A 144,179-nucleotide genomic window follows, 5' to 3' on the forward strand; every position below is an offset into this window, starting at 1 on the left:
TCTTTTTTTTTTTCAATTTAAGAAAATAGTATGGAAAATTGACAAATTTACAAAAAGCTTTTCTGAAGAATTAGGATTTTTGAGTTATGCCAGTTTTCCAAAACAGCGACAATATAATAAATTTTATTCCGTGGATATAGATATATAAATTATATAATCCAGTGTTTTTTATTTAAAACGAAAACTACTATTGAAATATTTGTTTAAATGCCAATACATACTTAAATAAATAAGAATAATAATATAAAGTCTTTTTATACATTCATAAGGGTTTATTTACATATCTAAGATTCATGCCAAGTTACTTGCAAAAGATTTACGAAATAATATTTTTTATTATACGTTCTATTGTTTGGAGAGATTTTTCCTCAATCAAAAATGTACGATGGTTTCCTTCGACAGTCAAAACATCTACTCCTTTCTCACAAACCTAGAATAGTAAACAAATATGTAGGGTAAGTATTGTGTTTTAATTTGAATGCTTATTATATTTTTTACCTCTGACAATCCATAGTCTTCTTCTAGCTTTGCATAGTTTTCTGTTGGTTTTACCAGTGTTACATGGCACCGCACCTTGCATTTTGGTTCGAAACAATCTGCGGCTTTAAGTTTTTTCCAGAATGTAACAGCCGCCTGTTTAATCTGAAAAAAAAAAGAATTTTCAAAGTGTAAATTTACGAATTTGAAAAAAAAAATTCTAGGCGTTATTATCTTATGTCGTTTCAAATGGGTGCCCAGAATCCAGAATTGTTCGGAGCCAACGAACGAACAAACAGGTATAATTTAATATTAGACTAGAAGAAGAACTATTGTGAAAACAAGTTCATTTTGAATTTGCTTTCAACCCTTTCGAATTGTCTCTTGACAATTTTTTTTTAAATTACCGATTTTTAAAGCTATTTGAAAAATTGCCAAGTAAACAATCAACATTTTATGTATACAAATTTAAAGCCAAGCTTTAGAACTTGGTACACTTTTACATTTCAGTACTTTTTGTGCTAGCATAACTTCAACATAGGAGAACTTGGCTCTTTTTTTAACAGTAATGTTTTTGTTGTGATTTCACTACTTTTTGCAAGGTACCTATTGCTCAGAGAAAATGGGCGGTTACCACGACCCTTGTCTAAAATTGTCAAATTTAAATTTTTTTCTTTTGTATAAACTCCCAGGTCTACCATTCTACCAAATTTTAATGTTCTACGAAAGTTAGAAATGCTCTATAATATTTGATGAAAATTCACCGGAAATAGGCAGTTGCCACGCCCCCTGGCTGAAATTCTCAAATTTTAAATTTTTTAATTTGTATAAACAACCAGCTCTAACATTTTACCAAATTTCAAGATTCTACGATCACCAGAAGCACCCTATAATATTTGATGAAAATTCAGCGAAATGGGCGATTGCCACGCCCCCTGGCTGATATTCTCAAATTTAAAATTTTTTCCTTTGTATAAACTATCAACTCTACCATTCTACCAAATTTCAAGGTTCTACGATAATCAGAAGTGCTCTACAATATTTTATGAAAATTCAGCGGAAATGGGCGGATGCCACGCCCCCTGAATTGAAAATCTCAAGTTTTCGATTTTTTCCTTTGTATACGCCACAAGTCCTATCACCGTGTAAAATTTCAAGTTTCTACGATATCGGGAAGTTCTCCATAATTTTGATGATCTGTCAGTGAGTCAGTTACGGTTTTTGCGATTTTTAAAGCCCTATATCTCAGAAACTACTCATCGTAGGAGGCTGAAATTTTGAGAGGTGTTTGGTTTTGACCAGCTCAACAAATGTAGCGAGTTTGAAAGCATCTTTGGTGTGGAAGTTAGAGGGGGGTCGAAAATGGCCTGAGTTGTTTCCTGTAAATAAGGGTGTAGTGCCAAAGTTGCTAGAGAACTTGGCTGGGCACTACCGTGCCCCTTGATTTAAGAATTCGTAAAAAATATTCCATTAAACAATTTTTTAGGTTTGGATGGCTTAATTGAAAGTTAATAATGTCTAGTTACTGGATTATTACATAAAGTTAGTTATTAATTTTAACCAAAAAGGGACTGAAATTCACATTTTTTTAAATTTTTTGCTAAAAGTTTTTTTTTCATATGGTCATTTTGAAAAAAGATATGAAAAATGTAAATCCAGAAAGTGTTTTGTTTTTTATCTTAGAAGAAGTAATATACATCATTACTGAATAAAAAATTATTTTCTTAGTTGTCCGGCTTTTTGGTGGACATAGACAGTGTATGTAACTTACATGTAGCAGATTGGTTTTGTTATTATTTGATATGTTTTTGCTATTCATACTTCTTAGTTGTCAATTTGTCATGTTTTTGACACGACAATACTGAAACAATTTTTTAATATTGATTTTCATAGTTTGGGTTCGAAAGGGTTAACAGTGCAAATGCGAAAATTAATACTTCGACTTCGGCAGCATTTTACTTGTTTCATGTTTTTTTTTTTTTTTAATTTTCACTATTGTGAAAACAAGTTCATTGTGAATTTTGCTTTTAGCAATGAGTCAAATTTTCTCAAGTGGGCCACCTAAAACCAAGTTCTCGAATTTGATACTTTTTTTGCATATATTGGAAGATTTATATGTTAAAAATAATATTCCAAAGTATATTTGAAAAATTTCAATTTTGTTAAAAGTTATAAACAAATGAAATTTTTCAGGTCTTTTTGTTAAAATGGCTATATCTCAGTAATGAAATGATAAAAATAAATAAAACTTGGTACACATATTGCCAATCGTACACACAACAATTACTTAAAAAAAAAAAATTATTTATAAATATCTAATTGATTTTGTTATAAACAATTGCATTTTTTACTAACCTCTGGATTATGTAGGAAAACCATTTTTCTTATATTCAATTTGAAATTTTATAAGTTTTCATTATCTGAAAGAAAATTTTAGTGCAATTCATAAGAAAAAAATGTATGCATGTTTAAACTTTGCCGCATATTTATTTTTAACAAAATTTAACTTCTTTTTTGCCACTAGAACCAAAATATACTTTTTTGGGGTGCTGAACTCGAATCCGAAGCCAGAAAAATTTGATTGGCCTCCGCTTTTGAAATATTACCGTTATAAAAAGCAAAGAAGCGTAATTTTGGCTGTTTTCGAGGTTATGTTTTTATGTGGGCTAATTTGTTATAAACAAATTTGTAACGGCCAATAAAAGAGATATCGGTAAGATTTAAACAGTTTTTGGGAGAATAAAATATGTTCTCATAGACACCGTTACAAATTTGTTTATTAACCTCGAAAACAGCCAAAATTACGCTTCTTTGCTTTTTATAACGGAAATATTTCAAAAACGGAGGCCAATCAAATTTTTCTGGCTTCCGATTCGAGTTCAGCACCCCAAAAAACTCTAGAAAAGTATATTTTGGTTCTATTGGCAAAAAAGAAGTTCAATTTTGTTGACCAGTGCTATTCAAAATAAATATGCGGCAAAGTTTAAACATGCATACATTTTTTTTCTTATGAATTGCACTAAAATTTTCATTCAGATAATGAAAACTTATAAAATTTCAAATTGAATATAAGAAAAATGGTTTTCCTACATACTCCAGAAGTTAGTAAAAAATGCAATTGTTTATAACAAAAAAATTATTTATACTTTGGAATATTATTTTTAACATATTATTATTATTATTATTTATTAGCAAGTAATTAAAATTACATGATAATATAGTTTTAAAAAGAGCCAAGCTGCTCTAAAAAAAAAAATTATATCGCTATCTTAGCTTCTATTACAAAATTAGATATATCTTCTATATTTTGAATACTAGGATGTTTTAAAACTTCATACATTGATTTTTCTTTAACATTTTTTTTGATTACACTGGTCAACAAGGTTTTTGCCACAAGAACCAAAATATACTTTTCTAGTAGTTTTTAGGGTGCTGAATCCGAATCTGAAGTCAGAAAAATTTGATTGGCCTTCGTTTTTGAAATATTACCGTTAGAAAATGTCAAAAAAACGTAATTTTGGCTGTTTTCGAGGTTATGTTTTTATGTAGAGTAATTAATTGTGAATAAATTTGTAACGGCGCCTATAAGAGCTAGTTTTATTCTTTCAAAAAATGTTTAAATCTTTCCGATATATCTTTTATTGCCCGAGATATTTAAAATTTAAGTAGCGGTCTTTGAATCAGAAACAACACTGGCCAACCAAATTACACTTTTTTTGCCACAAGAATCAAAATATACTTTTCCGAAGGTTTTTGGGTTGCTGAACTCGAATTCACAATCAGAAAAATTTTATTAGCCTTCGTTCGTAAAATATTACCGTTATAAAATGCAAAAAAGGGTTTTTTTTATAACGGTTATATTTCAAGAACGGAGGCTAATAGAATTTTTCGGATTGCGGATTTGAGTTCAGCAACTCAAAAACCTTCAGAAAAGTATATTTTGGTTCTTGTGGCAAAAATTTTGTGACCAGTGACTTAAACTTTAGATTAAGTTTAGTTTCTCTTTGACTTATTAAATGAAACTTAAGATATCTCGAGCAATAAAAGAGATATCGGGAAAATTTTAAAAGTTTTTGAAAGAAAAATATCTGTTTTTATAATAACCGTTACAAATTTGTTTATAATGAACTACCCCACATAAAAATAGAACCTCGAAAACAGCCAAAATTAGGTTTTTTGACTTTTTCTAACGGTAATAATTCAAAACGAAGGCCAATCAAATTTTTCTGACTTCAGATTCGGATTCAGCACCCCAAAAACTACTAGAAAAGTATATTTTGGTTCTTGTGGCAAAAAAAAAGTTAAATTTTGTTGACCAGTGTTATAGATGTGTGTTAGGTTCAACGATGTATGGCAGGTTGCACAAAGTGGTGGTGGAGTGTTTTTGTTGAGGAGATGCTGATGTGAGGATGTGGTGTGCCCGAGTCGTAAACGTACAAAATTTGATATTTTCTGTTTAGAAACGTTTGTGGGATAAGTGATGGTGAGTTTTTCGGGATTAACTTTTTTGTAATGGAGGTGATAAAATCTCCAGTTGTGGGTAGTATTAGCTTTTGTTGTTTTTTGGATAGTTTTAAGCAAATCCAATTTAATGAACATGTTGACACTATAAACAGGCGAGTTTTTGGCTGAGTTGGCTGCAATATCTTTAACATATAAATCTTCCAATATATGCAAAAAAAAGTATCAAATTCGAGAACTCAGTTTTAGGATTTAAACAGTTTGAGAAAATTTGACTCAGTGCAAGTGTGAAAATGAATACTTGGACCTTTGGCAGCATTTTATTTGTTTCATGTTTGTTTGTATTTAGAAAAAAAAATTGCAATATTTTTATTTATTTCATTAAAACTTGAAGTGGGCAACGAAAAATCACAGATATTTTTGTCTATGAGTATAAGACTATGTACATACATCAGAAGTTGGACTATATCCATACTGAAAGAGAGAAAAATTCAAGCATGTTTAGGAAATCAACGCTGTTTTGCGGGAGAGAAGAATTCAAGGAAGCTTAGAAAGTAGGTACTGTTTTTAATGCGTCAACAGAAGAACACCTAAGTGTTGCGTTCTTTCCCCCATTTATGGCTTCTTGTCATGAACAATATAAGGCGTGTTTTTTTTAATACGCAGTAGCTACTCATTTTTCATTTTATTCGCAAAACAATAATAAAAATTACACAAGTAAGTATTTGTTTTTATTGTTTTTCGAATAAAATAAAAAAAATGAGTAGCTACTGAGTTGTAGAAAAAACACGTCTATAATCGTAAGGCTTGAGAGAAGTGGAGTGAATACAGTGGCATATGCTTAAGATCTGGTTATTGCGGTATTACGAAAGTTTTTCTTTTTACCCATGATAAGCGAAATCACTGACATGGTTTTGAGGAAAGTAAGCAACTGGGCTACGATTTAAGGCCTAGGTGTAAACCAAAATTAAAACGGAACTGATACTTTTTACAACTAAAAACAAATTCCCTACCTTGGCTCTACCTCAGCTTAACGGTCAAATTTTAACACTGAGCAAAATATCTATTCCTCATTTTAGACACTTAATAGAACCGGAAGCTAAATATTGAAGAGCTGGCAAAGCAGGCGATGATCGCGTTCAGGCCTACAGCAAAACCTTTAGAGATAAAAAGCGGTCTTTAATCAATATTTATTTTATCAAATTACTCAGCAATTGTGAGACCCATTCCTGCTTAAGGGGTTATACCTAATTGTAAGTGCGAAAAATCATGCTTTTTCGTGAAGTTTTTGTGAAGAGGCTTTCTATTATACAGGGTGTCCCAAAAGTAATGGATCAAAAGAAATATGCTGATAGGCCAACTTTAGGGCTCTCAGAATTTGGTAACTTGTTCATCCTTACGGTTTTCGATTTAATGCAGTTTTTGTGAAATTTCGAAAAATCCCGACTTTGCAACAGTATTTTGCTTCCTCCGCTCATAATTGATTTTTGTTTTTTTACAATTCTTTCACTAAAACATTGCCTAATAATAAGAAATAATTAATTAATCAAAATATTTTTTATTTCATAGGCCATTTTGCTGCAAATTAATTAAGAGTTCCATGTTTTATAAAAACTCAATTTCTTTCTTTTATTTCAGAGCAACACCCTGAAAAAAATTTGTATGTTGTGACGCTGGTTTATTATTTTGAAAACTTGCCATGTTATTGCAGTTTTCAAAAATGTATACAAAGGACAATGGTAATTTATGTATGGGAGCTGGCCCTGAGACCAATAACGATGAGTCATATGTCATTGAAAAGGTATTTTTGCGTACATATATTGTTTGTATGGAGACAAACTTCAATTCGCTGTGTGAAAAAAGTTATAGACATAAATGTACAGCTGGGTAAGAATAGGCAATATTCGGTGAAACGGCCGTAGACTTACTAAGCTCACGAAGTAAGGGTTCAAATTGGTGTCAAATGAAAGATAAGTTGATAGAGAAAATGAAAAAATAGGGTTACCGCTTTTAAAATTGGAACTTCTAGGTGGCAACCCTATTTTAAAAGAAAAAAATTCATATAATAACATATCTTTGTAATATGATCAAATTTGAAAATTTTTTAAATGTCACACAAAAGCCTAAATAGTGAAAAAATCAATAAAATAGTATTCGGTATGTAGGCCTACAAATTGGCAACCCTATTTAAATTAAAAACAAAAAAAAAAACACATCAAAAAATCTATTTTGACCAAAAGAGTACCTACATACAAACTTTTGTTGACATTCCCTTCTTTCTTAAGATTGTCGGTTGCCACATCAAAAATACGGGAAAGTACTCGGCAACCCTACGCAAATGCTAAGAAAGAGTAAAAATACTATACAACTGTGTGATATTATACGTTATCTTTTGCCTTTAACTCTATCAAATACCATACATTTTTGTTGAAAAATATTTTTCTGTGTTTTTTTTTGCATTTGCGTAGGGTTGTCAAGTACTTGCCCGTATTTTTGAGGTGGCACCCGACATTTTTAGGATAGAAGAGGATTTCAAAAAAAGTTTGAATTCTTTTGCTTTTTTTTGTTTTGTTTTTAATTTAAATAGGGTTGCCAATTTGTAGGCCTACATTCCGAATATTATTTAATTGATTTTTTCACTATTTAGGCTTTTGTGTGACATTTAAAAAATTTTCAAATTTGATCATATTACAAAGATATGTTATATGAATTTTTTTCTTTTAAAATAGGGTTGCCACCTAGAAGTTCCAATTTTAAAAGCGGTAACCCTCTTTTTTCATTTTCTCTATCAACTTATCTTTCATTTGACACCAATTTGAACCCTTACTTCGTGAGCTTAGTAAGTCTACGGCCATTTCTCCGAATATTGCCTATTCTTACCCAGCTGTATATTTATGTCTATAACTTTTTCCACACAGCGAATTGAAGTTTGCCTCCATACAAACAATTGATATACGCAAAAATACCTTTTCAATGACATATGACTCATCGTTATTGGTCTCAGGGCCAAAATAACCATTGTCCTTTCCAAAGTTGAAATTAGAACGAAAGATATTACAATTGGAATTGAAACTTTGAGCGCATGTCGGCACCATTTAGACTTATCCAATGGAGCTTAAATTTTGGCTATCTAAAAATCTGCAAAGGCTGAACATTTTATGGGGTTCCCCCGACCAAATTTCGAAAATCGATTTCTTGCGGTAACTCTAATGTACATTCAAAATATGCAAAAAAAATATTTGATTTTTTTCAAAATTACAACTAGGTATAACCCTTTAAGGGCCAACTTTAATAAACATGAGCGCGCATGCGCTTATGTCAAAATGGCATGAGTGAGTTGTCAAACATACACAATTCTTATGGGATCTAAGAATAAGAAGTACAGGAATGGGTGTATATCACTTTTATAGTGTAGGAAAGGGTGGCGAAAAAAACTATCAAAAAAATTCTAGCCATTCTAGTGTGTGATAGAATTAAAACCAAAGTGTAATTCAAATTCAAAAACCCTTTAAAATCATTCTTTAACTCAATTGCAAAAACTTTTCTAGAATTAAATAGTGAGAAAATAAGTCTTAGTTAATAAAAAATATGTAAAACAATAAAAACAATAATGTATTGCTGTGTAAAATTGTGCAAAAGATATTTGTATAACCATTCAGAGACCCTTTCCTTTCACATGTGAATACAGTTAATTTGCAACATAAAAGTATGTAAAGTGAATTCATTCATATAAATAGATTATCGTAGAATAATTTAGAATTGTTTTCTGGTAGAATTAAGTCATAAAAATAATAAAATTTGTTAAAATAAAAGTATTTTTTTTCTTGGATTTTTTCAATCCACAGCTCTCAAATTGAAAATCTCACAAACAGGGGTGTATTTATTTTTGTTTGGTGATGGTAAGGCGCTGCAACCGCCGGGCACCCTTATGTGAAATTATTCTATCCTTTTGTTATTTTTTTTCTCGCTAGCGCAAGTTTAATGTGAAAAAGAGTATATAAATTGTTTTGTAGATAAAAAAATTAAGCTTTTTTTAAGTTTTCCATTCAGAAATATGTTTGAAAATGTTCACTTAAGTACTTTTACACTCTTAAGCTAATGTAGTTGATGCTTAAATGCCAATATTTTATTTTTTATTAAAAAAAAAAACAACGTGTTTCATAAAAAATATAATTTTTCATCTAGATAAAACGTTGCGCCTTGCGAACAACCATTTTACTGCACTCCGTCCCTGGTTCAATGCATATGTGTTTGTGTAACTAACACAACTTTGTTAAAATGAAAAAGAAAAATGCCGCACTGGTTTCTTCAAACACCCATTCCTGTACTTCTTATTCCTAGTATGGGATAGCCATAATGCGCATATGAGCGCTTCGTTGATTTTCGTTAAGCATATTTTTATATTCAACATACTTATAATAGTGGAAATCTAAATTTTAAATTTTAAAATTCTATATGTCTTATATAGAACTTAATATGATTAAAGAAAAAACTAAAATTGGCAACAAAATTTGCATCTCACGTCTTCTTTCACATCTCTGATAACGGTACCAAAGTGAAACACAAAACAAAATGTAGTCATATTAATTGTGAAGCCTGCTACTTCACACGAAAATGCAAACAGCACCAACAACTATTTTTAATAAAAGAAAAAAATTGGTGCTTTTTTCTTTATAGGATTTTAATTTAATCGAGTTATAATTAAGCAAATTTTAATCATATTTAAAATTTTAATTTTTGGTCGGGTCACCCGCTTAATTTGTTCCACTTATCTATAACATTAACGTTGTGTAATTTCCTTTCGCTTTCTTAAACGGAAGAGGTTGCTGATAACAGTTAAATTTTTAGATTTTGTACGCAATCTTGATTTTTGTTTTTTAGTGTTTTTGAAAATATAATATTTTATTTAAGCCTTACTTGGGTTTATAAATCATATAAAATATTTTGTTCCGAAAAAAAATGTGAGCAATAATTAATACTAGTTAATAAGCAAAAAATGCAAAAACAAAAAAACATGTCGACTAAAGGACCCCGCACATTTTGTATGGGAAGTGGCCCTCTGTGAAATTGTCTGAAATTTTAGTATGTTGTTCTCTTGCCCCTGATCAAAAGTTGTTATGGGCAGAAAGTAAAAAAATGGACAGTTTTTAAGATAACGGGATTTTTCCGTTGACTATCTCAAACCTTTTATAAGGGATAGTAACTCTCTATTTTGTGTTTTGGGCTATATTTAGTGGAATCCATAGGTTTTTAGGGTCGCTGAAACCGAATCCGAAGTCCATTTTGTCCCATCACGTCAGGTTTTCAAGATAACCTCAAAAAATGTCAAAGCCTAAAAAAAAAATTATTTTTTGATCTGGGAGTGCGCCTATGTTAATTATATGTTTTTCGGTTCGCTAAAGCCAGATTCGAAGTCTATTTTGCCCTATCAAGTCAGGTTTCGGAGATAACCTAAAAAAATGTGTTCGTTCCTTTTTTAGGTTATCTCCGAAACCTGACTTGATAGGGCAAAATAGACTTCGAATCTGGCTTCAGCGAACCGAAAAACATATAATTAACATAGGCGCACTCCCAGATCGAAAAATAATTTTTTTTTAGGCTTTGACATTTTTTGAGGTTATCTTGAAAACCTGACGTGATGGGACAAAATGGACTTCGGATTCGGTTTCAGCGACCCTAAAAACCTATGGATTTCACTAAATATAGCCCCAAACACAAAATAGAGAGTTACTATCCCTTATAAAAGGTTTGAGATAGTCAACGGAAAAATCCCGTTATCTTAAAAACTGTCCATTTTTTTACTTTCTGCCCATAGCAACTTTGGATCAGGTGTTCAAAGAGAACAACATACTAAAATTTCAGACAATTTCACCGAGGGCCACTTCCCATACAAAATGTGCGGGGTCCTTTAATTGGAAAAGGCTCTAGAAATTATTACTTTTATTATTTCGATGTTTTTTTTTTTCAGAACAAGTACAACAAAGGCTACTTTCAAGCAATTTTTAACTTAAAAATAAAAAAAAATGTTTTTCCCTTTTTCCCAAAAAATTACAAATTTTCAATAACGATCAACAAACCCTTCGATATAAGATAGGAGGTTAAAAAAAACTGTGATTGCGAGTACACACAACGAATGGTTTAATAGTGATCTCAAAAGAATGAAAGATTTTAATGTTTTAAAATATGTATAACCAAGCCGTTTCACACAGGTAAATTTTACCAAAAACATGGCCAAAATTATTTTTTGTGTTTATTCAATTTATTATTGCAAGATTATATCAAAATAAGATAATTTTCATAGAATTCACCATTTTTAAGTAAATTTACACGAAAATTCATAAAAAAGAAGCAAAAAATGAAAAAAGTCGTTTTTTTTACATTACGCTATAGGGTTTCTTTCATTTGACATATAATAATACAATATTTATACATTCAATAGATTGAAAAAAAAAAACAGTTGAACATTTGTTATTATAAATAAATAAATAATGTAGGCATAGATAACAACTATATACATAAATAAACATGAGTGTGAGTATGTATGTGTGTATATCATTCAATGACTTGTGAGTTGTGAAACTGTAACTAAGTCTGCTTGCTCGATCTCTGGTTCTATTAGAAACTGAAGTACTTCAGAGGGAAATGCATTTTTGTTTAAGGATTTAATTTTCTCAAACCACTTATTAATGGGTCAGAAGAGACCAAGAGACTATGAAACACATCTTCCAAATTTTGCTGCCTCGAAAATTTTCTTGGGAAACTTTCTCGAAACGCTTTATATCTTTGTTTCGTGATTCTTGGGCTTCTTCACCGAGCTGTCCAATGAATGAATGAATAAATACATTTTATTGAGGCCTAAGTTTGGAAACATATGGTTATTATGTTTTATTGCAGAATCTCTTATAACATTGTATTGAAACTTACTTAATTTTCCTTCAACAACTATTGAAAGTGCTTTTTCTGCTGTATATGGAATAATTTTCTGGTCCATTTTTTTTAAAGCTTTTGATATTTTTTAGCACGTGAAGGAGTTGAAAATATTATATTTGTCATTACATTTGATGAATCAAGTTTCCTTTTTTCTCGCAGTTGCATCGCGCAGCATAGCTTAATTCTTCGGCATTATAGTTAGAACATAAATCTTCTGTTTTACGTCTCTTTGAAAATCCGTTAAATTTTTCTCTATTTGCTCCCAAATTTCAATATTGGTCTCGTTTTCAACCTTTGCTACCAAAAAATTAATTTTTTCTGTAATTTCACGAGACGAACAGCTTCTTAAAAATTCAGAAAGCTTATTTCTTGAAAGAAAAATGAAACTTAATTACGATCCTGTGTCAAAAAAGAAAAATCTAATTAAAAACAAAAAAAATCACCGTCCCCAACACCTTTTGAAGCCAATATTATATAAAGTCGCAAAAAGCCGCAATGTTTTAGGATTGTTTCCCATAAAGGAAACATTTAACTATTTTTCAACACTATTTTCAGTTCAGAAAAACGCAAATCAACTTAACTTATTCATTATCAAAGAAAAAAAAATTTGTTTGTTTTTACTTCTCAAACACATTATCTTAAAAAGCTTGAAAATTTACTTTAGACTTAAAATATTGCATTATCTCTGTCATTATCTTTTTTTAACATACCACTAGCAACAGAATCCATGTTAAATTATTTTAAAAATCGCCAAAAAAAATTAAATAAAAAACACAGCAAACTACTTCTTATAAGAAACCAACCTTGCTACTGCATTCGTTAATTAAAATGTTCTCAGTCTCCGTCTTGCTCTCGATGAGTAAACATCATTTAGCAAATTTGACAGCGACTTAGGATCTCGATAAATAGCGTTATATCCGTCCTTTTCTCTCCCGAGTGGTTCATTACTAACCGGTTGTACTTTCTTTATTTTTCGCTAATAAAGCAAATCTTCATCGTTTGCACGTGGTAAATAAGTTTTTTTTCCTTTATCTTTCCCCAAAATGGGGTCAAAAGCTAAAGGGAATCGATATGAAGGGCTGTCTCCTGACGCCTTACTATCGAACTCTCCAAAAAAACAAAAAACTATAACACATGAAATATTTCCAACTCTCCCAAATAAAACTTTTTCCAAAAATCCCAAATTCGTGGTTATCTCACAAAAGAGCGATGAGAATCCCATCTCATCTGTCAGTATTTTTGTGTTAAAAAAAGTTATCGATGGTATTAGCACCGAATACGAAAATATTACACAACTACGTGATGGTAGTATTCTTATTTTAGCAAACAGTGATAAGGTTGCCGAAAAGTTTTTCAAACTAAAAAAAATTGCAGACACGTGTCCAGTGCAGGTTAAATATCACGACCGTCTCAACTCCTCAAAAGGCGTAGTATATGCTCCCTGGATCAAAACCCTTCCAGAATCCGAAATAGTTGAGGGAATGAGCGAACAAAACGTTACTGAGGCCTATAAATTTAACAAATTTATTGATGGCAAATTCGTCCCATCTGGTCTTATCTTGCTTACATTCAACCTATATCAAGCTCCTTCTACGGTTGAAATAGGATGGAACAAAGTCAAAGTAAATGAATATATTCCCAATCCTATGAGGTGCCGGAATTGCCAGCTGTTGGGCCATACAAAGAAGCGTTGTGAGAAACCTCAAATGTGCGAAAAGTGTAATTTACCACCACACATACCAAAAATCTGCACACGAACCATGTGCGCTAACTGCCTAGAGCCACACCCTTCTTCCTCATTAGACTGTCCAAAATACAAACAAAACAAAGACATTCTCACAATAAAAACAAGAAACAAGTGCACAATGGCCGAAGCCAAGCGCGCTTACAACCAAATAAACCCAACAAACACACCCCCCAGCTCTAATGCCTACTCCTCCAAAGCTCGTGAAGCTATCTCAAAGACCCCAAATACCCAGACTCAATCAAAAAAACCAATAGTTCCTATCCGCACTCAATTTCAATCATCCGCAGCCCCTTCCGGCACATCTTCAATTCCAAAAAATATCCAAACTCCATCCAACAATGAACAAATTTCTACATCTCAACCATCCAAAACACCTCAATTCAACAATTCTAAACCAAACAACAATATTTCATTAACAACAACAACAGCAACAATATTAAGCTCTCAAACCCCTCCAAAATCTCCTTTCTCCTCGATTACAAATAATTTAATTGAAAACAATTCTTATTATATGCAAACATCTGATGATGAGCAAACATAATTCCAACAATAACAACCCAAAGCTCAGGCCACGATCCTCTTCGATCGCCGGGCGTGCTTGCCTATCTGATAACGGATCAGCAAGCACGTCTGGCGATCGGGGGGGGTCGTGACCTCCATCCGATCAACAAAATAAAGCAACAACAAATATACTCTCTCTACAAACAAATGATCCATCAAAAAATACCACCAATGATCCGGGCACAGGAAATCACACTCTTTTTGCTTCGTGCAAAAAGAAGCAGTGGGAGCCCTGCCAAATAAAAAACATGACTCTCAACATTCTGCAATGGAATTTAAAAGGTTTTTTCAATAACCTTGACGAGTTAAATGTTTTATTAAAAGAATACAACCCAGGTCTAGTAGCACTGCAAGAAACACACTTACCCTTCCGGTCATCGGTTAACGTACCAAAGAGCTACAATGGGTATTTTACAAATTCAGAAAGTAACACTACTGGTAAACAGGGAATAGGTATTCTTATAAAAAAAAATATCCCACAAAAAATTCTTTCCATTAATTCAAACTTGCAAGTTATCTGTATTGAGTTCCAACTCCATATAAAAATTACCTATATAAACATTTACATTCCTCCCCAGCAAAATATACATGCAACCGATCTTAGCAATATTATTTCACAAATAGACCCTCCAATCATAATCGGTGGCGACGTCAACGCATGGAGTAGGTTATGGGGATCTTCTACCACCAATAAAAGAGGCCGTATTATTGAGGATTTCTTGTTAAACTCCAACCTAATAATTTTAAACGATGGTTCGCCCACCCACCTTTCAACCCATAACACCTTTACGCACATAGATATAACCTGCTGCTCTTCAGAACTATTTCCAGGAATATCCTGGAAAACTACAGCTGATCTAAATAATAGTGACCACTTCCCCATTATAACTACCCTGTCTCTTGGGAAAACATTAGAAAAATACCCTCCAAATCTCAAATTCAAAACCGATTTAGCTGATTGGTCCAAATATCAAAACACAATCCAAAATTATTTAGCAGACAAACCAACTAGCCTCAATATTAACAAAGAAGCAGCTATACTTCAAAAAGCGGTAAGGGCAGCGGCAAATTCATCTATTCCTCAATCCAATCCTTCATGTAATCCGAGAGTTAAAAGAGTAGTTCCCTGGTGGAATTCGGAGTTAACAAAACTTCGCAAAATTAAAATGTCTGCACTTAAAACATTCCAGAAAAGACCTACACAAACTCATTTAATTTTGTACAAAAAGTCTAACGCAATATTTAGAAAAGCACTGAAAGACAGCAAAGCTAAAAGCATCGGTGAGTTTACTGCACAGATTTGCCCTAGCTCGACTCCAAAGAAAATGTGGCAAAATATTCGCCGCCTTACAGGTAACCCTTCACCATCTAAAATTACTAGTATAAAATGTCAAGATGTAATAATTACAGACACAGCCAATATGGCAGATTGTTTTGCCCAAACATGGTCTGCATATTCAAATGACACAAACTTTGACTCACAATTCAGGTGCAAAAAAACCGAAACTTCCAGCTACATTCCAGGGGAATTTACCACCAATCATTTCGCCCAAACAATTGAAAAACAAATAACGCTTCTTGAATTCGAAGCTTCTCTCAGTAAAACTAAGGGTAAAACTCCGGGAAGAGATAGGATATCCTATCCAATGATTAAAAATCTCCCCGTTGCAGCTAAGCTAAGGCTCATCCAGCTTTATAACAACATTATCGATACTTCCACGATACCCCAAAACTGGAAAAATGGTATTTTGCTTCCTATTCCAAAACCAAACAAGGACACTTCTCTTATAGAAAGCTATCGCCCAATATCGTTAATATCATGCTTATCTAAAGTCTTAGAAAAAATCATCGCGAAACGTCTTCTTTGGTTTACAGAGGCAAAGAAATGCATATCTTCTAAACAGGTAGCTTTCAAACCCAACAAAGGTTGCATAGATGCCCATCTCCACTTAGACCACTACATTTCCAAAGCTATCTCGTCAAAAAACCACGTATCCGTGATGGCCTTAGATTTCGAAAGAGCCTTTGAGAGAATCGGTAAACATGTTATTCTTACAAAATTAAAAAAATGGGATGTTGGTTTAAAAATTTTCAAGTATGTCGAATCATTTCTCTCAAACCGCAAATTTTCTTCAAGAATTAACAATTGTCTCTCCAAACTATATACACTAGAAAATGGTATACCGCAGGGATCTCCCCTCTCGGTAATGCTTTTCACCATAGCTTTTGACGACATTAGCTCCATACTCAATGGTCATAAACTGCTAGACCACTGTCTCTACGCCGACGATGTGTATATTCTGAGCAAAATTTCCGACTTAACAAAATGCAAAGATCTTTTTCTAAGATATCCTTGCATGGTGTTTAGAATCTGGAGCAAAATTGTCACTTACAAAATGTAAGACATTGCATATTTGCCGCAAACTTAATTGTCCTAATCTAACTTTATATGTAAATAATACACCTATCCCTAATGTAAATAACTTAAGTATTTTAGGATTAATTTTTAGTAATAAGTATTATTGGAAGGAACACTGTCTAGAATTAAGAAAATCCCTAGCTGCGAGATGTAATATAATAAAATACTTAGGTAGTAACAAATGTAATATCCATGTAAATACAATGTCACATATAACAAAAATGTTAATTTTAAGTAAAATTGATTTTGGTATCTATATATACGGCAAATGTGCGAAATCAACCCTCAACATTATTAAACCTCCTTACCACCAAGCAGCAAGAAAATGCCTCAATGCTTTTCCAACAACACCAATACGGAATCTACTAACTGAAGCTGGACTTCCATCCGTAGAACAACGTATAGAAGAAATGACTCTGAAATTAACACCGAAATTAGTTTTCTCCAGGAATTCAGTGATTGACGACGACATAGTGAACGCACTGAACCAAAAGTCTATGAAGAGAATCCCATCAACTCTAAATCTAGCCTTAGTCAAAGCTAACCAGTTTCAACTTCCGACAAAACTAGGGTACAACTTCAAACCGTCATTTCCTTCTTGGCAAATCAATCCCGAATTACTAATCATGGACCTAGCTCAATATAATAAAAATGACACCAGTCACATCATTTACCGAGCTCTTTTTGCGAGCATCGCATCGGAACTTCGTACCAAAGGATGGAATTTCCTTTTCACCGATGGTTCTAAGACCCCAGACAACACATCATACGCAGTAACACAAGAGAATGGTCAAATAATGAGCATTGGCATTTTGCCGGGTTTCACATCCATTTTCACAGCTGAAGCTTTTGGTATTCTACAAGCAATCAACACAGCAGCTAAACAACGTAGTAGAACTATAATCTGCTCTGACAGTATGTCTGTGTTAAAAGCTACTATAAACCCAAACAACAATGTAGAACTAGTAACCGAAATAAGAAATCAGCTTTTCAAACTGCAAAATAAAATCAAACTGATGTGGGTACCCGGCCATACTGGCATATGCGGTAACGAAGAAGCAGATCGAGCTGCCAGTTCCACAAAAGAGGCACCCGTTTACTCCTTCAACATTTTTACAAAAAAAGACATGACCAAATTCATACAAAATTCTCTAAGAAAGAAGCAGCTAAATGATTGGAGCCAATACCATCACCACTATAAGGAAATTAACCGCTACAAAACATATCCTCAATACCCGGATCTACCAAAATATAAAATCAGAAATTATATTCGACTTAGGCTTGGACACACAGCCGTCACTCACGAATACCTCCTCACCAAACAAAACCCGCCCATTTGCACCACTTGCAACGAAACTTTAAATTTAGAACATTTATTAAAAAATTGCATAACATCTAAAAAGTTTTTAAAAAATAATAATGTATATGATCTACTTACAACTCCAAATCATACAAATATTGAAATTATAAACAATCTCATATCAAACCTAAAAATTAAAGCTTATGGTTATTTGTAAACAACTTGGCATTAAAAAAAAACAACAAATCGCAAATTTTTTTTTTGTAGTTTTGGCCATGAATTTTGGAAAGTTTACCTGTGTGCGTTTGGTCAAATGAAAATGCTGATTGGACGAGTTATCGAATTGTGCGTAATAAGTTTAAGAACGAAATAAATAATGCTAAAAACAAATATATGTATTTCTGATAAATTTCAAGGTGCGCAAGACCAAAAATCAATGTGGCGGATGATAAAATCTCTAGTGTTAAATCAAAAACATAATTTAATCAAAAGTTTTATTTTTGAAACTATACCAGTAAATGATAAAAACCAGTTAGCGGATAGCTTAATCAATTTTTTGTTAAAAGTGTTCATGAAATCAATAGAGCGATACCAAAAATTACTTATACCGATTATATTGAAGACAATGATCAAACATTCAAATTTCAGAATCATACCACCGTAAAATATTTTTTTTTTTTGCAAATCTTCTTATGCAATTTCTAAACGCAATATTTTATCGTCCTAAATATATTTACATTTTTTTTCAAAATTAATTTTTCTCAAAGATATTGGAAAAAGAATTTTTTTTTTGACGGGAGGAAATCTTCAAACGACACTTGGCAGTATTCGACACCAAGTAGTGTGGGACTCTTTACCACTAAAACCACCTCTTTATCAGGACCAATCTTGAGAGATCGACATCAGATTTTTCTTTCTTAACTTTGTAAAATCACTTTGGGGGAAGTTTAAACTTTTAATACTTTCCCATGTTTTTTTTAGACCATAAGCTCATGAGGCTTGGTTCTTCTTAATCTCCGAACATGGTTTCTTGTATTCAAGACGGACACCATTTCAGAATTGGTATGACTTTGCAGTCTCTGATTATGCGATACAGCGTATTTTTTAACAACTTCTGTAACCGTTTCTATTTGTAAGTCACGATGTAGATCGCTATTTCTTATGTACCAAGGTGCATTAACTATTCCACGAAGGACTTTGTTTTGGAATTTTTGGATGATTTCGGTATTTGTTTTCTTTGTACAGCCCCATAATTGGATACCATAGGTCCAAACAGGCTTTAGTACTTGATTATACAGCATTATTTTGTTTTGGGTTGATAAATCAGAGTTGTTACCAAGTAACCAGTACATTTTTCTATATTTCAAGTTTAGTTCTTCTCTTTTCTTTTTGATGTGCTCTTTCCACTTTAGCTTTGCATCCAAAGTCATTCCAAGGTATGGCGTAAGGTACAGCTTGATTATTAATGAATATTGGAATATTGTTTATCTTTTTATTTGTAAAGTTTATATGTGAAGATTTTGTTTCATTGAGTTTGATACGCCTTTTTTCGGTCCAATCTCTGACTGTGTCGACGGCATTTTGTAGTTTTAATGCTGCCTTAGAGACACATTTGTCGGGTACCAAAATTGCGGTATCATCTGCAAAAGTAGCCATTATGGTGTGATTAGCAACTGGGATATCCCTTGTGTATAGTAAATACAGGGTAGGACCTTGGTACACCGGCTTCTATTTTCTTCAATTCCCAATATTCTTGATCGTACCTTACTCTAAACAATCGGTTTGAGATGTACGATTTTAATATTTCATAGTACTGTCTGGGAAGATCCCTTTGCAGTTTGTACTCAAGTCCCTCATGCCAAACCCTGTCAAAGGCTTGAGCAACATCTAAGAACATAGCTGAACATACTTGTTTTGTTTTATCGTGGAATGTTTATTTCTAAAGCCAAACTGATGATTTGGGATTAACCTTCTTTCTTCTGTAATTTTGCTTAGTATCTTCAGAAGTAGTTTTTCAAAAACTTTTGCCATAATTGGTATAAGCGATATTGGTCTGTAAGGCGTCACTTCTGTAGGTGGTTTACCTTGCTTGGGTATGACAATAACTTCAGCAATTTTCCAATGGTGTGGGACATACCGTCGATTAAGGCATGCATTTATTATATATTGGAGTTTTATGAAGGCTTTCAATGGCATTTCTTTCATAACCTGGGCAGTAATTAGATCGTAACCTGGTGATATTTTATTTGATAGTTGATGTAAACACATACTTTTTATTTCTTTTAATCTTACAATTGGTATTTCACTTTCATCTATCTTATCAACAAATTGTAAGCTATTTTCAGTCGCGTTTGTTGGGTATGGCTTAAAAACATTCGCAAGATGCTCCGCGAAAAGGTTAGCTTTTTCTTTTGGGTTACCGATCCATTTCCCATCTTGAGATTTCAAGGGCGAGTTTTGTAACTGCGGTCTTTTCAGGCGCTTGGCTGCTTTCCAAAGCGAAAAATCGGTCGAAGCATCAGTCGTTAAATTCTTTAGGAATGTACTGAGTGAATCATTTTTGAATTTATAAATTTGTTTTTTAAGATTGTTGCTTATACGGTTAAACGTTGTTTTATCATCTGAAAATCTACTATTTTGCCATTTTCTTCGAGCTCTTATTTTCTCTTTTATCAACTCTCTTATCTCTAAAGGATATTTTATTTCACTTTGTCTTCTATTAGAAAATGTTGGAGTACTTTCTTCAGCGGCCTGTTGCACATCAGCAATAAATTGTTCCACTTCATGGTCAATTTGCTCGTTTGTATCCATGGGAGATCTTAAATTTATAAAACTTAAAAGCCTTTCTCTAAAATCACTTCAGTTTGTTTTCTTATTTACAAGCTTTGTATTACTTTTTTCTATTACTTCCGATTCACTTAGTGATAGAATCACTGGAGTATGATCTGATGACAGGTCATAATTACCTTCGACACTAATGTCATTTCGTTAAATTCCTTTAGCTACGAAAAAGTCAATAAGGTCTGGTATTTCGTTAGTATCGGAAGGCCAGTAGGTTGGCGACCTGGAGGAATAGAATTCGCATTTGTATTTACGGCGTCCTTGGAAAAGTCTTTTGCCTTTTGTTGATATAAGTCATGAACCCCACCAATGGGTGTGTTTCGCATTGAAGTCTCCACCAACAAGAAAGTTATGCCCAAGAAGATTTAATAGATCTGTATAGTCATCTTCTGTCGGGGAGCGCCTTGGTGGGCAGTATATAGCTGCTATCTTAAACTGTTTCTTTTTCATACCAATACTAATAGTTGTTACTTGCATATTTTCATTAGTAAGCTTGGTTTCTTCATAATGTTTTAAGCTTTCTTTTATAAGAATCGCCGATCCACCTCTTGCCTTGTCAGCTGGATGTGGAGGACTATTCATGTTACCACACATGAATAGTTTTCTATTACATTATCTAGACTTTGCCCATTGGAGAAATGAGTTTCGGACACCAGGCAAATATCTATGTTTTAGATCTAAAAAGATTTTTAATTCGGATAAGTGTTGTAAAAGACCGTTTGCATTCCATGCACAGTGGACCGATCCATACATGCTAGACGTAAAAAATTCTTTCTTGGTTTAATGTTTTTATTTGACACAAAATGTCGTATAAACACGATAGTTTGAAATAAAAACAATTTTCTGCATCTTTATTTATTAAAGGGGAAATCCGTCATTTCTCGAATAAGCTGATTTCCACTTTTTGTCAAAACTTGCAGACAAAAGCTTAATTTTATTTTTTAATCTGCTTGCAGATGTCGATATTTTCTTCTGAAATACTATATTTTTCTAGAACATGTTCAAAAATTTTAACATTCCGGTTCATCTTTTGATTCGAACGCCAAACGCCATAAAAATTCATACGTGAAACTCCAAGTTCTAGTAGGATTCAAACAAAAAAAAACATGCCTTGCAAATTGGTGCGAAAGAAAAAAAAAAACATATATTCTTTAACTAGACATGACACACTTTACAAAAACATAATTTATCACGAAGCTTTGGCATAATCATATTTAGATTGTCTAAAACAAAAAAAAACATTTTTAAAATTTTTGACCACAAAATAAGTGTTTCACTGAAAGCTCATTTCCAGGACAAGTAAACGGGACACAAGATATCAAACATGTAAAAATATTAGAGAACAAACCGACTAATACACCTGCCATTTGTTTAAATTTAATTCTTTTTCTATTCAAAAATATAAAAAAAAAAATTTATTTACTTTGAATTGCAAAAATTTTATTCAAGAAATATTACAAATTGAAAGTTTGAGTTTGAAGTGGCAGAACTTTTTATTTAACCAACAAAATGTTAAGTGGATTGAAGTTCTAAGATCAGCTGGGTATTCTTATTGTTTACAACCGCATGAACAAAGGTGAGTCGCAGTTGACTTTTTTACGTCTGGCATGTATAGATCGGTCCATAGTGCCATGTAGCGATTTTAAGTGTTCTGTCCATCATTGTTTTTTAAGAGCGGCTTTTTCGCTTAACTGTTTGATATTCAAATCCTGTTTATCAATTCTTTGAAGAATGAGTTGTAGCATTTCTTTTATGGAAGTCTCTTCATTCTTCCGCACATTTTTTTAGAATCTGAGAATAGGCTTTATTTTCATCGCTTTTACTTTGAACAGCTTTTTTAGGCGGTTCATTCTTAGTATTGTTTTCAGCAGTTAAATCGGTATTTACTGAGTTTGTCTCTAGCAGATGTATTTTTGCTTACAACGATAAAGCAACATTCAGCGACTTCAATCCTGCAAGTGAACCAACTGACAGCCCAAACCTGAGTACCCCAGAAGAGATTGCCGAAATAATTAACCTATCCAAACCGAAAAAATCAGCTGGACCGGATGGTATCTCCAACTTCATCATAAAGAGGCTCCCGCAAACAGTGATAATCTTCTTAGCTATCATCCTCAACAACTGCATAAACAACTGCTTCTTCCCACAGAAATGGAAAGCTGCAAGAATTGTGGCGATTCCTTAGAAAGGTGCTAGGAACATCATCTCCAATTACAGGCCAATCTCTCTTCTCAACAATCTTAGTAAGCTCTTGGAAGAGCTGACACTCAGGAAGCTGAAGAAGTTCTGCAGCGATAACAACATCATCCCAGACATGCAGTTCGGTTTTCGGGAGAAGCACTCCACACTGCATCCGCTCATGAAGTTCCACCAAGACATTATCTCAGCTTTAAACAACAATCAAGTTACCGTCGCATGCTTTTTGGATGTCGAGAAAGCCTTTGACAGCGTATGGATAGATGCTCTTATCCATAAACTTCATTTACTAGGCTTTCCTTTGGCACTAATTAAAATTATTTTTTCTTTTCTCTCTTCCAGAAACTTTTTTGTGCAAGTGGAGGATCGGAAATCACCAATGAAAGTCATTAGAGCTGGAGTTGCTCAAGGATCCAAACTTGGCCCCTTCCTTTACAGCATCCTGACGTCAGACCAACCACCTGCAAGTGAGTGCGAGAACCTGCTTTACGCGGACGATTCACTCACTTACTGCAAGTCCATCTCGCCAGCAATAGTTTCCAGGAAAGTCGAAGCTCACATTCGGAAACTGTATGAGTTCTACAGTAAATGGGGTATCCGAATAAACTCATCAAAGTCGGAACTGCTGTGCCTTAGACGATCAGGAGGAAGAGGCAGTCGATCGGCTGGAAGCTGTAGAAGCATCACATTGACAATTTCAGATGGAACTAGATTGCCTGCCAAACGCAACGCCAAGTACTTAGGAATCAACTTTAACGAGCTCCTCAGATTCAACAATCACTCCCGTTTGGTCCTCAAAAAAGCCAACTTTGCTTTCCATCGCCTTCACCCTCTGATGAAAAGAAGAACAGGATCGAGTCAACCAACGAAACTCTTGATCTACAAGCAGCTTCTGCGACCAGTCATTGTCTACAGCTTTCCAGTATGGTACACCATCTCCAAGACAGCCATGAAGGAACTACAAATGTTCGAGAGAAAAATACTGAGGATTTGCACTGGACTCATCTTTGACCGACAGCAGCAGAAATACTATAGCAACAAGCGACTCTACGAGGAAGCAAAAATCATACCACTGGACAAGTATCTAATGCAATCGGCGAAGATACTGGTAGGAAATATCGCCAACCATCCCAATCAACTGATGAGAAGAATGACAGCCCAACAACGACATCCGGAACCTAGGTACCTTTGCGCTTTGGATATACTGGCTGAGAACATAATTTCAATGGACAACGAAGAAGTTAACTTTTACGCCGACACCCAGTCGGCTTACTACCGTGGCTAACGCCAACCAAACCAACCCAACTCAACCAACCCCACAACTGGACAGTGGCGTAGATAGCTTTTCGCTATGAGGTGGGATATATCTAGCTCATTCATTTTTTTTAAGTTTTAATAATTGAACTTAAAACTTTTTAAACTTCATTGAACTCATTATGTACCTATATACAATGTATAATAATAATGTTTAATGCATATATGCCAAAAAGAAATATATTATACGCATTAATTTGAATATGAACTAGAATAAATATTGGTATAGTAAGTAAAAAAAAATATTAATTTAAAAAAAAAAATCACAAAATAAATCCAGTTTTCTATTCTTTTTAGATAAAACACAAGTATCTCTTCCAAGTTTTTAATTCTTCAAGAATAGAAGATGGTCCGGCTGCCAAATTTGTTTGGTAAAACTCAACAGTTTCTCTAAATTTTGTAGCTGCTTTGTCTATTTCAGACGAAGAATCCTTGAAAAGAACCGAAAAGCCTTCTAGTATGTTACATTACATAGAAATCGAGAAAAGGATTGAAAACAGTTACACGAAAATATTCTTCTGTACTTTGAACCGAAGGGTTCGAACGATTCTTTTGTCGGTTGACTATTCTCTTATGTTTAACGTCAATGTCAAGGACTTCAGCTATTTTTTTTTCATCTTCAAAAACTTTCGAAAATGAGTCATCTGTTCGTTTTATTTTTATTTGATCCCTTAAATCTTTAGCGAGATCCATAGACCAAGTCGAAATTCACTCTTTGAAACTCACGACTTAATGGCAACGAGAGTTGGTAAACCATACTAATAACTTTTAAGCTAATCAAGAACTTTTCACTTCACGTATGTACACGTAGAATTCAATTAATTGTAATTCAAACTTTATTATATTATTTAAATAAGAACGATGATTAGTGACAGATAATTAGAAATGGAATGTGTCCTATGTACACTACACAAAGCATCGGCTTTTATTCAAATCATAATCTATCCAGATTGCATACGCATAACACTTGTTTTTGTTTTTTTACTTGAACTTGAGCTTCAGTCAAAGTTGTCGGTCGCAACTTCCGCTATTTGGGAGCGAGATCGGTGATGGTATGATATGGGTCAAGGGTAATGTGGCTGATGCAGGTGTTCGATGTGTTGCTATGCTTTTTGCCATTCGTTGTCGATGATGAAGATGTTGCATTTTGTATTTTTCGGTCGCAACCACTTCTATTCGGGAACGACCTATGATGATGGTGTGCGAAAATGCAATGGTTGGCCTTGGCCTACATTCCATGTTCATAAAATATTATAAGGTGATGTGTTGGGTGTTAGACAAGAAACAACCAAAGTTAGTTTGTTGTAAGCAGCAACATCATTATTCATAATTATATACCTACGTACATAATAGGTACAAAATTTCAAACCGCGTTTCTTTAACTTATTTCGTTCATGACTGGTTATGTTGAGCAATTATCGATTCCAATGGGAGGGGATATATCCCCCTGTTGCATGTTTTCCTTCGCACTTTACACAAGCAAACTCGCTGTTGCAGTATTTTTGGGTAAGACCAAAAGCTTGGCAACGTTTGCACTGCGGAACAACTTTAGATTTTCGGAGTGGTTCAATTTTAACAGATATGCCCAAGATTGATCTTACTTTATAAATCTCCTCGACACTTTGTTTACTGTCAAAAGTTTGCATGAATAAAGGTAGTAACCTCTTACTTGTCGTCGATTCTCCAGAGGAGTTTTAAATTGTCTCATTCTTAAATAGATTGACTGCATCAAGGGCTTGGAAGCCTTTTTGCTGCCTTTAGCGTGAGAATTTGATTTAACAACAGCTACCACATTATTCGCTTCTTTAGTTTCTGTAAACAACTCTCCATTATTTTCGGTTTTAGAGCTTTTCTGATTTCTTGAACAAATCTCAGGACTCCCGTTTGGTTTACGTTTCTTTGTGATACGCTTTTCTTTTTCTCAGTTTCAAAAAAGAGCTCTTCTTCATCAGTTTGATATTCACGCTCAATATATTTTGGACTTAACTGAAGCGTGGACTCTGAATCTTTCTTGTCAAGTAAGGAAACTTTCTCTTCGAGTTTTTTCACTTGCAGCAGAAGACTTTGAACTAGAACTTCAAGTTGTTTTCTTGCCGCTATTTCAATTTGCCATTCTTCAAAGTAGTTCTTTGATTTTGATTGGTCTATCTCTTTGTCTTCGATGGAACTCTGTTGATCTGTAGTATCGATCTCTTCATTTTTCTTGGTCCCTTTTTCGCTGATGTGTTTAACATCTATTTCTAAGCCACATCTTTTCTTGAGACAAAGTATAACATTTTTGAAATTACCAACGTTTTTTTCTGAGTGGCCGAATATTCGGTATTCGGCCGAGGAGTGTGACCGAATATTCGGTTTTCGGCCAAATCAATGTTCGCGGCATCTCTAATTATAACTATGTACATACATCACTCACATATTGTATTTTATCACACAAATAACGAGGCAGCATTCCATTTTTGATTTTAAATACAAAAATTAATACATAATACGCTCCTCGGCCGAATACCGAATATTCGGCCACCGAATATTCGGCCAAGGGCACTCAGTAAAAAACCTTGGTAATTTCAAAAATGTTATACTTTATCTCAAGAATAGATATGGTTTAAAAAATTCCCAACAACATCGTATTGTAACGACGAATAACTGAACTACTTTTAAGATAAATGTCTGAACACACTACCTACTACTGCAAAGGTAGACATCTGAAATCGAATTTATATGAGAACTAATCGAACTTCGGAACCATACAAATGGGGTCAACACATACTACAAAATTTCAAACTTTGACAACATTGGCTAAAGTCTACCTTTCGTCTCCTGGGACAAAATTTTACAGCGAAAGACTATTTTCCGAAGCAGGAATAGTCTACGAAGATAAACATAATCGTTTACTACGAACAAATGCGGAACAAATAGTTTTCATTCACCACAACTTTCCTTAGTAGATTATAAGTACTAAAATTACAATTTTTTAATAAGACACACATTTTGGTATAATAATTTATGTCTTTTTCTTCTCCATTTGGTATTCGGCCGAATAGTTAAACTATTCGGCCGAATACCAGAAAAATAGGCCGAATAGGCCGACGAATATTGGCCGAATGTTTGCGGCATATCTAGTTATAATGTAAGAAATAGATATGATATTCGGCTTCCACTTTTAAGAACGCAATCTGCGCAGAATATGCTTGCATATAAAGGCCTTAAAATGTTCAAGAATTGCCAAATGATTTAAAATAAGAAAATAATTTCAAAATATTTAATAAAAAAATTGTAAGTTTTGTAAAAACGAAATATGTGTAGATTTTTTTTTATTTATTTATGATTATTTATTTATTTATAAATATATATTAAAAGTAGTTTGTAAATAGCTTAATTTGCTAAATAAAGAAATGAAATGAGTCTTTTTAATAATAAAGTTTCTGCATACCATCCTGGCTTAAGCCAAGAGTTCCCATCTTCACAATGCTTGTACGATTGGGTTCTATTTAAATCCCTAGCCCTAGATTAAGGTAATGAAAGAAACAAAGATTACACTGCCCAACACACACAAATTTTCCAGACCATTTTTATCATTACTTACTAAATTTAGGGTGCTGATAACGAATAAGAGAAACTTATGTAAATAAAATAATAAATAAAGAGAATGTGACATTCGCTCACAAATCAAACACAACAATAAAACAATTATTCACCAACACAAAAACCAAAATAGAAAAAGAACAACAACATGACATAATTTCTAAAATTGGGTGCAGTGGCAAGGAGGGGTAGACGTGCAATATGATCTACATTGGGACAACAAAGGGATCATTGGAGAGGAGACTAATCGAACACAAAGCCGATATTCGGAACAAAAGAGAATATACTGGGTTATCACAACTTATAATAGAAACTGGCCACTCTGCAGGCTTCGATAATGCAACAATAAGGGACAAGGAAAAGAGAACAAATAATAGATACACTTGAAAGTCTACGTATACAACAAAATATAGAGAAAACAATGAATACTCAAGAAGATAGAGACAATACAATAGCAAGTTATTCTTTGGCATTAAGAGCGGTGTAATTTTCTGTTATAATTCAAATTTAAGTTCAAATTGTTTTTCATTTAGATTTTCTAAAGTGCTGTGCTGTATGTTTTTATAGTTTTATTTAACTTTTATTTATTAAATGTCAGTAATTTATATTTTTATTTTAGAAAATTCAAAAGTTTCTAACTACACGGTGTTACAAAAATGAAGTTTCAAAATATACGCGGGCGGAGACCTATGAGGTTTTATAGAGCTAGTCGCGCTGAATACGAAACGGTTTTTGAAAATCCCCTAACACCCCCAAAATCTGGAGTTACGGGCAAAAAACGGTTTTTTGCACCTTAACCCATTGAAAAATTCTAGCTTCGCCAGTTACCCATTTATTTTTTTCTCAAAAACTAGAAGACATAAAAACATATAGTTTTCACTGTTCGATAAGGAATCAATTGAGGCAGTTTTCTGTTTGAGTAATTTTTTTTACTAAAATTCACAGTCTGGACAAAAATAGTATAAAATGAGTTTTAAAAAATTTTTGTTCGCCTATTTTTAACTTTGAAATCGATTATTTCAAAAACCATTGGTTATATTATATTGATTTAAAAATTAGAATCAAATGTACAATTTTTCCTTTCGGAAATGGTATCACTTATTACAGTAAGGTTGCTGTTGTTTTTAATAATTTTTTTTTATTTTTATAATTTTTTTTTAGAAAAATGCCCCTCCCACCTAAACGGGGAGAGATAGACCCCCCTCCCAAAGAAAAAAATGTTTGTATTGAGCTCCTTTACAAAAACCCGTTATCAAATCCTGGCGCCCAAGTTATCCTACTACGTGCCGAAACAACATTTTTGTTCTATACCTAAAAGTTCGAATTTCTGTATCTGGGTTGAAATCGAAAAATTTTTTTTTCTAACCCAATTTTGAAGTGATTTTCATAAAAAATACCTCGATTGATTGGGAAATAGATATAGTTTTAGAATATATTTTTTAAATAGCACGTTGTTTTGAAAACATATACTTTAAATTGATGCCGAAGTTAGGCAAATGACGAAAAAAATGTAATTTTTGAACTTTGACAGCTTATAAATTCTAAGTGGTTTAACCGAGTTACATGTTTTATACATTGTTGAAAAGGTATACAGGGTGTCCCATAAGTAATGGATCAAACGAAATATGCTGATAGGCCAACTTAAGGGCTCTCAGAATTTGGTAACTTGTTCATCCAAAATCCTTCCGGTTTTCGATTTAATGCAGTTTTTGTGAAATTTCGAAAAATCCCGACTTTGCAACAGTATTTTGCTTCCTCCGCTCATAATTGATTTTTGTTTTTTACAATTCTTTCACTAAAACATTGCCTAATAATAAGAAATAATTATTTAATCAAAATATTTTTTATTTCATACGCCATTTTGCTGCAAATTGATTCCATGTTCCATGTTTTATAAAAACTCGATTTCTTTCTTTTATTCCAGAGCAACACCCTGAAAAAAATTTGTATGGTGTGGCACTGGTTTATTATTTTAAAAACTTGCCGTGTTATTGCAGTTTTCAAAAATGTATAAAATGTAAAAAATTGGCGAAGCTAGAATTTTTTCAATGGGTGAAGGTCCATAAAACCGTTTTTTGCCCGTAACTCCAGATTTTGGGGGTGTTAGGGGATTTTCAAATACCGTTTCGTATTCAGTGCGACTAGCTCTAGAAAACCCGATAGGTCTCCGACCGCGTATATTTTGAGTGTTACACCGTGTTATCAATCATCTATCAATTATTAAATGTAACAAAATAATTTTTTCAAGTAAGTTTAAACAATTTTTGCAATAGTGTAAAAAGTTTTCAATATAATATTTAACAGATTTAATATAATACCCCCGAAGAAGTCGAGAAATTACGGCGAAACGTAGGGAAAAAGTAGGAAATAAAGATTTTTATTTGCATATAGAAGGAAGTTACCAAAAAGGTCCGATTCAACATAAACATTAATAGAAACTATTCAGTTTTTTGCGATTTCCCAACAATTTCGCAAAATGGACTTATTCCGTTCTTAAAACTGACGGATCAAATATTCATACATGAAAACGCATGGAAATTCATAAATTTTATTTCTGTAAAATTTTTTTTTATCTAAAAAATTTGTTTTTGTATTTTTATTTTACTTACATTTATCTAAAAAAAACTAGAGCTCCTAGAAAGCAACCAGTGTGATTTTTACGCTTAGTGAACCCAAATGCATTAGGTTCGACAAAAATTTCTGGAAAATGTTAACAAACAGTTAATATAAGCGCAACTTTAAAATTAGTACGAAATTACCAACAAAATGTGGAAAACTTAAATATTTCAAAAAATAGAGCTCCTAGAAATAAATGAATGTGATTTTTAGGTTTACTGACCCTACATTACATTTACATAAACAAACTAAATTGACCAAAAAAACCCACTTAAACTTTAAAGTACCTGGGTGACCGAGCTTTGCTCGGTATCCTTAAATGTTATAACTTTGAGTGAAAAAAAAATCAAATGTAAACAGCAATTTTTTGGAGTGGGTTTGAGTTTGCAATGACCAGTTTTTTCGCGGGTTACAAAACACCACATTCACACTTTATAATCCAGTTTATTTAAGTTTGAATATACGATCAGCAATGAATAGAAGGGTTACAGGAATCTGCATTATCGAAAATGCTTACAGCAATGAGATCCCTTTTTGTTCAAATTTTAATTTACGGGTCAGAAAGTTTTGGATGGTGAATATAAAGTTAATTTTTTTTTTTTTGTATAGCCTTGTCGGCAAAGCTTAGTATCAAGAAATACTATTTTTATCCCTGTCTCTGTTCTATTCTGTATCAGTGGATTAAGATTAAGATTAAGATTAGGGTGAGAGGTGGGAATAATTCGCCTTATCACTGCGGCCTCTGATGGGCCTATTGTGATGTCCTCTTTTTAGAGTTCACGTAGAAATCCTGAGTTTAGAAAACTTAGTATGTTTTTGGGTGAACTAGCTAGTATGAACTAGTATCAGTGGATGCTTTACTCCTTTCTTTTTTTTACTTATATAGGGTGTCGCAAAAGTAAGGGATCAAACGAAATATGCTGATTGGGGAACTAAAGGGCTCTCAGAATTTGGAACCTTGTTCCTCCCAAATCCTTACGGGTTTCAATTTAATGCAATTCTTGTGAAATTTCGAAAAATCCCTACTTGACAACAGTATTTTGCTTCCTGCGCCCATTATTGATATTTGTTTTTTTTTTTTTTAATTCTTTTACGAAAACATTGCCAGTAATTAGGAACAATTAATTAATCAAAATATTTTTTATTCCATACGCCATATTTCGCTGCAAATTAACTAACAGTTTCAAGTTTTATAAAAAATCTATTTCTAACTTTTATTTGGGACCAACACCGCAAAAAAAATTTTACGCTGTGAAAATGGTTTATTATTTTAAAAAGTTGCCCTGTTATTGTAGTTTTCAAAAAAGTATAAAAGTTTCCTAAGTTGCAGTTAGATCACAAAATATTACAATTTGAATTCAACAAAACAGGGTTTTTCAGAACAAAAAACAACCAACTGAATAAATGATCAATACATGATCAAAAAAGTCATGATCTAAAAAATTTTGTTTAGTTATTGTAACAAAAAGAAAAAGAACAATGCTTAAAACATGGAACCATCCCTCAAAATTTTATTGAAGTTGTTGAATCTCTCTCTACGAAAACAAAACTAATAAAAGAGAAAATACTTCCAACATGTCTAGAGGACCTCAAAATTTCATCGAAATCTTTAAAGTTTAAAAAAAAATTCTATGGTAAAAAAGTGGGCGGATTTTCCCAAAAATACTTACAAAACTTTTAACTCCCTTAGATAAACAAGCCATTAAAATGTCATCGAAATCGTTAGAGACGTTTCCGAAAAAAACTTAAATGTTAAAAAAGTGGGCGTGGCAGTGGGCGGATTTTTCAAAAAAAAAACTTCCAAAACTTTTTACTCGCTTATATAAACAAACCCTGAAAATTTCATCGAAATCGTTAGAGCCGTTCCCGAAAAAACTTATATGTTAAAAAAGTGGGCGTGGCAGTGGGCGGATTTTTCCAAAAATACTTCCAAAACTTTTTACTCGCTTAGATGAACAAACCCTGAAAATTTCATCGAAATCGTTAGAGCCGTTTCCGAGATCCCAATTTTATATACAGTAGCGAGCAAAAAAAATGCAAACAATAAAAACATTTACATTTTTTTGCTCGTCTAAAGACGCATATTTAGGTAGACTTTTGACCAAATAATGGTTTTGGAGTAAAATATTCCACAAATTGATTCTGTTTAATGAAAATAAAACAGTTTCAATATGCCAAATTTGGTAACTTAGTTCTTGTTGAAAACTCTTTAAACCTCTTTCGTTTGCATTTTTTTTGCTCGCTACTGTATATTTATATATATATGTATATATAAACAATTTTAGCTCGTTTAAAGTTATAAGATAAGATACATTAAGTTTAGTATAAATTTTTCTGGAAATTCGAATAAACGCTCAAAATAAGGAAAACTGAAAAATTAGAATGAATATCCCCCAAATATGAAAAAATTAAATATTTCAAAAACTAGAGCTGCTAGAAAGAAACCAATATGATTTTTGAGCTAACTGAATCCAATTCTATAAAATTAGATACACGTAAATCTTTCTGGAAATTTTTAAAAAAGGTTAAAATTTGGCCAGTGTTATTATTATTAGTTATATAACTTTAAGATAAACGATTTCGAATTGTCATATAAACTGTAGTTTTTGTATTTTTACCACGTGATATTATTTTCAATGAAATAAGTAAGCATTTTTTGAATTCGATTATTCTGTTTTCACTCTTTATAACGGTCGGCAGGTTGTTAAATTAACTAATGCCGCCATACATATTGGAGTTGTGTTCTCGTTAAATTACTATTCCTTACTACTATTCCTTAGAATAGTCTGATAGTAAGAGTATCTAGGAGGATTCACCAGCATCATGCCAAGAAGGCTAAAGGCAGTTTAAGAAAATAAAGGGTATCCTACTAAATACTGAATTTAAAAACAGAGCAGATATTGTTTTACTTAATTTGTTTTCCTCAAAAATGAGTTATGGTGCTATAAATCAATCTTTGATTGTTTCTTTATTTTTTATAAATGAAATATCCCAACCAACAGGGACGCGGGTTTTCTTGTTTTAATTGTGTATTGAAAATAACTTATAATTCTATAAAAAATACTAGCTGACCCGGCGGACTTTGTTTCGCCTTTTCTAGTATTTATTTCCTTTGTAATGAGTTAACCTTTTCCAATACAAAAGAAATCGGGCCACAACTTGATATGTGTAGTGGGGCGGCTTAGCAACAAAATCGTGCACTTTGTGATAAAAGCATGAAACTTATATCGTTGGTAGTACTCAATATAGGAGTTATAGGAGTTATTTTATATTGAGCCACCTTGTATTCCATCCGGAAGGGAAGATACAAGAGTTTTTCTGTGTTGCATTCGCTTTGTTGAATATCATAAAATAGGTAATGAAAGATTTTTATTGACATGATACAAGATTTCGAGGTATTTTTTAACGCCCGATCAAATAAAATTAATACCAACATGCCTCGAACATCATGTAAAAAGTTATTGGACTCTTTATGAATAGTCTCTTACTTAAAGAACAAGAATCAGATTATTACCAATTGCTCTTTAGAATCAAAAATCAAAAAAAATTATATTTACCATGGTATATTAAATTTTCATGGCAAACTTAAAAAGCTTGCTTTTATTTTATTTTTCATTGAATTTTCATACAAATTAATATTTTGAAGGAGTGAGGTGCATAAGTAAAAGTATGAAAAATTATTGTGCAGCTTGTGATAAAAGGATCAAATTAATAGGATTGTTAGTACAATATATAACCCCGAGGTATAGGTATTCATTGACTACATCAATCTCGAAACCATTAATGTCATTTTCTTTCACTTTAATGGGAGTACCCTTTTAGTACTTATTTTTGCAATTTTGAAGGTTTTTTGTTCTTTGACGCCACAAAAATGTAAAAAAAAAATTACTCCGGAGTAATTTTAGTGCTACGGAGTATTCCGGATTTACTCCACATTTTTTGTCAGATTTGCACACACACTTATGAATTTGAAGTTTGACATTTTAAAATTTTGTTTGAAAAGAGAAAAATGCGAAAAGTATTTCCTTAAAATTCTTTTGTTATTAACAAAAACAACCTTTATGAATATATGTATTTCCTATAATATTATATTCCGCCATATATATTTTTTTCATTGTTTTCGTTAATTCTTCACTTTTTCCAAAATGAAATTGAAAACCGAATAAAAGAGCTTTTCAGCCAGTGTTCTTCATCAATAAAAAAAAAATGCTGTGCCAGATAAAAAAAATTCAATTTTTTTTCTGCGATGATGGGATATTTTTATTTTACAATTATCAAACTAAGGTTGTGTGTCAATTAGGCTGAAAAAACTGATCAGAAGTATAATGAAAAAAATACCAAAAGTAAAACTAAGTTCGCTTCTACACGAAGACGCAAAGCGCGAGACGCACATAAGAGCAAGGGAGAAATAAAGTTCGAAAAAAAGGGAAGGAGTATTTTCTACCGTGAGTCTCCGGTAAAAAAATTTGTCTGCTTTATTTTTATTCGTCATACTCCAGTCAAAGCGTCATTTGACCTTGCGCACAGAGGCATTGTCATTTTTTATTTCATGGATCGATAGGGGTATATTTAAAAGTCTTAAACCCAATTTCTCACCACCTGATCATTCTTTTTAGCGGAGTTATTCACAAAAATACATTTTTTGGGATATTTTACTTCCAAGCTAATATCTTTGCTCCAGTATGTCGTAGACCAAAAAAATAACACACATTCTCTTCCTTATAATATTTTTTTATCGTTGTATGTAATTTCATTGTATTTAAGTGAGTTACTACAAAATGGCAGCCAGTTAAAGTCAAATTCTAGTTGTTAAAAAACACATTTTCGTTTTTATTTCGAAAAAAGCTTATATGATGGTGAACATTTTTCTAACATATTTTGTAGCCCTTAATTTCCGGCAAAGATCAACTCTTTATCACCAAAGATGACCGAGCAGTTGATAAATGAACGCACGAAAAACCGGTGCAAAACCACCCAAAAATATCGTTTTTTGGGAATAACTCGGCCTCAGAATGTTCTACGACAAAAAATAAAACTATTAATTGTTCGTTACAACATTTTCTATCGATTTGGTGCACATTATTTCGTTGAAACAAATAAAAAATAAGTAATATTAAGTCAAAGACGTTTTTTTGTTTAGGAAACTCTTGCCTTGTTATTTTGTAAGAGTTCAAGTATTGGCTTACAAAATAAAAGTACCTGGGTGACCGAGCTTTGCTCGGTATCCTTAAATGTTATAACTTTGAGTGAAAAAAAAAATCAAATGTAAACAGCAATTTTTTGGAGTGGGTTTAAGTTTGCAATGACCAGTTTTTTCGCGGGTTACAAAACACCACATTCCCACTTTATAATCCAGTTTATTTAAGTTTGAATATACGATCAGCAATGAATAGAAGGGTTACAGGAATCTGCATTATCGAAAATGCTTACAGCAATGAGATCCCTTTTTGTTCAAATTTTAATTTACGGGTCAGAAAGTTTTGGATGGTGAAAATAAAGTTAATTTTTTTTTTTTGTATAGCCTTGTCGGCAAAGCTTAGTATCAAGAAATACTATTTTTATCCCTGTCTCTGTTCTATTCTGTATCAGTGGATTAAGATTAAGATTAAGATTAGGGTGAGAGGTGGGAATAATTCGCCTTATCACTGCGGCCTCTGATGGGCCAATTGTGATGTCCTCTTTTTAGAGTTCACGTAGAAATCCTGAGTTTAGAAAACTTAGTATGTTTTTGGGTGAACTAGCTAGTATGAACTAGTATCAGTGGATGCTTTACTCCTTTCTTTTTTTTACTTATATAGGGTGTCCCAAAAGTAATGGATCAAACGAAATATGCTGATTGGGGAACTAAAGGGCTCTCAGAATTTGGAACCTTGTTCCTCCCAAATCCTTACGGGTTTCAATTTAATGCAATTCTTGTGAAATTTCGAAAAATCCCTACTTGACAACAGTATTTTGCTTCCTGCGCCCATTATTGATATTTGTTTTTTTTTTTTTAATTCTTTTACGAAAACATTGCCAATAATTAGGAACAATTAATTAATCAAAATATTTTTTATTCCATACGCCATATTTCGCTGCAAATTAACTAACAGTTTCAAGTTTTATAAAAAATCTATTTCTAACTTTTATTTGCGACCAACACCGCAAAAAAAATTTTACGCTGTGAAAATGGTTTATTATTTTAAAAAGTTGCCCTGTTATTGTAGTTTTCAAAAAAGTATAAAAGTTTCCTAAGTTGCAGTTAGATCACAAAATATTACAATTTGAATTCAACAAAACAGGGTTTTTCAGAACAAAAAACAACCAACTGAATAAATGATCAATACATGATCAAAAAAGTCATGATCTAAAAAATTTTGTTTAGTTATTGTAACAAAAAGAAAAAGAACAATGCGTAAAACATGGAACCATCCCTCAAAATTTTATTGAAGTCGTTGAAACTCTCTCTGCGAAAACAAAACTAATATAAGAGAAAATACTTCCAAAATGTCTAGAGGACCTCAAAATTTCATCGAAATCTTTAAAGTTTAAAAAAAAATTCTATGGTAAAAAAGTGGGCGGATTTTTCCAAAAATACTTACAAAACTTTTAACTCCCTTAGATAAACAAGCCCTTAAAATGTCATCGAAATCGTTAGAGACGTTTCCGAAAAAAAACTTAAATGTTAAAAAAGTGGGCTTGGCAGTGGGCAGATTTTTCCAAAAAAAAACTTCCAAAACTTTTTACTTTCTTGGATGATCAAACCCTGAAAATTTCATCGAAATCATTAGAGACGTTTCCGAAAAAACTTATATAATAAAAAAGTGGGCGTGGCAGTGGGCGGATTTTTCAAAAAAAAAACTTCCAAAACTTTTTACTCGCTTATATAAACAAACCCTGAAAATTTCATCGAAATCGTTAGAGCCGTTCCCGAAAAAACTTATATGTTAAAAAAGTGGGCGTGGCAGTGGGCGGATTTTTCCAAAAATACTTCCAAAACTTTTTACTCGCTTAGATGAACAAACCCTGAAAATTTCATCGAAATCGTTAGAGCCGTTTCCGAGATCCCAATTTTATATACAGTAGCGAGCAAACAAAATGCAAACAATAAAAACATTTACATTTTTTTGCTCGTCTAAAGACGCATATTTAGGTAGACTTTTGACCAAATAATGGTTTTGGAGTAAAATATTCCACAAATTGATTCTGTTTAATGAAAATAAAACAGTTTCAATATGCCAAATTTGGTAACTTAGTTCTTGTTGAAAACTCTTTAAACCTCTTTCGTTTGCATTTTTTTTGCTCGCTACTGTATATATATTTAAAGTTTAAAGTTATAAGATACTGTTGTAGTCCTTTAATTTATCTACAATTAAAAAAAAAGCTCTCTAAGACCCACACGAGCCGAGAAATTAATTTTTTTAAAAAGTTCTAAATGACCAACGAAAACCATGAGACAAATCCTCTTATAACAAGAAACAATTAGAACAACCCCTCTCACTGAGAACTATTATTCGACTTATAGACAAGGGAAATTTTTTTAAATTTTCTTACGGAATGATACTTTCTTAAAAACAAAAGTTTGCTAAACAAAAAAACGTCTTTGACTTAATATTACTTATTTTTTATTTGTTTTATTTGTTCAATTGTCAAAAAATACGTTGATTTATTTCGATAAAGTAGTATTTAAAAGTTAAGTTATTAAAGTCAAAAGCAATTCACATACTTCGTATGATATTTTGTGGGATCTTTTTTGGTTTGTTACAGAAATGTCACATGGTGATATAAAAGGGTTGAAAAAATATTTATTCACGTGTCACGTGTATTTATTTTGCATGTTTCATTATTTTAAAGTCAATAATTATAATCTCAATCATTCTTATTGGGGTTGGATCACCAACAGTTTCAACAAAAAGAAATCTGATCTATTTGTAATAATTCCTCTCTTTAACGAATTTTGTGATGGCTTATTAATGAAAATTATTTTTTTTTAAATATTTATTTTGCATGTTTCATTATTTTAAGGTCCATAATCATATTCTCTTTCATTCTTATTTGTTTGTTAACAATTTTTCTAGTATTTTCACTGCACTATATTCGAGCTTACCTCAAATAAATTGATATTCAGCTTATATCAATTATTAACTATTGCTTTTTTTTTTATCTAACTTTTCTTAGCTTTCGTTAGCACTTATAAAAGTTTTAAATAAAGATTTATAAAAGTTAACACTTATAAAATTAACTTCTAAACAAATTATATAACGATCGTTATTTTCGGGTGGAGATTAGTCGTCTCGACACTTTGAACTTAGTATATCAAGTAAATCGTTGTCTATCCTAAATTTCCTGTAAAGCATAAAACCTTCTTTGTTCGTTATGTAAATACATACCTTAAGATCTACTTCCTTTGTTCAACAACATTTCTTTTGTTCAACTTTATTATCGGTATTAATGTGGCTAAATACCTTATAAGGTATCATCATTCTCAAGTTGCATTTCCCTCCCACAGAAAGATTCAACAAAAGTTGCTATCAATAATTGGCAACAAGAATCTTGGTTTAAAATCTGCAACATCTTATACTACCTAAACATACCTTATTCCAGTCCCCCAACATCCCAAATCATATTCTCGGAACATACCAAATTTCTTCTCATTCCTTGTTCCATTTCGTACTATCATTATCCCTTCCCCTTTTTATTCAAAAAATTTAAGTTTATTCGAACTGTCAAAGGTGTCGGTCCATGTTTTGCTCAACTCGTGAGTCTTATATTTATTAAAGATAAATCTTTAGATAATTGTAGTTTAATTTATTTAGAAATCGGTTACAACATTTACCTTTAAGAAACGATTTTCAGCAAAAAAAAATCGGTTTTGAAAAAAATGTGACTTAAGTGGTTTTTGCAATGACCGATTCAATTGAATCATTTGGAGAAAGGTAAGGTTGGGTAGAGGCTTTATGAGAACTTAATTTCTTTCTAATCAGCACTTTTTGCACCTCTAGGTTCTTATTTTGAGCTTGAAATAAAGTCCACTGGTTGCATATAGTTATAATTTGTCTGACGTTCAAAATTTATGACGCTGATACCTCATTCTTTTGAAAATTTCACTTAGGCTACGGCCACGTTCTGAGCGGCAATTCTGAGCGACGAGGACTCAAATATTCGTATTAATTTAGAATAAAATGTAGTTCGCCGCTCAGGATTTCAAAAAAAAAATAGAACAGACCTGAGCTCAGCCGCTCAGGTCTGTTCTGTTCAGGATTAACGCTCAGCCGCTCAGGGTCTATGTGGCCACCCCCATATATTTTCATATGTTCTAATTTAGTAATTCAGACCCGCAGGACGTGGCCGACCCTTAGAATCTAATCTTTCATAAAAATTTTAAACATAATGTGTTTTTGAATTTGCTGAAAAAGTAAAACATTTTTACCGGCTATACTCACCAATTCTATGGGCTTTTCAATTTCTGCATGTAGAAGTTCAGCACATTTTTCAACTTTATCTTCCCACGTTGGAATTTTGATTAAAAGCCGAGCAACCTGAAATTGTTTTTAAATTAAAAAATGATTAAAAGAAAAAATATTTAGAAAAGTTTACTTACACCTCCATAATCCAAGTTGCCACATACCATACCGAAGTAAGCAAGGGCATATGACTGATTTTGATTCATATCTTCTGATGAATTGTACCGTTGTTTGTGTGATTGGGTATACCAATTTACATATTTAGGAGCACCATCAAGCATTACCAATTTTGCAGATTCATTGTTATTTTCTAGTTGTGTGACCATAACAAAGGCGATCAATGCCCCGAATGAATAGCCTGCAATAGCGTATGGGCCTTTAGGTTGGATCGTTTTGATTTTATTTATGTAAAATGCAGCTAAGTCATCTACTGAGTCTATAGGCGCATCAACCGTGCACTGTACTCCATAAACGGGACAGTCAAGTCGTGCAGCAAGGCGCTCAAGTGGTGTTATAAACCCTTCAATAGGATGCACGAAGAAAATTGGGCGTTTCTTCGAGCTGCCGGGGGCTCCTGACTTAAGTTGCACAATGGGTTCAGTTGGCATCAACTGTGAGGCAAAGACAACTTGCGTTCCATCTCCAAAAGGACTAGGAGCATCTCTTGATGGATCTTCCACTGGGGAAACACTTGAAGTTTGATTAGTTTCACCAGTTAGTGTGTTCAATGTCCCAAATGTCAACATACGTATTTCTTGAGCTGATAGGACAATATCAAAGTTTCTTTCTAAAGTTTGTTTTATTTCTGCGCCCATCAAGGAATCCATACCAAGGTCTGCTAAAGTTGAACTTTCTTGAACATTTTTTATATCTCTCAGTCCCAAGATATTAGCAATGCATGTTGTCAAACTAATACCGGAAGTGGAATCACTTTTGCGGTTTTCGGCCACAACCATTGATGCCAAAACTGGGTGGGGTTGCTGTAGAAAAACATCAATTGTTTGCAGACATGAAGACATCCTCTGTGGCAAAGTTCCTCCAATAACTGTATTATTGTCTCCTAAATTTTCAATCACTAAACCAGTGTCACCAATAGCTCCCCATTGGATAGCAGTACCTGGGAATCCAGATATTTGCCGATGTTCACATATTCTCTCCATTGCAGAATTGGCTAAACCATAATTTGTTTGTCCTATGTTTCCGCGTCCACACGAAACACTTGAAAAGCAGACAAAATAATCAAGTTCTGGACAGAGTTCACGTGATAGTTTATCCAAATTAATTGTTCCTTCTATTTTAGGTTTACATACAGCCTCAAAATCTTCTTTTGTTTGATCTTCGATCAGACCATCTCTGAGTACAGCTGCCAAATTAAATATTCCACCAACATGACCTAGTTCACTTGCTGCTTTCAATAACTTGCGGCAACCGTCTAAACTTGTTATATCATTTGTATCTATTTTAATAGTACATTTTTGTTGGGTCCACCTGCTTATCATCAAATTCTGATATCCGGTCTTGACACCAGATCTGCTTGTTAACACAATTTTGTTTGCCCCACGCAGCACAAGCCAATTAGTTAATTCCAAACCAAAACCACCAAGTCCTCCAATAAGAATGTACACTTTTTCTGGGTGCATATAGGTTCGGGGAATAGCGGTGTACATACGAAGATCTGATTTGTATTTTAATTGGCCTGTTTCTTCAGTTCGCACTTTAATGACTACCTTACCAATGTGTTTGCCGGAAGCCATGTATCGGAATGCTTGTTCAATTTGCATTTCGGTGAAAACAGATGTTTGTAATGGACGAACCGCACCAGTCTTAATACCATCAGCAACGAGTTTCACAACTTGATTTTGCATTGACTCTTCTCCTTCCATAACACTGTCGAGTAGAATTCCATGGAATGAAGTGTTTTTCAAAAATACTGACATCCCAAGTGGCGAATTATTGCTCAAATCAAACTTGCCGATTTCCAAGAAACGACCGTTAAGTCCAAGACAGCGAACAGATGCTTGTAATTTCTCTTCGGCCAATGAATTAAGAACTAAATCAACACCTTTTCCTTTTGTTTCATTCATTACCATCTGTTCAAACGTTATATTTCTAGAATTTCCAATATGACTGTCCAGAAGTTGAGGAAATCTCTTCTTTAAGTACTCACGTTTTTCAATGCTTCCAACAGTAGTAAAGACTGTCAAACCGTGACTCAAAGCAACAGAAATAGCAGCTTGTCCAACACCGCCGGAACCAGCATGAATTAAAATAGATTCTCCTTTCTTCATTTGTCCTCGAACAACAAGTGCATAGTACACAGTTGAGTATACACAAGGGACTGTTGATGCTTCTTCCATCGACCATTTATCGGGTATTGACCACATCATACGTTTGCTTGCAATACAGGTCGATGCCAATGATTTCGCAGGGACCATAGCCATAATTCTTTCACCTGCTAAATTTCGTCCAGCAAACTCAAGGCCCAAAACGCAATCTTGTTGGGCCAAATCTCCAGGAAGAGCATCTGCCGAGAGTTTACCCGAACTCAGCATTACATCGCGGAAATTTATAGGTGCGTAGTAAACACTACACAATTCACAATCCTCACTTATGCTTTCAGTCGAGATTTTTGGAACCGGTCCCTCAATCCACTTCAAACTAGCAAGATCGCCCTTTGTCAAAGCATTAACATAGGCATGCTCCACCGGCAGGGTTTCGATGTCAGATTGGTTTTCAATAGTAAAATGTCTATAGGTTCCCCAGGATCCGTTTTTATATACGTTCATAACAAGATCTTTTTGTAGCTGATCCGTATACAATTTGGAATTTAGAGAAAACGGTTCTGCCTTATCTTGAATGAAAATCATACGAACAAATTTACCCCCAGCTTCGTTCTTCAAGCAGTTCAAGAATCCAACAGCTCCAGAGAACTCTTGATTTTCGGCCACAACATAAATAAATTTGTTCTCTATTTCACTGGCGACTAGGCAAGTTTTAAGTTCATCTACCCACTCAAAGTTCTTATCAGAGGTGTGAACAACTGAAATGTTTCTTTTATCGATATTGGTTAATGAACGGGCCAAAACAAACAAACGTTCCCCATACTTTTGTTCAATTATAGGAACCAAACCAAAATGCTTTAACGTTTGATTACCACTTTTCTTATACTCCAGATTACTCTCATCGAACAAAACGAAACCTTCAGCTTTTATTGTTTTTAGCATGTGCTTTAATATATCTGAATTCTTCAGCGATAGAAGATCATATCCCAATACCATATGACAATTCTTTTCAACTTCTTCTAATAAAATATTTTTTTTTACAACTCGAACTTCGACATCTCCCAAAGTAGCTGGAATATGTTCTTCTTGATCACTTGTAGCAATTATAACATCTGCTGCAATTGTTGGCTCACTTTCGATGATTCGTAGAACTGATGGGGCTAAAAGTTGATCAACACTACGGTTGTTATCTAACTCTACAACTTTGATTTTAATTGCTCCCGCCGAGTTCTCCAAAACAATATGCAGCGACTCAGTTAGTGCTAGTAATCGTGCATTTTTTGGATTCTCATGCAAATCATTTGCATTTTCATTTGGTACGAATGTATATCTTTCTAGTTTAGGTTGCGCTTGAGATCCTGAACGACGAGGTGCCATAGAAGCTTTCAAACCACGCATTTCTACCCCACCACTTTTAATTACGTTCAAGTACTCGTATGAACGAACTTGTAGAGTTTTATCAGGTATTTCTTTGATCATATTAAAGTGCTTTATGGGATTTATAATAACCTTGTCAATGCGAGTAGGCAAATACAAATCACGGAGATCTTTCTTTAAAATACTGAATTGCAACATGGTATCCATAAAGGAAACCCAGTTTTCCGTCCAGTTGAGATATCCGGCTGTAGCTTTAATGTCTGATGCAACAATTCCTCTGAATTCTCCACCGTAATCGTATCCTCGTAGACGCAATTCTTTGTAAACATCATTTATCTTCAGATCCATAACTGGATTTTCAACGTCTTGATTTTGAGGCGGTAGTTCTTCATTAGTAACATTTTCTACAATTGAAATTTTTCCTGAAACAGTTAAAGTTCCACCCTCACAGATTTCAAAGTCACCAGTTCCGTTAAAGAAATTTATACCAAATTTTACCAAACTTTCTTTGTTTAAAATTGTTGCCCTGTGGAATACTACGTTTTCGATAATAACTGGCGTTTGATTTATATCTAATCCATGAATTTTAATAAATGTTCTCCAAGCCAGGGTTATATAACCCGTTGCTGGGAATAGTATTCTCCCATCGATAGTATGCCCTACATAGAACAAGTCTTCTTCTACGGCTAAATTAACTTCGACAACAGTCTCCCCAGACGATGTTTCACTACCATACTTTGGAACCATCCATTTTTGTGAATGATCCCAGCCAAGTTTTGAATTCAACATTGGAGTTCCTCTTCCCACAGGGTACGAGATCGGCCGTACCAATTTTATGATATTTGGTTGGGCCCCGGCTGCGTATAATTTACCAATATTAGACAGGAAAAACTCAACATTATTTTCGTGATTTCTTTTTAATAAACTAATATTGGTGCAGGAACTATCAAGGGCACGTTTGAGAATAGCTTGAAGAAGTCCGGTTGGGGCTATTTCGATACAAATTGCATTCTTTGGAACTTTTTGTAGAGCTTCATAAAAAAGAACAGGGGATAGCAAGTTGTTTACATGATAAGCTGCTGAGCTTTGCATTGCAACTGGAGTGTTCCATGCTGATTCAGGAATACTTGTACTTATCCATCGTGAAGAACGGTTTTTAGGGTTTGGAATAATTTTTTCCAAACTCTTGCGGAGTTTTGGGCCAGCATCGGCAATGTATTTGCTGTGGAAAGCATATCCAGAAGAGTTTACAGCTTTTGCAAATATTCCTTTTCCTGATAACGCTTCTATCGTAGCTGAGATTTCTGCTTCCGGTCCCGAAATAGTTACATTATCTTCGCTGTTGTGACAAACAGGAAACACCCCCGGAGAAAGCAAGTCATTGCAATCTTCCCATTTAACTCCTACGGCTGCCATTTTTCCTTTTACTAATTTAGTATCTTGTAAACTTTTTCCACGCCAGTAAGCAGCCAGCACAGTTTGTTCTGGAGTGAAACAGCCATCTGCATAAGCACATCCCAATTCGCCAACCGAATGACCAATAATTCCATCCGGATGTATTCCTATACTAGTAAGCATATCGGTTAAAGCAATTTGTACAGCAGCAATTGCGGTGAAAGAATTCAAGATGTTATCAAAGCTTTCATCTATTGAGTTAAGCAAAATGTCCAACAAGTTCATTCCAACTTGTCGCAATATCTCAGAGCATCGGTGAATACTTTGGCTAAAAACTTCAAATGACATAAGATCCTTTGCCATATTAGCCCATTGGCTACCCATGCCAGAGTAGATGAACCAAATTCGTCGCTTTTCATCTACATGCTCCAATACTTCTCTAATTGCTGAACCCTTACTATTCAAAACAGCATATCCACGATAATGGTGGAGTGGAATGTTTTTCAAATATATTCCGTTTACTAAAGCCAAATATTCGTCATCCTTCTTGTGTTCTTCAACATCTTCTAAGAAATATTGAACAGCATCAGAGGTTCTACCTGAAACAGTAACTAGTTTTGGTGGTCCATCTCTAGGAGTGACAGCCTTTGGTTTGGGATTGGATTTAAGAATAACATGTGCATTGGCTCCACCAAATCCGAAAGAATTAATTCCAACTATACCGCCATTCCATGGCATATTTTTATTTACCACTTGAAGGCGTCCTTCAACCAAGCCATACAAATCAGGATTTGGACTGGAATAATGCAAATTAGCGGGAATAATGCCTTCCTCCATAGCAATCAAAACTTTCGCTATTGAGCAGACACCCGAAGCTGGCTCAGAGTGACCCATATTGGATTTGACTGACCCAATGAGAAGTGGACTCTGTCTATTCTTGCAGAAGAAATCAGTTATCGAATTTACTTCTTGGGGATCTCCAACTTTTGTTCCCGTTCCGTGAGCCTCTACATAAGCAACATCATGTGGATTTAAATTGATTTCTTCGTAAGTTTCTTTAATCAACTTGTTTTGCATTTTTCCTGATGGGTATGTTATACCTTGTTCTTTGTTTCCATCTGTGTTTGTGCGAACATTCAAAATTGATGCATAAATTCGCTTTGCTTTTTTTGGATTTTGAAGAAATATAGCGACACATCCATCAGATCGAACATAGCCACTTCCTGTTTCATCGAAAGCTTTACATTTACCATCCTGGCTCAACATACTGAGTCGCTTAAATTGCAGTGACATTGTAGGCTTGAGAATGAGGCCAACGCCCGCTACAATGGCATTATCACAAACTCCGCGTTCCATGTCGGAGAAAGCTTGCTCTAAAGCGTATAGTGAACTTGAACAAGCAGTATCGACGCAGTAGCTTGGTCCGGTAAAATCGAACGTAAATGATAAACGATTAGCGAACATTGCTCTGGCGCAGCCGGTTAAACCATATCCATTGACACGATCAGGATCGTTGCACCAATATTGTTCAGTTTCTGAAGATGATACACCTATATAAACACCCGTACGGCTTCCACGGATATCTTGCGGATTGACGCCAGCATCAATTATGGCTTCATAAGTCACTTCTAAAAGCATTCGCAACTGTGCATCCATACACTCGGCTTGTTTTTGGTGAACAGAAAAAAATTGCTGGTCGAAACTTTCTAGATCTTTGTCTTTGATTTTACCCAGCCTGTCTGGTAAATCGTACAACCCTAGTAGTTAATTACATAACATGTAATAATAATAATATATTTAAATAAAAAAAAAATATAAATACCTTTAGGCCACCTACGAGGATCATCGTTTACCATATCTACTCCATCAAATAAATTTTTTTTGAATTCTTCAATATTGGAACTCTCTGGCAAACGGCCAGAGATACCACTTATAGCAACACATGCATCTTTTGAACGACCAACATTATTTCTTTCGTCCCTTGTCTCAGTGTCAACAACAACCTCATCTGCGATGCGGGCCGGCATTTCTTATAATTTTTTCTTTTCTTTTTTTGCAGGGATTTGTTTATGTTTTTTCTTTTATATAGGTCAACTATTATACCTTTCGAAACTCTGTAAATAACACTGTAAAAAATTTTATTTTAAAATGAATATTTCCTATTTTTTTTTTTTTTTTTTTTGAAAAATATGTTTATTCATAGTTCCCAATAAAATATTATTTTTTTTTTGTTTTACTAAGTGTAGGTGTATTTAGTCTGTTTTTTTTTTTCTGCTTTAACACTCAGGACTTTTTTCGAAATCCTCGAAGCTGTGAGCTTCTGATGACTAAATTTTCTGATGCATTGTTGTAGATCACTTGTAAAACTTGAAAAAATGTATTACAAGGAAAGTTTGGAGTTAGTGGTTTAACAGTGTACAGAAGAAGTTATTAGTGCGAGATTTTAAGGCGATTTAGGAGGATTATTCAAGAAACAAAACTGAGGTTGCGTGAATAGCGTAAACATAAGGCAAGACCTAAAATAAAACAAAAATTTTGCCGAAAATTAAGGCATTTTTCTATAAAATTCCATTTTAAGGTCGTGTGTGAATTGCGTTAAATAGTTAACACCATGTAAAAATTTTGACACTACTGAAGTGAATAAAAAATTTTCAGCTTTTTCAGTTTTTATCCTATTCCTACTATATTAAAAGTCAAACTTTTTCCTAATTTAAACAATTTTAAAAAATAAATTTATTAAAAGTACAAAATAAACATAATGGTTCTTGTAATAAAGCTTTGACATTAAGGAAATTGCTGTCCCATGGAAAGTTATAGGGGAAAGTTTAGAGTCAGTATGTATTTTGCAGAAGCGTTTTCTCGAAATGAACTTTTTTGAGTTTTTGAGGGTGCGATATGGACTAATCAGTGGCGACTTCAATGCAAGACATCAGCGATGGATGGATACCGAAAACAACAATGATGGAAAAACTATTGTCAACTGGCTGGACGATAACAGTAATCAACATTCCCTAGTCATCATCTCTCAACCTAAGCCCACATTCCCGAGAACACCATCAACGCTAGACTTCTTTCTTGCAACTTCAAACCTAGTGTTAAAGAATTCAATGTACTTAATTTCTTTTTTAATAAATCAAATATATCTGTGTTCTTACTTCATCATTAATAAAACAGCTCTTTTGAGTTAAAAAAGTGCGAAAAAATTTCATTTTAGAAATTTTAGGGTACATGTGGTATTTATTTTGTCGCCACTGTAGGAGAATTCTTCTATGAATATACTAGCGATCTAGTGAAAACGGACGTTAAAAGTCTATCTTCATTCATAAGAAGCTCCGAGTGGTTCGGCTAGTGAGTTCCAACTTGCTAGTCTTTTGTGGTATCACAATGGATCCATAAGGGTCTAAGTGTGTCGGGTAACTTGCCTGACAACCACTGCTACCTAACCTAAGTAAAAAAAGAAGATTTCAACCTTTTTTAACAACGAAAAGAAGTTGAATCTATTTACTGCTTTACTTTGCAAATTTTCAAATTACGCAAAGTTCCATTTTAGTTGGTGCAACGCCCGCACTTTTTGCTTTGCAAAAAAACATCAAAAATTGAAAAGTGCAAAGTGGGGAACTTTTAATTTTTGGTGAAACACTTTGCACTTTTACTTTGAAGAAAAGTATTGTTTTGCAAAGTTGCAAAATGCAAAGTGCAAATTGGTTGGTGCAATAGGGCCCTTCCATTAAACCAACTGTACGACATATCGTCGGTCTCATAAGGAAACCTCGTAACTCCCAAAATCAAAATTTTACAGGAGAGACGAAAGAGTAAACAAACAACAGAGTAGTTGGGAAGAAACGCGCTGTGCAAAATTTGAATTTAAGTCTATTTAGAGTTTTCGGAATGACTCCAAATTTTCTGGGTTGCTCCGCTGACATATTTTATAAAGAATGGCATTCAAAAGTCATTTTTGAAAAAAAGTGGAGTTACGAGGTTTCCTTATGAGACCGACGATATGTAAATCATTACATCATCAGCGTACAAGTGAACTCGAGAGTTGGTCGTTTATAAACAAAAAAAATAAGAGAAGACCTAAGACCGATCCTTGAGGTATTCCGATATTGGTAATAAAAGGATAAGACATCTCAGTATCAGTTTTTATTCGTTGAACTCTATCTGCCAGGTAATTGCACAACAGCTTGAGCGCAGTGTTTGAAAAATTAAAATAGAGTGGTCAATGCTGTCAAATGTCTTCGAAAAATCTAAGAGCACCATAACACCAAACTTATCATTGTCAAGAGCGAAAAGGAAGTCTGAAGTGACTTTAATTACTGCCGATTCACAGCTGTGTTTATGTCGAAACCCAGATTGACATTTTGTCAGGAATGTGTGTTCATTTAGATAGATTTGAATTTGGTCATGTATAATTTTTCAAATAACTTAGCTAGGTACCATAAAATATTAATAGGCCTATAATCAGAAGGGATTTACTTTTTTGGGAACAGGAATAATGCATGCATTTTTCCACGTATCCGGAAACTCACAACTGTAGATGCGAAAATTGAATATATAGAGTAACCATAATTGGTTCCACAGAACTGAATTTTAAAAAAACAACCGCGAAACCCAATTAGAAAGTATCTAACCCAACAAAGTGCGAACGAATTCTTAAACAAAACACTCACACCAAAAACAAATCAAAATAATGAGCCTGTTTGTAGTATTACAAACAACTTGCAATAGCAAATAAAATTTAACAACCACAACTCGCCACAAATCTCAAAGCATCCCGCACTGATAAATAGTAAAAAACGTAAAACCTCAGAACAACAACACAATCACCACCAAAAACAACAACAGCCACAAAAACAACAACACCAATAACAACAGCAGAAGCAACAACAAATACAACAACACCAAAAACAACAACAACACCAACAACATCAACAACACCAACAACAACACCATCAACTTCAACAACATCAACAACAACAAAAACATCAACAACATTAACAAAACCAACAACATTAACAAAATCAATAACATATTAGTAATAACGTTTTAAATAGTATTGAATTAACAAATATATATACAGTTGTGTTCAAAATAATAGTAGTGCCTTCGACAAAAAAAAAATTGTTATATTTACGCCGCTTCTACGGTTAAAAATTTAATTTCTTTGATGTCAAAGTTTCTTACTGTCAATTACTAATAAATGTAACTTTAAACGAGCTAAAATTGTTTATATATACATAACTAAACAAAATTTTTTAGATCATGACTTTTTTGATCATGTATTGATCATTTATTCAGTTGGTTGTTTTTTGTTCTGAAAAACCCTGTTTTGTTGAATTCAAATTGTAATATTTTGTGATCTAACTGCAACTTAGGAAACTTTTATACTTTTTTGAAAACTACAACAGGGCAACTTTTTAAAATAATAAACCATTTTCACAGCGTAAAATTTTTTTTGCGGTGTTGGTCGCAAATAAAAGTTAGAAATAGATTTTTTATAAAACTTGAAACTGTTAGTTAATTTGCAGCGAAATATGGCGTATGGAATAAAAAATATTTTGATTAATTAATTGTTCCTAATTATTGGCAATGTTTTCGTAAAAGAATTAAAAAAAAAAAAACAAATATCAATAATGGGCGCAGGAAGCAAAATACTGTTGTCAAGTAGGGATTTTTCGAAATTTCACAAGAATTGCATTAAATTGAAACCCGTAAGGATTTGGGAGGAACAAGGTTCCAAATTCTGAGAGCCCTTAAGTTCCCCAATCAGCATATTTCGTTTGATCCATTACTTTTGGGACACCCTATATAAGTAAAAAAAAGAAAGGAGTAAAGCATCCACTGATACTAGTTCATACTAGCTAGTTCACCCAAAAACATACTAAGTTTTCTAAACTCAGGATTTCTACGTGAACTCTAAAAAGAGGACATCACAATAGGCCCATCAGAGGCCGCAGTGATAAGGCGAATTATTCCCACCTCTCACCCTAATCTTAATCTTAATCCACTGATACAGAATAGAACAGAGACAGGGATAAAAATAGTATTTCTTCATACTAAGCTTTGCCGACAAGGCTATACAAAAAAAAAGATTAACTTTATATTCACCATCCAAAACTTTCTGACCCGTAAATTAAAATTTGAACAAAAAGGGATCTCATTGCTGTAAGCATTTTCGGTAATGCAGATTCCTGTAACCCTTCTATTCATTGCTGATCGTATATTCAAACTTAAATAAACTGGATTATAAAGTGGGAATGTGGTGTTTTGTAACCCGCGAAAAAACTGGTCATTGCAAACTCAAACCCACTCCAAAAAATTGCTGTTTACATTTGATTTTTTTTTCACTCAAAGTTATAACATTTAAGGATACCGAGCAAAGCTCGGTCACCCAGGTACTGTAACTTTAAACGAGCTAAAATTGTTTATATATACATATATATATAAATATATATAAAATTGGGATTTCGGAAACGGCTCTAACGATTTCGATGAAATTTTCAGGGTTTGTTCATCTAAGCGAGTAAAAAGTTTTGGAAGTATTTTTGGAAAAATCCGCCCACTGCCACGCCCACTTTTTTAACATATAAGTTTTTTCGGGAACGGCTCTAACGATTTCGATGAGATTTTCAGGGTTTGTTTATATAAGCGAGTAAAAAGTTTTGGAAGTTTTTTTTTTGAAAAATCCGCCCACTGCCACGCCCACTTTTTTATTATATAAGTTTTTTCGGAAATGGCTCTAATGATTTCGATGAAATTTTCAGGTAAAAAGTTTTGGAAGTTTTTTTTTTGGAAAAATCTGCCCACTGCCAAGCCCACTTTTTTAACATTTAAGTTTTTTTTTCGGAAACGTCTCTAACGATTTCGATGACATTTTAAGGGCTTGTTTATCTAAGGGAGTTAAAAGTTTTGTAAGTATTTTTGGAAAAATCCGCCCACTTTTTTACCATAGAATTTTTTTTTAAACTTTAAAGATTTCGATGAAATTTTGAGGTCCTCTAGACATGTTGGAAGTATTTTCTCTTTTATTAGTTTTGTTTTCGCAGAGAGAGATTCAACGACTTCAATAAAATTTTGAGGGATGGTTCCATGTTTTACGCATTGTTCTTTTTCTTTTTGTTACAATAACTAAACAAAATTTTTTAGATCATGACTTTTTTGATCATGTATTGATCATTTATTCAGTTGGTTGTTTTTTGTTCTGAAAAACCCTGTTTTGTTGAATTCAAATTGTAATATTTTGTGATCTAACTGCAACTTAGGAAACTTTTATACTTTTTTGAAAACTACAATAACAGTTCAACTTTTTAAAATAATAAACCATTTTCACAGCGTAAAATTTTTTTTGCGGTGTTGGTCCCAAATAAAAGTTAGAAATAGATTTTTTATAAAACTTGAAACTGTTAGTTAATTTGCAGCGAAATATGGCGTATGGAATAAAAAATATTTTGATTAATTAATTGTTCCTAATTACTGGCAATGTTTTCGTAAAAGAATTAAAAAAAAAAACAAATATCAATAATGGGCGCAGGAAGCAAAATACTGTTGTCAAGTAGGGATTTTTCGAAATTTCACAAGAATTGCATTAAATTGAAACCCGTAAGGATTTGGGAGGAACAAGGTTCCAAATTCTGAGAGCCTTTAAGTTCCCCAATCAGCATATTTCGTTTGATCCATTACTTTTGGGACACCCTATATAAGTAAAAAAAGAAAGGAGTAAAGCATCCACTGATACTAGTTCATACTAGCTAGTTCACCCAAAAACATACTAAGTTTTCTAAACTCAGGATTTCTACGTGAACTCTAAAAAGAGGACATCACAATAGGCCCATCAGAGGCCGCAGTGATAAGGCGAATTATTCCCACCTCTCACCCTAATCTTAATCTTAATCTTAATCCACTGATACAGAATAGAACAGAGACAGGGATAAAAATAGTATTTCTTGATACTAAGCTTTGCCGACAAGGCTATACAAAAAAAAAATTAACTTTATATTCACCATCCAAAACTTTCTGACCCGTAAATTAAAATTTGAACAAAAAGGGATCTCATTGCTGTAAGCATTTTCGATAATGCAGATTCCTGTAACCCTTCTATTCATTGCTGATCGTATATTCAAACTTAAATAAACTGGATTATAAAGTGCGAATGTGGTGTTTTGTAACCCGCGAAAAAACTGGTCATTCCAAACTCAAACCCACTCCAAAAAATTGCTGTTTACATTTGATTTTTTTTTCACTCAAAGTTATAACATTTAAGGATACCGACCAAAGCTCGGTCACCCAGGTACTTGTAGTTTTAAAATGAAAAAGAAGCAAATTTGTCCTCTTTGGTGGTACTGGATCTCCACAATACGTCCGACGCACACTGGTAAAAAAAGACTTTTTAGTTGGACACTTCTCATAAACTGCATTAAAATTGTAAATTATCTTCTTCAAGTGCTGAGGGTAAGTTTACTAGCTCTAGAGGATTATTTTCTGCAGATTATCAGCTAGTTTCTACATTTCGGTTTTACTCGAAACAAAATTGAAACAGGTGTTTGAAAATTATCTTATTGATTTTATTTATTTTCGAAGTTATAACCAAAAAAAAAATTATTGCTTTCAGTAAACTCATTTACTTAGCATCTGCTTTGATTTCAGCCGATGGTTTCGAATTGTTTTTGAAAAAAATTAACAAAATTGATCGAAAAATCAATTTCAATCGGATTTCAGTTTCCAAAAGGAGGAGGTATTCAATTCGTCTGTATTTTTTTTTTTTTTTAATGTTTGTTACCGCATAACTTTGGACAGAGTGCATCAATTTTGATTCTTTTTGTATTGGAAAGCTAGTGTCTGCAGTGTGGTCCCATTTCAATTTTGTTCAGTTTAAGCCATAGGAACTATTAGAAAAAACAATAAACCCCGTTTTGAATCATTGAAGTCGGTTTTTTTTTTTTTTTTTTTTTGATAAAAATGATTATATTATTGAAGTTCTTAAGGGGTTATATCTAGTTGTAAGTGCGAAAAAACGTTCTTTTTTGCGGATTTTTTGTGAAGAGGCATTTCATTATACAAACATAAAGAATACATGTACATATAGCAAATTTAATGTATAAAAATAATTCGCTGTGTATTTAGAAAAATATTGGGTTCCGTTATTTTTGTAGTAGATCTCCTAGACGACCTCCAAAAAAAGCTGTCTGGCGGTGAGCAAGATATCTCTGATACAAATCACCCAAAATTGAAAAATCCAAAATATTCATTTCCAGGATAGACAAATGCAGGTAATGAACGAAGGAATAGTCAAAATTTTGATTTTTGACAAAATGGCGGCTTCTCAAAGACAAAAATCGTTTTTTTTTTCACGAAAATTTACACTTTAAAATGGCATAAAAAATCCAATTATTGTCAAAAACCTTTTTCCTTCGTTCATTACCTGACAAAAGTATCAAAGAAAATTCAGTAAAAATTTCAAGCCGATCGGTCCAGCCGTTCCGGAGTAATCGTGCTCACCGCCAGACACATTTTTTTTGGAGGTCGTCTAGGAGATCTACTACAAAAATAACGGAACCCGATATTTTTTTAAATACACATCGAATTCTTTTTATACATTAAATTTGCTATAGGGATATGTATTCTTTAGGCTTATATAATTAAATGCCTCTTTACAAAAAATCCACAAAAAAGAAGGTTTTTTTTGCACTTACAACTAGATATAACCCCTTAAAGACTAAATCTGACAAAGCTTCCATTTATCAATTTCAAGCTTAGTGTTCCAGCTGATAAACTGAAATTGATAATGAATCCCGATGTTTGGCCTGAGCATGTTAAAGTCAAACCGTTTGTTTCATTGACAAAAACCGAGAACCAAAAAAACGACCAACAACCGCTGAATGTAAAGAATCTGGTATGATAATGCCACTGCCAACATACTCTCCTTTGTCTCAATCCTCATTAAAAGCCTCTGAGTTGCATTTTCTTTATAACAATGCTGGTGGGCTTAGAACTAAAATGCACTCTGTCTTTCTATTGTCATCATCTCTACAATATGATATAATCGCTGTAAGCGAAACATGGCTCTCTGAGAACCACTTCAGCTCGTAATTGTTCGACTGTAAACTCTTCAATGTTTTTCACAAAGATCAATGTGGTTTCACAACTGGTATGACCCGTGGTGGTGGTGTGCTGCTCGCTATCAGTGTTGCCACTTCCAAACAAAATTTGCGCAGTAGATCCATAAAAAAAATGCAGTAGATTAAAAATATTCGCAGTAGATTTTTTATTTTACAAGCAAAATACCCGTATGTTAAGTAACAGTCAGAATACCTTTCTTATTACAACCAAAGTCGTGTACAGAATTTAAATTAAGCATTTTTAATTCCTTTTAGATTTTTTTTCACAAATCCAGACTCTATCTGTTGGGCCAAAAACATTTAAAACAGGGTGTTTTGCAGCTTCTTTAAAGCTGGTTTTGAGTTAAGAGCAGATTTTGTACATTTCAATACAATTTAATTACAAAGAAATCGGTTTATTATTTTTTTAAAAGGCTTGGAATTTTATTTTTTGCAAGAAATGCAGTAGATCTACTGCAATTGCAGTAAAGTGTCAACGCTGCTCGCTATCCTATCTATGATGATAAAACTTCTTTAATTCCTTTTAATGTCAGTAATGATTCTGAAAGTATAGTTGTGGATACTTTCTCTGAATTCGGATTAAAGCAAATAAATTGCTTTCCAAATAGTTTGAATAGGTTCCTTGACTTAGTGTTTGTTGATACCGAGTTCAGTATCAACCCCATTCTGACAATCATGTTTGTCTTTCTCTAAAATTTTCCTTTTATAAATATTTAAAACTGCAAAATAGTAACCTTTCTTATAATTTAAAAAAAATGTAAATTTAATGAAATATCCAATGTAATTATATCTTCCTGTCAGACATCTGTCTTGAACAACTGCGAAATTAAAATTGCATATAATTTTCTTACTAATTCTTTAAAAGAGGCAATTGATTTATTTACACCTAAAATCTCTTAAAATTATGCTAAATGGTTCAACAAAAAACTAATAAATATTAACAACAGAAAAAAACAAAGCTTTTAAACTATTTAGAAATTCAATTAATGATTTAGTTCTCTATAACAAATATCTTCGATTACAAAAGGAGGAGGATGTCTTGAATATAGAGACTAATCTCAAAAAAAAAATAGTAATGTTTTTGGAAATTCATAAATGAAAAGAAGAGCTCAGCTGGTATTCCAAACATAGTTCATTTCGATGGTGAAACATCTAGTGACCCATTTAAAATGTGAAATTTGTTCGCAAGCTTTTTTCGTTCAGGGGTAATAACACCTTGTAAACCATGAAATCGAGCGTCATTTTCATCAGCGTATAATACAAAGCAGAAATATTATTTTCTTTTGGTGTTTGTTTAGTTTAATTAAGTATATTAATAAATAACAGAATAGGCTTATGTTAAATTTTTTAATGATGTGAAATTTTTTAAATGGCGGTGTAGTTCAGGATGATAGTAAAATCCTGTGCTCCCATCGGGCGACCAACTAACTCCTACAATTTTTAACCGATTGGGCTGAAATTTTGTGTGGAGCTTAAAAATACTATTCTCTGTAGGATTTTTTTGAAATATTAATTTTTAAAGAAATGGCATTAGTTTGAAAAAATTATTTCATTCCAAAAAAAAAATTCGTTGAAAAAAATACCATAAAATCGTTAAATTTTAATATTTCAAAAAAATCCTACGTACTTCACTAGAGAATAGTATTTTTAAGCTCCACACAAAATTTCAGCCCAATCGGTTAAAAACTGTAGGAGTTAGTTGGTCGCCCGATGGGAGCACAGGATTTTACTATCATCCTGAACTACACCGCCATTTAAAAAATTTCACATCATTAAAAAATTTAACATAAGCCTATTCTGTTACCTAATAATATACTTAATTAAACTAAACAAACACCAAAAGTAAAGAATATTTCTTCTTTGTTTTATACGCTGATGGAAATGACGCTCGATTTCATGGTTTACAAGGTGTTATTACCCCTTAAGGAAAATGTATGTATGAATATAGGTAAGCAAAGAAAAAAAAAAAAAAGTTGGCAAACAGGAAATTAGCAAAAATAATAAAGTTTTTTTTTATTATTAATACGCTTTTATTAGCTTTGTTTGTAACTGACAAAGCAACTAAAAAACTAGCTATATAAATATTGGAAAACAATTTTTATCCGATTCCTATTATCGTATCGAACTGAAACTTTGAACACACATATGAGGTTCGGAATGCCACGCAATATTTTGAGGTCCGGAATCAGGGGAGGGGCATTGGGGGGTTAAAACACCCCAAATCTATTTTATCCCATTCTAATTATCGCAAAAACTTTTGTAGGTAATTTGCAAGTCGAAAAACTTAAGAGGTAATTTTCTCGTTTTCGTCCCGTTTTCGAGTTACCACGGTTTTTATGATTTTTGCTCTCTTGTCCTTTAACTTGCCTTATCTTTGCCAAACCACGTTTGATTTGAAAGATTTTTTACAACCAATCAAGAATTTACTACAGTTTAAGTTTGTCTCAAAACTTTTTTCTCTGCGGACAACCGTTTCGCCACAATTTTGCATCAAACACAATTTTCTTCGTTTTTTAAGTTGTTTTTTACACTTTCATATCATTTTAGTCAAAAAAACACGTTAATAAGTATTAATTTTGTGTGCTTTTTATTAAAGCCCAGTTTTTTTTCATAAAAAAAATAAGTTTTATTTCATAAAAAAGGCTACTGAAAGTAATAAAATAAAAATAAAGAAACTGAGTGAATTCAAAAAAAAATAATTTTTAATTAAAAAATTAATTTAAATGAATTAAAAACTTTTACTGAGCTATTGTGGTTAAGAAAAGAACAAATAGATAAAGCTCAGAAAAAATTTTAATTCATTTAAGAGCCAATTTTTCAATCTTCTAATAAACAGTCAGTTAACTGTTCGAAGAATAAAGTTATTAGGCTCATAAACAATCAGATAAAAACATTGAATTTTTCAATCAAGAATAATTTATTTTACAGAATAACAAAAAAAAAATTGTCAAATTCAAAAATATTTAAAATTAAACGTCATTTTTATTCATGATTGTTTTTGTTTTCTTGTTTTCCACTGTATTTTTTCAAAATTCAAGCTTTGACAACTGACACAATAGTTTTGTTGATATTATTCCTTAGAATAATTTTTATTCGTCTCTGAAAGAAGCAGATAGTTTTATTCTTAGGAATAAGCTATATCTGCTTGTTGAAAAATTGATTTTTTCTCTATCCTTAGGAATAAGTACTAACTGCCTGTTTAACTGACTATTGAAAAATTGGCCCTAAATCAATTTTTTATTTAAAAATTATTTTTTTTTTAATTCACTCAGTTTGTTTATTTTTTTTAATTATTTTCAGTAGCCAGTGTTCGTAAAAATGACCACAGAATGAGTTTTGTTTGGATTAGCAAAAAAATTTTCCTTTTTCAGTTCCCGAAAACATTGTTTTTAATAAAACGGAAAATTTGTAAACCGTGTTATATTAGGGTGGCGCAAAATAAAAATACATATTTTCTTCTACTTTTATTAGCGGAATAAAAAACAACAGTGGTTCACATTTGAAACAAATTATTGGTTGGAAAAAAATATTTTTAGTTAGGGTGTTACAAAAAATTTTTTTTGGGTTCGAAAAAAAAAATAGTTTTAGTGCACAGAAGTTTTGTTTGTTTGCTATAGCATATCAAATTGATTAAATCGGTTTTGGTTGAATTCCAAGAGTAAATGTAAAATATACTCAGCCCTATTGTGAGTTTCACGTGGAATGTTTTCCGCCCGGAAAATTTTTGTTCGCCCGGAATTTGAAAATGAGTTCCATCCGAAGGGAGTTTACATTTCCCGCTTAACTAGTTTCTTGTTCGGCACCAAAATTTTAGTGAGAGAACAGTCGAATGCCTGAAAAATTACCTGAAAAAAAGTTGAAATTACAAGGAGATTGTCGAACGTGAACAACTTTTCGCCCGGAACTCACAATAGGGGAAAAGTGAAATTCAATTTGTCTTGGTTGAATCTTGTTTATGTGAAACTCTCAATAGGGCTGACTATGTTGCTGAGCGCCTAATGCGAAAATGCCTTCTCAACTTTACATTATACTATTTCATAAACCATGTTTTACAAACTTTCTCTTCAGTGAAAATTATTTTTTTCAATAATCAAAAAAAAAAAATTTTCGAACCACCCTAATGGAAATTTTTTTTCTTCGATAATTTCGTCAAAATAATATCCACGTTGAATTTTTTCGAATTCCACAAGAAACTGTAGAAGATAACAATTTTTAGAGCCACCCTAACACGAAAAAAAAATTAAACTCGATCTATCAAAAAACACGAATGTAAATATAGAATGTAAATATCACTAGAATGTAAATATTTCGAAAAATGAAAAAAGAAACATTTTTTGCACCACCCTAATTAATATGTTTGCTTTTAATTTTTTTTACAATATTTACATTTATTAACAATAAAAACATGGAATCAAAAGCCAAATAATTGAGAGAGATTCCGTAAGAGATAGACGTGTTTATAGACTGTTCCGAGTGATTTAAAGAAAAAACTATTATAGGTCGTTTCAAATCAAAAGTTCTGACTCTGAGTTTATTTTCTTCCTTCCAATAAAATTGAGAGCAAATAAACAAAAAACTCAGTTTTATTGGCTCATTGCGACAAATCAACTCAAAAATAACAACAAATCATGCTTGTTTGAATGAAAGAAATGGTAGAAAAAAAAAAATAAACAAACGAAAAATCTGAATTTGTTTATTAATGATTTCTATGGTGACGACTCCAAAATAATTGAAAAATAAAAATAAGATATTTACTGCCCAATTATACAAATGAAAAGATGGGAATAGAATTTTAAGTTATGAATTGCTATCAAATAAACTGGACATTTCTGTTCCATCTTCACCTAGTCCTAAAACAATATCTTCGGCAAAGTTATCCCAACTGCCTTCAAATGATAAATAATTAAATAATTGTATGTTTCTTTGTATGGCCCGCGGATATGGATTATGGTGCGTTCTTTTATTCGACAATGTTAACTATTGTTTACAATAGTTAACTTTTATTAATCCTAAATGAGAAAAAAGTTACAAAGTGTAACATCGTGACGTCACAGCTTCGTTCCTAAATCCAGTGTTGAAGTGTCAAATAGTTACATTTTGTTACTTTTTCCAACTCAGCTTCTGGACTTGAGTTTCAATGTTAATCTCTCAAACACAAATAAATGGGGTAGAGAGGGGATGATGTGAGAAGAGAATTTTTTGTTTGTTTCCATATTTGAAATTATTTAATGCATATTTTTCTTTCAATTTGCTAAGAATTCAATTTGAAAGAATTATTTCAGTGCCAAATTAATTATTTCTTGTTTATTTATTCATAAAATTGATCTCAAAAAATTTGTTTTGACAGATCAACAAAATGTAACATTTCGTCGTTCCTAAATCAAAGTTGACATTTTGTAACAAAATCTAACAAAAACAAATACAACGATTTTTTTGACATAACAACAATAGTTAACATTATTCAATAAAAGAACGGGCCACTGATGCAAGCCCGGTAGCCTTGCCTCCGCTTTCTACGGCTACCAAGTGAATCCACAGACGGATCAATTTATTAAAATAGGGATATCAAGAACTGTTCGTCATTTTTTTTATCGTAATTTTGGAAAAAGTTCAGCTGCCTCATAAATGCTTCCTTCCAGTAAGCGAATGAGTTTTTTTTATTTTTGCTCAATTTTCCATGGGACTTTTGATTTGAAACGACCAATATAATTGAACTTTTTGAACTATTTTATTAGCTATCAATAAAATCTAAATAAATTTCGATTTAAATGTGGATTTGATTTGCTATATAAAATGGAAAACAATTGTAGAAGGTGCAGAAGAGTAATTCGCGGAGAAACGGGAATAAGATGTGCCGGTGTTTGCGATAAAATATTCCATGTAGCGGCAAGTTGTTGCGGTTTTGATTCTTATACATACGTCGAATGCATTAGAAACATGTGAAAACATAAGATTTGTATGCGGAGATTGTATTTTGTATATACATAATGTGGATTTTGCGTTAAAAGATATGTCATCGGCGGTGGAGAAAAACAGTGAATATTTAAAGGAATATAAAAATGAATTTGAAAGTGCGTTGGAAAATAACAAACGGGAAATAAAGAATCTGTTGGAAGCAATCGAAGAGCAATATACTAAGAGAATACATGAAATGAAAAAGGCCCAAATAATTTGTGAAAAGAGTGTAGAGGAAATTAAAAAAATAAATGATTTTAGTAAAGAGTTTAAAAAGCAGAGTGAGAAGCTATGCAGTGATGTGAGGGAGATGACAAGTAATAATAATACAGTCATCAACAGTGTGAAAGAGATGAAATTAGATATAGTGAAAGAGATAAAAGGTAGCGACAAAAACAAAAATACATTTACATATTCTGAGCAATTAAAAAAAGCAGTGGGAATGAGTGCACCAATTATATTAAAACCAAAAGCAAAGCAGGAAAGTGAACAAACAAAAAGTGAAATAAAAGAGAGAATTAAACCATCTTCAATAAATGTAGGAGTGAGTGCAATTGTAAAGTAAACAAGCAAGTTGCTATAAGATGTGAAAATAATGATGCACGATCAAAATTGGCTAATGAAATGAAAGAGAAATTAAGTGATAAATATGATGTACATTTGCCAAAAATGCGTTTTCCTAAAATTTTAATTACAGGATTGAGTGAAGCTTTGGAAGCCAATACAATTATCGAGGCAATAAAAAAGCAAAACAATATTCAGTGCGATGAAATAAAGTGCATTAAAGTGTATAAATCACATAAAAATTAACGTTTTTATAATGCACTAATCGAAATAGACGGAAAATTATTAAAAAACAACGGCAACACTTACAGTTTTGATTGATACTTTTTTCAAAAGCTAGAATTATAAACTTAATACTAATTTTAAAATGAAGTTAATTTAATCTATTGTTTTTGAAATACCCGATTTCAAAGTCAAAACTTGTGAAAAAAAAAGTTTAAAAAGCACATTGAGTACAATTTTCACAAAGACTGTGGACTTCAATACGAAATTGATCGACAAAGTAAACTGCCTTAATTGATTTCTTATCAAATCATGAAAATCATAGTGTTCCTATGCCTTCTACTTTTTGAGAAAATTGAAAAATAGACAAAATACTTTCTTTATCGGAATCACTCGTTTATTTCAAATAGGATTGATTAAAATAACTTAATTTTAAAATTAATATTAAGTTTATAATTCTAGCTTTTGAAAAAAGTATCAATCAAAACTGTAAGTGTTGCCGTTGTTTTGTAATATTTTTTTTTTTATTTTAACAATTTTTTCTAGAAAATTGCCCCTCCCGCCAAAACGGGGGGACATTGACCCCCCTCCCATAGTAAACAATGATTGTATTTAACCCCTCTACAAAATCTCATTATCAGTTCTTGGTGCTTAAGTTATCGTACTTTCCCCTCAAATGTTTCTGTTTTACTTGAGTAAAACTAAAAATGCGAAAAAAATATAGATTAAAATGGCCATACTTCGGTTAATTTTCAATGAAAAAATTTAGTGAGTACAGCATTTTGAAGGAAATTTAATCTTCTTTTTTTCTTTGGAGCAACGTTTATGTCTATCTCAATCCAAAAAACAAGTAAAAATTCTCTACAAAAAGTTTTGTGCAATATATCAAAATTTTGCTTGGTTTACGAGGTATATTGAAAAAATCAAAAAAGGGGCTTTTGCACCCCTATCTTCAGTTTCCACCCTCTCATTTAATAGCACTCTGCGGTTTTATCTTCTTTTATAACCCATTGAACGATTCCTGCAATAAAAACCCGTGAACGTCTTAGTTCCTTATTACCCTGTTTTTTTTCGACATAATCAATAGCCTATTCTTATAAACAGATTGTATCGGAACCAACGAGAATTTCCCAAAATTATTCTACTTTGATAGACTATGTGGTAACAAACTATGAAAATGTACAAGCCAAAGTAATAAAAGAATTGAAAATCAGTGATCACGAAACATTAGAAATATTTTTTGAAACCAGTTTTGCCAATACATATTATAATAAAGAAATTATAAAATATATAGCATTTAATGAGAGTGTTTTTCGGAGTGAATTGATAAACAATGAAAAATCTAGTTAACAGTAACGTAAATGAAACTTCAAAATCATTCAGTCAGAAAATTAAAGCGACTATGAGTAAGATGATGATCTCAAAAACAATAAGTTCGAAAAATTGCAATATCGGTTGGTTTAATCAAAACTTATTTAATATGAAATTAAAAAAAAATTCAACTTCATCAAAGAGCGGTTTGGACAAATAGTGCTGAAGACTGGAATAGTTATAGGTTATGTAGAAACAAGTACGTAAGTGATCTTCAACTACCAAAAAATAATTTCATTGCCAAAAAAGTTGATCAATCTAACGACCAAAAAACAATGTGGAGAACAATAAAATCGCTTGTGCTTAATGAAGAAAAAAGTGAGATACATAGATCAAATTATATGTGAGAACAGAACAATAAAAAACAAGAAAGAGATAGCTGACAAGTTAAATAGCTTCTTTGTGAAAAGTGTTGAGGAAATAAATGATAAAATACCTTTTGAGACATACAAAAACTTAATTGATATAAACAGTGAAACCTTATATGTATAAATTCAAATTAATAAATATGACTGAGTTAAAATATATAATGAAAAACATGAACGGTAAAAAAGACTATAACGGTTTGTCAACTAGGATGTTATTGAGTGCTATGGACATTGTGGGGTCTCTTTTTTGAATGTCTTAAACAACTCACTAAGTAGCGGAATATTTCCCGAACACTGGAAGAAGTCTACTGTTGTGACGATAGTAAAAGTGAAGAATACGGTAAATCCAGCAGAATTTCGCCCGGTAAACATGCTTATGACAGAAAGTAAAGTGTTGGAAAAAATTGTTCATAAACAACTACAAAGCTTTTTGGAATCGAACAACTACTTGAGTGACTATCAGTCAGGATTTCGACAACAACACAGCTCCGAGTCGCTTTTAAATCTGGTTGTGACACAGTGGAAAACCGATGTATATGAAAAAAAGGTTGTAGTTACGGTTTTTTTGGACCTTCAAAGAGCATTCGAGACCATCGATCGAGACATACTAGTTCAGAAACTGAGAAGATATGGTATTAAAGGAGTAGAACTCGAATGGTTTAAGGGTTACCTATCAAAAAGAACTCAATATACAAAAGTAGCGAACGAAATTTCTGGAAGTATAGAAGTGAGACTGGGAGTGCATCAAGGAGCAGTTCTGGGAACACTTCTTTTCATCATTTATATTAATGATCTGCAGAAAGTTCTAAAACATTCGAAGGCTAGAATGTTTGCAGATGACACGCTTATATACATTTCGGGAAACACAGCGGGCGAATGCATCAATCAACTTAATGCTGATCTAAAAAACCTAGAAGTGTACTTCAAAATGAATAAATTAAAACTTAATGTTAATAAATCAAAAGCTATAATAATTAATGGTGATTCAACTGAAAATATAATTATTAATGAAAATAATATAGAAAAAGTAAATGAAACAAATACTTAGGAGTAATTTTAGATAGAGAACTAAGTTTCCAGAAGCATATACATAAATTAGATTTGTAACAAAATTGCAAAGAAGATAGGCTTTTTTCAAAGAATTCGAAATAGATTATCGCCAAATTGTGCAATAAAAATTTATAATGTTATGATTAAGCCACATTTTGAATATTGTTCAACAATACTGTTTTTAGGTAATAATCAAATGACTGAGCGATTACAAAAGTTACAAAATCGCGGAATGAGGTGTATTTTAATGTGCAATAGGTTAACACCAATACAATCAATGCTAAATACTTTACAATGGCTTACAATAAATCAGAGAACAATCATGAATGTACTTATATTTATATTTAAAATAAAAAATAATATGCTGCCAAATTATTTATTTAATAAGATAGTTTATGTATCCGATGTGCAACCATATCAGTTAAGAAACAGAGGTGATTTTAGACTACCATTTCTATCAACTAGCAGATCTCAGAATATATTGTTTCATAAAGGTTTTAAGGGGTTATATCTAGTTGTAAGTGCAAAAAAACCTTCTTTTTTGTGGATTTTTTGTGAAGAGGCATTTAAATATATAAACATAAAGAATACATATCCATATAGCAAATATAATTTATTAAAATAATTCGCTGTGTATTTAAAAAAATATTGGGTTCCGTTATTTTTGTAGTAGATCTCCTACACGACCTCCAAAAAAAGGTGTCTAGCGGTGAGCAGGATATCTCTGATCCAAGTCACTTAAAATTAAAAAAACCAAAAGATTTATTGTCAAGTTAGACGAATGCTGGTAATGAACGAAGGAACAGTCAAAATTTTGATTTTTGACAAAATGGCGGCTTCCCAAAGAAAAAAATCGTTGTTTTTTACGAAAATTTACACTTTAAAGTGGCTTAAAAAATCAAATTATAATCAAAAACCTTTTTCCTTCATTCATTACCTGATGAAAGTATCTAAGAAAATTGTGTAAAAATTTCAAGCCGATTACTCCAGGCGTTTCGAAAATTTTGCTCACCGCCAGACACCTTTTTTTTGTAGGTCGTCTAGGAGATCTACTACAAAAATAACGGAACCCAATATTTTTTTAAATACACAGCGAATTATTTTAATACATTAAATTTGCTACATGGATATGTATTCTTTATGTTTATATAATTAAATGCCTCTTCACAAAAAATCCACAAAAAAGAAGTTTTTTTTTTGCACTTACAACTAGGTATAACCCCTTAAATTATTTAAAAATCTGAATGATCCAAATGAATTAAAAGTAGAAAACAATGTGATAATATTTAAAAAAATGTTAATCTCATATGTATGTAAAATCTAATTATTGTTAATTAGTATTTAAATAATAGCTAAAGCTAAATAAAGAATCAAACCAAAAAAATAACTACTTCGCGAGTTCTGCAGCCATAAAATTTTGGCTGCGCAATCTGCCCGACGCGTCGCGACGTTGCGATAATTAGAATGGGATAAAATAGATTTGGGGTGTTTCAACCCCCCAATGCCCCTTCCCTGATACCGGACCCCAAAATATTGCATTGCCATCCGAACCTCATATGAATCGATGATTGTTAAAACAACATAAGTGATTTTTAAAATTTCTTATAAGGCGAGACCAAAACTGCTATAATTTTGAAAAGAAAGCCAATTTTTTTGTTAAAATAGTCAATTTAAAGTCTAAGAATGTCAATTGAGGTATTAAAACTGTCAAAACATTGGAAATTCGGTCGCGTTATGGAAATTATAGTGGTTTTTCTCTCTACTACAAAAAAATTTAAATTTCACTTATGTTGTTTTAACAATCACCGAATCATATGTGTTCAAAGTTTCAGTTCGATACGATAATGGGAATCCGGTAAAAATTGTTTTCCAATATTTATATTGCTAGTTTTTTAGTTGCTTTGTCAGTTACAAACAAAGCTAATAAAAGCGTATTAATAATAAAAAAAAACTTTATCATGTTTGCTAATTTCCTGTTTGACAACTTTTTTTTTTTGGTGCGTACCTATTATTCATACATACATTTTCCTTAAACATTCGAATTCACAATCAAAAGTTTCTGTAAACAAAAAAGTTGATTAAAGGAGTGAATAATGACAAAATAACCAAACTGCGGGTTGAATAAGAATTTCCAATTAAATTTTGCGAGCAATTTCAATGTGTTAATCAAGAAAGTAAAAGCAAAAACCAGAACAATAACCTTCTTATTCAATATAATGCATTTTTTAAGAAATCGCCACAAATTCTACAAGTTCGAACGCTATTTACACGTGTAAATATAAATACACGTGTAAATATAAATACACGTGTAAATACAAATACACGTCGTCGCCCTAGTATTGGAGTGCCGTATACGCCAAATTGCATTTTTTGAACTAGGTATGCAGTCGTATGTTTTCGAAGTTGCTCTTTTCAAATCTGCTACCGTTTTTTTTTATCTTTTTTCGTTGCCGAGATATTCACTATTGTTTTGACAAAAACAAGAAATTTTGGCATTTACGTCAAATTTTTCATGCAATGCAAGAAAATTTTGAGAATTGTTTTGACGTACGTTATGTTTTTTTTTGACGTACGTGTATATGAATAAAAGAAACTTCTGATTTTCATGGCGTATACGGCAAACTCATTTTGGACAAAAATTTAAATATTTTGAAAACTAAACGAATTGCAGATGTCCAATAACATGTACAATGGTCGGAAAAAGTATTTTGACAAAATGAACATTTTTCTAACTGATGAGAATAATCTGTAACGGTTAAACATAAAATAAGGAAGTTGACGGTTATTTATTAAGTATATAATGGTGAATATCATGATGGTCAATGTCAGTCATATAGTTGGTATTATGCTTCGAGGCTGCATTTTTTGTATAAAAAGTATTAATTTTTGAGGGAAAAAAGTATTTTGACAAACGTTCTTTTTCAACGTTGGTAAGGTAACGTAATGCATTATACGTGTTTCAAGCACGTATACAACTGACAGACTTGTTAAGGCCCCTATTTGTAAAAAATTGGGCAAAACGGCGGAACTTAACATTGAAATTAGTGCATCTTCTGTTGCAAGTCATAACTTCTGTGTGTCTGTTAAAAAATCTGTGGAGAACTGAATTTATCGCGGGAAATTAAAAATTACCAAATATACAAACACAAAAATATAATTATACTATTCAAAATTTACCACAAATGGACAAAAAATGAAAAAAATGCACTAAGAAAAATTGAAGCATTTTGAAGAATTTACTTTATCGCGGATTGACTCCAAAAAGTCTGAATTTGGAAATGCCATTCTTTCATCAAAAACTTTGTTAGCAAAAGTACCCTTTGCATTGAGATCAAAGAAGACAATTTTACTATGTTTATGGGAAGATAATACAGTATTTATCTCATAAAACAAAAATTGAAAAAAAATTTAATTCTCAAAGGGACATGTTGTTGTTCTTTTGCTTCTGGAACAAACTTGACCAAATTTTCACGGAGCTTCAACAGTTCCTTTTCGTTTCCCGGATCATTGATATAGAAATTTGTGAGAATGTGGTCCATAAAAGTTTGTTTTTGAATGAAAGAAGCATACCAATATGTTCCTTTGAGACTTCAGTTTTTTTCAATTTTTGTTTTATGAGATAAATACTGTATTATCTTCCCATAAACATGGTAAAATTGTCTTCTTCGAGCTCAATGCAAAGGGTACTTTTGCTTACAAGGTTTTTGATGAAAGAATGGCATTTCCAAATTCAGACTTTTTGGAGTCAATCCGCGATAAAGTAAATTCTTCAAAATGCTTCAATTTTTCTTAGTGCATTTTTTTCATTTTTTGTCCATTTGTGGTAAATTTTGAATAGTATAATTATATTTTTGTGTTTGTATATTTGGTAATTTTTAATTTCCCGCGATAAATTCAGTTCTCCACAGATTTTTTAACAGACACACAGAAGTTATGACTTGCAACAGAAGATGCACTAATTTCAATGTTAAGTTCCGCCGTTTTGCCCAATTTTTTACAAATAGGGGCCTTAACAAGTCTGTCAGTTGTATACGTGCTTGAAACACGTATAATGCATTACGTTACCTTACCAACGTTGGAAAAGAACGTTTGTCAAAATACTTTTTTCCCTCAAAAATTAATACTTTTTATACAAAAAATGCAGCCTCGAAGCATAATACCAACTATATGACTGACATTGACCATCATGATATTCACCATTATATACTTAATAAATAACCGTCAACTTCCTTATTTTATGTTTAACCGTTACAGATTATTCTCATCAGTTAGAAAAATGTTCATTTTGTCAAAATACTTTTTCCGACCATTGTATATAAAAGACACATTTTAATTATATATCATACTAAAATATCAAAAAATACCAGCGGTTAGTTCTTTCGCAATTATCTTCCGAACATTTAAATGCGATTTCCCAAAAATGTAAAAATGGCGTATACGGCACTTCAATACTAGGGCGACGACGTGTATTTACAAATACACGTGCTTTGGCACGAATATTTTAAATACACGTGTAACACGTGTACCTTAATACACGTGCAATAGTAGGCTCTAGTTGGTATGCTCCTGAGCGTAATCTTAGTTCTCGATTGCTATTTGAGATCCCTTTTCACAAGGTGAATTATGGTTACAATGAAGCTATTACTCGTTGTTTAAGACAGGCTAACTCAGTTTGTAACATTACTGATTTCAATATGTTTTTAAGCAGAGATGTATTTAAAAAAAATATTATATCTTTTTTCTTCTCTGGTGGGTAGAATATATTATAATTCTTATTGTATTCTGTAGTATATAAGAGATTTATAACTCTGCTTGACGAAATAAATAAATAGAAGTAAATGTTTTCTAACCAAAACCACATTTGAAGTTTGATACATCATTGAAAAGGTATATACATATTAGACTGGGCCAAAAAAATAAAATATTTTTTTTTTGAAAGTTACTTCGAAAATCTTGTTCAGGATGATGAAAAAAAAGTTTGGTGAAAATTTGAGCCGTTAAAAAAAATTTTAAGAGGGGTATCATCGGTGTTTTTTATTTTTATACATGATATGATGTTTTACAACAGAACTGCTAGACGATCAAAGTAAAACAAATTTCTGTTCATTTTTTCTTATATAAAATTAAATTTCCTACAAAAAAGATCTAATTGAAAATTTTCGTCAGACGAGCCGTATTCGAGTAATTAAGCTTTTTAAATCGAAGTGTTTTTTCAATTTGACTGTTTCACTTTGGAATTTTGTGATGAGCAAATAAGTGAATAGAAAAATAAAACCACGACAGATTCTTATAGGAAATTTAATTCTCTACAAAAAAGGTCTCATAGTAATTTTCCCTAAATTGAGTTCTGAAGAAGTTATTCACGATTTAAATCGAGAAAAAAATTAAAAAATCAATCAAGTCAAGTCAAAATCGTTGTTTTTGAACACATTGTGAATGCTTGAAAACAATAGTGATTTGAGAAAAATTAAGTTATATACACTGAGGGAAAAAAAGAACTTCAAATCAACGAAAAACACGTTGATTCAACTATTTTTCGGAATGATTTTGCGTTTACGACGAATATTTTAAAATCAAAGTAGAATATCGTTAGTTTAAAGTGGTTTCCTGTTATAAGACATCCTTTAATTAAAGTTATTTCAACTTTGAAAAAAAGCTTCTATTTAATTAAAAAAAAGAAAAAATTGGCAGCCACTGGGATCACTGGGCGAATGCTTTACCAACATGCTATCTCACTGTTGGAAATAAGGGTGATAAAATCCAACTAAAGCTAAAGTCCGACAAAAATTAAAAAAAAAAAAACAAACGTTGTTTCCATTCTAATTTAAAGATATTTCATATTAGTTTATTCAACATTTAATCAACGTTGAAAATACCTATTTAATTTTACGTTGCGGTTTTTCCTTCAGTGTACTAAATTCAAATTGGGCTCATGGGCCGTTACTTGTGTCACTAAAATTTAGATCACACTCATGGGGAAACATAGCATAAAGCGAATGCGAATTTTTTTTTATTAATTCTTTGGGCTCAAATGGCTTATAATCCATCTCTATGAATTACTCGTCCGGACAACGAAAACCGGAAGATGGGCACAGGTAGGCAAACAAAGTTGCAGAACTTCAAAAAATTGTTTAGACGCTTAATTCTATCAAATGGGTCTCCACTGTTTATAAGGCATTGTTTTTCAAAACAATCTTTGTGTTGCATATACACATATAGTGCTGACAACTCTTGACAATTTTCAAAAAAAAAAATTAACTCGGTTGAAACAAACAGAGCTAAAACACGTTATCTTAAAAAATTATGCATTATGTAGAAAGTCCTGGAATCATCTGTTGCTCTGAAACGACTGCTCTGTTTCACTAGAGAAATTGCCTCAAATGAAACAAATTGGGTGGTTTCATAGTTATCAATCATTCCTTATAACAGTGTAAAGTCCAGTTTGTCTTTTAATTGACTTCAAATTTCAACCAAATGTCCACCTAGATGAAGCATTTTTACCACTGTGCGACGCACGTCCACCCAATACGGAATATGTTCCAAAGTATACGACGAAAACAGTTAAACATGGAGAGTCGAAAATTTTAGAGGACAAAATGACGACTCCCATAGACTTTTTAAATTTCGCTTCAAAAATAATTCCTGAATTCGATGGCTCACCAGAAAATTTACAGCGTTTTATTGATGCTCTTAATCTGGTTAAGGAAAATGTAGGGACTAACGAAAAAAGCGCCGTATCTTTAATTACAACAAAATTAAAGGGAATAGCGCGAAATTTTATAACCAATGAAAGCACTGTTAATGATATAATAAAAAATCTTCAAGAAAATATAAAAGGAGAATCTTCGAAACTACTTATCTCAAAATTAATGAGTATTAAACAAAACCATAGACCGACAAACTCTTATGTTAAAGAAATAGAAGAGTTAAGTTCTTCACTTAAAAGGGCATTTACAGAGGGTGTTCCAATAAGACTAACTGAGGAATACTCTACTCAAAATGCGGTCAAATCTTTGACGGCAAATGCCTCAAATGAAAAAATTAAATTAATAATGGAAGCAGGTCAATTTAATAATATAAACGAAGCTGTTTCCAAATACATAAACACGAGTACAGAAGTGAGCAATACTAGTCAGGCTCAAGTTCTATACTATAATAAAAGACACAACTTTAGTAATTATCGCGGTCGTGGACGCGGACGCGGCCGCCAAAACTATAAAAATCAAAATAACAGACAGGCTAATAGCTACAGAAACTCTTACCAGACACAAAATAATAACAATCGCTTCTATAGGGGAAACCGAAATGTGCGTGAATAACCGAAAATCCGGAAAACGGTACAGTCCCCCAGATTGTGGACCTGGGGGATGCTTAAATGAGTTGAAAACTAAAAATAAAATTTTTAACATAAACCTAAATCTAAGCAGCTTTATTAAAGTTAAAAACACTCTAAGTAATGTAACAAACACCTTTCTTGTAGATACAGGAGCTGATGTTTCAGTTTTTAAAGCAAATAAACTACATTTTGATAAAATTATAAACAAAAGTTGTACGTCTAAAATAAGTGGAATAGGCAATGGTGTAATTCATTCCTTGGGTCAAACTTCCGCCGAAATAATTATTGATAAGAATATTTATATCAAACACAATTTTCAAATCGTTGATGCAAGTTTTCCTATACCTAGTGATGGTATACTTGGTCTAGATTTTATAAAAAGATACCATTGTGTTTTAGACTATCAGCATCCCCAAGACTGGTTAATTCATATAGCTTAAAACTCTCATAGTGTACGGTTGTGTTCTTTTGATCTTGATAATGACTGGCAATAATTCTAAATTATTAAAGAAGTGCTTTGGTTGCAAAAATCCTATTCATCAGGATGATAGTGTCATATGTGGCTTTTATTGTGGCAATCTATTTCATAAGCTCTGTGCGAGAATTAAGGATGACATGCATAAAGAAACTTTGAAAGAAAATTCTAATTTTGTTTTCCGTTGCACTGAGTGTGCAAAGTTTAAATTGCCCATGAACCAATTGTTTGCTAAGATCAATGAACTTGAATTAGTGGTAAATTCTCTTACAAAAAAAATGTGTGATGTCGATGCTCTGCATGCTGATGTTAAGAGCTTACTTGATGTTGTTGTTTCAAATGTTGTTGTGCCAAAAGTACACGAAAAAAACGTCGCTAAACCTGTAAGCTCGAATGAGATGGTTAATGCTGTTGGTGACAATGATGATGATCATGATGAATTTGCCGATGCACATGGTTCTTCGACTCTTGAGGTTGAGGAGGGGATTTCTAATGTTGATAAATCTGTATCAGTGTTGGGAATGAGAGCCGCTGCTAGAGAAGGGGCGAGTGGTGGTGGTAATGGCTTATCTGTAAATGCAATCAATGAGGAAAACAACGGGTGGACTGATGTGCGAAGGAAAAAACAAAACAGAAAAAGCAATGTGCGTGTATGTGGACAAGATGTTGCTGTAGGTCTGGATGTTATTGTGACTCATAAATGGTTGCACGTATCTAAATTTGACGTATCTACTTCTGAGGAATCTACAGTAGCGAGCAAAAAAAATCCAAACGAAAGAGGTTTAAAGAGTTTTCAACAAGAACTAAGTTACCAAATTTGGCATATTGAAACTGTTTTATTTTCATTAAACAGAATCAATTTGTGGAATATTTTACTCCAAAACCATTATTTGGTCAAAAGTCTACCTAAATATGCGTCTTTAGACGAGCAAAAAAATGTAAATGTTTTTATTGTTTGCATTTTTTTTGCTCGCTACTGTATATCTAAGTATGTTGCGGAAAAAATTGGTGTCGATGATTCCTTAGTCAAATGCTTTAAACTCGTAAAAAAAGATGCAACTAATTTGAGATATGTGAACTTCAAAGTTGGTATTCCATCAAACAATTACAAAGTTGCATTAAATGGATCAAACTGGCCAAAAAATTGCATTGTGAGAGAGTTTATTGCTAGAGATAATTCAAAAAACGCTCAGATTGGGTCTGTAATAAGGCCCGAGGATTTAAGTCCCAGCAAAAGGGAAGAACCAACTTCGTAAATAAGGATGGGTTGCTTATGTATTATCAAAATATGGGTGGAATAAGAGGTAAAATTAAAACCTTGTCCTCCCTTTTGAAAAGGAATTTGAGTTGATTAATTCACTTTTTGCTTTAAACTTAGTCCAAGTATGTTTCTTTCATAATTCATTGCAAAGAATGCTTGATTTAGTGTTTACAAATGATGATACTGATGTTAATGTATCAGAATGTTGTTTTCAAATTCCATTCACCATGTTGCCATTTCTATTTCGATACAAAATGTTAATTTTGAAAATTATAATTCTTTTCAAACGTTAAATAAATTTAAATATCTTTTTAACTCTAATAACTTAAACATATTAAATGAAAAATTTTTGAATTTTGATTGGCAATTTGATGGTAATAATAGTTTAAAATCTAATTTTGAACATTTTTTAAGTATTTTTGTAAGGGAGTTGGTTTCGTGTGTTCCACGCACTTTACATAAAAGCAATTCTCATCCTCCGTGGTCGAACGTTAGGCTGCGTAAGTTAAAAAATGCTAAAAGTAAGGCTTTTAAGACTTTTAAAAATAGTAGTAGTCACAGTGATTTCTTAATATATTATCGTCTTCGAAAAGAGTATGTATTCCTTGCTAAATTTTGTTTTAGTAATTATGTAAATTTAATGGAAGGCAACTTAAAGCAAAACCCATCTTTATTTTGGAGATTTGTAAATTTGAAAAGAAAATCTATTGGTTTTCCGTCAACAATGGTTTATAATGATCAATCTTCAAGTGATCCGCAAACAATTGTGGATTGGTTTGGGGATTGCTTTCAAAATATTTATAATTCGTCAGATCTTGATATAGGCAACAACTTTGATGCAACTTCTCTTTCTCCTATAACTGATTGTTGTAGTTTTTATTGTAACAGGGATGACGTGACTGTTGCGTTACGGGAGCTTGACGATTCAAAAAAACCTGATTTTCATGGAATATTTCCGATTGTTCTAAAACATTGTTTTGATTCTTTGTCTGTTCCCATTCAATCACTTTTTAATCAGTCGCTTTCTAGTGGAGTTTTTTTGGAAGAATGGAAAGTATCTTACATAACTCCAGTTTTTAAGTCTGGAGACAAAACAAAAATTGTAAATTATCGCCCGATAAGTAAACTCCCCATTCTTCCAAAGCTCCTGGACAAAATAATTAAAACAAAATTATATGGTATAATTAGGAGGAATATTTCTAATATTCAACATGGCTTCTTAAGCGGCCGTTAGACCACTACAAATTTGTCTTGCTTTTCAAATCAGTGTTTTAAAGCATTAGAAAAGCGTTCCCAAATGGATGTGGTTTACACGGACTTCGTGAAAGCTTTTAGCAGAGTAAATCACCTAATTTTAATTAAAAAATTAAAATCATATGGTTTTGATGGTACTCTGCTTAAGTGGTTTTGGTCTTATTTAATTGACAGAATACAAATTGTTAAAATAGGTGATCTGGTATCTAACCCGATTAAAGTACACTCTGGCGTTCCTGAGGGAAGTCATTTGGGCCCACCGCTTTTCAATTTATTTATTAATGATTTTCAACAAATTTTATCCTTTTCGGATGGTTTAATGTTTGCCGATGACTTAAAAATTTTTAAAATAATAAAAAGTGTTAGTGATTGTTTGGAGTTACAGAAAGATATTGAAGTTTTTGAAAATTGGTGCATGCAAAATGACCTCCGTCTTAATTTTTCTAAGTGTTCTGTTATGTCTTACTGTCGTTTATCGAGTCCAATAATTTTTGATTATTTTTTAGGAGGGTCAAAATTGTCCAGAGTAAGCGAAATAAAAGACTTGGGCGTAGTTTTCGATGAAAAATTAACTTTTGAACCTCATGTTTCTTGTATTGTCTCAAAAGCTAGTTCTATGTTAGGGTTTCTTAAAAGAAATTCTTCAGACTTTAAGGACCCTTACACTCTTAAAGCTGTATTTTGTTCAATTGTTCGTCCTTTGCTTGAATATTGTTCTGTCATTTGGAGTCCCGATACAAAAAAACTCACAGAAAGAATTGAAAAGGTCCAGAAAAATTTCTTAAGGTTTGCTCTGAGGCATTTTTCTTTTAATAGTAATACCGATCAGAATTATAAAAGCAGATGTCTTATGCTTGGAATACAGACCCTTGAATCAAGACGAAAGATGTATAATGTAATGTTTATTCGTGATATTCTTTGTAATGACATTGACTGCTCAGAATTACTCTCTTTAGTTCAAATATATGCTCCTAGTAGGCCAATGAGGATGAGACAGTTAATTTTTGAAATTCCCCATTCAACCAATTATGGACAGCGTGAGCCAATTTCCCATTGCTGTAAACATTTTAATTTCTTTTATAATGAACTTGCTCTTTGTATGTCTAGATATCAATTTAAATCTATTTTGATTAATTTGTTGCAAAATTCTGTTTAAAACAATTTTTGTTGAAAATTTGAATTAATATTTTATTCTTAAGCAAAATCTGTTGATTGTAATTTATCGTAGATTTGAATAAATAAATAAATAATTCTACGCCCACATAATTTTCCTGAAAATTTTGCCATACCTATGCATACATCTTCATGTCCAAATTCATTTTCAATCCCCGCTCGATCAGAAGTTATAAGATTAATCTCTATTAATACTGACGAAAAAGATCTTTTAGTTCCAAATCAAGAAATTGAAAAGCGAATTTATGTTGCGAATACTATAGTAAACGGTAATAGGTCATTAGTGCGTATAATTAATACAACAAATGATAATGTTACTATTCGCAATATAGAAATAGAAACCGAAAATCTGTCTAATTATAACATTTTGTCAAATAAAAACCTGGATGCAGAGCATCAAAAACAAATTCTTGACAGGTTATCAAAAAATTTTCCTAAATTTGTTAAATCAAAATTGACTGAGTTATGTAAAGAGTTTAATGATGTGTTTGCATTAGAATCAAACAAAATATCGTGTAATAACTTTTACACTCAAAAGCTTCGGTTAAAAGATGAATCTCCTGTATATATAAAAAATTATAGAATTCCTCATTCTCAGAAAGAGGAAATAAGCAAGCAAGTTGATAAACTGATTTAAGATGAAATAGTTGAACCATCTACCTCGGAATATAATAGTCCAATCTTACTGGTACCTAAGAAATCCTTGCCAGGTAGTAATGAGAAAAGATGGCGACTAGTTGTCGATTTTAGAAACGTAAATAAGAAGTTAATTGCAGACAAATTCCCACTCCCAAGAATAGATGATATCCTGGACCAGCTTGGCAGAGCAAAATATTTTTCTTGTCTCGATTTGATATCTGGTTTTCATCAGATTGAGCTGGATGAACAATCAAGGGATATAACATCATTTTCAACGGACAAGGGATCATTTCGATTCAATTTGCTTCCATATGGCATCAAAATAGCGCCGAACTCCTTTCAACGAATGATGTCTATAGCATTTTGTGGTTTATCACCAGAACAGGCTTTTCTGTACATGGATGATTTGGTTGTATTAGGCTGCTCAGAGAAGCATATGTTGAAAAATCTTAAAGATGTTTTTTCAATTTGCCGTAAATACAACTTAAAACTCCATCCTGACAAATGCTCATTTTTCAGTCACGAAGTGACCTATTTAGGGCATAAATGTACAGATAAAGGAATACTTCCAGATGATAGCAAATTTGAGATTACCAAAAACTACCCAACACCAAAAGACTCTGATGCAGTTAGAAGATTCGTTGCATTTTGCAACTATTATCGACGTTTTATACCCAATTTTGCGTCTCATTCTCTGTACTTGACACGCTTAACTCGAAAAAATGTACAATTTCAATGGAATGAAGAATGTGAAAATGCATTCCAATTTTTAAAAGAAGCGCTCCTAAGTCCTTATATATTACAATACCCAAATTTTAATAAACCATTCTGCATTACAACAGATGCAAGCAAAAATGCATGCGGTGCTGTGCTAAGCCAGGACTACAATGGAATACAGTATCATACGCTTCAAGATCATTTACTAAAGGAGAAAGAAATAAATCAACCATAGAACAGGAATTGGCAGCAATTCATTGGGCAATTAATTATTTTAGGCCATATGTATATGGAAAAAAATTTTTGGTAAGGAGTGACCATAGGCCACTTACTTACCTATTCTCTATGAAAAATCCATCTTCCAAATTGACCAGGATGCGTTTAGACCTAGAAGAATATGATTTCATAATTGAATTCATAAAAGGAAAAGATAATTGCGGTGCAGATGCATTATTACGAATAGATTTTGAACAAATTAAACATATAGCCAGCAATAGTATCCTTAAAGTAGCAACCAGATCTAAGACAAGACGTAACAAAAAAGATTTAAGTAACGAATGTATACCAACAAAAACTTGTAGTACAGCTACAGATTCTCCCAAAATATATGAAACACTAAGCTCTAGCGAAGTTAAAAAATGCGTTCATCTGAAGTTCGATTTCATAAAAGAAACACCAAGGTGTTACTTAAAACTCGAAAAAAGAACTTTAGTAAGCTTTCCAATAGATATTTTTATTATTAATGGAAAAATTGACTTAGGACAATTCTTTCCAAGGTTAGAAAAAGAGACCGGTAGTAAAAATATAAATAAGTTGCAACTTTCATTAAATGATGATATATTCAATATGACTACGGTCAATGAATTTAAAAAAAATGCAAACGCATTACTAAAAATTTAAAAATAGCGTTACCGCCAAAAATAAGGTACATATTGGATAACAAAGAAAAAGCTAGACTAATTGAAACATTTCATAATGATCCCATATTTGGAGGTCATCCGGGAATCACAAGACTATTAAAGAAATTAAGAGCGAAATATTTTTGGAAAAATATGACGAAAGAAGTTACTAAATACGTTAAAAACTGTATACATTGCCAAAAAATAAGACCATGCCAAAAACTAAAGAGCAATTGTCAATTACAACAACAACTGAGCGCGCATTTGACATAGTTCTTGTTGACACCATTGGTCCGTTAGCTCGTTCTTACGTTGGTAACCAATATGCAGTAACTATTGTATGTGACTTAACAAAATATTTAATTTCTATACCAATTTTAGATAAATCAGCCAAGGCAATAGCCAAAGCAATTTTTGAAAATTTTATTCTCATTTACGGTCCCATGAATAAGATCATAACCGATATGGGGACTGAATACAAAAATCAAACAATGCAAGAGCTTTACAAGCTCATGAAAATAAATAATTCTACTTCTGCAGCATATCACCACCAAACCTTAGGATCAATTGAAAGATCACACAGAACTTTAAATGAATATTTAAGATCATATATATCTCTAAATAGATCCGACTGGGATGATTGGATAAAATATTTTACGTATTGCTATAACACAACTCCCTCCACCGTTCATGGTTATTGTCCATTTGAACTCGTATTTGGAAAAATACCAACAACTCTAGATTTTATGTTTAACAAGGCAATAGATCCAGTATACAATATTGATTCATATGAAAAGGAAGTTAAATACAGATTGCAAATGGCTCATCAACGAGCACAACAATTTATCCAAAAATCTAAAACCTACCAAAAAAACCAGTACGACAAAAGTTCTAGGCCAATACATATTAATGTCAATGATATGGTGCTACTTGAAAACAATGCAGGCCATAAACTAGAAAATCTTTTCAAAGGCCCTTATATTGTAACAAATATCGAAAACAATAACTGTACGTTATTAGGGAATGACAACAAATACCTTAAAGTTCATAAAAATAGACTACGAAAATATAATGAACCTTTATAAAGTAACAAAACAAGAGTTTTATGGTAATGATATGTGCATGTGCATACGACAATTCCTTTTTTTAAACTATTTTATGTGTATTTTATATAACCTACTTTTATCGAAATAATAAAAACAAAATGAATATGTAAACTGTAATTATTTTATAAGAGAACTAATTAATAAGAAGACAAAATAATATACTATTTTATAAGAATTTTGTTAACCAAAAAAAAAAAAAACAACAACAAAAATATTTTTAGATTATAGATATAAAAAATCGTTAAATTTACTTTAATTTTGTATTAAAAACAAAAAAAAAAAAAAAAAAACAAAAATAAATAAAAACTTAAAATAAACTAACAAATTAACATCAGAAAATCTATATATGAAAAAAAAAAAAAAAAAAAAAAAAAAAAAAACAAATTAAAATAAACTAATAAGTATAAGAAAATATGAACATGCATGTTCATAATTAAATAAAAGCAAAAAATACAAATACATTTTAAATTATGTAATAAATAATGAAATATTATGTAAAACATTTTAATTTTTTGAAACAATAAATATGGTTTAGGGGTTTTGGCCAAGCATAATTTTAACTTATAAAATTATACTTCAAAAGGAGGAAGGTGTAATAGAAACCTTATCATATTCCATCGTGAGAATCAAGGTCAACCTTGATTCCCTCGAAGCAACATGATGCAACTCCAAATCCATCTAATTACATCTTGGGAACCATTCCTATCTATGGTTCTCCAGGTGTATCATGCTAAGCTTGCACTTTGCAATATATTATGTTATGGTATGTTATGTTTGACCAACCTTAGACAGTCTAAATACAAAACCTCGTTCCTTCTTGTTCAATCTTCTACAAAGCCATCCAAACCTAAAAAAATTATTTAATAGAATATTTTTTACGAATTTTTAAATACATATACAGGGTGTCCCAAAAGTTAACGTCGAAACGATAACGGTAGATAGAATAGGTGGTGACAGTTATCAGAAAAATAATAATAAAAATGCCCCCTATGGGGCATAAGAGGCATTTCCAAATGCCCAATACGGAAATTCCCCGCGTGGGGCAGTTGAAATGTGACCCGCATTATAAAATATAGACTGTTAGATGGTGGGGCTAGTATTCATGTTTAGGGATGTTTTTCTTGGCATGGTGTGGGGCCATTTCATCGGATAGAGGGTATTATGGACCACCTTAAGTACAAAGAAATCTTAAGGGACACTATTCTACCTTTTCCTGAGAAGGAAATGCCTTTAAAGTGGACATTTCTACAGGATAACGATCCAAAACATAAGACTAAGTCTGTGAAACAATTGCTATCCGTCCGAAAAATCGGTGTTATGGAATTGCCAAGCCAGTCCCCAGATCTGAATCCTACTGAGGACTTGTAGAGTGACATGGGAAAAGCGATTAACAGGTCTGATACCTCAAATTTGGACAAACTTTGGCAGGAATTTTGACGAGCCTGGTATTCAGTACCTTTTGAACGATTTCGGAGTCTTGTTACGTCTATTAACCGCTGGTTTTATGCTGCGATAAATAATAAGAGTTACCCAACCAAATACTAGTTATTTTCTTTTAACTGTGTTAAAATTTTTGTTAATTTATTTTTGTTTTTAGGAAGTGTGCTATTTATTTTGTCCTAAAAAACTTGAGCTGTATTAATGATTTTGTTGTTATTTTTTGTTAAAGAATTCAATGTACTTAATTTCTTTTTTAATAAATCAAATATATCTGTGTTCTTACTTCCTCATTAATAAAACAGCTCTTTTAAGTTAAAAAAGTGCGAAAAACTTTCATTTTAGAAATTTTAGGGTACATGTGCTATTTATTTTGTCGCCACTGTAGATATGTACACACTCGAATTTCGGTTATACCAAAACTGCCAAAATATGCTGCCGGCTCTTATACTATGTTAACTTAACTACCTACATATCGAAGAAATTTGGGAAATTTGTCATGGGAAGGAAAAAATTAACAGCCTTAAAAATTAATATCTGAGCAACCAAAAAAGATATCAATATTTTTTAAACGCACTTACAAAGACTATCATTTCGTCTAAAAATGTAGATCTTTTTCAAATTTCTACTATTAGTATTAACAGAGAAATTATCATTAACATGAGTAAAGGAATACCAAAGTAAGAAGAATTCATTTATAGAATCAACGGTAGCGTCACCAGTTCCAGTTAGGCCGAACTACTTGGTGAATCCCTTATACGAGCTACTCCGACATATTCAGAGCACAGATCTATAAGGAGCAAATCACATCTAGGCAAAATAACATCGAGGTGAGCCTAGCGACACACACCAACATCTAAGAGCTTTCCATTAAGCGTGCATGCAATTCCTTGGGTTAGGCGACTGGAAATCACCGGCGTAGTAAAAGACGATCACATTACAAAATCAGGAGCATGCCAGTGTCGACAATTTGCGAAAAACGTTTCGCGAAATTTTCCGAAAAATTTCGAGCATTATGGAAGTACTTGCTAACACGAACAGCACTACCCCGCCAGGCAGTACCGCTGCTGGACCGATTAGAAATAATCGGGTCAGAGCTATACGGATTCCGGGGGCTAGCAAAGTAATGCACGAGGTTAGAAGAAAATTGAGAGTCGCGAGTTGGAACGTGGGTAGTATGAACGGCCGAAGCTGTGAATTAGAAGAGATGATGAAGAGGAGGCGAGTGGACATCTTGTGCGTCCAGGAAACCAAGTGGCGAAACACTGGAAACAGAGCCCGTTTCTTAGACGTCAAGACAAAGCAATACAAGATGTTCTACTACGGAACAGAGCAAGGTAGAAACGGAATCGGTGTCATCCTTGCGGAAAAGCTTCTTGGAAACGTTTTGGCTATTTCGAAGTCCAGTGACCGATTGATGTCTCTTAAACTGGTGATGGAAGGAAAGGTGTGGAATATAGTCAGTGCATATGCTCCCCAAATTGGATGTGAGCAGGTGGAAAAAGATGCATTCTGGCTAGACTTCCATAACCTCATTAAAGACATCCCAAAGGAAGAGCTTTTGTTTGTGGGTGGAGATTTAAATGGACATGTAGGGAACGGCAACGAAGACTAGGACTGCCATGGTGGCCTTGGATTTGGAGCTAGAAACCCCCCTGGTGAAGAAATTCTAAGCATGTGCAGGTCACATGGTCTTATAGTGTTGAATACCATGTTCATTAAACAAAGCCGACACCTTATCACTTATAGCAGCGGTGGAAATGAAACACAGATCGACTACCATCTTCTATCTAATTTTATGAAGCCGCTAGTGAAAGACTGCAAAGTGATATTAGGAGAAGCGATCGCCCAGCAACACCGTCTCCTACTGACAGAATTTTTTATGGAGACGAAGGCGGCAAACAAACAAAGAGAGGCTATCGGGGGAATCAAGTGGTACAACCTGGACAAAGAAAAAGGCGATGCATTCATCTCTGTTATGAGAAACTATCTGTGCGAGACCATCAGCAGATTACAAAACGAAGAGTGCAGAGTACAACATATGTGGGACTCTCTGCAAAGAACTTGCTTGGTGAAGGCGAGGTCACTGCTAGGAACATCTAAAGGAAACTACCAACGGGAAAAAGAAACATGGTGGTGGAGTGATGAAGTTAAAGCAGTGATAACAAGGAAAAAGACCGCTTTCCAAGCTTGGTCCAAATGCCCCTCTCATAATAGAGATGAAAAAGCACGACTCGAAGTGGACTACAAGCGCTACAAGAAGGAAGCAAAGAAGAAATGCGCCCAGCATAAGGCAGAGAGTACGGAAAGCATGTATCGCGAGCTTGGTGAAATATCTGATCCAGCTGCTGATGCAAACCAGGCTCTCCAGGAACTGCGACATGCTAAGCTGAACAAGGGTGCAGCCATCTTCAAAATTGCCGCTCAAAGGAGAAGGAATGCTCAGGAAATTCGCTCACCAAAGTTCATTAACGATGCTCAAGGCCTACTACTTGTGAATGACGCCAAAATTCTTCACAGGTGGCGACAGTATTGTGACGAACTCCTAAATGAGCAATTTCCCAGGATATACTTTCCAACAGCCGAACCTAATTTAGAAGAAGTACCCGACCTTACAGTCGAAGATGTTAGCGTGGCGGTGAAAAACTCCAAGAAAGGAAAGGCGATTGGTCCAGACGAAATACCCTCTGAGTTCTGGAAAAAGATGGGAGACATTGGGTGTAAATGGCTCACGATTCTCATCTCCAAACTCATTAGTGGTGACCAAATGCCAAATCGGTGGAGAGAAAGTTTCCTTCTCCCAATCTACAAAGGAAAGGGGGACACACGAAACTGTGATAACTACCGATCGATTAAGCTGATGTCACACACCATGAAGATCGTTGAGCGGATTTTGGACGGCCGACTGCGAAAAATAATACGGCTGTCTGATGACCAGTGCGGGTTTGTCTCGGGTAAATCAACCACAGATGCCATACAGAGTTTAAGAATCCGAATGGAAAAACACCGTGATTCCTCAAGGGATTTGCATATTGTGCTGGTTGATTTCGAAAAGGCATTCGATAGACAACCACGAGATCTGATATGGGTGTCCCTGAGACAGCGAGGGGTTCCGGAAGTCTACGTGCGGATGATCAAGGACATGTACGAGGAAGTAAAAACGAAGGTAAAATGCCCCGCAGGAGTCACCGAAGAGTTCCCAATCAAAGTCGGTGTGCACCAGGGAAGCGTCCTGAGTCCTTTGCTCTTTATTACAGTCCTTGACTTTCTGCTTGAAGGAAAAGTGACGGATCCGAAAGTGAATCAGTTATTCTTTGCTGATGATGGAGTCATCATAAGTGAAGATCCAACATCCTTGCAATGAGCACTTGATGTGTGGGTGGATGTTCTGGAAGGAAGTGGGTATCGGATAAGCGCGAAAAAGACAGAATATCTCTGCTGTCCATTTTCTGACCCAGACGGCCCTATTCCGGACATTTACCTGAATGGAACAATACTTCCCAAGTGCGAAAAGTTCAAATATCTTGGATCTATGATCAACAACCAAGCTTCTTGTGATGACGACATCAACCACCGAATAAGTGTAGGGTGGATGAAGTGGCGCGAAAACTCTGCCATCTTCTGTGACCGAAAAATGCCCCCTAAACTGAAAGGAAAGCTCTATACTGCAGTTGTTCGCCCAGCACTTACATACGGTTCACAATGTTGGACAATGTACAGAACGTATGAGAGTAAACTGACAGCAGCTGAGATGAAGATGCTTCGTATGACAGCAGGAGTAACAAAGCTTGATCGAATTAGAAGCAAGAAAATCCGAGGAAGCCTTCACGTCAAAAACACCATCTTGGATAAAATACAGCATGACCGTTTAAGCTGGTACTGTCATGTACAAAGACGAAACCCTGAGAATCCAGTTCAAAAGGCGATCGCTTACGACGTTCCAACGCAATCGCGAAGAAGAGGCAGGCCTAAGAACTCATGGAGAAGACAAATGCAACGACAACTGCATTCAGTTGGCCTTAGACATGGAACAATTCAAAATCGAGAAGCCTGCCGACGTTTCCTGAGGTCAACCCGGCGAACCCCACATGCGGAGCCGTAGTGTGAAGCAGTAGAGTGGGAGAGTTGTGACCCCATTCGAGATCATGACTATCGTCGATAATGGAGAAGAAGAAGAAGAAGAAAGGAATACCAAAGTAAGAGTTTTCTTAAATCATCAATTTCGCAGATAAAGCGTTACTTAAGTTTTTTTTCAAAGAATATACACAAAAATCATTCCTGAAATGTTCTTTATCTTATTATAGGACAATATGTATACAACAATATGTATTCATAAATTTTGGAGTATTGTACCTAAGAAAAGCCGGTTGAATTATTAAATTTACCTTTGACCTCGAATAACTTCTGACTGACTATACTTTTTGTAGAGCGTTCAGTTCTCTACAAAAGTCTTTGATCCGCATGGCAGTGGAATTTATATTTCAGTATTTAAAAGAATTAGAAGAAACAAAAATTCTTGTGATATTCTTAATGGAAACAAAAAATGCGATGCGGAAGTACTTAGCATTAATATTAAGTGCTCAAATTTTCAGGGACTTTTTTTTGTTTTTTTCTGGTTCAGAGAAAATCAAGCAATTTTTTTTTTAACGCCCTAGTATTTACATACGAAAGAATGTACCTAATGTACCTTTAACTTTCGTTTTTCAAAACTATAAAAAAAAAAAATGGACTTGGCGTCGCAGAACATTGATTGGATTTCCTTTAAAGCACGAAATGTTTTCATCGTTGGGGTCATCATTTTCATTATTTGATTAAATAGGTAGGCGGCTCATGGCCGATTTTCGAAAAGGAGTCATTTTGTTATAATAATTCTTCTTTTTAACAGTAATTATTAAAAACAATAATTAAAAATAAAAAAAAGTTACATTTTCAATAAGAATTTAACTAAAGTTCGTTCGCAAATTCGGGAGTTGAGAAAACCTTAAATTAATAAATTCTAGATTTGAAAATTGAAAGTTGAAAACGTCTACTTTTAGTGAATAAAAACAAATTCTGTTGCAATTAAAAATCATCAAGTTGAATTCAACTTCTAGTGAATAAAATCGCCCTTAAGTTACTTCTCGTTACTGACTTTATTGAACTTCATCTAACACGCAAGTTACATAAAATAAAAAGTATGGCACAATTATATCAAACCTCGGAACCGAAACATAATTCATCAACCTAAACCAAAAACTTCAAAACTTGGAACCAATTCAATTTTTTATCTGTCCAGCTATACATTAATCTCGAAGAAAACATACAAAAATTATCATTATTTATTATTATAACATACAAAATTAGCAATTTAATTGTATTCTTTTTTTGAAACAATTGAAGGAGTAATAAACAAGTCTATATACTATAAGTTCCCGTTCAAATGACTGACCTCTAAAAATTCAGAACCACATTTCATTTTGTGTGAAATCAATTTTCGTATACAAATATATGTACATTAGAGTGACCGCAACTCCCATAGAAAAAGTTTTTTGTCGATTTTTTTTCGGGAGAACCCCATAAAATGTTAACCCTTTCGAACCCAAGCTATGAAAATCAATATTAAAAAATGTATTTTCCAAAATAATAAATAGCAAAACTAATGTGTTACTCTCATGTTTCATGTAAGTAACATGCACTGCCTTTGACCACCAAAAAAAGTCGGACAACTGAGAAAATAATTTTTTATGGAACAATAATACATATGTGCTACTAAGCCAAAAAGCAAAACACTTTCTGGATTAACTTTTTTTATATCTTTTTTCAAAATTATGACCATATATAAAAAAAAAATTTTTTTCAAAAAAAAAAAAGAAAAAATGTAATTTAAAATTTGACTAAATTTTTGTAATAATTCAGTAACTGGGCATCATTATCTTTTAATTAAGCCATCGAAACCTAAAAAAATATTTAATGGAATATTTTTTACGAATTTTTAAAAATATGTTACATGAGAGTAACGCTGGGTCCGAAAGGGTTAAGCCTTTGCAGATTTTTAGATAGCCTAAATTTCAGCTCCATTGGATAAGTCTAAATGGTGCCGACACTCGCTCAAAGTATCAAAAATCTCTGTTTTTTCAATTTGCTCTTGCTCCTAAACAGATGGGGTCATTTTCACTTTTTGTATATTAAATTAAAGGTAGTGTTTTTATACATAATTCAGATGCTAAATTTGTTCAGTCTTACTTTAAAAAAACTATATTGTGTTCAATTTAAATTTTCAGTACTGGCCTCAAAAAAGAGTTGAGGTGCAAACTCTGTTAACCATGAAACTTTCTGTTATAAGTTGGTGTAAGGTATGTGATCGAAATGTTTACCGTATAATTTTAACTACAATACAAGCATCAGGGCACAATAAAATTTACTTTGAAATTTCAAAATCAGCCTTACATTCAAGAAAAACAAAATACTTACGAATTGAGAACCTCCTCCTTTTGGAAGGTAGTAAAAGAGGTTTCAAAATTATGGTCCAAAACAGATTCTAAAAAATAAAGCTAGGATATCAGTAAAAAAATGTTAATAAGCACCAAACACTTGATGTAATAACCCAGATTACAGGAGAATTAAAGGCAAAACTCAACTTATGTCAGCTTAGTTCTTCACTATATTATTGTATCCAACTTCGGATACGGATATCAGTGCCAAAAAAAAATATAGCTAATATCGATATAGTATAGTAATTTTTTCTTAGAAACGACAAAATCACAGTTTATGAAAGAACTATGAACTGGCCCACCAAGTGAAACTTCTCATTGTTCTATAAAATTATAGGGTTCCCCCGACCAAATTTCGAAAATCGATTTCTTGCGGTCACTCTAATGTACATACAGTCGTCGGCATAATTATTTTTACTGATTTACAATTCTCGATCTAATAAGAATAATTTCTAACGGTTAAACTCTATATAGGTAAAGTTGATGGTTTTATATGTATTTAATATGTTATGGTTAATCTCATGGTGGTGAAAGTAAGTCATATGAGTGAAATTTGGCTTTCAGACAGCTTTTTTTGTATTAGAAGTGCTATTTTTTGAGTGCCAAAAGTATTTTGACCAGCATTCTTTTTCAATTTTGTTAAGGTAAAGTAATACGTTTTACTTATTTTAAGCATGTATCCAACAGTTGAACATGTTTAGGCTCAGATTCATAAAAAAAATTGGAAAAGTTTCGCAAATAAAAATTGAAATTATGGCATTTATTGTTACAAGTTAAAATTCCCGTTAACTGTTAAACAAATCAATGAAGAACTGATTTTTTTGCGTCAAGTTATGTCGTAGCTAAAAAACAAACACAAGAGTACGAGGACTGAGTAGAATCTACCATGGATGTGCACAAAATAAAAAATTACACAAAAAAAAAAGACAAGTCTTTTTTTGCGCAATTCACTTTGAATCCCAGATTGAACCCTAATATCATGGAGCTGGAAATTAAATCCCTAGGGAAGAATTTCGTGAACGAAAGCAAAGCCCAGGAAACACAATTTTGGGACTTATTCAGCAAAAAAAACCATTAGTTAACCTCTTGAAAGCATGTTGAAAACTAAAAAAGCACGTTGTGAAGAGTTTTTTTTTCTGAACAAAGTTTTCTAGACCGCTTCCGAACAAAAAAAGAACTTTCATCGGTCCATTAAACCTTGTTCCAGAAAGAAGGAGGCTTACCAATAATAATAATTATTGTTTGTTTTATCGTTTTGTTGTGTTGTGGTGCTTTAATAGTAATAAGAAATTTGCTTCTTCGTTTTAATATTTGAGTATATTTATATTTTTATATGTTCATTGCAATCAGTGAAAATAAAATTAGATTCGAAGTTTGGCAAATTTTTTTTCTAAGCAAGACAAACAAGAACGAAAGTCAAACGATAGGTAAATGACAGTCGTAAGCAGAGATGGCAGAGTAGATTACGTCAGGTAATCTACTCGGTTAACTACGCGTAGTTAATCGAATAAACTACTCGCTTGATTTGTTTCATGTACTACCTACATTTGCTACGTGCAATAACTACATAAAAAACGTTAAATTTTAAAAATATTTAAAAAAAATCTGGTTTCAAATATTCTCTTCAAATTCACACTATCACAGCTATGTATTTCGATTTGAATAAGACTTTGACAATTTGGTGGTAAAATTGGCATTTCAAACTACATTTTGACGTCTAGCGCTACGGCAAAAATGGGATTTTTTTTGATTTCCTACATTTGTTACGTCTACTACATAAATGAGGTAGTTAACGTAGTTTAATGTAGTTAACGTAGTTAAATATAGCAGACGTAGCGCTAGACTTCAAAATGTAGTTTGAAATGCCAATTTTACCACCAAATTGTCAAAGTCTTATTCAAATCGAAATACATAGCTGTGATAGTGTGAATTTGAAGAGAATATTTGAAACCAGATTTTTTTTTAAATATTTTTAAAATTTAACGTTTATTATGTAGTTATTGCACGTAGCAAATGTAGGTAGTACATGAAACAAATCAAGCGAGTAGTTTATTCGATTAACTACGCGTAGTTAACCGAGTAGATTACCTGACGTAATCTACTCTGCCATCTCTGGTCGTAAGCATTTACGAGTATCGTTTAAATAAAATCATTATCGTAATACCTAATCGCATTTGAACAAGAACGAATTATATTAAACGATAATCGTTTTACAAAATAGGCCACATAATTAAAATATTTCAGACAGAACACGATTTTTAAATCTTCCAAATTAATAAAAAAAAAAAACGATGATAAATGAATACAGTTCTATTGAACCTTAAATAATTGGTAAGGGATGCTTTTTGTAGGCAACTTACCTACCCGACAACTAAAACTTAAATAATTATCTTATAACTTATGTTGTTATAGGTATATTGTGTGATGAGGAAAAAAGCAACTAACTGCAAACTTAATACGAACTTCTTACGGTGTTTCAACTTCAACAACTGCTGTGGACTGTGGAGTAAATTCAACATTTATAGAATGAGGAGATAGTGGCGTGATTTTCAATATTCATTTTGTCTCACTCATACACATCATGTTAACTCGAAGATGTATGAAACTGAAGTCTCTACTAACGGATGAAAACATGTAAACACAAAAATCAGGCGATATTACGTCATTAATTTAAGAGGAAACCGCCACCGCTTCCTTTTATATTTACTGGACGAATAAAATGGGGAAAATGTAGCTGTAGCTTGTAACACTTTCAAAATTTGAGTTAGATTTCGTCAACTCTCGCTTCAAGCGTCAGCGATACCATAGTATTCAGGTGATAAAGATAAATAAGATTATGCACATATTTTTTTTAAATGTACTTTAGTTGCACGATCTTCACTCCTGGCTTTTGCCAGGAGTCAATTAAAAAAAAAATATTTCCATTTAATTGTTAAGGGAATCTCATTTACCCACTGTCAGATTATTTCGTCCACTATGACAAAACAAATTACCTCTACCCACTGAGATACTTTTTAAATCAATATATTTTCGTATGAACTATAAACACCTTAAAACCAAACTGAAACTGCAGCTCGTTCAAATTAAGTGCATAAATATTTCTTCGTTTAAATTGGATATTCAATTGTGCACAACAAGCATACAATAGAGAAATTGCTAATGAAATGTACCTACTTACCTTTTACTAAGTTTTCTTTTTATTTGACCAATTCCACACAATACAAATTTTTATAACTAAGAAGATGATTGAACTATTCAAAATTTACTCGCACGCATTTATTTATTGCAATCAAATATTATCCCAAGCAAATTTGTATAGAGAAAGAACAACACCATTCAGTTTTCACAGTTTGATCAAGACTAAATTACTAAATTGTTGTGCTATAAAATTTGTAATCTCGACCATGAACAAAAAATACCAAGACTGGAAACTCGGAGGTCAACTGTGATGCGTTCTTTTATTCGACAATGTTAACTATTGTTAACAATAGTTAACTTTCATCGTTCCTAAATGAGAAAAAAGTTACAAAGTGTAACATCGTGACGTCACAACATCGTTCCTAAATCCAGTGTTGAAGTGTCAAATAGTTACATTTTGTTACTTTTTTCAACTCAGCTCCTGGACTTGAGTTTCAATGTTAATCTGTCAAACACAACTAAATGGAGAAGAGAGGGGATGATGTGAGAAGAGAATTTCTTGTTTGTTTCCGTATTTGAAATTATTGAATGCATATTTTTTTTTCAATTTGCTTAGAATTCAATTAAAAAGAATTATTTCAGTACGAAATTATTTTTTTCTTGTTTATTCATTCATAAAATTAATCTCAAAAATTTTTCTTTTGACAGATCAACAAAATGTAACATTTAGTCGTTCCTAAATCAAAGTTTACATTTTGTAACAAAATCTAACAAAAACAAATACAACGATTTTTTTGACATAACAACAATAGTTAACATTGTTCAATAAAAGAACGGATCACAGTGATCCGTGACGTCTGCCTACAACATAAACAAAAAATACCAAGACTGGAAACCATAAACAAAAAATACCAAGACTGGAAACTTTCGTACGTCTTTCCCCCCAAAACCCTTTTGTGTACCTTCCCTTCAAGCAAACAGGTCCGACCTCGGTCCGAATCCGCTTTGACATAACAACAATAGTTAACATTGTTCAATAAAAGAATCCGTTTTGACATAACAACAATAGTTAACATTGTTCAATAAAAGAACGGATCACAGTGATCAGTGACGTCTGCCTACAACATAAACAAAAAATACCAAGACTGGAAACCATAAACAAAAAATACCAAGACTGGAAACTTTCGTACGTCTTTCCCCCCAAAACCCTTTTGTGTACCTTCCCTTCAAGCAAACAGGTCCGACCTCGGTCCGAATCCGCTCCGCCTGAGGCGGAGCTGAGTCCGTCTTCGGATCAGAAACTGGTCCGAAGGCGGCTCAAATTAGTATGGAAATTATAATCACCGCGAAGTCGATTGCATATGTATTGGTGTGGTGAAAATCTCCATTCCGAGAAAACGGAGCCGAAGGCGGACCTGAGCCGGAGCAGCGAAAACCTACCAGAAAGAGGAATAAGAAAGGGATGACATTTCGCATTTGCGACCAAAAAAAGAACAAGATTTATTTTTTTTTCACTGAAACTGTTTTATTTTTTATTTTATTTTGGCAAACGAAATTTTCACAATAAATATAATATAAAATACAATACATTTTTTTTTTTCATTTTATTTCATTTGATGCTGCTGCTGTTGTTGGTGTTTTTTTAGATACCCAATCGCATGTTTCACCTTCTAGATTTTTCTTCATCTACAACACAAGAAGAAACAACATTTTAACCCAAACACTTTGAGCGATATATAAAACATACCTTTTTTGTTTTCCATATTGTTTATAATTTAATAAAATTGTTTATAATTAATAAACTAACATTATACAAACAACGACACGAGACATGACGCGACCAAACACTTCAACAAAAAATAACAAAATGACGCTTTTGCTCTTGTTGGCTATGTCTGTCTACTTTTTTTTCCTTTTCTCAGTTTTCACCACGATTCTCTTAGACTTTGTGTTCATACACAAAAAGTTGCAAGTGTGTGAGTGCAACCCCGCTTTTCTGGGTCGGAGGTCGGACTGTCTTTTCTGGACTCCGTTTTCTTGCTTGAAGGGATTGTATAAAAAAAGAAGGTATGATCATTAGAAAAAACTCAGTATCGAGAACTGTCAAAACTTATGGCTACTTATAGCGTTTTCGTTTGGTCGTCCGGGACTGTCCGGAATTCTCCCGAACGATTCTGAAACTGATCGTTTGGCACTCAATGACAGTTCTAATTCTGAAAAGAAGAGAAAATCGATTCCGAATTTTGAGGCAGAATCAAAACCAGAATCACGCACACATGTTCACACTTAAGACGTCAAAGTAATGAAATGTCATTCTTTGTTGTTCATTTCTCAATTTTAAGATTTTTAACTATGCACAAACTTTAAACTATATTAAAATAATGTGAAGAAAACAAAACAAAAATAGATAACTTAATGATAATAAAAAAAAATAAACAAAACAAAACTTTCATCAGACGTTCGCATTTGATGTTTCACAAATACAAGGAAACCCAAACTTCAGAATCAAAAAAAAGTATACAACTCTGATCGTTTGGCATTCCGGATCGGACAGTCCCGGACGCTTCTAAGAATTCCCAAACGAAAACGCTATTAAGGTTTTGACAGCCCAGCCCATTGAAATTGTTGTTGTAAACAAATTTTTCTTTGAAATTGTTGTTGCTTTTGACTTTGCCAAATGCCAAACGTCAAAACACTATTACCCCATTTTGTAAGATGGCGGCTCTAATGATCATACCTTGTCTTTTTATACCATGTTTGTGTACAGCGTTGTCTGTGAATATATGTGAAAGCCACCACTATATTTGGGCTTTACGTACTATAATACTGTTAAAGAAATATATAGTACTATAGCCGTTTTTTATTATCACTTGATCTATATAGATCATTAATTAAAATGTATTACAACAACTACATGAGATCTTGCTTTTCATCAGGATCACGAATCGTGATCTTGCTTTTCATCAGGATCACGAATCGTGATCTTGCAAGATCTCATGTAGTTGTTGTAATACATTTTAATTAATGATCTATATGGATTAAGTGATAATAAAAAACGGCTAATGTAAAAAAGTACATTATCTGATGTACAGAATTTTGAAATACAGTATTTTGACCAACCAGAATTTTGACTTTCAGAATTTCTACTACTCTGAGGTGAACGAAATCAAAAACAAAAATATTTCTTATGTTGATTGAACTTTATTGCTTTATATTGTCCATGTACTTATCTGAACTCGCCTAAACCTAGCCTACTAAGACCGTGTGTTGATTGAGTTAATTTTTAAGTTAAAGTTTTCATCTTCGTTAAAATTTTAGCCTTCTCTACAGGAGGATACATTTAAACCTATTTTATTCACAACGCTTGTGTCAAAATTAAACCTAGGTTAAAATTGTCACCTAAATTTTAACGCAATTAAAACACCTCCTAAATGTTTTTAAGATATTTTATATTCCATTTCTGCTACTGAAGAGTTCACAAAAAGTATTTTTTCAATCATGATTCATGAACTCAAAACGGCGAAAATTGAAATGTTGAATATGAAAAACCTTATGATAATTTTTTGTCTACAAAAAAATTTTGAATAATATTTACAAGAAGTGCAAAAAATAAAGGTTTTACAAACAATAATATGCAACAACTTTAACAAAAATTCCTTGACTTCTTTATTTACTTATAAATACTATATTTGTGTGGAAAGTACTATTTTTTTACAGTTTTTCCTCAAAATACTATAATCGGTTCCGAAAATGTTGGGAACCCTACTACAAGCTGCGAGGTGTGGTGAATGTCGTGAACCTATCGTTGTGTTCGTGTCCCATGTTTGATGAATGTCGTGAATCTTTAAATGTGTGCGTGTTAACGTCATTTACCAACGTGGTGACTTTCACATCTATTCACACACAACACTTTACTCAAAAGGGTTTTGGGGGGAAAGACGTACGAAAGTTTCTAGTCTTTGTATTTTTTGTTTATGGTCTCGCCTCCACTTTCGCCTCGACGTTAAGTAAAACCACAAATAAATGTTAACTTGGGTTCGAAATTATTGAATGAAAACAAAGCTCCCCTTCAAGCAAGAAAACAGAGTTCAGAAAAGACACTCCGACCGAGAAAAACCTAGTTGCACTCACCCACTTGCAACTTTTTGTGTATGAACACGTAGAGTGACCGCAACTCCCATTGACAAAATTTTTTGTCGAATTTTTTTTCGGGGGAACCTCATAAAATGTTCCGTCTTTGCAGATTTTTAGATAGCCAAAATTTCAGCTCGATTGGATAAGTCTAAATGGTGCCGACACTCGCTCAAAGTATCAAAAATCTCTATTTTTCACTGTTTTTCGCAGAAAATTAGAACTAGCTTCCAAACAGAGGGGGTTATTTTAACTTTTTATATATTAAATTAAAGGTAGTGTTGTTACACATAATTCAGATGCTAAACTTGTTTAGTTTTACTAATAAAAAAAAATATTGTCATCAATTTAAATTTTCAGTACTTCCCTCAAAAAGAGCTGAAGTGCAAACTCGATTTAAAATGAAACTTTCTATGTTATAGAAAGGCACAGTACACATAATAAGGTAATATATTCCGAACGTTGTCAAAATTTGTTTGTCAAAAATGGGCACCAATCTGTCAGGTCGGCCTTTAATTTTTATATTTCAATCGCAGTAAACAGGAAATTAGTTTTTGTTTTAAGCCTGGTACGCTGTTCGCGCTAAATTTTAGCTTCCATACAAATTATCGAAAAATTTTATCTGAGCTAAAATGGTTCCCATACAAACTATCGATAACTTGTATGGGAATTTTATCTTGGCTAACATTTAGCGCGAACAGCGTACCAGGCTTTAATTTATAAAATGTCATTTAAAAATATTATAAATTGAAAAATAACAAATTTTCTTCGTGTTTCATCGCGGAAAATAATAAATAATTGTTTAAAAATTAGTGGTGTGCGTGGTTTATTGGTTTTTGTGCGTTTTTCGTCGGTATTTTAAACAATTAAGAATTCGGTAGCTGACATTGGTCGCCAAAGTGTCATGTTTTGACAATCTGGCGACCAATGTCAGTTCGGAATACATTACCTTTTTGTGTGTACTGTGATAGAAAGGTATCTAATCGAAATGCTTTTCGTATAATATAATAATAATATATAATAATTTTATCAACAATAAGGGCACAGAGTCAAATTGACTGAAGAAAAGGGCACCCATTAGGGGTTGAACCTGCTATGTATTTTTTTATAGAAAAAAAAAAAATAAAATGCAGTTGTAAAATACATATTTGTTATTTTTTTTATGCAGTTTAAGCTTCACGAGTCGTTTCGTTGACAGTTCAATAATTTTGTTAAAATAAACTCGCGCTTTTTGCTAATTTAATTTGTATGTAAATAAATTAACTTAAAATAAAATGTGAGTATTAATTCTATTGCGTTTTTGTTTTCATATTAGCTGCGTTCCTTTGGAAATATTTATCTACTTTTTAGTACTTAAAGCTGCTTTGAACTACTTTTTCAGTATAGCAAAGTAGATCAAAGTAGTTTTAACTTAGAGTATATAATAGGTGTGTTTTTTATTACAACCGGTCTTAACTAGACAAAAAAAACGCAGTCTGGGCTAAGCAATTTACATGTTAAATACAACAACACCTTAGCCCCTTGGGCTTAGTTGTTTAGCCCGAAGATTTCTCTGGGCTTAACTTTTTGAAGAGTTTTAAATCTGTGCTACCAAACAAATTTTTCATAAATTGTCTAGAATTTGTTTAAAAACGTGAAAACTCACGTTTGGAAGGACAAAATGTATTAAAATAGTTTTGCTAGCATACATTTTTGTACCTCTTTGTAAAACATACATGGAAAATACAAGAAATCAAAAAATATGACTACTCTAAATTTTTGTTGTGTCTGCTGTTTTCGGAACATTCAATATACAGTGCGCCAAGATTTCAGGTTAAGCCCCGAGGCGTTTTTTTTGTCCAGTTAAGACCGGTGGTAATAAAAAACACACCTAATATATGGAGTGCTTGTTCTTATACCTAATACATTGTAACGCCATATACATGGATAGCGGTCGCTGCCTTCATTTTTCAGTGCGTGTCCGGTTCCGCAGCTGTAAATAAACACGCTTGTTGATGACAGCCATCAATTGAAAATAAAATGGAGGCATGTACTCAACGAAAAACTTAAAGAAACTAGATCCCTCTATAAAAGCTTCACGGAACTAACAGCACAAGCACTCCATATATTATATCCTCTAAGAGTGGTACGTCCCATGAAATTGAAAAATGGTAATTTTTTTTCCTTTGCGTGCGATATCTATGTAACTATTATCTGTGGTACAAGTCTACAAGTCTGTCTACGATCTTATGAGATTATCTAAGGTTTGTGGACTCGATAATTTGAGCTTAGAACCTATTTCAATAATTGAAATTAGAGATGATAGAGGGCGAAGTAGATTTTTGTATAAGAAAAAGAAAGATAATATGACGTCATTCGATTAAATGCATTACATTGGGCTTAAGCCAAACGTCAGTGTCGAAGAAAAAAAAAATAAAACAGAAAAAGAAAACTTTTGCCATTTCAATTTTGAGGAAAAGTGTATGAATTATGCATTTATGCGTTTGTTTTCCTCAGAATTGATTTGATTTGATTGGTTGGTTTTTTCTTGTTCTTCTTTAATAAACAATTATGAAAGAAAGGAAAAAGACAAAGATAGATTGCTTAAAAGCCCAATCGGATGATGTCAATTGCACATAGGTAGGCTTAAAGCTTAAAGGGGATTATGTATGCGAATTAAACAGCTAATAGCATGATGGTCATGTTATACCATCATGCTGAATTAAATATTAGTATAACACTATACTCAACCATAATCTATTTACATCTATTACCACTGCTCTATACTTTATATCTTGCATTACTTAATTCTCTTTTAATAAATCATAGTTTAACCTTTAACCGGCTTGTTTCGTTTCGTGGTCCTTAAGGTATTACACTGGCGATGAGGAACAAAAGTTAAAATTATAGAGCGTTGTTAAAGCCTGGTACGCTGCTCGCGCTAAAATTTAGCTGAGATAAAATTCCCATACAAGTTATCGATAACTTGTATGGGATCCATTTTATCTCGGCTAAAAATTTTCGATAATTTGTATGGGAGCTAAAATTTAGCGCGAGCAGCGTACCAGGCTTAAAGTTTAATATTTTTTATCAAACTAAAAAGTATATTCGCTTCTTTGATTATAAAATGCCTGATGAAAACGTATTTGGTGGACAAAACGTAGTTGGTGGACAAAACGTAGTTGGTTGACAAAACGTAGCTGGTAACCAAAACGTAGCTCCTGAAGAAATCGTAAATGTGACAGCTGCGTCTACAATAGTGCATAGCACAGGTACAGGTCACCTAGGCACCGTTCCGTCATTTAATCTGGAGAATGATTTCAGCATATACGAGGAAAGATTGGAGCAGTACTTTTTGGCCAACTATGTTGAGAATGAAAGACGAGTGCCGGATATATTAACTACCATTAGTTATCGAGCATACGAGGTGGTAAGAGAGCTGGTTATTCCAAAGAAACCAAAGGAGCTTCCTTTCGAAGATCTTATGAAGTTAATGAGGGAACAGTTCGAGACAATGTCTTCGATCACAGTACACATAAAAAGGTAATATATTCCGAACTGACGTTGGTCGCCAAATTGTCAAAACATGACAATTTGGCGACCAACGTCAGCTATCGAATTCTTAATTGTTTTAAAATACCGACGAAAAACGCACAAAAACCGAAAAACCACGCACAACACTAATTTTTTAACAATTATCGACCATTTTCCGCGAAGAAACACCAAGAAAATTTGTTATTTTCCAATTTATAATTATCTTAAATGACATTTTATAAATTAATACAAAAACAAATTTCCTGTTTACTGCGATTAAAATATAAAAATCAAAGGCCGATTTGACAGATTGGTGCCCATTTTTGACAAACAAATTTTGACAACGTTCGGAATATATTACCTTGTTATGTGTACTGTGGTCTTCGATAATCCGGAAAAGAATTGAATTCTTTGAGATGAAGCAGAATCAGGGAGAAATGGTGAACAGTTGGTTGGGGTAGGTGAGAAGCGTTGCGATGTGTAGTATTGTAACTGTGTATTTAAGATTGAAGTATAATGATAGTTTTTACAAAGTCGACACTGAATAAATATTCAGTAAAAATTGAAATTAAAAATTATTCTATGTGTAGCAATCAACTGAAATACGTGTTTTATTAACGACACTACATTGGCGACGAGGATTTAAAAAAATTAATGAATATAAAATAAAAGCTGGAAGGAAAAAAAAGATGGAATTAAGTAATAACCAAAAAGGAGGAATTATCTAATATTTTAAAATAATCCAAATAAATTGGAAAAATGAAATAATCGAAAAAAACTGAATTTAGTAAAATTAATAATGACTGTTCATTTGTGTCTAGAGGTTAAATTAAATTAGTTTGTCCATTTGAATCAAATATATTTGAGCGGCTTAAATGCTGATATAAAAAAAAATTATATGAATTGAATTGTGTTGCAGGATATACAAAAGTCCAATTCAATTTGCTTAAATGCCGTGTCTTGATACTTTTGACTCAAATTTATTTGAGCTGCTTAAATGCTGATATTAAAAAAAATTTAATTGAATTGAGATGCTTAAATGCTGATATTAAAAAAATTGAATTGAGATGCTTAAATGCAGAATATACCTATTAAAGTCAAATTCAATTTGTTTAAATGCAGTGTCGTTATTTTGACTCAGGTTTTTTTGAGCGGCTTAGATGCTGAAACAAGAAAAAAAAATATAAAGGCTTAACTACATTGGCTCAAAAAGTGAAAAAGTACAAAAGTGAAAATTTTCAAACGCATTTTTTAATAGTTTTTCGGGCTAGAAAATTTAAAACAAATGATGCAGAAAGCTTATTTTTTGGTCTTAAGCCTGGTACGCTGCTCGCGCTAAATTTTAGCTCCCATACAAATTATCGAAAATTTTTAGCCGAGATAAAATGGATCCCATACAAGTTATCGATAACTTGTATGGGAATTTTATCTCAGCTAAAATTTAGCGCGAGCAGCGTACCAGGCTTTAATAACAATTTGTATACTCTTTTTCACAAAAAAATTGCGCTAGCCAGAAAAAAAATATTTTCACTTTTGTACTTTTTCAAAAAGTGGTGTATGTAGTTAAGCCTTAAGGGGGGGTTTCCATAGCATTTTAATGGAAGATGGTTGACTAATTGTTGTATAACTTTTGCAGTTTATAAGATAATCTTATGAAACGTACTTTTTTGAAAAGGTGATAAACGTACGAATATATTTGCATCATTTAAATTTTAGAAACATTTCTTGTGCGATTTTTATAAGGGTCGAAAATGATTTTTTTCCTGCAAATTTAGATTGAATCAGAAGTTTGGTTGGGGCACCGTTGTTTATAAACTTTTTATTTTTTTTTTTTTTATATAATGATCAAATGTGTTTTCATGCAGTACGTGAAACAGATTTTTTTTTTTTTTATTAGAAAAAAAGCTTCGTTAATTTGTTGTAATTTCATGTTTTTTTACTCACTCTTCTTAGAATAACTTTACCGTTTATTAGTGTTTTTAGATGAAACAAAAAGAAAACAATAAAGTGAAATTAGGAGAATCCAATAAAATTTCTAAAATTTAATTTGAAGTTAGTTTGAACGGTTAATTTGAAAGAAAGGTGTCAAAATGCAATGGTGTCATCTGCATATAGAAGACTGGTGGACTGATGGTTAGATTCTGAAAGTCTGTGCGGGAAATCATGTAAAAATAGGTTGTAGAGGTGAGGGCCCAAAATTGACCCTTGTTTTTGTATTTTTTAATGAGAAGTTAATAAAGTTGTTCATGCAACCCGTTTGCCAAAAAAAAATATTTTTTTTATTTACACACTAAAAATTTGATTTTAATAAACCAATATTTGCATTCTATTTTTGAGGAAGGGGCAGTCAAAGCATCCACAATTTATTTTTATTATTTTTTTTCATTATATTTCAAATCAGTTTCAAAAAAAATATATATATTTTTGCTCACAGTATTTTTAATATAAATTGTTGAAAAAGTGTCTATTTTAGCTTTTTTTACTTTGAAAATTCCATTGATCACGCACACATGCAAATTTAGTTCAAAAGAATGCCACGCATAAGCTGGCGCTGATGAACTCTTTTTTTCTGTTCTTTTCTATTTATTGAAAAAAAAAACTTGCTCTTGCGCTCTCATTTTCTCGTTATGTTTTGTTTTTTTTTTTTTTGTGTTTACATAATACTTTTTTTTTGTTTCCTATTTCTTCACTCAGGCAGGCAGAAATCATTCATGAAATTATGAAGATGATGCAGAGAGTAGGTAGATAGTAGATATTTTTTGCAAGATCATTATCTTTGGTTTTCAAAAAGGGTTGTTTTGTTCTTGTTGACTCTTGGGTTTTTCCTAACAATTCATTTCGTGTTTATAATATCGCACCCGCGCTTGCGAGTTAACACTTTTGGGTTTTTTTTTTTTGTGTCAGCGAAATTCTTTGCATTGTGTTATATTCACATCGCTCGTGCGGGGATATAGGTAAAGGATTAGATATGTGGTATGCATTTGTTTGTGTGTAAAAATGTGTATTGACATTTGACATGTGCTTGTGCACAATGATTGATTTCCATATTTAGGTTGATTTCTGGGTTGTATTGTTTATTATACTACACTCGCGCGTGCGTGCGGGGTTATATAATATAAATATGTCCTTTTGTTTTTCATTGTCTACAGAAATAAAAAAGTAGCTAATGCCTATCTGAATTTATAAATAAAATATCAGTTTGAAAAAATAGATCATTGTTTTTCAAAGTGTTGAGCTTGAAAATTAGTTTTGAAAACTTCCCTAAACTTTGATTACATAATTGAAAAATTAATTTCAAGGTTTAAAAAAAAAGTAACTTATAAGTTATTAATGCTGCCTTATTTTTGTTTCCTAATAATGTAAATAGGTATAAGTAAATAAAAAACAAAATCGATTCAGTTACGAACTGAGTTCATTACATTGGTGACTTTAAAAAAAAATCTTTATTAAAAAGGTTTTGAAAGTAAATTGGATTGATATCGAGTCCATCCTCAAACAACACATAAGAACCTAAACATTCTATATATTGTAAGTAAATACATTTCCATGTCAGCCGGCACGCGAGTGTGCGAGACAAAAAAATTCTCAACGAAGAACAACTCAAAAGTGAGCAAGAACCTGAAAATCAATCCTTCTGCGCATCTACTCATATTTTTATACAAACTACACAAAGGATACTGTCAAGTATATATCAATGCACCCATATAACAAATCCTCTACCTGCTTCTCCGCTGAACAACTATAATTATTATTATAATGCAAAAAATTTCTCTGATACACAAAAAACTCAAATGCGATCCACAACAGCAACATGGAAACAAGTTTCTTTTTCATTTCAAAAATAAATAGGTATACACTCCAGAAATCTTTCATGAAAATATTGAATTTCAAACCAGTTTTCGTCCACAAACACCATATCCATATAAAGATCTATGTAGTATACCTACATCCATTTGCATGTCACCCCGCACGCGTGAGTGCGATGGCGATCTCACAAAGAGATAATGAATGAAAACCATAACCAACATCCTGAGAGTAAAAAACCAGAGAATTCGATGGCACACACAAATGCTTTTACATGAGATTTGACTTTGCTGAAAAAGGGAATTGAATTGATTTTTTATTGAGACTTTTTTTGAAATTTTACAAAGTGATTACAATTCAAAGATAATTATTGCTTAACTAAGTTATGTTGTCGCGGCTATCAAGTATTGCCTGCACTATCTAGTTACAAAGAATGCCTCTTGGCTGTCAAATGAAAACTGAATCTGCTCATGCTCAGGAGCAGTTGTAGTAGAATGTGACGTGTGACGTTTGGTCGCATATATACATATATACACATTGACCTACTATATATGGACTGCTAGTCGTTTGACTTTTCCATACAAAAATTGAAAAAAAAATGATTCCACATCTTTCTAGCTCTACTAGCGGTATAACCTTAGACGGCGAAAAGAGGAAACTTTTAGTTAATGACATCTGTCGTTAAAAGGTAGTGCTTTCTCTGTTTTTCTATATTTGTTCCTTTCATCAAAACTGTTGCACTTAATCTCCGCTTTTTTTTAGGGCGCTAGTATCGCGAAGAAACAAGTGGAACCAACCTGAATATGCTTCTAGCAGTCCATATATATTAAGTCAATGTATATACATAAATACAAAATACTTAAAACTATAGAACTAAAATGGGTATACACAGTATACGTCAAATACAAGTTCTCCAGGTACGAATACGCCAGAGTATAATATTTTCATTTTTGGATGGATTGTTTTGTTTTTTTTTTTTTTTTTTTTTTTTGCGAATACCTATGAGGTAGTTTTGTTTTGATATATAAAATTGTATCAAAGAATTTAAGATTATTGAATCTGTACATTTAAAGTATAATTTACAGTATAAAATATTATAATTTCTATTGAATTATAAATTTATATTTAAATATTATTGAGAATATAATCGATAGTATTGTAAGTTCTTGTTAAATTTTTTTTTAGTTATTTTGAGATCAGTTATTAATGATTAGAAAAGATGTATTCTTATCCGTTTTGGCAATTAAACATAAGTATAAAATAATTTAAAAAGAAGCACGAAAATACAATATTGTTAGTATAGAATAAAAGAATAATAAATAAATAAAGAGTAAGTTCTGTCCAACTTTTGATGTGAAAAAACAAATTTATGTGATAAGAAAACGGTAATTACAAGCTGGTGTGTCGCAGGCCCACCTGCCGGTGCAATATGGCTGTAAGAGAACATAGTTCAGCCACGATTTTGACCAGATGCGGTCTTAGAATAAAAAGGCAAAGCTGATACGACGGATGTTGAGTCCAGATCCATTGAGGACATGTCAGCCGCCGTTAAATACCTCTCCGAGTCCCAAGGGGCATCAGACTGAGTGGAGACGATTTCCTTGACGAGGTCATTATTTGAGAAACTTAGCTTTGAGATCGTGTTTTTCAATGCAATCATGACATATCTCATAAACGGAATGGTGTTGGTGTCGTTATATATATAGTCGTTGGAGTAGCGTTTGTGGTGACTTTGAAAATTTTTTCCCGCACACCATCGTAGGATTTTCCTTTCAAATTTTTCGATTTCTAGGGCAACTGAGGGAGAGATGACAAACCATACTGGGAAAGCATACGTTATTATGGGTCGAATCAAGGTTTTGTAAAATAGCATTTTAGAACTTTTACTAAGTGACTTATGTCTTAGAAAAGGAGTTAGTGCATTCGAAACTTTACGAGCTTTACAGAGTGTTGCTCTGGCATGTGAATTAAATTTTAATAGTTTGCTGAAGTTAACCCCAAGGTATTTTATACTGTTGCTAGTTTTAAGGATGTGGCCATTGATTCTAAGCAGGATATTTTTACTTTCCAGTACCGTGCTAGCAGGCCCTTTCCCGCTCGCATTTCTAAAACAAATCATTTCTGATTTAGGAATATTGATAGAAATACCCCAAGTTTTATAGTATTCATTAATAATGTTGAGATGTTTTTGAAGGAAGTGAGCGGCTGCAAAAGGAGAACTGCTACAGGATTATGCAATGGTGTCATCTGCATATAGAAGACTGGTGGACTGATGGTTAGATTCTGAAAGTCTGTGCGGGAAATCATGTAAAAATAGGTTGTAGAGGTGAGGGCCCAAAATTGACCCTTGCGGTACCCCCTATCACTTGCGCAGGAATTGGACTTAGTGCCTTGTATTTGTATAAAAAAATTCCTATCCTGGAGAAAGCTTTCAAGAAGATGGACTATGTGGATCGGGAAGTTCAAGTTAGAGATCTTAGAGAGAAGACCGATTCTCCATACACTGTCTAACGCTTTTTCCAGGTCGAGAGAGCAGGCGACCGTGCAATGTTTTTGTCTTAGTTTAAGTGTTACATCATTGTGTAATTTTAAAAGAGCTTGAACAGTGGAATGTCCACTACGAAATCCGAATTGGTAGTCCGTGAGTGGTTCGATAGGGTTTTCTACTGGAGACTCCAAGTTCTTGAGAATTATTCTTTCCAAGACCTTGCCTGTGTTAGAAAGAAGAGATATGGGTCGGAAGTTGTTGATTTCGAAGACATTTTTTTTCTTTTGAATAGGCAAGATCTTAGCAATTTTCCAGGAGGTTGGGAAAAATCCATTATTTATACAGTTGTTTATTATGATAGTGAGAAATTCCACGGCAAAGGGAGAAATTTTTTTTAAGGCGAAATTTGAAATCTCGTCAGGGCCAGTCGACTTTTTAGGCTTAATTTGTTTGATAATACACGATATCTCATCCACATCCGTGAAAATATATGTCTCAGAGGGGCGTATGGAAGTGTTCACTTCATTGAAAGTAAAGATTCTTTCGGGCCTGGATCTTCTGATGTTATTGACAGTCTCTATCGCCTCCTGCCTTACACTATATCATGTTTCTATATCATGGGGTAAATTATTATACTTTTTGGAGGAGACTGAAATGCTAGTCGAGTGATCATCGAGACAACTTAGAAGAGTCTGATTGAAGAAAGAAATAAAATCTTCAATGTCCTCGTTGGAGACACAACGGGAAACAGGTGGAAAATTCCTTTGAAGTCCGGAGTCTAACGATTCTCTAAAGGAACCCCAAACAGTATTTTTAAAAGATTTCCCGCTTGGGGTAAACAGAATTGGAATATCCAGATCAATCAGGGATAAATCCAGGAGTACAGGAAAGTGCTCAGTAAAAGAATGTAGTGTAGAAATTTCAAAGTTCTTGTTTACCGGGTTTATTAGCTGATTGGAAATCAAAAAATGATCTAAGTATGAGGAGCTCCTATGAAACGTAGGCGTAGGAGAAGAAAAAAGACCTAGAGAAGGATTAGATATCCTAAGCCGCAAGTGTTTTACCGTTAACATTAGTTATCGAGTCCCCCCAATCTGGACTCCTAGCATTTAAGTCACCCCCCAAAATGGCCCCATCAAAGTTGTTTGATAGGGAGTCAATTTTGTTTAATTCGTCTAAGAGAGATGAGACGGAGCAGTTTGACGGGAAATACATAGAACCAACAAGAATTTTTTTGATTACATTATTTCTGCGCATATTAAGACAGAGAAAAAGACACGGATACAAAAACTGAAAAGAATTGACGTTAACATGTTCATATTGCATATTGTTTTTAATAATTACTGCCACACCTTGATGTTTGTCAGCTCTGAGCGTATTATATGAATCTAAAAAAACTTTGTGTTTTTGATTTAAATGCGTCTCTTGAATAAACGCAATAGAAATATTGTTAGCCAGAAGAATTTTTAATAATTCGATTCTTCTGGCATGTGAAATCAAGGACGTAATGTTAAAGGTGAGTATTTTTAGATTCATGGTGTCGAAGAAACGAGAAGTTGATTGACCAACTCCAGATAAGCGAGTTTCTTGTTCACAATAGAAGTGAATTTTGAAATATTTGACATGAAGTCTTCGATTTTTTTTACTAATGTTCCCATATCAACCCCAAATAGATCGTTAGAAAGATCCATAAATTCATGGATAACATTGTTACTACGTGGACAAGATTCGGAAGGAGTGCTCCTAGAGTTGGTTGTTTTGGGTACTGCTTTAATAGAAACTGATTTCACTAGATGACTAGCATACGAGACACCAGGCAAGCAATCACTATTAGTGATTTCTTTGCCAATCAAGGGAGTTTTGGTTCTTTTTTGTTGAGCATCCAGCAATGCTTTTGCCTTTTTAGCCTTGAAATCTTTGTAGGCTTTACAGCCCCTGAAGTTGGCAGGGTGATCATCACCACAGTTCACACATTTAGCTTTGCTTTCAGTAGATTTTATTTTCATACATGCCCCTGGCTTATGTGTGTCAGTGCATTTAACGCATTTATATCTGTTCGCGCAGTTTTAGCCAAATGGCCAAATTGTTGACAGCGTCTGCATTGCAGAGGGCCATTATTGCCTCTGGGTTTCTCCCAGGACACCTTAGTGTTAAAGATATATTTGATTGAATTAACTGCACTGGCACCCGAGCCAGGGAGCAGTCGAACTAAGAAAAGGTTATAATCCAGACATAACTGTTTGGATCGAATAGTTTCAAATTTTGTGACCCAGTCTACACAAGGAGCTCGAATCTTGAGCTCTTGTAGGATCTCATCTACCGAATAATCAGACGTTAGCCCTCTCAAGATTAGATTGGTTGTCTTTTCTTCTTTACATGTGAAATAGTATGCTTGTACGTCCTCATTGGATCTCATCAACAATAGAAGCTCGCGGTGTAACGCGGGGCTATCTACGTACAGCCGGCAGGTAGCCCCGCGGTACACCAGCTTGTAATTAAATTTTACTGTTTTATCTTTGGTTATATCTTGAATTAATTTACGCATATCAACGTCTACTGTAATAATTGGAGGACAGAACTTACCTCTGAGAAGTTTTTCATTAGTGGAGTTAGTGGTGTTCGGGTCCCCCGTCGCAGCATCGGCATCAGCAGGAACAGTCCCGGGAACAGTATCATTTATTGTAGGCTGCTGTGGAACAATCTCCAACCTTCGATTTTTCGGTGCCTTGACGTTTATCTTTAAATCTTTCAGTAGAGCAAACTGATTCTGATTTAGATTTTCGGCGACCGTCTGTTTTGTTGCCTCGTTTTTTTGTGAATGTGCATATTGTCTTTTTCTAGGTAATATCCAACCATTAGAGTCTCCTGTCGCCGACGTAGCTTTAGCTTTATTATTTACCCAGAGGCGCTCCTCGTCGTTGTCATAGACGTCCATCTCTTGAGAAGTATCAAGATTTTCTTCAATTTGTTGGCTCCAGGAAGGAGTTTTGTTACTGGTTGCCGGTGGTGTGGATTGCGGAGGCTTGGGAAATGTCGTAGTTTGCAGTGGCGACGAGAATTGTGGTGGCAAGGGTTGCAGGAATTCACTTGGTGGAGGCGTGACAGTGTGGTTGGGTGTTAAAAGCATTTGCGTACCCGAAATCGATTTGGTGGAGATTGTGGCATCATTAGCGTATGTGGCGTTAGTGGCGGGAGTGGTGGACATGGTGTCGGTGGCGGCAGCATCGGAGTTGGTGGTGGGCATCGTGTCGGTGGCGGTAGCATCAGAGTTGGCGATGTAGGTTTGCAGATTTAGCAGCTGGTGAGCAGCTTCAAGCTTTTGACGTTGGTTTTTAATAATCTTACTCGTTGTAGCAGCGGTGGCGTCCGTTGGCAGCGATTTCCCCTTTGAGTAGGGTGCATGTAAAATCGGCTTCGTTTTTAATATGAAAAGAAAAAAACTTCCAGAATTTTCCCTCTTTTTTTGTTTTTTAACTAGATCAGAAGATGGCGTCTTATCACGTTGGCGGTCAAAACGGAAGTCGCTGAAAAAGGGAACCCAGTCTTAATAAATGTCAGAATAAATAGTTTTAAGACATTAGGTCGCCATGTTCCAGAATTTGATTTTTCTTTACATACTGATAACGTTTGAATCGAGTGGCAAAAATGGTTAACAATGCAAGCTGAGTGGTCTGATTTTTGTTTCAATGTCGAAAATGCAAATTGAGTGCCGTCGATATGGCTAGGTACCATGGTTATCCTGGAAATGAGGAAAAATGTCCTGCACAATGTGATAGTTCGGATCATTTCGTCAAGGTAACGCAAAGGGATGCGTTAATTTGGATGTCGTAATGAAGGTGAAGCATCTTACCATCAAAAAGGACGAATATGTCTTAAATCTCAGGACGAAGGATGATGGGGAATCCTGATAGATACTCTATCATACAACAATATTCATTGTTGGTTTGAACAATCCATCATAATTTATTACCCCAGTCGTGGTAAAGTCAAAAGGGACGATATTCACCTGTGCATCGATATGCGTCGCGCAAATGAAGCGATCGTACGAGAAAAAGATTTCTCATCGCAGCTTGAAAAAAGAAAAGTCTCTTCAAAATTTGACGTAAAAAAGCCATTTTATCAGTTAAGTAGTTCTTTAATAAATGTTTATTGATTGATTCTATAAAAAATTTTTTTTTGAGAGAGAAAGAAAAGATATATGCGATGAAGGCCTAGAGAAAACAATATACATAGAAGAAGGAGATGAAGTTAAAGTGAAAGAAATAATAAAGACAAGCACATTGGAATCCAACTTTGAATCAGAACCATATTAAGTACTTTCGAGGAAAGTGATGAAGCTGTCATATTGTCAAAAGAAATAGATAACATAACTAGTGTAATAGATACTAATAGAAACGGTACAGTCACCAGTTTAATCGTTAGACAAAAAGAGAAAACGGCTGAGATTTCAAAAAAAGAGGACATACAAAGATCAAGCAGATTACAAATATTAAAGTAGAATTTTGAAATTTATAGAAATCATTTGATTCAAATGCATATTTTGTTTAAAATTAATTTTGTTTTTTAAATTTCAAAAGGAAAAACTATTGTAGTATTGTTACTGTGTATTTAAGATTGAAGTATAATGATAGTTTTTACAAAGTCGACACTGAATAAATATTCAGTAAAAATTGAAATTAAAAATTATTCTATGTGTAGCAATCAACTGAAATACGTGTTTTATTAACGACACTACACGATGTATTGCAAATTCGGCGATCTGTTAGAGGAATTTATAAAAAACCGTTTCCTAACGGGTCTAGTAAAAGGTCCAATATTAGACCGCGTGTGTGAGGAACAAGTTGATAAACCTCTTGCAGGAATATTAAAAGTGGCGTTACAACGGGAGGTGTCTCTGAAAGAGAAGGAGACTAATATATGTACATCGTTTGCATGGAAGCAGTTTTAAGTCCATGGGCAATCGCAGAGAAGGGGAATCAAACTGTTCAACGACAAGCAGTTCAACAACAAAATAAGTGGCAGACAGAGATGACAGGTTGTGTTACGCATGCAAAGCAGGACATACATTCAGAGCTTGCAAGTATAAAAAAGTATTTGTAGAAATTGTAAAAAAAGGACATAGAGAAAATGCATACAAATGTCCAAAACATAAAATAAATTATTTAGAAGAAAATTTTAATGAAGTGGAGCTATTCAATTTAGACAAGAACGATAATATTAAAGTAGATCCTATTGTAATTAAATTAAAATTTAATAATATTTCGATGTTAGTGGAGCTGGATTCAGGTGCTGGGGCTTCGGTGCTGCCGTTGTGTTATTTGAAAGATTTAAAAATCGACCAAAAGCTAGAAAACAGTGACATTTGTTTGCGTAATTACGATAGTGGTATTTTAGTACTGGTCGGAAAGAATAAAATAGAAATAGAATTTATGAATAGGCAAGTCTGGGGTTGGTTTCAAATCGTTGATTTGGTGACTGCAAATAAAAACCACTTATAGGCATAATGAATATGTTAGGTATTACGTGGGGAATAAAAGAAAAAGATATTATAAGCTTACACTTCACTTGTTATAATAATGAAAATTATATATATTTAAAAAATTACAAACAAAACAAATCTTTATTAAATGAATGATAAAATTAGAATGAACAAATTATTATATATTTTTCACAAATAATGAAATCGAATTCTACGATTTTTTTTTATAGAACTGAGTGTTTATTGAAACAAGTTAATTCTATAACATCCCCTTTTTTTTCTTTTACGAGCAATCGTAGTCCTCTAGGTTTTTTGGTGGTCTGGTATTACGTTTTGGTCTCGATATAGAAAATTCATCAGGTGTTTGATTATTCTGGTTATTGGGTAAATCCGTTTCGAATGTCTGTTGTACTCCAGGCGTTGTAGCTTCTGCTGATAGTTCCTCTATTGTAGGCATTGTATCTTCTGTTGGCAGTTCATGTATTTCAGGTTGCTGATGTGATTGTTGGTCGATAAAATCACTTCGATAAAATTGATAACTATTTCTGTGGGGTGTTGATTTTAAAATTTTTCTTATGTGAATCGTATTGCGTTTATATTTCTTCGCACCAACTTTGACTATAACTGTTCTATCAGATAATATTTCCACTACATAACCTTTTTTCCATTCTTCATCTGGTTTCAGTTTGATAAATACTTCATCACCAATAATAACTGCATTTCGAGTTCTTGTCCCTTTATCGAAATATTTTTTACTTAATAAACGTTGATGTCGAATGCTTTGCGGTACGTTTTCTATGATCTGTTGTTTTGTATTAATGTTAGGTATACCACAACGTAACCATCGGCATAAAAACCTTTTTGATGGACTTGATCCTATTTTGTTTGGTGTATTTCTCCAAATTAATAATGATTTATAGAAATCTGTGCTTGTTGACAAGGCTTTCTTTAAAAGCTGTTTTGCAATTTTCACTGCTGATTCTGCTTTTCCGTTTCCTTGTTGATGGTATGGACTTGAAGTTTCATGTTTGAATTCCCAGTCTTGAGAAAATTGTTTAAATTCTTCGCTTGAAAAATTTGTGCCATTGTCAGTTATGACTTTGAGCGGAATTCCATACCTACTAAAATTTTTTCTGCACACATATTGTTGTTTTAGCTGACATGTTATCTAAAATATCAATTTCAAAAAAATCGGAATAATGATCCACAGTGATTAAAAAATTCGTTCTGCGCTCATTTATCATCATTTCAAAAACATCCATGGATACAATTACAAATGGTGCATTGGGAATATCCGGAATTTTAAGTGGTTCTCTTTGTTGATTTCGTGCATACAGGTTACATGTTTCACAATTTTGTATAATATTTTTTATTTCTTCTGTTATCCCTATCCAGTAAACCGTTTCTCTAGCTAATTTTAATGTGGCTTCTATACCCATATGTGGTTCATGTAATCTTTCTAAAATGTCTTTTCTTATTTTGTGTGGTATAACTACTCTGTCGCCTTTCAATATTAAATAATTGTTTATAACTAATTCGTCTTTAATTTTCCAGTATGATTTTATGCTATCATCAAGATCATCTTTATTTTCTGGCCAGCCTTGCTTAATTGTTGCTGCTAAAATCTGTAATGTTGCATCTTCATTAGTAGCTTTTCTTACCTTAGATAAAGTTTCATCGCTTATTGGCTTTCCTTCAATGTCATTGCAATCTTCTAGCTCTTTTAGCTCTTCTTCAATCTGATACACTTCTAAGGATTTCTCTTCATCTTTTTCATCTACAGGTGCTCTTGATAAAGTGTCCGCTATAAACATTTCTTTTCCTTTTTTGTAACTCAATATGAACTTATATCTTTGAAGAAGCAATATCATACACTGAAGTCTCTTTGGTGTTTTTAGTAAAGGTTTTTTGAAAATGTTGATTAATGGTTGATGATCTGTTTCTACTGTGATATCACTTTTCCCACATATATACTGATCAAATCTTTTGCATGCAAAAAGAATAGCTAACATTTCTTTTTCGATCTGAGCATAATTCCTTTGTGATAATGTTAATGTTTTAGAAGCATAGATGATTGGATGATTTTCTTGCATTAATGTACAGCCAACTGCAAAGGCATCCGTTTGAATTCGTACAGGTTTTGATACATCATAGAACTTCAAAACTGGTTTTGTAGTCATTAGTTGTTTCATATGTTTGAATGCTTCTTCTTGTTCCTTGTTCCAACTGAATTCATTATTTACATGTGTTATTTCCCTCAGTGGTTTTGATATTTTGGATAAATTTGGAATGAACTTGCCAAGATATGAGACCATTCCTAAAAATCTTAGTGTTTCTTCTTTGTTCTTAGGCCTTTGCATATTTGCTACCGCGTTTATCTTATCTGGATCTGGTTTAATTCCTTGACTTGATAGTATGTGACCGAAAAATTTTATGCTGTCCTGGCAAATTTTCATTTTTTCTTTGTTTATTTTCAAATTTTCTTGTCGTAATCTGATTAACAAATTTCTCAGAATATTGTTGTGATCTTTAATTGCTTCTTCAGTAGTCGCTCCTTTACCATAGATTAAAATATCGTCTACCATGCATGTTACACCTTTAAGCCCTGCTATTGCCTGATTAAGACGCATTTGAAAAATTTCCATTGCTGGTTTAATTCCGAATGGTAACCTTGTAAATCTATATTTTCCATCAGGAGTCCAAAATGTTGTTAATTTACTGCTTTCTTCATCGAGTTTCAGCTGCCAAAAACCATTCTTTGCATCTAATGTGCTAAATACTTTTGCGTCTGCTAAATCAGCAATGACTTCTTCTACCGTTGGTAATTGAAACTTGACATCTCTTAGTGCCTTATTTAATTCTCTTGGGTCAATGCAAATTCGCAATTTATTGTTGTTTTTCTTCACTATAACCATGTTGCTTGTCCATTTTGTATAATCAGGCTCATACTTAATAATACCTTCTCGTTCCATTTCATTTAACGTACTTTTTAGTTGATTTCGTAATGTTATTGGAATTCTTCGTGGTGGTTCACTTTTTGGTGTTATTGATTCATCAATCTCTAATGTTATTTCGCCAGATAATTTTCCTAGTCCTTCATAAACGTCTTTGAACTCGTGAATTATTCTGTACGCTTCTTGATAATCTGAATATTGAGTTATATTTTTGCACAGTTCAATTAATTTTAATGAAAGACATGTTTCAGCTGATAATAATGGACAATGATTTCTTTTTATTACATAAAATAATAGCTTAAGTTGAGATTGATTTCCTTGCACCTTCAAGTATGTAGTTCCTATTGTTGGTATATGCGTTTCTTCTATAGTTTTCAATATACTTCCTGTATTTTCGATAAAAGGATTTTTTTCGATTTGCATCAGATTCTTTAAACCGATTATATTACATGTTGCACCTGTGTCTAATTGAGCATTTATTTTAATTAGTATATTTTGATTGTTAATAATTGTTACTTCTCTAAATAGATGTTTTGCATTTCCTTCTTCAATGGTGCTGCAAACATATTCTGTTTGATCCTCTGTATCTTCTGATACTTCTTTTACTGTTCGTACGTTGCTGTTTTTGTTGTAATTGCTGGTGTTACTACTTCTCCATCTGTTGTTAATATTTGACATACAGGTTCTTGCATAATGTCCTTTCTTGTTACACTTGTTGCAGTATACGTTTCTTGCCGGGCATTGATCTAATGTTACATGGTATTCCATTCCACAAAACTTACATAATTTTTCTTTGCTATATTTGTTGTAATTTTGTTTTGGTATTCTACTTGTTTTCTGTATTTCATGTATTTCAATAAGCGATTTATTTTCCAACCCCTTTAATTGTTTTTGAGATACTTCTTTAGACCTACATATTTCAATGGCTTTTTCTAGAGTAATATCTTTTTCGAGCCACAATCTTTCTCTCATGTTGTTATCTCTGATTGAGCATATGATTTTGTCCAACAATAAATCATTTTTAAGATCTCCATACTGTGCATTTTTTATCATACTTCTTAAACGATTAAAATATTCGTCATACGACTCATCGTCTTCTTGTTTTGCCATATTAAAAATTGCACGTACATATCTTTTATTAATTGCTGGAGATAAATTCTTTTCAATTTGTTCCAGAAGCGCGACAGATGTTGGTTGGTCTTCTTCTTTTATTATCATATTTGTATACCTTTCATACACTGCATTACCAACTGCTGTGAGCAAAATAGCCTTTTTTGTTGTTTCGTCTTGTGAAGTAAGACCTGTTGCTTGAAGATATAAGTCCCATTTAAGTCAAAAATGTTTCATGCTTTCTGCTATATCTCCAGATCTTATATCGATCGGTTCCGGTAGTGGAATATGTGGAGCATAATGTTGTTGTTGTTGTTGTTGCATTTGTTGTTTCAATTTTTTAATTTCTTCTTTTAGTTCGCTTATTTCAGGCATTGTTAATTATTTCTTTTTGGATCTTTATTTCTTTAAAATTGTTTTTATAGGTATATATAAATATTGCGATTTACATATCCACACCTGACACCATGTTATAATAATGAAAATTATATATATTTAAAAAATTACAAACAAAACAAATCTTTATTAAATGAATGCTAAATTAGAATGAACAAATTATTATATATTTTTCACAAATAATGAAATCGAATTCTACGATTTGTTTTTATAAAACTGAGTGTTTATTGAAACAAGTTAATTCTATAACATCACTGAAATGGCCGAAGATGATTTAGATAAGTTGTCCAAGAACCTTTGTGATGAGTTTGCGGAATTATTTGATGGTTTTGGCAGAGAATGAATAGAATAAAACGTCTTGATTCCAATAGAGCAAACAACAGAATAAATATTTTATTGAAAATTATTTTCTTTCAAACAACAAATCAAAACTAAGTTACTTATAAATTTTGATCGCAAGTATAATCCTAACAAGTATTTCAACACCCCCACTCGAACAAAATTTACCTCAAATTTAAACCCATGTTATTGAAACAGAAATTATGTTTTTCGGCAGATACTGGTTTTGTTAAATAGTCTGCGACCATTAATTCAGTCCCAATTCCAATGAAAGAGATAATATTCATGTTCTTCTTCTCACGAATAAAATGATGTCGAACATCAATATGTTTGGATCTTGATAGATACTTGCTTGTCGATGCCAGATGAACCGCACTTTGGTTGTCGCAATATATGTTCATGACCGAGTTGTTTTGGTTGAGTTCAGACTCGAGGCCACGAATCCACATTGCTTCTTGAGTTGAGGCGGAAAGTGCCATATATTCAGCTTCTGTTGTGGATAACGCAACAGTTGGTTGATGTTTTGTCGCCCAGGACACGGCACCTCCTTGTAAGATACATACGTAACCTGTGACAGATTTTCTTTCGTCACAATCACTTGCCCAGTCTGAATCCGAGTAAATTTTGAACTCAGAATTACCATTTCTTGAAAATTTTAGTTTGGCTGATTTTGTTCCTTTCAGATATCTGAACAATCTCTTCACAGCAGCCCAATGTTCTTTGCCAGGACAGTTATTGAATTTGCTTAATTTGTTGACTGCGAAGCAAATATCCGGTCGAGTACACTGTGCTGCAAACAATAAACTTCCGATTGCTTGCTGATAAGGAATCTTCGCCATTTCTTTTTCTTCTTCTGTAGATTTAGGTGACATCTCTTTTGACAATTTTATGTTGATGTCCATAGGAGTTGCTACAGGATTTGACTCATCCATGTTAAATTTAATCAGCATCTCAGATATGTATTTTTCTTGATCTAGGTACACTGCATCTTTGTCACGTGTAATCTTCATTCCTAAACAATTCTTCGCGGTTCCCAAAAACTTCATCTTGAACTCTTTCATCAGATTTAGTTTGAGGTTTTCATAGAATGCAGTCTCGTTAGTGAAGATTAAGATATCATCGACATAGATTGCTAAAAACGTCATGGTCTTATTGTTTCGATGGAAGTATATGCAAGGATCCACTTCTGAACGCTTCAATTCAAGTTTTTGGAGGACTCGATCTAGTTTGGTGTTCCAAACTAAACTTGATTGCTTCAGTCCATACACAGCTTTATTGAGTTTCATCACTTGACCTTCTCTTCCCACCGAAAACCGCTTCGGTTTCTCAACATAGATGTCTTCACTTAACTCACCCTGGAGAAAAGCAGTAATAGCATCCATTTGTTGTATTTGCAGATCATACTTCACTGACAATGCTATTAAATATCGTATGGAAGAGTACCTCACGACAGGTGAATAGGTTTCATCATAATCAATACCTTTTTTCTGTGTAAAACCTTTCACCACTAATCGAGCCTTGTATCGTACATCATTTTTTTCGTCAAGCTTCTTCTTGAACACCCATTTGGTCTTGATAATGTTGGCTCCAGCAGGTTTGTCTACACATTTCCAGGTATCGTTTTCTTCAAATGACCTCATTTCACTCTGCATCGCTTCTACCCATTTTTCTTTGTCAATTCTGGATAAAGCATCTTCCAAGTCTTCGGGATCTTCCAAGATGTTGACCGTCTCAGCATTGTAAACTGCCCTTGGCAATTTTGAAATTCTTTCGCTTCGGCGTGGGAGAGCTGGTTCTTCAGGTTCTGATAGTTGTGGCGTTACTTCAACTATCTGCTCATTACTCACATCAGATTGGATACCAAGCGGTGAAAGAAAAACTTCAGTCGATGACGTTGTCAAAGATGGATTTTCTTCATTATCCCCCTCTTCAAAGCCATAGAATTCTGGATTTGACGAACATGACTCGAAATCATTCTCTATGAGAGGACTTTCTTGGCTCTCGACTGGATTTACCCCCACTACAGCAGTATACATTGGAATCTCACGAGTGTTTTCATTTTGAGTTTTATAGTGAAAGTTATCTTCATGAAAAACTACATCACGGCTGATGAAAACATCCTTCTTTTGTAAGCTGTAGAGACGAAAACCTTTTGAAGTATCTGAATACCCCACAAAGATGCATTTCTCAGATTTTGAATCCAGCTTTCGACGTTTTTGCTTGGGAATGTGAGACATCGCTGTACAACCAAATATTCGAAAAGAACTAACATCTGGTTTGCGATTGCTCCATAACTCTTCTGGCGTTTTTTCAAGTTTTCTATGCGGTGAACGGTTAACAATATAACACGCACAGTTAACTGCTTCAGCCCAAAAAAATTTTGGCATTCTAGCGTCACACAACATAGCTCGTGCCTTTTCTGTAAGTGTTCTGTTCATCCTTTCTGCCAAACCGTTCTGTTCTGGAGTATAGGGAACGGTTGTTTGATGAACAATCCCAGACTTCTTCAACTCTAGTTGCATAGCTTTGTTAACGAATTCTTTACCATTGTCCGTTCTTAAGACCTTAATTCTTGCTTCTTGTTGATTTTCGACTTCGGCTTTGAATTCAAGAAAACAGTTCAACACAGCATCTTTGGACTTCATGAAGTACACGAATACCTTCCGGGTGAAATCATCTATAAAAGTAACATAATATATACTTCCCTTAATAGATTTCGCCTCCATCGGCCCACAGACGTCAGAATGGATTATTTCTAGTAATTTTGATGACCTTGACCCTTCTGATGGAAAGCTATTCCGATGCTGCTTGCCTTCTGCACATGACAAACAAGTCGAAAGAGAATTTTGACTCAAATCAATACCTTTAACTAAGCCTCGTGCAAGTAGTTTCATGTTGTCTTGACCCAAGTGACCAAATCTTCGATGCCAAATATTGTCCAAATCATTTTGCGCAACATAAGCAATCTGATTTGTAGCAATATCCAACTTATAAAGCCCGTTTTCAGAACTACCTTTTGCTATGACTTCTTTTGAAGAATTTATGACACGACATCCATCTTTGTCAAAGACGACAACATTCTCATGATCCACAATTTTCTTTATGGATAGTAAGTTGACTTTCAACTCTGGGACATAAAGAGCATCATGAACAACAACATCACTTCTTCCTTGTGGAGTTAAAACAGGCAACGATATGTCACCCTTACTGATAGCATTCATAGACATGTTATTTGCTGTCTTAATTTGACCTTGAAATGGCTTCAGTTCTTTAAAATAACCAGGATCAGATGTCATATGGTCAGTTGCACCACTGTCAAAACACCATTCATGCTGTTTCGACTCTGCATGAAACGCTGCAAACATTGAGCCACCTTTTGTTGACTTGAAATCTTGACTTTTTAACTTCGATGGACAATCTGAAGCGTAATGTCCAACCCCATCACAGTTAAAGCAACGTGATTTGCCTTTCTTGTCATACTTTGGCTTCATTTTCTTGTGTGAATTCGAGAAACTTCCTCTCTTTGACAAAAGAGCACTGTTGGATGATTTTGAATCACACTTAACGTCCTGCAGCAATTTCATTTTGATGGAATCTGCTGTAATTGGCTTTCCACTGCAACCTATGCTCATGATCATTGGCTTATATTCGTCAGGAAGACCCTTCAATAATATGCTTCCAACCCATTCTTCATTTACTGCAAATCCTATTTCATTCAACTTCTGTGCAGTCGAAACGATTTGGCTTACGTAATCTTCTACGGAGGAACATTCTACCAGGACCACTGAGCATAGTTTTTGAAGCAAACCAATGCGCCTGTCCAAGCCAGAGTCTTGAAAAAGATTTTTCAAAGCTGTCCAAACTTCTTTGGAAGTTTCTGCGTCTCTTACATGGACGTAAAGACTCTTGTCGATGGCCAGAATCATCTTACACCGAGCAGTATTGTCTTTAGCAGCATCCAATGCAACGCCTGCATCAGGTTCTATACATTTCCATGAACCATCAAGTTGTAATTGGGTTTTCATGGCAAAGCTCCATGTTGACCAATTTTCGGAACCAACAAGCTTCTCCATTTGATGGGTTCCCAAATTCTGTTGCAAAGACATTTTTTCTTTTTAAGCAATATATTTTTTCTTTAAATTATATAATTCCTTATTTTGTTATTGGCCTGGGCCCATAACCTTTTGGCAGAGAATAAATAGAATAAAACGTCTTGATTCCAATAGAGCAAACAACAGAATAAATATTTTATTGAAAATTATTTTCTTTCAAACAACAAATCAAAACTAAGTTACTTATAAATTTTGATCGCAAGTATAATCCTAACAAGTATTTCAACAGATGGAAAACATGCAGTCATTTCATTGCAGTTCAAAAACAATAGGTGTGTTTTTTATTACAACCGGTCTTAACTGGACAAAAAAAAACGCAGTCTGGGCTAAGCAGGAGATTTCTCTTGGCTTAACTTTTTGAACAGTTTTAAATCTATGCTACCAAACTAATTTGTTTATAAATAGTTTAGAATTTGTTTACAAACGTGAAAAGTGACGTTTGAAAGGACAAAATGTATTTAACTAGTTTTGCTAGCATATATTTTATATATCTGTTTGTTAAACATACATGAAAAATACAAGAAAAAGACGAAAGCGAAAAATATGACAACTCTAAATTTTTGTTGTATCTGCTGTTTTCGGAACATTCAATATACAGTGCTGCCAAGATTTCAGGTTAAGCCCCGAGGCGTTTTTTTTGTCCAGTTAAGACCGGTGGTAATAAAAAACACACCTAATGCTAAACCAAGATTTTGTAAGCCTAGGAAAATGCCTTTTGCATTTAAAACAGATGTAGATCAGAAAATATAACGGCTGGTCAAGGAAGGAGTTTTATTGAAAATTCAAAACTCGGAGTGGGGTACTCCATTAGTGCCAGTTCTCAAACCAAATGGAAAAATTCGAGTGTGTGCCGATTACAAGGTCACAGTTAATTCGTATTTAGAAAATGTTAATCACCCGATACCACTTGTTTGGGATATTTTGAATTTTTTAGAAGGGGGTGAACTTTTTACCAAATTAGTTTTCACTGCAGCATACAATCAAATTCGGGTCGATGAGGAAACAGGGAAGAAGCTTGCTTAGAGTACACATCAGGGAATCTTTCAAGTCCTTCGCTTGCCTTATGGCACCAAACCAGCTTGCCAAATTTTTCAAAGTGAGGTTGAGAAAACACTTCAGGGATCTAAAGGTACAGCGAATCTGCTAGATGATGTAGTAGTAACTGGGAGGGATCTGAAAGAACATGTTACTAACCCTTAAGTTAAAGTTTTGAGTGTGTTAAAAGAGGCAGGACTTAAATTGAACAAAGAAAAATGTGTCTTTTTCAAGCCTGAAATAAGCTATTTAGGTTATGTTGTGAGTAATACTATGTTTCCACCTACGCTAAATCTGAGATTTTGCTAAGTAGATTTAGAATAAATCTCGAGATTTATTTTAAATCTACTTCGCTAAATCTCAGATTTGGGTTCAGCTACCCCAAATCTAAGATTTTCACCCACTTTCAATCCGAGATTTAGAATAAAACTCGAGATTTGTACTAAATCTACTTAGCTAAATCTCGGATTTAGGGTAGGTGGAAACGTAGTATAAGCAAGGAGTTAGGAAAGATCCAACTAAGGTTCAAGCTTTCCTGGAGCTTCCAAAACCTACAAATGTCTCCGAGGTCAGAGCCTTCGCCGGTATGGTTAATTATTATGCTTCATTTATTCCCAACTAATCAAGCTTTCTAGCTCCTTTGTACAAGCTTCTGCAGAAGGGGGTAGAGTTCAAGTGGAATTGAAATTGTAACGAGGCTTTCAATAAATGCAAACAAGAGCTTATTTCTGACGATGTTTTGGTGCACTACCACTACTACATCCAAAACACGAAATAGTTTTGGCTTGCGATGCATCAGAATATGGAATAGGTGCAGTCTTTTACATAAGATGCCCGATGGTGGTGAAAGGCCTATTTCATTCGCTTCGAGAACTTTAACCAAAGCTGAGAAAAATTACTTTGTTATACAAAAGGAGGCCTTTGCAATTTATTTGGGGGTCCAAAAATTTTATGAGTACCTGATGGGAAGAAGGTTTTGCATCAAGTCAGATCATAAACCTCTTCAAGCGCTGTTTGGTGAAAATAAAAGTATTCCGGTAGTTGCAGCTGGAAGGCTTCAGAGATGGGCCTTGTATTTATCCTATTTTGACCACGAAATTTTGTATGTCAAAGGCACAAATAATGCTGCAGCAGACGGATTGTCAAGACTTCCGTTGCAGATAAGTCAGGTTGAAGAAATTAAAACCATAGATTATTTAAACTGGGTAGAAGAATTTGTACCGATAGGTGTTCAGGACATAAGAGATGAAGGCGTGATGAAGCTTTGGGAAAAGTTTATAGATATGTACAAAATGGATGGCCTGAAAGGGTACAAGAGGAATTAATACTATTTTTTAGGAGAAAACTCGAGCTGATCGTAGAAGAAGGAGTTATAATGTGGGGCCATAGGGTAGTTATCCCAGAAAAATTAAGACAGTTAATTTTAAAAGAGTTACATGCCACACATTTAGGGGCATCCAAAATGAAAGGAGTCGCTAGATCTTACTTCTGGTGGCCCAAGTTGGATGAAGAAATAGAACGAGTTTCAAAAAGTTGTGAGCTTTGTGTGCAAGCAAGGCCAGAGCAGGCAAAGTAAAATGGCCTGCAGCAAATTTTGTTTTTGAACGTATACATTTGGACTATGCCGGTCCATTTCAAAACAAAATGTTTTTAGTGATAACCGATGCATTTAGTAAATGGCCTGAAATTTTTGAGGTTCCGAGGGCAAATACAAAAAATACATTGATGAAATTAAGAGAAACATTTGCCCGTTTCGGTTTGCCTAAGACGTTGGTTACAGACAATGGTGCTCCTTTTTATTTCATCGAGTTTTAAAGATTTTTGTAAGATTAATGGTATGAAGCATTTAACTTCACCACCTTATCATCCTGCAACCAATGGTGCAGCAGAAAACTGTGTGAAAACCCTTAAGAGTGCCATGAAGAAGCTTTCCTATAATACGAAAGAAACCATGCATACTCACCTACAGAGGTATTTGTTTGGCTATTGAAATGCACTGCACAGTACTACGGGCGAAAAGCCTTCAGCTTTAGTTTTGAAAAATCATGTTTCTACACGTTTTGACCGACTGAGGCCAAATGTTAAAAATAATATCGACGCTCAGGTCCGCAATTATAATAAGGGAAGAACAGTAGAAAAAGATTTTCGAACAGGGGACCAAGTTTATTTTCGAAGTTATGCAGATCAATTTCGTTAGGGTTGGATTCCTGGAGTAATAAATCAAAAATTAGGTGAAACTATTTATATGTGTAAAGAAGCTAAAACAGGTTAACTAACGAAAAGGCATTCAGATCAAGTGATTAAAACAAGTCAATTTTATAGCAAGCAAATGAGGGATGAGTAAGATATGTTTGATTATAGGGAAGTGCATCAGTCACCTAACAACGATATTGAGGGGAACTCAAATTTGCTTTATTCTACGAAAACCGTAAACACCGAGCACAAAAATGGAATTTCAGCACCAGAAACAGGTTACGCAGACAAAGTTGCTGAGAGTAACGAAAACTTTTGTACACCCTTACAAACAGCGGCAACAGCGACAACATCGAATAACTCTTGCTCTGGTTCTGAAGTGCAACAAAATGAATGTAAACGTTCTTTAAGGCCAAGAGTTACATTAAAGCTCCAGTTAGGTTAGGTTTCTAATGTAATAATGTTTTAAAGCTAAATAAGAACATTTTTGAATAACTTGTAATTAAAACGAAGTATCTTTTTTTGAAATGATATTTATTTTTAATTTGTTTATAAAAATGAACCATTGAACATTGTATTAATGATTTATTAACTATATACAAATTATGAATAGGTACAATTCAAAAATGTAATTAATATAAATGAATTGAAAATTTGAAATGTATACTATTAAGAAGTATGAAAATGTATTTATTTATCTTAGGATTGGGGTGTTACACCATCATGCTGAATTAAATATAAGTATAACACTTTACTCAACCATAATCTATTTACATCTATTAACACTGTTCTATACTTTATATCTTGCATTACTTAATTCTCTTTTAATAAATCATTCTGTATTTAACCTTTAACCGACTTGTTTCGTTTCGTCGTCCATAAGGTATTACCCCGACAAACAATTTTGCTTCTATAAAGCTTTACAGCTGCAATTGTTGCTTCTGTAAAGCATTATAGAAGCAAAATTGTTAGTAGGGACAGGTCATGGGTTAGGTATCCTATGACATAAGAATCATTTCTAGAGATGCCGCGAACATTCGGCCACTATTCGGTATTCGGCCTATATTTCTGGTATTCGGTATTCGGCCGAATAGTTAGTCAGCTATTACACGAAGCCTCAAGAGGCTTGACTCTTTTTTTGAATTTTCTTTTGATAATCATTCTGTGAGGCGCGTACTTTACACGATGCCTCTTGAGTCAAGGACTCAAATTTGACATTTCTCTTTTGATTTAAAATTTGTTGTTGTTGTATTGCACCAAGAAGCAAAAAAAAAATGAGAGGGAATGTTGAAAAAAGAAAAAGTGGAAAAAGACACGTAAAAAAAGAGTCTCGGACTCACGACCCACGACTCTCCGGTCGGATAATTTTTTCTTTCATCTTTTTTCTCTTTTGCACTCATTATGTTTAAAAAAAGTCGCGCCTCTTGAGTACACCCTTACAAACAGCGGCAACAGCGGCAACATCGAATAACTCTTGCTCTGGTTCTGAAGTGCAACAAAATGAATGTAAACGTTCTTTAAAGCCAAGAGTTAAATTAAAGCTCCAGTTAGGTTAGGTTTCTAATGTAATAATGTTTTATAGCTAAATAAGAACATTTTGGAATAACTTGTAACTAAAACGAAGTATCTTTTTTTGAAATGATATTTATTTTTAATTTGTTTATAAAAATGAACCATTGAACATTGTATAAATGATTTATTAACTATATACAAATTATGAATAGGTACAATTCAAAAATGTTATTTATATAAATGAATTGAATAATTTGAAATGTATAGTATACATTATGAAAATGTATTTATTTATCTTAGGATTGGGGTGTTACACCATCATGCTATTATTATTATTATTATTTTATTATTATTAGGTGTGTTTTTTATTACCACCGGTCTTAACTGGACAAAAAAAACGCCTCGGGGCTTAACCTGAAATCTTGGCAGCACTGTATATTTAATGTTCCGAAAACAGCCGACACAACAAAAATTTAAAGTTGTCATATTATTCGCTTTCGTCATTTTCTTGTATTTTTCATGTATATTTTACAAAGAGATACAAAAATGTATGCTAGCAAAACTATTTTAATACATTTTGTCCTTCCAAACGTGAGTTTTCACGTTTTTAAACAAATTCTAAACAATTTATGAAAAAATTAGTCTGGTAGCACAGATTTAAAACTGTTCAAAAAGTTAAGCCCAGAGAAATCTCCGGGCTAAACAACTTAGCCCAAGGGGCTAAGGTGTTGTTGTATTTAACATGTAAATTGCTTAGCCCAGACTGCGTTTTTTTGTCCAGTTAAGACCGGTTGTAATAAAAAACACACCTATTATTAATCTATTTACATCTATAAACACTGTTCTATACTTTATATCTTGCATTACTTAATTCTCTTTAAATTAATGATTCTGTGGTTAACCTTCAACCGGCTTGTTTCGTTTCGTGGTCCATAAGGTATTACAGGTCATGGGTTAGGTATCCTATGACATAAGAACCATTTGAAGTTCTGTTTCAACCTCCAATAAGGCACACCACCCTTACGACCTCCAAATACCCTAGAGTGGAAATTGAAGTTCAATCTGCGAATGAGATCGAGAATTAAATACGATTTAGCAAATAAATACCGGCGTACGAAGCCAAATTACATAAAGATAGTGGTGCTGAATTACGACAAAGCTGGTGATTAATCCACATAACAGCCCACGACTCCAGATATCTACGTGTTCGGAGCCAAGTAGCGCTGGAGTAGCTCTGTAAGAGTGACAAAACCTCGCTTTTGGCCAATACATAAAAAAATGTAAATTTGAACTAAAAGTATGTAAATTTTTTTTGGCATGATATTGATTTTTTCTTAATTTACATATTTATATAATTATTTCATATTTTCAATCTTTGTTGTTCAATTTTTTTTTTGTGAAAAATAAGTGATATTATAAAATAAAGGTTTTGAAGTGGTGACTAGGCGTTAAAACCACGAGTTTGCCTTTTCCTCCTTCGTAGGCGAAACTGGTACTGGGGGTACATTCTATAAAAATCGAAAACGATCGTTCGTTTTTGAAAAACGGAAGAAAATTTGTGACAGATACAGAACAAATTCTTTCGTTTTTCAAGTTGTATGAATCAAACCTTTCGCACACACGAAAACGTTTGTTCGTTTTCGCCATACAGAATCTCACCCCTGATTCGAGTACCTCAAAACCGCTATAGACTACTTAATCCAGTTAAATAAAGGTTTCACCTCGGAATGAATGCTAATAGAAATTTCTTTTGCTCAATATCTTCCTTTTTGCATTCTATAATAATCTATAACATACCTCAAAAGTCTAGAAAAATCTAATGTCCGCAAGTCGCGATTTTCAAGGTCAAAGCGCGAAAGGAGATTTTCAAAACTAGCAATAATAGAAAATGGTATTATATACAAATATGATACATCGTCGCCCTAGTATTGGAGTGCCGTATACGCCAAATTGCATTTTTTGAACTAGGTATGCAGTAGGCTTGTGTAGTTCGCGAACGAACTAGTTCAATGAACTAGTTCACTTTGCTGAACTAGTGAACTTAGTTCACCTACTTAGTTCAATTTAGTTCACAAATTTTTGTTCGATAAACTTAACATAAACAGACGAATAATTGAAGTTCACACTCCTCGAACTAGATTCAAATTCTTCAAATAAGAATTTTACATCTTTTCAACCCAACCTTATTTCAACATTGCATATAACATTATGAAGGTAGAGTATCTTTATTTTCTAGGATATGGCATTTGAAACTTCTAACCATTGAAAGTATTTGTTTCGGATCTCTAGTTGTTGATCATTTCGTGTTGTTGTTGACTTTTACCTAAATCAAATAGATTGTTTTTGTTTACCTTTTGAAGTTTGTTTATTACTTCTTTTGTTTAAGTTTTCTATATTTTATAATATATTTTGTTTAAATTCATGCATAAAAAGACAGTGACATAGTTAATAAGTTGAGAAACAGACAGACAATTGTGAAATGTGATGGTAATTAAATTAAAAAATTTTTTTTAGAAATTTTTGAGGGTGATAAAAACAAATAAGCCTAAAAAGTTTAAAAATGCCAAAAGATATAAGAAAACACAGCACAATATGGGATCATTTTACCCAAAATGAGAAATATAAAAAAGATAAATTGGCAAAATGCAATTATTGCAGTTTTTTGATAAGTATATCTGGAGGATCGAATGGTAATCTGAATCGACACTTAAAAACAAGACACTCCCTATTGCCCCATTTAAATGAACGAAACCCAATGCCACAAACATCTGTGAACCCTACATCCTCTTCAACGTCCACATCTACAACACAAGTTGAATGCACTGCTCCTCAGTCAACGTCAATAATTGCATCACAATCACAACCATTGATATCTTCATTCGCTCTTCGTGCCCCACCTGTGAAAAAAGCACAAGAAATCGATCAACAAATTGTGAAAATGATCGCCAAAGGTCACCATGCACTGAGAATTGTCGAGGAGCCAGAGTTTAGAAAATTAATCGAAATGATTTCCAACTGCCCAGGCTACAAATTCCCATATAGAAAAAAACTTACCACAAGCTTAATCCCAGATGAATACCAACAATTGGTAAGTGACATAAAAATTAAATTACAAATGGCACCAGCCGTGTGTGTAACTACCGATTGCTGGACATCGAGTACGAATATGTCTTACATCGGTGTAACAGCACACTTCATCGATGATTCCACTAACTTGTGTTCAGCCTTGATAGCTTGCAATAGCTATGCAGATAGCCATGATGCTAAAAATTTATGTAAACTACTTGAAAGCATCTTTAATGAATGGGAAATCTCAAATAAAATTACTGCTGTGGTGAGCGACAATGCTGCGAACATCTTAGCAGCTGTAAGATTGGGTGGATGGCAATCAATTGGTTGTTTTGCCCACTCTTTAAACTTGGTGGTTCAAAAATCAACCACCAAAATTGCTAATACTCTCATAAAAGTAAAGGCTATAGTTGAATACTTCAAAAGAAGTGCGCAAGGTCTCCAGAAATTGAAAGCCGTCCAAAAACAGATGAACATGCCCGAGCTAAAACTTAAACAAGACGTTCCAACGCGCTGGAATTCAACTTTTGACATGTTGGAGCGCATTGTTAAAATTAAGGATGCTGTTATTACCGTGATTGCCCTCAACCGGATCGACTTATCTCTAGATAAAGAAGACTGGATGATTATAGAGGAGACTTTGCCACTTCTTAAGCCGTTTTACGAAGTAACTAATGAAATAAGCGCAGAGAAAAATGTCACTTTGTCAAAAATAATAATTTTTAACAACTTGCTTCAAAAGTTTTTATCAACATATAGTTCAAAGCTTAATGAGGTAAGGTACTTAAGAATAATTTTAATCTGAAACTCATTATAACGACCGCCACAAAGGATGTTGCATCGTGTCGAAAATTATAAATTTCAAAATCATAAATTTCGTTTTTATTATAAAGGCTTGACCACACCGGAAGGTATGCGGTAGCGGTTCGGGTGCTGTACGGGAAATTGTATGAACAAAATTCCACACCTGAATATTGATATTTCAGTTTGGAATTTTTTTCACACAATTACTCGTACCGCTACCGCATAACTTTCCGGTGTGGTCAACCCTTAAGGCTTGGTCACACCGGAGGGTACGCGGTAGAGGTACAGGTAACGGTACGGGTATTTGTATGGAAAAAATTCCAAACTGACACATCAACGTTCGGGTGTGGAATTTTTTTAATACAAATATCGTTGCCGCTACCCGTACCGCTACCGCGTACCCTCCGGTGTGGCCAAACCTTTAAGATAAAGTTGCGTAGAAGAAACAACTTTTTATGTTTTTTTTCAAAGGTACAAGATCTTCACAAAGAGTTGAAAGACGGTATGGATTATCGTTTCAAAGATCTTGAGAAGAATATCTTGTACGCCGAGTGCACTATTCTAGACCCGCGTTTCAAGAATAGAGGGTTCAGAAACCAAAGTGCATTTGAAACAGCATGCAAGTCTTTGCGGAGCAAAATCGGTTCTTCTGCTCTTCCTCAAGATTTAGAAGTAGATATGAACGAAGTCGATTGTGCCAGTACCAGCGTTTCTTCTGAACAAGAACAAAAGACAAGAAGCATCTGGGATGACTACGATTCCGATTTCGTTAATGCAAAAAGACCTCCTTCTAGACTTCCCGACGCAATCAGAGAGTTCAACAGGTATATGAACGAGGAGTACTTAAATCGAGAAATTAATCCTCTTAAGTAGTGGCAAGAACGGAGAACGACTTATCCACATGTCTATAATTATGTTATAAAAATTTTTTGCACTCAAGCTACTTCTGTTCCTTGCGAGCGTATTTTTTCAGCTACTGGGCAAATAATAAATGACAGACGAACATTGCTTAGCCCAGAACATGTCAAAAACTTAGTTTTTCTACATTCAAATTTGTAGGTTATTCAAAGTAATTACATATTCAAATAAGACATAATAACCTTACATTACTATCTGTAAATATGAACTAAAAGTGAACTGATATATTTTTTTATAATAATTATGATATTTGTTTTTATTAGCTATAGTTTTTTTTTTCTAGTCTTGTTTATTTTTATAATAATGAAGTATATTGAAACAAAAGAAATGTGAATAGACTGAATAAACTAAGATTTTTTTTAACACATAAAATATTTATTTTATTAACTTATGTTAATATAAAACAAGACCTTATATTACTATCTGTGAATACAAACTACAAAAGTGAACTGATATATATATTTTTTTTAATAATATGGATTTTATTTTTATTAGCTATAATTTTATTTCGTTTATGTTATGAATAATTAATAATATAATAAAATATTAATTTTTTTAACATGATGTTTTTTTTATATGTAGAATTCTTCAATTTGACGTAAATTTGGATACAGTTTGAATTTTTTTTTTTTATTTTGATTAAAATAATTGAACTAAAATGAACTAGTTCTGAACTATACTTAAGAGCAAAAAAATGGAATCAAGCTTTGGGTTCTGTAAAAACGATAAATTAGTCAGGATGTAATTGACACACATGAGTTTTAATTGCACCATTTAAAAGCTTGAAACAAAAGCTTTAAATCAATGCAAGGAACTTAAAACCCTGTTCACTTTATAAAGATGCAATCAACATAAACGAAGTATGTAAGGAAAAAAGAACTGAAATTATAACAGAGAGTATCTGGAAAATTTAACATTTAAAAAAAATGAAGTGCAATTTATTGACAGATAACGTCAATAAAAAAGTAAAGAAAAAAAGACTGGAATTGAAGGAAAGAATATCAAGAAAATTGAACATTTACAAAAAAATTAAGTGCAATTTATTGACAGATAGCGATGATACTATCGTATGCATTTTTAAGTTTTTACAAACAATTCAAAGTAAAAAATTCAAGCTTTTAAATGACACTATGAGACTTGAAGAAACATTATTTTATCCCTTGCAATTTTTGTTTTTAATATAATTAATTTATTTGATTCCGTTTTTTTGCTCCTAAGTGTAGTTCAGTAGCGTAAATTGAACTAAAAAGAGCGCTCACTCAAGTGAACTAAAGTGCCCAACTCTAGTATGCAGTCGTATGTTTTCGAAGTTGCTCTTTTCAAATCTGCTATCCGTTTTTTTCTATCTTTTTTCGTTGCCGAGATATTCACTATTGTTTTAACAAAAACAAGAAATTTTGGCATTTACGTCATGCAATGCAAGAAAATTTTGAGAATTGTTTTGACGTACGTTATGTTTTTTTTTTTTGACGTACGTGTATATGAATAAAAGAAACTTCTGATTTTCATGGCGTATACGGCAAACTAATTTTGGACAAAAATTTAAATATTTTGACAACTAGACGAATTGCAGATGTCCAATAACATGTATATAAAAGACACATTTTAATTATATATCATACTAAAATATCAAAAAATACCAGCGGTTAGTTATTTCGCAATTATCTTCCGAACATTTAAATGCGATTTCCCAAAAATGTAAAAATGGCGTATACGGTACTTCAATACTAGGGCGACGACATGTCTTCGAGGTATTTTTTAATGCTGATGCCAAAAAATCTTAAATCAAGACAATCTGACGTCTCTGAAAAAATTTATACCAGTTTTTCATCCATCAACCCATATTGTTATAAAAGTTGCAAACTTACTACCGAAAAACCCCTAAAAGTTATGGTAGAGGAACCAAATTTTGCATGAAGGTTTTCATATCCATTATTATTAGGAATCAAAAAAAATGCAATGAAAAAAACATTCATATCTATGAAAAATTGGTATTTTTTGAAAAAAAGGGGACATTTTGGGATATGCACTAAAAAACATCCTGGTACAATCTTGGAATTAGTGCTAATAGGCTAATTTTTTTGTTTCTATCTTTGTTTGGATATTCTATAACTTATGTCAAAAATCTAAAAACTCTCATGTCCGCATATCCTAATTTTCCATGTTTAACTAAGTTAGGTGCAGACTTAAAAAAATTAGCAAGAAAAGTTTAAATTTTTATATGTATACCAACATAAGCGACATGATTTTAAGGTATTTTTTAACACTTATTACAAAAAAAACTCACAATAAGTCAACCTGACCATCCCTGAAAAGTAATGCACCTTATTTATGTTGATCTGACACAAATATTTGAAGTGTTGTTTTTCAATTTTTTAAAATCTGCACCTTATCTTCAAACCAGGAAAATAAGGACTTGCGGGCATGAGATTTTTTTAGATTTTTGACATAAGTTATAGAATATCCAAACAAAGATAGAAACAAAAAAATTAGCCTATTAGCACTAATTCCAAGATTTAACCAGGATGTTTTTAGTGCATATCCCAAAATTTCCCCTTTTTTCAAAAAATACCAATTTTTCATATATATTAATGTTTTTTTCATTGCATTTTTTTGATTCCTAATAATAATGGATATGAAAACCTTCATGCTAAATTTGGTTCCTCTACCATAACTTTTAAGGGTTTTTCGGTAGTAAGCTTGCAACTGTTATAATAATATGGGTTGACAAATGAGAGACGTCAGATTGTCTTGATTTTAGATTTTTTGGCATCAGCATTAAAAAATACCTCGAAGACATGTATCATATTTGTATATAATACCATTGTCTATTATTGCTAGTTTTGAAAATCTCCTCTCGCGCTTTGACCTTGAAAATCGCGACTTGCGGACACTAGATTTCTCTAGACTTTTGAGGTATGTTATAGATTATAGAATGCCAAAACGAAGATATTGAGCAAAAAAAATTTCTATTAACATTCATTCCGAGATTTACCCCTTTTTTCACCTTATTTTACTGTATTAACTATAAAGAGCTCTATATAGGTAGGGGAATTAGCGTGAACGCGGGCGTTTAAAAGGCCGGGTAAAGCAAGGTCATAATTTGATCAAAAAGGGGCTAAAGGTTGGCGATAAGGATTAATGCGATATGCCAAATTTGAAAGTTACTTAAATTATAATTATTTTTTTTGTTTTCACATTTCTGAGTTCTGCCAATAATTTTGATTTTTTTTTGCTCATTGATTTGTTTTGTTTTAAGTTTAACGTAATTTTCTTTTTTTTTTGTTATTTATTTCTTTTCGTATCTTGTATCAAATTCAAGTTTTTTTTTCAAATTAAATGCAACCAAATTGATGATTTTCTTATTTATAAACTTTCAATAAATTATGCTTAAAAATAAATGTTTTTTAATCACGCCAACGTGAATATTTGATATGGCCTGTTAAGGGGGGTGGAAAGGGGCGAATAAATGTTCTTCAAATATGATGAAGTGAAGGCGAGAAGAAAAAGCCAATGGTCATTATATGGCTCCAGGTTGGGAAGGGGCGATGCTGCAGGGGCGTCGCCAGCGTGCCAGTCCTGAGTTTCGAGTCTCCTATTTCCTTTTTTTCCTATTCAACCCTCCACTCCTAGGTAATGTAAAATTTTGTCTTGGTCGCACCAGCCGTTCTACCTATCCTATTCCCAGCTCACTTCTTATCCCTAATCCTTCAACCCTTTTGAAGCCGTAATCCCGCCACAAAATCTTCTTTCTATATTACATATTTTGTCAATTACTTAACATTTTTTTTGCTATTATTTTACTTTTTTTTATACGTTACTTTTTTTGTTGGAATATGGTATAAACTCGAAATGGAGTTATACGAAAGTAAGTGCTACCGTAAAAATTTTCATAGTTTTGTTTTTTGATGATTAATAAATTTTTTGTTATTGTGAGCCACACCACATACTGATTTTTTTTATGGAACCAAACGGTTCTGAAATGAAATGCTAATTGTTAGATTTTTCAGGAGGAGTGGAGGGGCCCGTTAAGAATGGACAGTAAAGTATGATGAAGTAGCAGTTGAGCGGTTCAAGGGGAATCGGATCATACTGGCCAAACCGATTCCAGGTTCGGCGAGGGAACGGTCAGTCTGCCACAACAGCTGCAGACCCCCTTAGTGCCGCAACTAATATGTTGAGATTAAAGATTAGAGTTGGCATGATTTTTGTTTTGCGGCGAGGTGAGGCGTACCGGAGTGACAAGATCCCCCTCCTAATCCGGCGAGCTTAGCCGTGCTCCACCAGCATGCCATGGTCCAGTTCGATACGCATTCCTAACCCCTTTCCCTTTCAGATACACCATCATTCCTAACCCATTCCTTTTCAGAAAAAAACCCTATCCTTTTCCGATCCGGTCTTGCTTTTTCACAAGCCCTATCCTAGACCGAGAGCCGGGAGCAGATTTCTTGCGTGAGAGGTAACCGATTCATATGAATGTCAGAGGTAGCGTGGGTCATGGTGATGACGAATACCTTAGTCTGCCTGCATTTATTTGGGCCGTTGTCGAGAAAAAGCGCATCAAAAGTACCATTTTTCTGAAAATCGATTTAGTGAGGGTAACCACTTAAAATTTATTGATAACCAACGCCACATACTCACTGATAACAAATATACCAATGGCAGACATTTTAAGTGCGGCCAAAGCCCCGGCAGACTGTCCCGAAAATGCGTTTTTTTTGGCGTTTTTAGACTTTGGGGTAACCACCTAAAATTAATCGCATCCTGTAGCGGTGGACTCCCTGATAACAAAAATACCCATGGCAGACATTTTGAGTGTGGCCAAACCCTCGGCAGACGTTTTTGAAAATGCAGTTTTTCTGAAAATTGATTTATTTAGGGTAACCACTTGAAATTAGTCGCATCCTGTAGCGGTGGACTCCCTGATAACAAAAATACCCATGGCAGACATTTTGAGTGTGGCCAAACCCTCGGCAGACGGTTTTGAAAATGCAGTTTTTCTGAAAATTGATTTATTTAGGGTAACCACTTAAAACTAGTCGCATCCTGTAGCGGTGGACTCCCTGATAACAAAAATACCCATGGCAGACATTTTGAGTGTGGCCAAACCCTCGGCAGACGCTCCCGAAAATGCAGTTTTTCTGAAAATTTATTTATTTTACTTTTTCACATAACTCGCGTATTATTGGACCTAGCAGAAAAAATTGTATAGCAATCTTAAAGATAATTGAATTTCCTACAGAGTATGTTAAATAAGTTTTTTCGATTAAACCTTCGGTTTAAGAGTTAGGGTGGTTTTTTTGAAGCAAGTCAAATGGTGATTTTCTTATTTTCGTCATATCTCTTTTATTTGAGCTTTTTTAAAAATTAATTCGAAGTAAAAGTTGTAGATCTTTTTATTACTTCATTTATTACATTAACGGTTTTTCGATTTGACAGACCGTTTTCGATCTGTAGGAAAAAAACTTCAAAAAGTTTGCAATTTTTTATTAAAAAATAATGTGTCATAATTTATTGTGACTTGGGAAATAGCTTTCCACGCCATCTACCACTTCTTGTAGCGACAACCCGAAAATGATATAGATTTTTTTTCGATTTGCAGTTCAAAGTAGTTTCCATAAGAAAAAAACAAAAAAGACCTCGAGACATTTATTTTACGAATTAATTTTATATGAACGAGTATCAATTTTATGATTGTAAAATGATAATAATATGTGTTTATGGGCCTTACTAATAATCAAATTTATCTAAATCAGGATTAAAATATATCAAAAAGAATAATAATTCCTATTTAATTTGTCTCCAAAAAGGGAAGCAAATCGCAGGAAAACAACAACAAATACTACAAAAAATATAGAAACTATTTTGGTTTAATTTTCTTTCAAAATTGTTGAAAATAAAAAAAAAATGCTTACCTACTATTATTTGTGAAAAAGTAAAACAAATAAAAGAATAATTTAATAATGTCTATATTTTTTATAGTATTTTTTGTTGTTTTCAGGCGATTCGCTTGCACTTTTTAAATACAAATTACACAGGTATTATTATACTTTTTGTTATATTTTAAACCTGATTTGGATAGAAACACATATTATTATTGACGACTGGACCATGTACCCTGGCGGAAAGAAGCTGAAACTACTTATACACATCAAGCATCAGAAATTGTGGAAATAAATATGGAAATTGATTAGTGCTATAATAAAATTATTTATAAAAAGTAAAAACAACAGTTTAAATAAAAGTAAAAACTTGTTTTTATAAAAAGAAAAGGTCAAACTATAGATTTAAAGCAAAACTATTATTAAAATCGAAGCTCTTGTTGCAACTAGTGTAGTTTAAGTGTGATCTGGTAGTTTTCCTTGCATTTTGTTCTTTAAATTTGTCATATGAACGAAAAGTTCTTAGGTGGTCAATATTATAAAGTTAATGGCACTTCAATTTAATCTTGTTTGTTATATTTCAGACAAGGGTGAGTGCTTATCACCGACACTGTGATTTCAGTGCAACTCATATAGAAAGCTTTAAATTTATATGTTTCATCTCCCAAAAATATGTTCGATGATATATTTAAAAAATGGTTTCTTTTTTTCAAAGAATCATCCAAAATTCATGGTTGCACCAAAACACGATGAAACAACATAACAACTTTTGCATAGAATTGCATCCCTCGCAAGAAGGTATTTATTTCATTAATTCATATTATGCATCAAATGGATCTTTTTTATGCCTCCTTTTCTCTGATTCTGATTAAGTTTTTGGGGAAAAACTTGAATGCTACTGAAATAAAAAATGTCAATGAAGTTATTTACATGTAATTTTTCTGAAATTAATTTCATTTATATTTTTTAATTAATTATTTTACCTGAATGAAAACACATGTATTTTTATGGCTCCAGATTTTTGATGTGTATATGTAGTTGCTTATTTTTCCCACCAGTGTCGCATTTTGACTTTTCTAGTTGTCAATCATTTTACAATAATTTTCGGGTTTTCGTCGCTATCCACCAGGTGCCGTGATGCCAAATGTCAATAGTCTATGGACTGACACCGATCAACAATGGTTCAGACTTCGTACTTTATATGGTTACATGAGGGTCGAGTTGATTGGGTTGATTCGTGCCTAATGTCAATTATGGAAAAGAGATGGATGATAGAAAGAGAAAAATTTAAAGATCTAGATTTTCATTGATGAAATTAAAGAAACAAATAAAATTAAGATAATTTATTATCCTCGTGTGATGCATAATGCTTATTATAGAAGTAAATGTATGTTAATAATTTTTTTGCAGGCAACGCAATGTAAACCCACTTTAATTTTTTTATATGAGTTTTGACATGGAAACCATACCATAATTCACGTTTACACGTGTCGATTTTTTGTTTTTAATTGTTCAATACGTACTTTTTGTTAATGTTCGTGTCAGCGGTTAGTCTTGTTGTTTCACGAACAAACCAAACTTACCCCCCTATTCTGGCAAACCTCACAAGTCACAAAAACCTCACAAGGTGATCATAACTCCTTTTTGTGAGGAATTATTTCCCACAAACTTCTAACCACCAAAAATTCAACTTGTGAGTTGTGACCTCCTTTAAAGCGAAAACCTCACAAAATCAAATTCAACTCACCTTGTGAGGTCCTCATAACATGTGAGGTTTGCCAGAATAGGGCTGTTAAACCTCCAATTCTGAATAAGCTAATATAAACACACCCTTAACCTTACAAGCCATCCACCGGTGGGGGGTTGCAACAACTTCGAATTCGAAGATAGAAAGTTTTGGTGAGCATTTCTATATCCCCCTTTGTCAGCTATTACATGAAGCCTCAAGAGGCTTGACTCTTTTTTCTAATTTTCTTTTGATAATCATTCTGTGAGGCGCGTACTATTACACGATGCCTCTTGAGTCCAAGACTCAAATTTGACAGTTCTCTTTTAATTTAAAATTTGTTGTTGTTGTATTGCATCACGAAGCAAAAATAAATGAGAGGGAATGTTGAAAAAAGAAAAAGTGGAAAAAGAAACGTCAAAAAAGTGTCTCAGAATTCCGACCCACGACTCTCTGGTCGGATAATTTTTTATTTCATCTTTTTTCTCTTTTGCACTCATTACGTTTGAAAAGAGGCGCGCCTCTTGAGGCTTCATGTAATAGCTGACAAAGGGGGATATAGAAATGCTCACCAAAACTTACAAGAGTGTATATAAATTTTATATTGAGAGATGTGAATCGGGTGATGTTTGTCCAGTTATAACATGCGATAAAAATTTTAGGACATATTCCAGCAAGTGTCAAAGTGTTTATCTCTCCTTTTCTCCTATGAGATTAGAATTTTGACATCACATAGTCCCTCTGTGAATGGATGTCATTTTAAAATAAAACGAGTAGTTAATTGGTTGTGTTGTTCACGATAAAGAAACCGAAAATTTAAAATTAAAGAAAATAAAAGTCCTAAATTAAAAAAAAAACAAAATTTCAAGATTGGTGAACAGTTTAATCGGTATATTTAAAAATTAAAACAAGTGTTGAGTGGTTATAATATATTTTTTGTCGTTTATTTAGAATCCATTATCAAAGTCCAATTTGGATTTTTTTTCTTCTTTTGGAAATTAATTTCCCATACCTTTTTGTGAGGTGGAAAAAAAAACTTGATTTTTCATTATAATAAAAGTGGTGAGTTTGTTAGAATTTTTAACATTTTTTTATTGAAAGGCGTTATACAAACTATAACTTCTTAGGTTGATTTTCGGCGGTCCCAGATTATCGTATCAGGACTGGGACGCCGCACCATAAAATAAAATAAAATTACTTACAACTTTTTTATTGGCGAAACAAAACAAAAATCGAGTTTTGGCCCCAAGTTGATTTTTGGTTGACAAATTCGACTTCTGCACAGTTTTGGGAAGGGAGCAAGTTGCCGTCCATCGGGGTACCCCGGCTGGCTGAAGCGCTGGGTGCAAAGGCACCCCACAGTTACCCTGAAACGAAAATAAAACAATTACTCACATACAACTAAACAAAAAAAAAAAAAAAAGGTCGCAGTAAGTTGCAATTAAAGAACCTAAAAATAAAAATATACCTAAAAACGAAGGAAAAATAAACAGTTCACCATGTGTCCAACAATATTTGGACAGTTAAATGTATCTAAGTGTTTGTGTTTGTCTTTATTTATTAATAATTTATTTGGCGTGAAAGTTTAAATTAATTTACTGTTCATAATTTTTAATTCTTAAATATTTCTTAATTTAATTATATTTTTGTAAGTGATAGAAGAATATTCCTCAGGGGTCAGTGCGTGTTTTTTTTTGAAATTTTTGTTATTTTTCCTAGGGGTAAAAATCCAACCTCCAAAGAGCTCTCTAGGGGTAGGGAATCCTGGGACGTTTTTTTGTTGTTAAATTAGTGTTAGTACCGCAAAGGGTTTCCTAGTTTTTTTTTGTTGTTGTTGTTCTTTGACTCAAAGGAAACATTTTTTGTCGCGTTTTGCTTTTTTTTCTTAATGTTAATTTTTTTTCTTTAATTTTTTTTGTTAATTTAAATTATGTTACAAATTATTTCTTATCTTCTAAAAATTTTTTTCATTAAGAATAAAAGTTGAGAGACGCCCATGGTTGAAAAGAATAAGAAATATTTTTTTTTTCCGTTTCGCCTGAGTGAAACGATGGCTCATTGAAGAAATTTTCAGGGGTGCAGAAGGTAGCAAGTTTCAGCGATGGTAAGGACCTGATTTCCCGTGGAACGACAACGCATTGGAAGAATCCTAAATGGCCGAGGATTCTCATGATTGGGTGGGTAAAAGGCCACACTGCAATAACACCGGCAGTGCCCTTGGGGTGGTGAACATCCGTCCGCGTCAAATTTTGAGTTTTGTTTTAGTTATCGGCCTGATTTATGTTTTGGCTGCTGGTGAAGTTTACTTCCGGGAACAAGATCCCCCCACATCCGACGAGCTGACGCTGCGCACAGCAAGTAGGCCAAGTTCTCGGGAGAAGACACTCTTTCTCTTTTTCCTGGTGTTCCTCTTTCCTTTTTCAGATGTTCCTGTCACGGTATAGTAGTCTTACTGCCTTATCGACTCTTCCTCTTCCTCGCTCCTCTCCCCTCCAATAACCAGCAACAAAATGGCGCCCAACGTCTAAGGCATTCGTCTTAGATTATTGTAGTATTCGTTTCTGTTTTTTTTATGTCGTTATAGTTCACAACCACACTTACTGAAAATTTTTAATTTTCGTAAGTCTTTACAGGGAAGGTCACTGACGAACTCGTGTGATGAGTGTTAGGTGTTTATCTGAATTTGCATCTATCTCTTCAGGGTTCAGTATGTCTTCATCTAGGAAGTCCCAGACATGCTAGATTTGAATTGCGACTGGCTCTGGGAAGTTAGAGTAAGTTTCAGTTACCACCTTTGTTTTGTATTCCTTTTTCCTCATCCTTTATCTTTTTTTTACTTTTCTATAGCATTTTCTTTTTCTTATCCTTTTGTACAGTTTTCTATAAAAGCATTTTTGAAATAGTGACCGTGTTTGGCTGGTTTTCGGACATTGCAGCATGATTTTCAATAATTTCTTTTTTTTGAATTTTTGTTAAATTCATTTCTCTTTTTGTGTGGTTATTTCTCCAACGCCATGTCTTCAACGAAAGTCCTGAGGCAGACTTGAATTGCGGGTATGGAAAAAATAACTTCGTAATGTAACTTGTTGAATTGTTCCTTATCCTTCAATTTCACCACCCAGAGGGAAGTTTAAATTTGTCCGTCTGAAGTATCGAAACCCGTGTAAATGGTTACAGAAAAGTCGTTCCAACATTTCAGGTCAAAACATCGTTGAATAAGCTACCTGAAGCACCCCGTATGCTTATGATACAAGACCTCCAACAAATACATACGCCTTAAGAAAATTTGATTAAAGAATTTGCAAAACTAAAATCTTTTGCAAAAATTATAGTGAATTATTGTTAGTTAAAAGTAAAACAGTGAAAATACTTATAAAATTTCTAAAACTAAGTTTTGTTTCTACTCGAGCAAAATAAGAATTTTGGAAATATAAAAACTCTAATACCTACTCAAAAATAAATACAAACACACAAAACATACAATAATACAAATATACAACACGTTTCTTAAATTCAAGTTCAAAAAAGAATACATATAATTTTTTTTTGATCTTCGATATCAGTTTTTCGTTTTTTTTTTGGTTAAGTTTTTCTTTTCTTTGAGGATTTTCTCAGAATAGTTTAAGTTTTTTTTGATAAAAGAAATTTTAAGCCTTATTAGAAAAATACTTAATTTGGCCTTTATTGAAATTTATCTTTTTTTTTTGTTTGAAAAAAAAGGGAATTTTAAAATTTTCAGTATTGAAACTAGGAGTTAAGTAATTATTTGAAAATTTTCAAAGTTAAGATTCTTCTGTTTAGTGAAAAAACTTGGGTTTTCAGTTTATTATTTTTTTTTGTTTATTTATTTAGTTAAAGTTTACAATTGTTTCTTTTCTTAATTTTCTAATTCAGCTATTTTTGATTAAATGAAATTCTGATATTGGAGAATTCAGAAATAATTTCTAATAAATTTTTGTAAAATTTAAGTTTTTTAAAAGTTAAATTACTTAAAGTTTTTCAAAAACATATAATTTGGAAATTTGTTTTAGTGATAGTTTTTTTGTAACACAATTTCTTTTTGAATTATAAATTGTTTTTCAAAACCTGTTTTGAAAAATCTACTAGGTTTAGGTTAATAGTTTTGAAAACAATTCTGTATTCAATTATAAACTTTTTTTGGTTTGTCAACTTCATTTTTGAAATCGCATTTAATTTTTTTTTTTTTGAAAATTTCGAAATTTAAGTTTTGGATTACATTCAAATACTTTCAAAATTCTTGATTTCTTATTTAAACTGTATATGAACGATGTCGAAAACAGCATACCTGGGGGAGTTCAGTTCGGGGATATCACTTTTAAAGTCTTGCTTTATGCTGACGATCTAGTGATTTTATCAGAATTACTCTACAGCTCCAGATTAACAAGCTAAAACAGCTTTGTGATCTATGGGATCTTAAAATAAATACCACCAAATCCAAAATAATGGTCTTTAGATCTCGAAATAGATCAATTGGCTATGGGCGGAATTGGACTTTAGATGGTGAGGTAATTGAGGTCGTAAATGAATTTAAGTATCTTGGGTATACAATGACATATAATCTTAACATTCAAACCTTTATAAAAGAAAAAACAACCGCTGCAAAAATTGCAATAAATACAATGTGGTCCCAGTTCTTCGCTAATAAACTCGTAGATTCAATTTCAAAATTCAAAGTTTTCAATACCACCGTGAATACTTGTTTTTGCTATGGTAATGAAGTATATGGTTTCGAACAGTTGGATGAAATGGAAAATATACAGAGGTATTTTTTCAAGCGAATTTTTAGGTTGCCTAAGAACACTCCTAATTATGCTATCCACCTAGTCAGGCTTACCTCAAATTTTCTTGAAAAACTTAAAGGCTAACGCCGATTTTATGATCAAAGTTATGAAGCGGTCCGACCAAAACTTGCAAAAAAGGCTCCTTTAAATTTGTTTTAGTTGTGGATATAGTCCGGTCAAAAACTGGTATGATCTTGCTGTAGCACATAACCTTTCAATATCGTTGCCAGTGGACAATGTGGAAGCATTAAAAAATTCATTATATGAATGTATCTCTGTCATAGATGACTCGATGTATAGGCTTTGTTTTGCGCGAGGGACTACATCAACATCCAGGAATATATACAGACAACTTAATCTGAAACTTGGTGGAGGAAACTATTTTAGAGAAGAGTTTACAGTTTCTGAAATGAGCTTGATCTTCAAGATCAGAACGGAAATGCTCGATTTGAATTATAGACCACATAGAACAGACTTAAACCCTGTATGTTCCCTTTGCAACCTTGGTCAAAACGAAGATGTTTTGCATTTTTTAGCACTCTGTCCAATATTACAGGAAATCCGAAGGCTCTATTTTTGTTCTAGTTTTCTTTCCCAAGAGGAATGTGTCGGTGTACTAAACGGAGATCGTGGCTGGAAGCCTCTTATACGCTATGTCTCACACGCAAGAAAGTATCGAAACGCGTGTTTGAATTTGTTTTGAGTTGTAACAAGATGTTAAAGTAATTGTATCTTCTCCTTTTTTTTCGTTTTAACCAAACTAAAAGCCCTTTAAAATAGAAAAAAAAAGAGAAATAAATATGCAGTTCTTCTCACTTATAAATTATTATCTGTTTTAGCTAAACTAAAAGCCCACCACCAATATATTTCTTTTTTTCTTAATTTTTTTGTTTTGACTAAACTAAAAGTTAAACTTTTAATTGAACATGAACATACAACTACCTGTTATTGCTTTTGTATACTATATATATATCAAAATGTACTTTTATGATGAGCATTATTCCGTATGGTTCAAAGATTCTTTTTTTTGTTTTGACTAAACTAAAAGTCACATTATGATGAAAATAATAATTTAAAAAAAAAAAAAAAATTTTTTCTTTTCTTTAATATTTATATTTACCTACATATTTTTAACTATGAAACTTTATTTTGTGAAATATTATCTCTTTTTACTCAAATATTGTATTTTTTTTGTTTAATTAGTTTTTTTTCCGGCAGACGGCTTATTAAGCCATGCTTTGTATTTCTTTTATTATGAAATATTGTACTTATAAGAAAAATTGAAAAAATAAAGAACTTATCTATCTATCTATTTAACATTTATTTATTTCTAATTTTTTTTCTTCGTTATCTATATTTATCTTTTTTTTTTCGTTCATTCAAACATTTTTTGTTAATTTTTTTCGTTATTTATTAGTTTATTTATTTCTATTTATTCAGTTTTTTTGTTAATTACATTTTTTTGTTTTTGATTTATATTACATTTTTTGGTTTCAAGTTTCATATTTTTTTTTAAATTTTTGGTGAAAGGTTACAGTTTTTGATTAATTAATTCAAATTCTTTTTCATTACAATTTTTTTGTTCATTCAGTTACTGTTAGGTATAAGTTTTTGAAAAAAAAAAGTTTTCAAAAAAAAAGGGAAAAGAAAAAATTAATTAGTTCAAAACTCACCACTTTTGTATAAGTTTATTTTTCAATTCCGTACACATTTTCGTTGAATCAGCTGATTATACTTTTGAAAAATGGCACACGAAAATAATCAAGAAGAAAATGAACGTATCCAGCGAATGATTAGAGATGCTGAAATAGAAGAGGAGAGAATGACAAAAAATGCAAACACAGGTGCTAGGAGCCGAGTCGTACACTCTAGGCTTGTGTAGTTCGCGAACGAACTAGTTCAATGAACTAGTTCATCTTGGTGAACTATTGAACTTAGTTCACTTACTTAGTTCAATTTAGTTCGCGAATAGCGAAAAAGATTTTTTTCAACAAACTAAACAGCAACCTAGAGCAGTCGTAATATGACATTACAAAACAGCTTGCGCTCACTTTACGTTATGATTTTTTTTTTATATATGTATTTTGGGTGAAAGGAAGTCCCATATTTATAGGGAATTTTCAAATTTGGTGCTTGTCTCCCTTTGTCTTATACGCCAACAGCGCCCTTTTAACCCGACAAACGTTTAAAGAATAGGGGTTCAGAAACCAAAGTACATATGAAATTGCATCCAATTCTTTGTGGAGCGAAATCAGTTCTTCTGCTCTACCTCAAGATTGAGATGTAAAATAAAAGGCACAAGGTTGCTTGTGCCAGTATTAGCGTTTCTTCTTCAAGCACAACTTATTCTTATTTCTGAGCAAGAACAAAAAAACAAGTAGCATCTTGGTACTTGCATTACTATGATTTTGATTTAATGAAAGCACGAACTTCTTCAAGACTTTCGTCAGGAACCAGAAAGCTCGACAAGTATATGAACGAAATTAAGAATTTTTATAAAAAAAGAAATTTGTATCTGTTATTTTTAGGTTGTATTTGTTTTATTATGTAGAATGCGTCAGTTTTACATAAATTTGGATACAGTTTGTACAAAGTAATTTTGTTTTTTGATTCTAACAAAACCGGAGTGATTAAAATAAATTGAACTAAAATGAACTAGTTCAGAACTAGTTCAGTAGCGTGATTTGAACTAAAGTGATCGATCACTCAAATGAACTAAAGTGCCCAACTCTAGTACACTCACCACCTCCAACTGATAGACAAACCCGATCCACATCTCGAAAAATAACCAGTTCTAACGGTGTAGTCCCAACTGTCTCGACTCCGATAGTACCAAATACAAATGGTGCTAATCCCGTCGGTCAAAACGCAAACGATCCAAATGTTAGTATTAACACCAGTTCGATCTCAACCCCGACTTATAGCGATCTTAGTGGGGCAGGGGTCGACGAAACTGTTAGGCAAGCTCCAAGTCCAGAATTTGATGAAAGGGCAAGTGGTAACCATACCAATGAGGGATCGAGAGGTATCTTAGATACTCTTATTCGTTCATGGCCTAAAACTAAAGAAAAGAAGGTTATACCTGAGAATTTAACGACATTTATACATTCTGAAATTACCCGAAATATGTCCAGTTGTCAGGAAACGCTACAACATAACGTGGAGAAAGCTATTAATGAAAGTATCCAGAATCAACTAAGTGGTTTTCTGGAAAAGATGACTCTGGCGATGCCAGTTCCACCAGTCAGTATTTCAACACCTAGTCAACCACCTGTCGCAACAGTGCAGCCACCAATACCAAATCCAGTTCAAGTAGGTCTGCCACCAATAGCTAGTTATAACCCTGCTCCTGCAGGGCCACCACCACAGTATGCGAATGCTTTAGCTGATCAAGGTAGAAGTGCGTTTGTACCAGTAGGGC

The 144,179-nt window shown here is 33.1% G+C and overlaps 2 protein-coding genes and 1 long non-coding RNA gene across 7 annotated transcripts; 1 reads left to right on the top strand and 2 right to left on the bottom strand.

Annotated features, from left to right (window-relative positions):
• Positions 1–249: 249 nt before the first annotated feature.
• On the bottom strand, positions 250–90,725 carry LOC129907649 (fatty acid synthase). Of its 5 annotated transcripts, XM_055983946.1 has the most exons (7): positions 90,532–90,724; positions 77,778–77,828; positions 46,764–47,067; positions 40,025–46,698; positions 39,867–39,962; positions 499–642; positions 250–430 (listed from the first exon to the last, which is right to left on the bottom strand). In XM_055983946.1, the coding sequence occupies exons 3-7, from the start codon at positions 46,966–46,968 to the stop codon at positions 317–319; spliced, it is 7,233 nt and encodes a 2,410-aa protein (XP_055839921.1). In that variant the 5' UTR covers positions 46,969–47,067; positions 77,778–77,828; positions 90,532–90,724; the 3' UTR covers positions 250–316. The 5 variants fall into 5 exon arrangements, with proteins under 5 accessions (XP_055839921.1, XP_055839918.1, XP_055839920.1 ...); XM_055983943.1 differs by lacking the exon at positions 77,778–77,828; XM_055983945.1 differs by lacking the exons at positions 77,778–77,828; positions 90,532–90,724 and adding an exon at positions 89,718–90,255.
• A 33,160-nt stretch (positions 90,726–123,885) lies between these two features.
• Positions 123,886–125,842, bottom strand: LOC129907652 (uncharacterized). The gene is made up of 3 exons (XR_008771117.1): positions 125,355–125,842; positions 124,686–125,291; positions 123,886–124,619 (listed from the first exon to the last, which is right to left on the bottom strand). It is a non-coding gene; the product is annotated as an uncharacterized LOC129907652 (long non-coding RNA).
• Positions 125,843–125,881: 39 nt separating this feature from the next.
• Positions 125,882–128,647, top strand: LOC129907651 (zinc finger BED domain-containing protein 4-like). Its single transcript, XM_055983948.1, has 2 exons — positions 125,882–127,401; positions 127,902–128,647. The coding sequence occupies exons 1-2, from the start codon at positions 126,118–126,120 to the stop codon at positions 128,301–128,303; spliced, it is 1,686 nt and encodes a 561-aa protein (XP_055839923.1). The 5' UTR covers positions 125,882–126,117; the 3' UTR covers positions 128,304–128,647.
• Positions 128,648–144,179: the final 15,532 nt, after the last annotated feature.

This window comes from Episyrphus balteatus, chromosome 1, assembly GCF_945859705.1.
Source record: "Episyrphus balteatus chromosome 1, idEpiBalt1.1, whole genome shotgun sequence".
NCBI lineage: Eukaryota > Metazoa > Arthropoda > Insecta > Diptera > Syrphidae > Episyrphus > Episyrphus balteatus.

Bases quoted from the DNA above. Each gene is read 5' to 3' on its own strand.
- LOC129907649 (XM_055983943.1), bottom strand. From the start codon at position 46,968: ATGCCGGCCCGCATCGCAGATGAGGTTGTTGTTGACACTGAGACAAGG. The intron at 39,963-40,024 runs GTAAGTAAACTT...AAACAATTTCAG, and splicing joins GCAACTTGGATTATGGAGGT to GTTGCTCGGCTTTTAATCAA. The intron at 431-498 runs GTAAAAAATATA...TTACTATTCTAG, and splicing joins AAGACTATGGATTGTCAGAG to GTTTGTGAGAAAGGAGTAGA.
- LOC129907651 (XM_055983948.1), top strand. From the start codon at position 126,118: ATGCCAAAAGATATAAGAAAACACAGCACAATATGGGATCATTTTACC. The intron at 127,402-127,901 runs GTAAGGTACTTA...TTTTTTTCAAAG, and splicing joins ATAGTTCAAAGCTTAATGAG to GTACAAGATCTTCACAAAGA.